We start from the raw sequence: 144,179 nt of genomic DNA, 5'->3' as shown, positions 1-144,179 counted from the left end.
GTCCTTGTAGTACTTTCTGATGATTCTTTTTATTTCTGTGGTTTCTGTTGGTATGTTTCCATTTTCATCTCTGATTTTATTGATTTGGGTCTTTTCTTTTTTTAGTTAGTTGGGCCAATGGGGTGTCAATTTTGTTTATTTTTTCAAAAAACCAGCTCTTCGCTTGGCTGATTTTGTGTAATGTTTTTTTGGATTCAATCCTGTTGATTTCTTCTCTGATTTTAATTATTTCTCTTTTCCTACTAGATTTGTACCTGGTTTGCTGCAGTTTTTCTAGGTCTGTGAGATGTGCTGAAAGCTCATTTATTTGGTGCCTTTCCAATTTCTTGATATAGGCACCTATTGCTATAATCTTGCCTCTCAATACTGCTTTTGCTGTATCCCATAAGTTTTGATATGTTGTGTTGTTATCCTCATTTACTTCCAGGAAGTTTTTGATTTCTCTTTTGATTTCTTGAATGACCCAGTGTTCATTCAGGAGCATGTTGTTCAGTCTCCATGTGTTTGCATACTTTCTGGGGTTTCCTGAGTTGCTAATTTCCAGCTTCATTCCGCTGTGGTCTGAGAAGCTGCATGGTATGATTCTAATTCTTTTAAATTTGCTGAGACTTGCTTCTTGACGTAGTATGTGATTAATCCTACAAAAGGTTCCATGCACTGCTGAGAAGAATGTAAAGTCTTGAGATGTAGGATTGAAAGTTCTGTAGATATCTGTTAGATCCATTTGGGCAATAGTGTCGATTAAACCTGCTGTTTCCTTGTTGATCTTCTGTCCGGATGATCTATTTCTGAGAGTGGAATATTGAAGTCCCCCAGTACTATTGTATTGGAATCTAAGTCTCCCTTTGAGTCCCTTAACATATCTTTTTTTTAACTTTTATTTAATGAATATAAATTTCCAAAGTACGATTTATGGGTTACAATGGCTTCCCCCCCATACCGTCCCTCCCACCCACAACCCTCCCCTTTCCCACTCCCTCTCCCCTTCCATTCACATCAAGATTCATTTTCAATTATCTGAACATACAGAAGATCAGCTTAGTATACATTAAGTAAGGATTTCAACAGTTTCCTCACACAGAAACATAAAGTGAGGAATAATAGATGATTTTTTTTAACTGATGATGAAATCAGATCAGACCTATTGTCATGTTTAATCCCAGTGAGAGTCAAGTTGGGAGTTGATAGTTTCTTTTCTTTTTTTTTACAGAGGATCAGTTTAGTATGCATTAAGTAAAGATTTCAACAGTTTGCACCCCCAAAGAAACACAAAGTGAAATATACTGTTTGAGTACTCATTATAGCATTAAATCTCAATGTACAGCACATTAAGGACAGAGATCCTACATGAGGAGTAAGTGCACAGTGACTCCTGTTGTTGACTTTACCAATTGACACTCCTGTCTATAGCATCAGTAATCTCCCTATGCTCCAGTCATGAGTTTCCAAGGCTATGGAAGCCCTCTGAGTTCTCCGACTCTTATCTTGTTTAGACAAGGTCATAGTCAAAGTGGAGGTTCTCTCGTCCCTTCAGAGAAAGGTACCTCCTTCTTTGAAGACCTGTTCTTTCCACTGGGATCTCACTCACAGAGATCTTTTGCCAGAGTGTCTTGGCTTTCCATGCCTGAAATACTCTCATGGGCTTTTCAGCCAGATCCGAATGCCTTTAGGGCTGATTCTGAGGCCACAGTGCTATTTAGGACATCTGCCATTCTATGAGTCTGCTGAGTATCTCACTTCCCATGTTGGATCACTCTCCCCTTTATTTATTCTATCGGTTAGTGTTAGCAGGTACTAGACTTGTTTATGTGCTCCCTTTGACTCTTAGTCCTTGCATTATGATCAATTGTGAACTGAAATTGATCACTTGGAATTGTGAGATGGCATTGGTACATGCCACCTTGATGGGATTGAATTGGAGTCCCCTGGTATGTTTCTAACTCTAATTTGGGGCAAGTCAGCTTGAGCATGTCCCAAATTATATATCTCTTCCCTCTCTTACTCCTACTCTTATGTTTAACAGGGATCACATTTCAGTTAAATTTCAACACTTAAGAATAACTGTGTATTAATTACAGAATTAAACCAGTCATATTAAGTAGAACAGACAAAACAACTACTAAGAGGGATAATGTATTAAGTTGTTCATTAACAGTCAGGGCTATGCTGATCAAGTCACCGTTTCCCATAGTGTCCATTCCACTTCAACAGGTTACCAGATTTCAGGACATACTACAGGCCAGTTGTAATCAAAACAGCATGGTACTGGTACAGAAACAGATGGATAGACCAATGGAACAGAATTGAAACACCAGAAATCAACCCAAACATCTACAACCAACTTATATTTGATCAAGGATCTAAAACTAATTCCTGGAGCAAGGACAGTCTATTCAATAAATGGTGCTGGGAAAACTGGATTTCCACGTGCAGAAGCATGAAGCACGACCCCAAATTTACACCTTACACAAAAATCCACTCAACATGGATTAAAGACCTAAATCTATGACCTGACACCATCAAATTATTAGAGAACATTGGAGAAACCCTTCAAGATATTGGCACAGGCAAAGAGTTTCTGGAATAGACCCAGAGGCACAGGCAGTCAAAGCCGAAATTAACTATTGGGATTGCATCAAATTGAGAAGTTCCTGTACTTCAAAAGAAACAGTCAGGAGAGTGAAGAGACAACCGACAGAATGGGAAAAATATTTGCAAACTATTCAACAGATAAAGGGTTAATAACCAGAATCTACAAAGAGATCAATAAACTCCACAAAAACAAAACCAACAACCCACTTAAGAGATGGGCCAAGGACCTCAATAGACATTTTTCAAAAGAGAAATTCCAAATGGCTAACAGGCACATGAAAAAATGTTCAAGGTCATTAGCAATCAGGGAAATGTAAATAAAAACCACAATGAGGTTCCACCTCACCCCGGTTAGAATGGCTCACATTCAGAAATCTACCAACAACAGATGCTGGCGAGGATGTGGGGAAAAAGGGACACTAACCCACTGTTGGTGGGAATGCAAACTGGTCAAGCCACTATGGAAGTCAGTCTGGAGATTCCTCAGAAACCTGAAGATAACCCTACCGTTCGACCCAGCCATCCCACTCCTTGGAATTTACCCAAAGGAATTTAAATTGGCAAACAAAAAAGCGGTCTGCACCCTAATGTTTATTGCAGCTCAATTCACAATAGCTAAGACCTGGAACCAACCTAAATGCCCATCAACGGTAGACTGGATAAAGTAATTATGGGATATGTACTCTATAGAATACTATACCGCAGTAAGAAACAACGAAATCCAGTCATTTGCAACAAAATGGAGGTATCTGCAACACATCATGCTGAGTGAAGTAAGCCAGTCCCAAAGGGACAAATACCATATGTTCTCCCTGATCAGTGACAACTGACTGAACACCAAAAAGGAAACCCTTAACATATCTTTTAAATAGACCGTTGCCCTGTAATTAGGTGCATATACATTTATAATAGTTACATCTTCCTGTTGAATTGAACCCTTAATCATTATATACTGCCCCTCTTTTTCTCTCTTAACAGTTTTTGTATTAAAGTTTATTTTGTCTGATATTAATATGGCTACACCTGCTTTTTTTTGGTTTTTGTTGGCATGGGATATCTTTTTCCAACCTTTCACTTTCAGTCTGCATGCCTCTTTGATGGAGAGATGTGTTTCTTGTAGGCAACAAATAGTTGGGTGTTGTTCCTTAACCCAGTCAGCCAACCAGGGTCTTTTAACTGAATAGTTAAGTCCATTCACATTTAATGTGACTTTGCCCTGCCATTTGCCAAAATAAGTTCTAATATATGCTTTGAACTTCCCATGCTCTTTTACTGGTAGGTGTTCTTCCTTTCCCTTCTTTCATATTGATGGCCGTGTTTCTGTGTTTCTGAGTGTAGCACATCTTTAAGTATCTTTTGCAGGGCCGGACGAGTGGCGGCAAAGTCTTTCAATTTCTGTTTGCTATGAAAGGTCTTTATTTCACCTTCATTCACAAATGAGAGCTTGGCAGGATATAATATTCTGGGCTGGAAATTTTTCTCTCTAGCACCTGTGCTATGTCTTGCCATTCCCTCCCAGGTGTAGTGTTTCTGATGAGAAGTCTGCTGTGAGTCTGATTGGAGATCCTCTGAGAGTAATCTGACATTTCTCTCTTGCACATTTAGGATCTTTTCTTTATGTTTCACTGTGGAGAGTTTAATTACAACGTGTCTTGGTGAGGATCTCTTTTGGTCATGTTTACTGGGGGTTCTATGAGCTTCCTGTACTAGGATGTCTCTGTCCTTCTCCAAACCCGGAAAGTTCTCTGCTAGTATCTCACTAAAAAGGCCTTCTAATCCTTTCTCTCTCTCCATGCCTTCAGGAACCCGAATGTTGGGTTATTTTTTTGTAGTACCCTGTAGATTCTCCACAATATTTTTTAGATTTCTAATTTCCTCTTCTTTCCTTTGCGTTGACTGTATCCTTTCCTGTTCTCTGTCTTCTAAGTCCGATATTCTCTCTTCTGCTTCACCCATTCTGTTTTTAAGGCTCTCTAATGTGTTTGTCATTTGATCTATTGAGCTCTTCATTTCATTTTGATTTCTCTTCACTATCACACTTTCCTGTTCTACTAGTTTCTGCGTTGCATTTTGATTCTTCTTTAAAATTTCATTTTCACAAGAGAGATTTTCAATCCTGTCCAATAAGGATTTCTGTAGTTCAAGGATTTGCTTTTGAAAACTTCTAAATGTTCTTATCATAAATTTTTTGAAATCCATATCTTGCATTTCTTCTATCTCATCATCTTCATAATCTTGGTTTGGGGTGTTTTGTTTATTTGGAGGCGTCATAGTGTCATCGTTGATCTTGTTCCCTCGATTCTGTGTTTGTTGCTTGGCATGGTTAATTCTTTTTCCCTCACTGTGAGGTTTTTTTTTTTTTCTTTTTTTTATACTATGTCTGTGTTAAGTGGACTGCCTGCTGTTGGAGGAGCCTTGGAGGCTTGAGATGGGTGTGGCCTGAGAGCTCTGCTTGGTTCTTCCTGGTTACAGGTGTGCAAAGGTTATGTGTGGTAAACCTCTATTTATTTATTTATTCATTTATTTATTTTATTTTATTTTTTATTCAGGAGGTAAGTAATACTGCAAGGCTGAGCAGAATGGATGGTATTTAGCTTCAGATCTCTGGCTTCTATCCAAAGAGTCTGTGCAGGCTCCGTTTCTCCTGCGGACTCCCACTGGGTTGCTTAGGCTAATGAATTGTAGCCTTAACTCTCCCCTTTTATTATGTATATCCTAGCTGTTTGTCTCTTGCTCGCCTTTGCAAGGTTGGCGGAGAGAGGAACTTGTCTGTACCCTTCTCTCCTGTAGTCTGTTGAACTTTCCCACTTCAAAGACTGCTTCCCTCTAAAATTCTGTCTGCCGTTTCCCCACCAATGTCTCCGGTTACTGAGCTCACCTCCGCTTCCAGCGCCGATGTGTGGACTCGGAGCCCTGGGCGTCCCTCCTCTCCCCGCTGGTGTCTGTGTCACCCAAATAAAAACTTAGAAAGGTATTTCAACCGTTAGATAACAACTTAGGAAAACATTTACCAGAAGGTCCAATGCCTTCTATAAATTCTAAGAATACATGTATTTGGAAACATCTCTTAAATTTCAAACATGGTGTAGCTTGTTTAAGCAGCAAACTCAAGCACAAGCACATAAAATGTTTTTAGTTTCTTTGTACTAGCAGATTTAAAACATCTGAAATAGAGATTCAGGTCACATGGATTAAAATGTATCTTTGATTATTTTTAGCAGTTTAAATCGATGAGCAATCTTTCTATCTATAAGGCAATTAAAACAAAGCTCTTAATAAATCTTCCCATATAGACATACAATATGTGCACACGTGTAACATACAAGGTAGAACAATAAAGCAGTTTCATTAATAGCTTCTTGAAATCTTTAGGTCTTTTTTATTACCATATACAAAACTGTAGATGTCAAAAGATTAAATTGCCACATTAAAAGTTATAACCTCATTAACCAACAAGAGGCACTTGCTTACTCCATTGTTTTTGAAAGCACCTGTAGTATTTTACAGAACATTTAACCCTTTAGGCCTCTGGGCCTTTCTCATTAAGATAACCATCACGTCTAGTAACACAAAATCATTAGACTTTTTAACTTTCAGACATTTATATCAGCAGCATTTTATATTATCAAAACTTAAAATTTAGCACCACTTCACATATTGACAGTACTTTTGATATAATCCAAGTAGCCAACAGACACATGAAAAAATGTTCAAGATCACTAGCCATCAGTGAAATGCAAATCTAAACCACAATGAGATTTTACCTCACCCCAGTTAGAATGGCTCTCATACAGAAATTAACAAACAACAAATGCTGGTGCGATTGTGGGGAAAAAGGAAACCTAATCCACTGTTGGTGGAATGTAGACTTGGAAAACCATTATAGAAGGCAATTTGGAGACACATCAGAAATCTGAATGTAGTCCTACCATATGACCTAGCCATCCCACTCCTGGGAATTTACCCAAGGGAAATGAAATCAGCATATGCAAGAGTTATCTGCATTCCCATGTTTATTGCAGCTCAATTTAAAATAGCTAAGACATGGAATCAACATGAATGTCCATCAACTAAGACTGGGTAAAGCAATTTTGGGATATGTACTCTATGGAATACTACACAGTGGTAAAAAAAAAGGTGAAATCTGATCATTTGCAACAAAAAGGATGAATCTGGAAAACATCATACTTAGAGAGAAATAAGCCAGTCTCAAAGGGTCAAAACCGTATGTTCTCCATGATCTGTGATAACTAACAGAGCACCTAAAATGAAAGCTATATAAATCAAACTGTCACTATGAGAAGCAATGACTTAAACAACCTTTGTCTTATCTGTTGAGGAACAGTTTTTAATTATTTTTATTTTTTCCTACTTATTAACATTGGTTGAACTCTTTCTTTAACATAGAATTAATCATATGTGTATAAAGTCAATTGAAAGTAGATCCCTATAAAAATAAAGGTGGGAATAAGAGAGAGAGGAACTGTATAGTTTTGCATACATCTCCATGGACTTACTTCTAAGGGTAAACCTAAAATCTCGCTCTGATACTCCAAATCCCATGAAACTGGGTGGTAATAATGCCATCTTACATGTTGAAGTGATCATATTATGTTTAATTGATCATATATATAGGATTAAGTGTCAGAGGGATTATATAAATATGATCAAGTGTTTGGTAATAACAATAGAGAGAATTAAAATGGAGAGAATGTTACAACATGGGAAGCAGTCCACACAAAAGACTTATAGAATGACAGGCGTCCTAAGCAGCAAACAGTGTGTATATTTTCAGGGATAGCCCTATCATATAAAATGGCATTGGTATTTATAACTTGCTGGTAAGCTCTGTTTCCGTTTTAAATATCACTCTTATTTTTATTAAACTATTTCTAGATGGCATTGTGTTTTTTGAGAGGTAGAGAGAAATGGAGAGAGAGATGGTTGAGAAACCAACCTTTCACTGCTTCACATCTCAGTGCCCACAGTAGCTGAGCCTGAACTGAGGCCAGAGCCAGGAGCCAGGAAAAATACTGACTGAAAGGGACCCAATATCTCTGAGTCATCACCACTCACTGAAAGGTTTTATTTCCTGGGAATCTGGGGTCAGGGGTCAGAACCAAATTACAAACCCAAATACTGTCATGTGGAACAAGGTTTTATGAGAATAATGTAGCACTTGGGGAGGAAGATGCAGCCCAGGAGCCCTGCACTGGAGGCCAAGATGGAGAAGATCTCCACAGCCACCATGACCACAGTAAAGCTGGCCAAGGCCAAGGAGCCCAGGTATCCCAAGACACAGTAGAAGGCAGTGACTGAGCCCTTGTTGCACACCAGGATGATGTGGTCAGGCTCAGAATGTGCATCTAACTCAATAAAGGGAGGAGAAATTCCCAACCAGATGACACAGAGAGCCACTTGGATCAAGGAGCAGATGGGAATGATGAAGTTAGAAGCTCCTGATACCAGCAATTGCCTGATAGTTCTTCCAGGTTTTGTAACTTTGAAGGCCAGTATCACAGTGATGGTCTTGGCCAGCACAGTGGAAACTGCCACTGTGAACACAAGACCAAATGTTATTTGCTGCAGGAGGCAGGTGGCTGTGTTTGGACGGCCAAGGAAGAGTAAGGAGCAGAGGAAGCACAGGAGGAGGGTGATGAGCAGGATGTAGCTGAGGGTCCTGTTATTGCCTTGACGATGGGAGTGTCTCGGTGCTTCACAAAGACCCAGAGGACGGCAGCTGTGAGGACAGAGATGGACAGAGTCACGCAGGCCAGAGCCATCCCCAGGGCATCCTCAAAGGCTAAGAAGGTCATCATCTTGGGGAGGCAGCGGTTTCTCTCCATGTTTGGGTACTCGTGATCTGCACACGGGATGCACTGCTCTGCGTCTGAGGAGAAAAGGAAGACTGTTTCCACTTCACAATTTGCTCCTTTTCCCTGTTAAGGAAAATACTCACCTTTGCAATGTCATGGTGAGTCCAGCCTGCTCTAATGTATACCAGGAAACACTAAAGGATATTTCTGCACTCCTGACCCTGAGAGAATGCTCATCTCTAGGTGTAGGAAGCTCACTGAAACAAGCTCCTTAGCACATGGGTCTCTGGGGACTCATTTTGTCACTCAGAGATATTTCTTTCAGTGCTTTATTTTCTCAAAGTGATGAATTTCCTATATTTCATATAGGCACAGATTCTTCCAAACCCTCTTCTCTCTTTTTTTTTAACTTTTATTTAATGAATATAAATTTCCAAAGTACGACTTATGGATTACAATGGCTTCCCCCCATACCATCCCTCCCACCCACAACCCTCCCCTTTCCCGCTCCCTCTCCCCTTCCATTCACATCAAAATTCATTTTCGATTCTCTTAATATACAGAAGATCAGCTTAGTATACATTAAGTAAAGATTTCAACAGCCAAAGCCTCTTCTCTACTGTCCCTAGTGTTTTTCTCTGGAGAAGCTTGTATTCACATGAGTTATAATATTTGTCTGGGGTCACCAGGTTTAAGGTTTTTTTAAATACTCAAATGTAGATGACCTATTTAAAATATCTATCACTCCTAGAACTTCCATACATCAGTCAATACTCTAATTTCCTGCATGGACTCATCACTCTTTCCATATAAATGTTGATATGATGTGATTGCATAGAAAAGAATTATTGCTACTAGTTTTTTAATGGTTATATGGGAGTAAGTGATATTTTCATCACAGTATTGAAAGAGAACTTTCCACTCCTTTTCACTGAAAGAATGGCTTGTTCATCATTTTAGTCATGTGAACACCACATGGACACCACATTGTCTCTGTTGAAGTAATACACTTCTGCAGCAGCAGCACGAAGGAAGTCATTAAGAACAGGCCAGCTGGTGAACATGTGACTCTCTCAATCATATGTCAATTTAATAAACAAAAGTAGATTCAGTGTTGTGGCATGATATGTAAAGCCACCAGCTGCAATGCCAGCATCCCTTATGGACATTGTTTTGTGTTCCAGTAATCCATTTCCAAGCCAGCTCCCTGTTAATGGCCTGGAAAAAGCTGCAGAAAATGGCCCAAGTACTTGGGTCCCCTGAACCCATGTGGGAGACCCAAATGAACCTGGCTGCTGGCTTCTGCCTTGCTAAACCTGGTCAATTATGTATGTCTGGGGCATGAATACGTAGGTGGAATCTCTCTCTCTCTATCTATCTCTATCTCTCTATCTCTCTCTCTCTCCTCTGTAACTCTTTGAAATTAAAAAAATATTTTTAAAAGAAAGGAAATGATATTAGTTGGCCCACACTTGTAGTAAAGTGCTACTCAGGAATTAAGTTGGTAATCATACAAGCTTCATGGACTGGAGGTGTTATGTAGTTGCATAGTTATTAGGATGTTTTGTCTGTATATTTCACTCTTATTTTCTCTTATTCTAGTATAGAAAACAAAAGGATAAAGGGAGGCATTCATTATGTGTACTACACAGCATGCACTATGTAAAAGACCTAGCACAGAAAGTAATACAGTATTCCCATCACAATTCCTGTGAAGTAGCTCCCTGTTTCTCAGTTGTGTATGAAAAAGTTTTGATTTCAAGATTTCTAGAAATCCTTAGGGAGCCTTAACAATCTCTCTTCTGATATTTTTTGTTCATACATTAGTAGGCCTCCTAGAAGATCTCAGATTAAGACAGTCTCATCTAGCACTGGATGGAAAAGAAGGATATCAGAGAGAATCAGTGTCAGTGTTGAGCTAGAGAGGATGAGCACCACCAGACTACTGAGATGGCGAGAGTGAGCATACAACAAGTGTATGGAAAGAGTGAGTGAAAGTGTGCATAGAGAACAATGGGGCACTCTTATCCCATTATAAAGATTCTTGGTTTCCTTTTTATCTAGAAATGGTTAAGATGGTGGAGTTTTCATAGTGAGTTATATGTTTTCTACCTGTATGATTGGAAATGTCTCTTTCTGGACAAATAACACAAATATAGCAGCAGACAGCTCTTCCTTCCTGTGGCATTTTCCTGAATCCTGGACCACACCTCTGGCTACATAAAGACTGAGGAGTCTGAGGGGGAAAGAGAAGCAATGGTCATTGTTTTGCACATCATTAGGCACTGTGATAAGATGTCTCTATTTGCCCCATCACTTTGAAGGTCATCACTGTCTTCCCCAGTCTGTGTCTTGTTGATTTTTTCATACATCTAATTTGTAGTTTCTATGATGCTCGTTCCAGGTTTGTCAATTGTCTACCAAACATTACGAGGGTACCTGATTGCTGTAATTTTGTTCATCACCAGATCTACTCTTCTAGGCCTTTGTTTCTTTCTACTACATTTCTTCCTCTGAAATCTTTAACATTCATATCATTATTCTGTAATGTGTATATTTGAGACTGAGTATTCAGAAAAAGACAAGGCCACAGAGAAATGATGAGCAAATGTTATAAAAATATGGATTGTGTATCTAATCCTCTTCTGGACTTCTAGATGCAGGGAGAGTATCAATTTCAAGAAACTAAGAATGCATTTTGGGCATAAAGCATCATAGTTATACAAATCACCCACAAAATTCCCTGGGGGATTTCAACAGTAGAATGATGATAAAACATTTGACCACAGCTGTGAGATGCTATGCAGAAAAGAAACTGCACTTATTGGCAACTACAATGACAATGAAAATGAGAATGCTTTCTACAAATAGGCGATGGATAGATCAACTTATAATTTACTTGTGTTCATGCTGCATTAAAATATATGACTCTCACCATATTTAAGATATCACTGTTCTTCTAAATCTATATATCTGTATATATATACATGAAATGAAATTTTTTCACCTTATATAAATAAAAAATTGAAAAAAATTAGAATTTCTGTACACATGTATTTTGTAATTTTATTTCTATATACTGATCTCTATCTCTATTCATTAACATTGCTCATTTTAGTCACTCAACATCTGAATACATAATTATTTCCAAAGTAAAAACAGCAATAACTAATACAAATGTAAACTTCTAATACACATTGACTCATATATGTGTAAGGGACACCATATCTTTTGAAGCCAAGATGATAATTGAGAATTGAATGCTTATTTAAAATCTTGCACTTAATCTCCTCTCAGACCCTCTGTATGTATCGAATATTTCCATGGATCCACACCTTCTTGAATGCTATAGGCCATTCTATCATCTCTTCATTGAGGACCAAGCCTTGGTCATGTGCACTCTCAGAGGAGAACTCCCCGATTTTAATCAGCAAACGAAATCCAGCAGGAAAATTCACAATGTTGTGGATATCGTAGTGTGCCACACGGTGTCTCATTTCATGGAAGGAAACATCCTCCCCAGCACTGTTGGTAAATTGGATTTTCTTCAGGAGTGGATGAAGCTGGAGGGGAGGCACAATTGGAAAGAGGGAGAACATTCAGATGAGAGGTGGGAGGTGCATATGACTGAGAAATCCTTCTTTTGCCTCCTGTGTATCCTCAGGGTTTCTATTCGGTGGAGGCTGACTTTTGTCTGAATGATCATCATATCATGTGTTCAAATGCAGGGAATTCTACCTCCCCCTCTGTTAAAATGATGGGGACTATTTGAATCCAGAGAAATCACAGATGTGACCCACAGGGTGGCTGACCATGAAAGATTGTTAGAGGTTTAGGAAAGTTCATCTTAGTTTTCCAAATGTGAACAACATGGCTTTATATATGCAATATCTTGATTATTGTGATGGTTCCATAGGTGAGTGCAAACATGTGCACTTTTCAAAATATACCCCTTCCCAAATAGAATGGAATCCTCTCTTTGACAAAAAATGGATGCAACTGGAGACCTTTATGTTTATGTTTACTGAAATAAACCAGTTCCAATCAGAAACTACAATTTGTTTTCTGTGATGTGTAGTATTTACTATAGATGCAAAGAAAAACCCCACCATGTATCAAAATGAAACTGATATCTTGGATTTCATTTTTGCTTATCATCTTGTGTAAGTTCCTGTGGAACATGGTCTTTCTACTTTTCATTTATGAATCATTATGATTACTGTGGCATTACACCTGTGATTATAAAGCAAATTGAAATGCTATTTTTGCAAAAATTAAAAAGAAAGGAAGGAGGGGAGAATGAGAGAGGGAGGGAAGGAAGAATGGATATCTTCTTAGAATTGTATCTATGAAATACATGAAATCTATTATGTTCATATCAATATTTTTTTACTTTAGCAAAATTTGGGCTGGCCTTGTGGTGCAGCAGGTGAAGCTGCTGTCCACAGTGCCTAGCATCCCTGTGAGTGCTGGTTAAATTACTGTTGTTCTACTGCTGGTTCAGGTCTCTGCCAATGTACATGGGAAAGCATTAGATGATGGTCCAACTGCTTGGGTCCCTACACTCACATGAGAGACCCAGTTGAAGCTCCTGCATCCTGGCTTAGAGTGTTCCCAGTCCTGGTCCTTGCAGCCATTGTGGAGTGAATCAGCAGATGCAAGATCTGTCTCCTTTTCTCTTTCTCTCTCTCACTCTCTTACAGTAACTTTGATTTTCAAATAATTTTTTTTTAGAGTTTAACAATATTGAATAAAATATCAGATGAATTCTGTTAAATAAATTAGAAATCCAAGCATAATTTTTCATAATAAAGTTTCTGGAACCTGACATCCCTGGCTGCTGCTGGCAAGTCCAAACTTATAAACATGTGTATACAGTTTATGTGTAATTCTATTTGTATAACATTTTCAATGAAATAATATAAGAAAACTTCCAACAGAGGCAAATTGATAGAAACAACCAAATTCAACAAATAATCAGGAGCCCCAATAAATTAGACCAGAAGAGAAATTCACTGCAACACATTGTGGCAACACTCAGCTCAGTGAAACACAAAGAAGAAATCCTAAATTGTGCCAGAGAGAAGCAATGAATCATATTCAAGGATAATTTAATCAGAATCACCCCAGACTTATCGCAAACACTACAGGCAAGGAGATAATGGCATGATATATTCCAAGTTTTAAAAGACAAACAATGACAACCTAGAATAATATACCTTGAAAAGCTATCATATATGAATGTAGGGAAAATAAAGATTTTCCACGACAAACAGAAACTGAAGGAATTTGTATCCTCACATCCAACCCTACAACACTGGCTCAAAGATGTGCTGCACACAGAAATACAGAAATAAGAACTTCACTACAAAAAAAGGTGAATGTAGAAAATGAGCCAACTAAACTACAAACAAATCTCAAAATACATAAACAGCTTGTTTAAGGAAACATGACTGGAAAAAGACAGTATTTAATAACAGTCACAGTGAATATAAATGGCCTCAACTTGACAACCAAGAGAGACAGACTAGCGGATTGAATTAAAAAAGAGAATCTATCTTTATGCTGCCTTCACGAAACACACCTTATCAGCAAAGATGCATGCAGACTGAAAGTGAAAGGGTGGAAAAAGATATTTCAAGCTAACAGAAATCAAAAAAGAGCTGGGGTGGCCATCCTAATATCAGACAAAATAGACTTTAACACAAAAACTATTAAAAGAGAGAAAGAAGGGCATTATATAATGATTAAAGGATCAATCCAACATGAAGGCATTACTATTATAAATGTATATGCACCTAATTACAGGGCACCTGACTACTTGAAAGAATTACTAAAGAACTTAAAGGGAGATATAGATTCAAATACAATGGTTACAGGGGCATTCAGCATGCCACTCTCACCAGTGCACAGATCAACCAGACAGAAATTCAACAAGGAAACAACAGAGTTAATTGATGCTATAGACCAAATAGACCTAATAGATATCTTCAGAACCTTTCACCCCACAGCCACAGAGTTCACGTATTTCTCCCCAGTACATGAAACATTCTCTAGGATTGACCATACGCTAGGCCATAAAGGGAGCCTCAACAAATTCAAAAAAATTGAAACTATACCATGCAGCTTCTCAGACCATAGCACAGTGAAACTCAAAATCAACAACCCAAGAATCTCTACACCATATGCAAATACATGGAGAATGAACAACATGATTCTGAATGAACAGTGGGTCATAGAAGAAATCAAGAGAAATCAAAGGATTTCTAGAAACAAACGAAAATGACAGCACAACCTATCAAAACTTGTGGGATACAGTAAAAGCAGTGCTAGGAGGAAAGCTTATAGCAATTGATGCCTACATCAAGAAACTGGAAAGGAACCAAACAAATGACCTCTCAATGCACCTCAAGGATATAGAGAAACAGCAGCAAATCCAACCCAAACCCAGCAGAAGAAAAGAACTACTATAGATTAGAGAAGAAATAAACAGAATTGAAACAAACAAACAAAAAACAATACAAAAGATCAACAAAACCAGGAGCTGGTTCTTTGAAAAAATAAACAAAATAGACACACCATTGGCCCAACGAACTGACAAAAGGAGAGAGAAGACCCAAATCCATAAAAGTAATGATGGTAATGGAAATGTAACAGCAAACACAACAGAAATAAAAAGAATCATCAGAAACCATTACAAAGAGATGTAAGCTAACAAATTGGGGAACCTGGAAGAAATGGATAGATTCCTGGACCCTTACAACCTTCCTAAACTGAGCCATGAAGATATACAAAACATAAACAGACCCATAACCGTGAAAGAAATTGAATCAACAATAAACGCACTGCGGAAAAAGAAGAGCCCAGGACCGGATGGCTTCACCGCTGAATTCTACCAGACTTTTGAAGAGCAACTAACCCCAGTTTTTCTCAAGTTATTCAAAACAATTGAAAGGGGGGAATCCTCCCAAATTCTTTCTATGAAGCCAATATCATCTTTTCTTTTTGACAGGGGAGTTAGACAGTGGGAGAGAGAGACAGAGAGAAAGGTCTTCCTTCCATTGGTTCACCCCCCAGATGGCCGCTGCAGCCGGCGTGCTGCACCGATCTGAAGCCAGGAGCCTGGTGCTTCCTCCTGGTCTCCTGTGTGGGTGCAGGGCCCAAGCACTTGGCCATCCTCCACTGCCTTTCCGATCCACAGCAGAGAGCTGGACTGGAAGAGTAGCAATCAGGCAGAACCGGCACCCCAACCGGGACTAGAACCTGGGGTTCCAGTGCTGCAGGCAGAAGATTAGCCTAGTGAGCCATGACGCTGGCCACCAATATTTCCTTAATACCTAAGCCCTGGAAAAACACAGCAGAGAAAGAAAACTACAGACCTATCTCCCTGATGAACATAGATGCAAAAATACTAAACAAAATCCTGGCAAACCGAATCTAACTACACATCAGAAAGATCATTCACACGAACCAAGTGGGATTTATCCCTGGTATGCAGGGATGGTTCAGTGTTCGAAAATCAATCACATTAACAAGTTGAGAAACTGAAATCATATGATTATCTCAATAGCAGCAGATAAAGCATTTGACAAAATACAATACCCTTTCATGATGAAACTTTAAGCAAATTGGGGTTAGAAGGAACATTCCTCAACACAACTAAGGCAATTTATGATAAACTCATGGCCAGCATCATACTGAATGGGGAACAGTTGGAGGCATTTCCATTGAAACTGACATCAGACAGGGATGCCCACTCTCACTATTGCTATTCAATATAGTCCTAGAAGCTTTAGCCAGAGATATTAGGCAAGAAAAGAAATGAAAGGAATACAAATGGGAAAAGAGGAAGTCAAACTATCCCTGTTAGCAGATGACATGATCCTATGTATAGGGGATCCCAAAAATTTTTGTAAGAGAATATTGAATCTCATAGAAGAGTTTGGTAATGTAGCAGGATACAAAGTTAATGCTCAGAAATCAACAGGCTTTGTATACACTGACACTGCTGTGGCCGAGGAAGAACTTCTAAGATCAATCCCAATCACAATAGCCACAAAATATTGAAGTACGTTGGGATAAATTTAACCAAGGATATCAAAGACCTCTATGAGGAAAATTACAAAACACTAAAGAAAGAAATAGAAGAAGAAACAAAAAATGGAAAAATCTGCCAAGTTCATGGATTGGAAGAATCAATATCATCAAAATGTCCATTCTCCCAAAAGCAATTTACAGGTTCAACGCAATACCAATCAAAATACCAAAGTCATTCTTCACAGACCCAGAAAAAATGATGCTGAAATTCATATGGAGAAACAGGAGACCGTGAATAGCTAAAGCAATCCTTTACAATAAAAACAAAGCTGGAGTATTCACAATTCCAGAATTCAAGACATACTACAGGGCAGTTATTATCAAAACAGCCTGGTACTGGTTCAAAAACAGATGGACAGACCAATGGAAACACTGGAAATCAATCCAAACATCTATAACCAACTCATATTCAACAAAGGAGCTAAAACCAACCCCCTGGAACAGGGACAGCCTCTTCAACAAATGGTGCAGTGAAAACTGGACATCAACATGTTGAAGTATGAAACAAGACCCCTATCATACACCATATACAAAAATCCACTCACCATGGATCAAAGATCTAGATATATGCCACGACACCATGTAATTAATTGAGAGCATAGGGGAAACCCTTCAAGACATTGGAACAGGCAAAGAATTCTTGAGAAAACACCAGAGGCACAGGTAGTCAAAGCTAAAATAGCCAAATGGGATTATCTCAAATTGAGAAGTTTCTTTACAGCAAAAGAAATAGTCAGGAAAGTGAAGAGGCAACCAACACAATGGGAGAAATTATTTGCAAACTACATGACTGGTAAAGAATTAACAACTAGACTCTATAAAATGATCAAGAAACTCCACAACAACCAACCCAATATAGAGATGGGCCAAGGACCTTAACAGACATTTTTCAAAAGAGGAAATCCAAATGGCCAACAGACTCATGAAAAAATGCTCAGGATCTCTAGCCATCAGGGAAATGCAAATCAAAACCACAATGAGGTTGCACCTCACCCCAGTTAGAATGGCTCACATACAGAAATCAACTAACAACAGATGCTGGCGAGGATGTGGGGAAAAAGGGACACTAATCCACTGTTGGTGAGAAGGCAAGCTGATAAAGCCACTATGGAAGACAGTTTGGAGAGTCCTCAGTAACCAGAATATAGCCTTACCACACGACCCAGCAATCGCACTCCTTGGAATTTACCCAAAGGAAATTAAACTGGAAAAAAAGAGCTGTGTGCACTTCAATGTTTATTGCAGCTCAATTCACAATAGCTAAGACATGGAATCAACCTAAATGCCCATCAACAGATGACTGGATAAAGAAATTATGGGTTATGTACTCTACAGAATACTGTACAGCTGTTTAATAAATGAAATCTGGACATTTGCAACAAAATGGAGGTATCTGGAAATCATCATGCTGAGTGAATTAAGCCAGTCCCAAAGGGACAAATATCGTGTGTTCTCACTTATCGATGACAACTAACTGAGCACCAAAGGGGAAACTTGTTGAAGTGAAATGGACACTATGAGAAACAATGACCAGATAAGCCCTTGTCTTGACTGTTGAGGAAGAACTTACCATTTTATTCCTTTTAGTATTTGTTTGTTCTGCTTAATATCATTGGTCGAACTCCTTAGTTAATACACAATTATTCTTAGGCATTTAAAATTAACAGAAAAGTGATCTCTGTTAAATATAAGAGTGGGAGTAAGAGATTGAGGAGATATACAGTTTGGCACATGCACATCCAACTTACCTCCAATGGTAGAGTTAGAAATATGCCAGGGGATTCCAATTCAATCCCATCAAGGTGGCATGTACCCATTCCATCTCACTTGTTAAAGTGATCATTTTAAGTACATAATTGTCAAAGAGATTTCACAAATAAGACCAGTGTCTGCAAATAATGAATGATAGAATTAAAAGGGAGACAATGATCCTACGGGGGAAGCAGGATGCACAGCAGCCTCATAGAATGGCAAATGCCCTGAACAGCACTCCAGACTCAGAATCAACCCTTGGGGCATTCGGATCTGGCTAAAAGGCCCATGAGAGTCTCACAGGCATGGAAAGCCAAGGCACTGTGGCAAAAATGACCTGAATGAAACATCTTGGTGAATGAGATCCCAGCAGAAAGAATGGGCCATCAAAGAAGGAGGTACCTTTCTCTGAAGGAAGGAATGGACCCCCACTGTGATATGGCCTTGACTGTGGGGAGCAATCCGGACTAGACTAAGTTACTCGAATTAAGACTTATTGTATGCATCTGCTCTCCCACAATATGGCGCTGGGAGAGAAGTAAACAGCTTCCGCACAGCTGCCTCCAGTTCAACTAATAAACTGTAGGACTTGCTCCTGATTGGAGAGCAGCGTACTCGGCGTGTGGGCAGCCGAGTTGGGATTGGCGGAGGAGGACTATAAAGGAGGAGAGAGACGGCATGCACCGGGGAACATCTATGGGGAACATCTAAGGGAACCCGTGCAGCCCCCGAGAGAACCGGCCGGCGGTGTGCCGCTCCCCTGCGGAAGTGGGGAATGTGGCCAGGGGGAACTGCCCTTCCACGGAGGTGGAAGGGATAGTAGCCAACCCGGGAAGAACCAGCAGCAAACCCGGGGAGGGCCGAGCAGACGAAGGAACAGCGCAGGGTCCTGTGTTGCTCCTCCACGAAGAGGGGGAGCGACATAATGGTGCCGTGACTCGGATAGGAAACTTAGGACGGATATGAAACTTAGGAGGGAAGAAATGACTCGGATAGGAAACCTAGCTCGGATAGGAAACCTAGGACGGATAGGAAACTTAGGGGGGAAGAAACGGGAAGAACTGGGAAAAATACCGGAGAGAGAGACTAGCAAATAGCCTAGGGAAAAGCCGGACGAAAAGGGTGCCGGAAGAAGCTATTGAAAGCCTAGGCATAGACTCGGATACGGACTACGGGGGGAAGCTGGGAGAAATCTCTAAGGTCGAAAGCGAAAGTGAAAGCTAGAACAAACAGACTCGGACGCGGACTGTGGGGAGAGGCCAGGAGAAATGAGGGAGGAATATTGTTGGAAGAAAACTTAGGGAAACATACCGGGTAGAGAAAAGTGTTAGGGAAATTGAAGCCGCGGGGGGCAGGCCGAGGCGGATACGAAAGCCACTTTGGGATTCTCAAGTTAGCCCGGGAATGGGGGGCGAAAAGTTGAAACCAGAAGCTGAGATGTAAGCCAGATTGGGATCCGTCTGATTAGCCCGGGGAGCAAAGGACGGGAAGCCAAACCGTGGGGCGGAGACGTACGCTGGGTTGAATTCGCCAGGCTAGCCCGGGGAACTTAGATTGAATGCTAGTGGCGGACACGTGAGCTACGCTGTGTTACTCGCGGAAGCCGCCGCGTGCAGAGAGCACGGGGCGTGAGTAGATAGGGAACGGGGCTGGCGAGGCTGTGGTTCAGACGCGAAAGGGTTAAGCGTGGAGACCGCGGAGCGCGCGAAGCCAAGCCGCGCAAAGCCGAGCCGCGCAGATGAGGCGCGGGCTGAAGCGGCGCAGAGCCGGGAACCCGCCAGCGGGGCGAGGCGCCGGAAAGCCGCAGGGATAAGAGAAACAGAAGTTTAGAAGTAAAAGAGAAATAGGAATGCTGGAAGATAGAAGTAAAATGGGAGAAATAGGAATGCCCGGAGATAGAGAAATAGAGAAAGAGAAAGGCCTCCCTACAGCACTGCAATGTGAGAGCTTGGATTCGGTCTGCCTGATTAAGTGAGGCGATGAGCACGATGAGCACCTGCGGCGGCTAGCAGCTTATGCGCCGCAGGTCACCGAAGACAGGCACGAATTAACATCAGTAAGGCTTCCCCACAATACCGCAATTAGAAGGCTTGGATTCGGTCTGCCTGATTAAGGCGGTAAGAGCCAGCAAGCAGCTCGACCAGAGTATGAGCTGCAGGTCACCGAAGATAGGCACGAACCAACACTAATAAGTCTCCCCCACAATAAGGCAATGAGAAGGCTTGGATTCGGTTTGCCTGATAGGTCTTGTAAGTCCCCTGCAGGCAGAGCAGAGCATGCGCTGCAGGGCACCGAACACAGGCACGCATCAGCGCCTAAAAACCTCCTCACAACATGGCGAAGAGAGGACCCGGATTCGGTTTTCCTGATTGATAGGACTTGTAAGAGCCTGTGGCAACTCTAGCAAGTAGAGCAGAGTGTGTGCCGCGGGACACCGAAGACAGGCGCGTATCAACGCCAAAAATAAAAAGAAAGGGGGATCTGTGGGGAGCAATCCGGACTAGACTAAGTTACTCGAATTAAGACTTATTGTATGCATCTGCTCTCCCACAATATGGCGCTGGGAGAGAAGTAAACAGCTTCCGCACAGCTGCCTCCAGTTCAACTAATAAACTGTAGGACTTGCTCCTGATTGGAGAGCAGCGTACTCGGCGTGTGGGCAGCCGAGTTGGGATTGGCGGAGGAGGACTATAAAGGAGGAGAGAGACGGCATGCACCGGGGAACATCTATGGGGAACATCTAAGGGAACCCGTGCAGCCCCCGAGAGAACCGGCCGGCGGTGTGCCGCTCCCCTGCGGAAGTGGGGAATGTGGCCAGGGGGAACTGCCCTTCCACGGAGGTGGAAGGGATAGTAGCCAACCCGGGAAGAACCAGCAGCAAACCCGGGGAGGGCCGAGCAGACGAAGGAACAGTGCAGGGTCCTGTGTTGCTCCTCCACGAAGAGGGGGAGCGACACTTGACTAAATAAAATCAGAGTTGGTGAACTCAGGAGGCTTCCAAAGCCTTGACAGCTCATGGCAAGAGCCTCGGGTGATTACTGACGTTATAGATAAGAGTGTCAATTGTTAACTCAACAATGGGAGTCACTGTGCACCTGCTCTCCATGTAGGATTTCTGTCCTTAAAGTGTTGTACTATAAGAATTAACAGTAAAACAACTAGTTAAACAGTACTCTATACCTTGTGCAGTTGGGTGGGTGCAGTCTTTTGAAATCTTTACTTAGTATATACTAAGTTGATCACCTGTATATAAAGATAATTGAAAATGAATCTTGATGAAGAGTGGGATGGGAGAGGGAGTGGGAGATAGGGCGGTTATGGGTGGGAGAGAGGTTATGGGGGAAAAAGCCACAACAATGCAAAAGTTGTACTTTGTAAATTTTTATTTCCTATATAAAAAAACAATACCCTGATGGCAGTTAGTATCTGAACAGTGTGTATTAACTCTTGACTTTCAGAGTCTCCTGACACCTGTTGTGGGACAGACAATTCTTTAAAGGACTATCATTATGTCTTCACTAATTTGAACCAAGAACTTCATAAATATTCTCTAATCTTATATTTGTGAGCTTTCTTGGCCAGTACATTTACTTTTAAAATGTGAGTCTATCAAATCACAAATAGGATGTTAATTAATATTGGATGTAATCCCAGAAATTACATAGTGAAGTAAACATGGTGAAGTCAATTTAATTTACATATATGTATAATATAGAATATATATTTATCTTCTGTGAGACATTCAATTTATTTGATTTACTCAAATAATTTGATCAGGATATTTTCCTGTTTCAGAGTCATTTTATGATAAAATGTGCACCCCACTGCTATTTGCCCCAGTAATGTCTCACAGAGGGCGTGGACTACAGCACACAGCTGTAGGGGATATTATTATAGGGTATATAGTTGTTGTGGGATATATCCAGAGTCCACATTTCCTAACCTTACATACATTCCAACAAAAAGAGTACTTTTGATCATTTTTTCTTCCCAGTCTTTGTAATGAGCTGTGTTAGGATATTCTAAACATTGCACTATACTCTGAGAAACATTATTCTATGATATGTCATTATAGAATCTGTATTGAAAATGTTACATGGAGCTAAACTCACTCCCTAGAATAAGTCTCATCAACAAATGCAGACATTTGGATTTCCACATGCAGAGATTTTAAATCAGACTGCTACCTCATACCCTATACAAATATCAACTCATAATTTATCAAGAATCTAAACCTAAAACCTGAAACCATCAAATTACAAGAGGCAAACATTGGGGAAACACTACAAGTCATTTCCCTGGCAAGAATTTCTTGGATAAAATCCAAGAAGTAAAGGCAATAAAGGCAAGAATATACATTAAGCTAAGTAACTTCTCATCAGCAAAAGACACTCATCTAAGTGAAGACACTACTTACAAAATGGGAGAAAATATTTGCAAAACATGGGTCCAATAAAGTATTAATCTCCAGATGTATAAGGAATTCAAGAAACTTAACAACAACATAACCAACAATCTAGTTAAGAAATGAACTAAGGATATGAACAGGGATTTTTTCACGGGATGAAATACAAATGGCCAAGAGAAACATGAAAAGATGTTCATGATCACTAACCATCAGGGAAACACCAATAAAAACTAACGTGGGATTTCACTTCACACCACTTTGAATGAATATTATCCAAAATTTGAAAAATAGCAAATTTTGCTGAGGATCAGGAAAAAAAGGTACCCCAATACAATGTTGATGGGAAGGATTATAAGCCAGTACAAACATAATGGAAGACAATAGAGGAACTCCTCAGAAAACCAATATTGGTTCTACAACATGGCCTAGTTGTCTCAGACCTGGGAATGTATCCAAATGAATTGAAATCAGCACAAGAAAGAGTCTCCTACACTCCCAATTTCATAGAAGCTCAATGCACAATACATAAGATGTAGAATCATCTAGATGTCTATCAACTGATGACTGGGAGAAGGAATTGGTGAGATACTTATATATATATATATATATAAATAATATCATATTATCTTATTACACAGCCATGATTAAGAATGAAATCTTGACATTTAAAACTGGAGGTCATCACAGTAAATTACATAAGCCAGAGCTACAAAAATATTATGTTTCCTCTCATTTGTGTTAGTTCATATATGAGTATAAAATTGTGTGGACTTTAGATAATTTCCTATGTAATTATAAGTAGTGTTTCGCTAAATCAAATCATAGGCCGGCGCCATGGTTCAATAGGCTAATCCTGCACCTAGCGGCACCGGCACACAGGGTTCTAGTCCCAGTTGGGGTGCCAGATTCTGTCCCGGTTGCCCCCCCTTCCAGGCCAGCTCTCTGCTGTGGCCCGGGAGTGCAGTGGAGGATGGCCCAAGTGCTTGGGCCCTGCCCCCCATTGGAGACCAGGATAAGTACCTGGCTCCTGCCTTCGGATCAGCGTTGTGCACCAACCGCGGCAGCCATTGGAGGGTGCACCAATGGCAAAGGAAGACCTTTCTCTCTCTCTCTCTAACTGTCCACTCTACCTGTAAAAAAAAATAAAAAAATAAATCAAATCATATTAATGACAATATGCTCCTCTTTCACACATTAAAAAAATTAAGTGGTTGCTACTGAGGACTCTTGCAGTACTAGTAATGCTATGTTCTTAATATGGGTGTTGGTTGTAGTATGATCAGATGACCAAAAACTCTTTTATCTGTAGACTTATGTGCATTTCTTAGCTTATAGACCATTTTAAAATTATTTTTAACATGTTGCATAGCAGAAAATATATTTAAAATGTTCCAGAGCAGATAACAAATTCTCCACACATAGATAACAATTACAGATGTATCTATGCCCAGTCTGTTGTGAAAGAACCCACTTTCGATTATACCTGATCATGGCAATCTCAACATGAAAACATGGTCATGTGGTACTGCAATAAAAATACCTGAGGATGCAAACAGATGCTCAATGCATGTCCTGTTCTGGGAGATGTTTACCTGCCATGGAAAAATCCTTGGTTGAGTTGCATCTCCTGGAGATCCCTTTTCTATTTGCTCTGAAAGCATCTTATGGAGGGCATGAGCCACTGCATACACAGCATTGTAGATGAAATAGCTGGAGTCAGATATAGTCAGCACGTCAATGCGTCCTGGGAAAAATTCAAAGGAAGCATTTGGTGGGCAGACTCCAATTGTTCCACAAAGTGACCCAGGAGGTAAGCAGTGAAAAGCATGAAGCCATAGTTGACTGAGGAAGAAATCTTCTGGGTAGTGGGAAGGGTCCACTGTCTTGACAAAGTGGTTGAGGCCAGGAATTACTCCCTTGTGGTGTGAAAATGAGAAGCCTCCATGAAAAGAGTGTAGCATGTGGTCTGTCTCCTTCACAACAATCTCCCACTTTGCAGCCATGATCCACACCTTCCCCAGGGTTAAATAGTATTTGCTTAGAAATTCCATGGTATAGAGACTCCTCACATCACCATATAGAATATGCACATTTGCTGATGCAATTCGAATCCCCTCTAGGAAAGAGATTTCACTTTCTTCATACCTTGACTTAGTGTCAGGGAGCTTTACTGAATAGGCCAAGCAGACACCTTTCTTTACCATCTCAGTTTGAATATCCCGAAGGAACTTCTCTCCTTTAATATCATTAGATACAAAGATCGTCACCCAAATCCAGCCAAAATTTAGTAGCAAGGAGAGCATTCCACTGGCCAGAGAGCTGTCACTAGTGGCCATCTGATAGAGCGATGGAAACTTGTCTCTCTCACTTAGCATGGGATCAAAAGGGCCATATGTGATCTGAATGGAAAGAAAACCGCTGTGATTTGACTTTTGTGGGTTTTGAGTTTTCTGTCTTGGGAAGTGTTTTAAAAAAAGTCCTATGAAGAAATATCATGTGTAGGCATAAGAAAATTCTATCACCTGGGATCAGAGTAACTGTGCTTCAATGCCTGTTGCTTTTAGGAGAAGAAATGTACATCTTCATGCATAGCATGAAAGATAATGTGTAAGATACCCACGTTCTTCATGTATACTTAGGAAGAAGAAGGCATGTATTTTGGATTCAGAATCACCAGGACATTGGTCTTTCCCACCTCTCACCTCATGAGACATGTGGAGAACAGCTCCCACTGCAACTGGTGTTGTGTGTTTCCTCGGGGACAAATATTTTGTGTGGGTTGATCTCCTGATACTTTGAATTTCATTTGTTTTCACAGCATATCCTAAATTGTCTTGAAAAATATATTCACCTATCATCTCTGAGTATACATAAAATTGCTTTTCAGACCACAATCCTCCTAAGCTATTGCAGTCTGAGCTTGATGGTAATGTGTGCAGATTGCTACCTATTTGTAGTGGGTCTCCATTCAGAATCCTGGAAATGTGAATACAGGCCCTGGGAAGCAGCTTGATTGGTTACATGATTGGTTTCCTAAAACCTACTTGTAAGATTTGGATTGATTACTTTCACCATGGCCAGTGAGCACCAGCATTATGGTGGCTATTTTGCGATTATACTGTGAATGGGTACACACTGTCTGCCTGTATTTGTTTCTTATTCTGTCAAACACTAAGATCTAAATCTCTTAGTTGCACATGGAAGTGAACTGGGAGTCCTGTGAAGGAATCTGCTGAATGTGAGGAAGTCAGGATTTGGCCTAGGGAGAGGGTAAAATCTCATCTAAGTGTAACTCAGCCCCAAACACTCCTTGATGATCTTTGGGACTGTCATGGACCTCAGTGGGTTCCAAATGGATAGTCTGGGCCCAGGTCTTGATATACCCATGTCTAACATTGAGTCACCCTAGGATATCTCTGCGCTGTGGGTATTTCCTGTCAATAGTCAGCAGTCAACTGTCTCAGCAGGTGGGGATGGATACATTGGGCCTAGACAGTGATCTCTCTCACAATCTAAGGAATTCCCCAGAATCTGTTTCAAATCGTGGTGCTATATGTGCAGTTGTGTTCCACATGACCCTTGCTTCAGATTGGACAGGTCTGGTGGGAGATGGCAGAATTTCTCACCAGAATTCACAACATATTTACCTGTGGGGTTTTGTACAGCTCCAACATTGTCCCAATTTCAGCTGAAAATGCTGACATGGTTCCAGCAATTATGACAACCATCTTGCCTTGTGTCTGGCAGGTGAAGTTAGGGATGAAATAAATGTTTCCAGTCAGCCAGTGCAGAGTGCTCCTCAGGGTGAACTGACCACTGGTAACAGAATTGTAGAGTTGGAAACCCAGGGTCAGGTTGGGGAGTAGCTGGGGGTCCTTATTGATCTCCTGGATAGCAAAGTGGAAGGCCAGCACATATTGGTAGTTCTTCCACAGCCACCTAAAGAGAGGGGCAGCATCAGGGAGAAGGGTGAGACTATGGAATTCAGAGCAACAACACAGCCACACCCTGAGGCAGCAATGGTCAGACTCAGGCTTCCACACAGTGGTGCCTCAGCTCTGGCACATAGAGGTGTGAGTGAGGTTCCAAGGGCTCTTAGAAGATTTTGGAATGACCCTCAGATTCCTCTGAAGCAAACTGTGTCCATGATCACACTCACCTTCCCTAGTCCTTCAGGAAAGCCTTGATGTGTCCCAACATGGGATTTCACTTTTACTTAGGGATGGAACCCAAGAGGCAAGCATCTCTGACTTGTCAGTGATTTTACCGTTTGGAAGCATCTCTAATCTATTCACCATAGGGATTTTCATGAGCCCTTTCTGTAATTTTCTGTTATAATATACAAATACCAACAGAAGTATTTTCATTCAGTTATGTTTGTCTTGAAAATGAGCATTTCATTCAGAATTTCAAATTGTCATAATACTTACAATGTTTATTTTAATTCACCTTTTCCTCATGCACGAAGTTCCATTTTATCTATTTCTCTATCTATATGCTACTGAAGTCTGTTTAGTTCTTAGATTTACTTATTTGAATGGCAAATTAATAGCATTAATTGAAATGTTTCTTGCTTTTAATCATTCTGCTTAAATGCAATTAATTGTTTCATGAAGGGCTTTATTTTTCAGTGCTTGGTTACTTGTAGCTCTTGCTGTCAGTTGAAAGCTGAGAAGTTTGCTTCTTTTTCCCCCAAATACATGCCTGCCCGGTATTAAGTTCTGGACCGTGTACAAAGTTGATAAAAATCCTATAGAGATCATAAGCATTAGCGCTAGATATGTGTATTCATGACTGACATCTCACTCAAAACCCAAATTTTTTCAGTGTTCTTAACTCATCTTTCAAGTGTATGCAATAAGCTGCAGTGATAATAAAATAGAGATCTCTCCAAACTATTACTGTGATTCCTATAACCTTGAAACAAATTTAAAATATAAGAAATGTTTTTAGTTAGATTCCACTTAGTGATCTCGATGCTATTATTTCACAAAACATGGAACTTAAAGCAGTTTAGAATGGTGATTTGACACAGGATCCATGTTTTGAAATATGGCCTTGTTTCATAAAAATGTGCAAAAGTACTTGTGTATGAAATATTTTTTAAACTTGGAAGATGTTTAAAAATTTGATGATAAAGCAAGATTGATTTTAGAATATGATGTCTAGAGGCAGAACAAGTCTATGATTGCTTCATTGATCAATTTTGCCAAATATTTAGTTTATAGGTAACACCAATGGTAAAGTTTATATTCAGAACATTGAAAAACATATATTCTTAGTAAATACACATGAAGTAATTACATTTCATCTACAAAGATGCTGGACACTTGCTGGTGGGGGAACAAGCATTTTATAAACCTTTAACTTTATCATAATAAGAATTTTGTTTTGTAGTAGTAATATCCTTAATTAGCAGATGAAGAACATAAGGCTTGATGTCATCAACAGAGAGAAGGCACAGTCAGAACTTTATCTCCTTTCTGTAAACAGTTCTCATACTCCTTCCAGTATCTACAGTGACCATGTAATTGACCTTCCAAACTGGTACACTTTTAACAATAATATAGGATGATATTAATGAATACACAAGGATTATTGGCATAAATAGGCTGTAGGAAGCAAACCAGGATGTGTGATCATTCTAGATAAAATAAGTCTGTCTCACATGTAGACATCCACTAATTTCATGATGCATACTGTAACCATGCATAGCGTGTTTAGTTTGTCACATGAGAGGTGCTTGGTAAATTATTTGATGAATAACCAATATTTTGTTCAGTATATCCTAACATTCATAAGGTTTAGGTTTTCCAAGTTGTGAGATATAAATCATATGAAATAAGTTATATAAAAAAGACTGAATAGAATTTTGATAATAAAGAAAAACATGTATTCTTAATAGTTACATCAATAATTTACATCAATATTTTACATCAATAATAAGTAAGCACAAGTATCTTGATACCAAATGTAGACCTAGCTGTTACGATATTATGAGAAGGGGGCCGGCAGTTTGGCATACCCCGTAAAGCTGCCACCTGCAATGTTGGCATCCCATATGATTGCCAGTTCAGGTCCTGGCTGCTCCACTTCCAATCCAGGTCTCTGTTATGGGCTGGGAAAGCAGTAGATAGCCCAAGTGCTTGGGCCTCTGCACAAATGTAGGAGACTCCAAGGAGGCTGCTGGCTCCTGGCACAGCTCTGGCCATTGTAGCCAACTGGGGAATGAACCAATAGATGGAAGACCTCTCTCTGCCTCTCCTCTCTCTGTGTAACTCTGACTTTCAAATAAATAAATAAATCTTTAAAAAATAGTATGAGAAAAGTATGCTACAGGTTGATAAAAGCCACAAAATGGATAAAACATGGAAACATTGTGCAGTGAAAGGTGCCAGTCAATGGATGATAACAAATCAATTTCTATGCAGTCTCCACAAACAGGCATCTATGCTTGTGGCATGGGCTCCTCCTGAGCAAAAGAGATTCTCAAAGTTCCCATACAGAATACCATAGATTAAAGAGTAAAGATTTATTTTCAGGGGCAGGTTCCCAAAAGACTTCCATTGAGTAGATTGCAAGTGTTGATGTATGGGAGGCAATGTGTATGTCAGGTGGTGGATCTCAGACAAAAACAGCTTCTCTACCAGGCACATTTGTTAGCAATGACACCTAGAGTGAGTGCCTTAGATATAACACTGTCCTCAGGTCATTCTCTGTTCCATGGGTTTTGGATGGGGCAGGCAGGGGTGGGGATGGGGATATGGGCTGGAGTTCCATTTGTCTCATTAATTTCAAGATTCTAGGAGTCTGTTCAGGATATCAGATGAATACAAAATATATCCAACTCTCTCTCTCCTCCCATGAAGGAGTAGAGAAAAAAGTAAAATGGAAAGGGAAGGAACACCAGCCTTCATTGATCTGCATTCCTGAAACTTCTGTGTACATTTTTTAGAATTCTTAAGCAGATTAACCAATACAAGCACACACTCACTTGCAGTCTGAACCATAGTTAACACATAACTCAATGTTGGACTTACCAGTTTACTGTCATTTTATCCTTTGGCCTGGATAAAAAAGATAACCGGACCATGTCTGATTCTGGTTCCAGGAAGTAAAGGGGGAAAAACCCACCCAGTACCAGGTCTCCATCTCTGTAGACACTTGACCTCATGGAATTATCACAGTTCCAGGGAGGTATGTCCTGTGAACTGTATAAAGGATTCAGGAGTAGGTTGAGAAAAATCACAGTAAAGAACATGTCAACTCAACCCAACATAAAGTTAAAGTCTCTGTTGATATTAGGAAAAAATTCTTTTGGATTATATCTTCTGTCTCAGCCCCCTGCAGGGAGAATAGATCTCTATGTAGGCACAGCTGGTCCCAGTATTGCTGTATGCCCTCAACCTATAAACAGTGTGTGCTAGTCTACTGAGTCACACAGGGACACCGCTAGAATCACAAGGAAGACATTTCAAAGGGAGTCACAGGGCTGAGGCCTTGCCTTAATGTTCCTAAGATCAGATGAGCTCTGACTTCTATATATTTTCATTGCTAAACTTCTGCCCCATCCCAGAACTCATGGCATCACCTGAGGCTATGCACCTGCCACTCTCCATTGTGGGAAAAACAGCTTTGGAAAAACATGCTTTGGACTCTATTTTGTCCCTGGAGCATTGTGGGATATAGCTCTGTAAACCTGTGTGCATAGGGGCCAAGCATTGTTAGGTCAGTCACCTGTTTTTGGGATTTGGTAATTGTAGAAAAATTAGTGTTGGAATTTAAAAAAAAAAAACACACAATCAGTTTCACTATTTCACATGATTCTTCATAGAGAAGACCAAAGGTCACATTCACCACTGATGACCCTATGTGTATCATAGAAAGTCTCTTCATGGCTGTGCCTAATGTCTCTCCCAGGCCTGCAGTATTCAAATGGAGAAATGGGCTTCATGATTTGCCAATGAGTATGCATATCCAGAGAAGGGCAGAAGTTCATCCCCAAACTGACCCCTCCACAAAGTTAATCCACTTACACATCTTCTTGTGTAATCTGCTTGAGTCCATAGTGCATCAAAATACAGTAATGATTCTCACCATATACGATTAAGCATTTCAGAATGTGTACAGGAAAATATGTAGCATCTATGTGTTTGTGTGTGTGCCTCTGTCGCTTAATTTGCTTTTTTCTTCATGTTCCTATCATTCTCTCCACTGCTGATACCAACTTCCACGTCTAATAGACACTGGCTGAGGACATGTGTGAGAAACTTCATATTTTATGCATACATGTGAAGTGAGAATTAAATGCATATTTCAAAGTTTCACACTTCAACTCCTCTCACCTCCCTCTGTTTCTAATTCATCTCATGAAGCCACACTTTCTTGAATGCAGTAGGCCGTTCTATCATCTCTTCATTGGTGACCAAGGCTTGGTCATGTGCACTCTTTCAGGGAAACTCTCCAATTTTAGCCAACAACCCAAGACCCAGAAGAAAATCCACACACTGTGGATATCATCGTGTTCCAAATGGTGCCTTGGTCATGGAATGATATGTCATCCCAAGCACTGTTTGCAAATTGGATTTCCATTGGAAGTCACTGAAGCTGTAGGACAGGCATAATTGGAAAGAGAGAGCAGTGCAATGAGTGGTGAGAGGTGCATGTGTACTCAAAAGTCCTTATTTTTCCTCAACCTCCCTATTCTCAAGGTTTCTTTTTGGTTGAAGTGTAGTTTTTTTTTTTTTTGTTTTTTGTTTTTTTGGTTTTTTTTGTATATTTGAGGCCACCATTTCATGAGTTTAAATTGTGAGAAATTGATTGTTCATGCACCCTTGCAACAAACTGGGAATTGTTTTAACTCAATCAAGAAAAGTGTATGGGCCAGCGCTGCGACTCAATAGGCTAATCCTCTGCCTGAGGTGCCAGCACCCCGGGTTCTAGTCCCAGTCAGGGTGTGGGATTCTGTGCTGGTTGCTCCTCTTCCAGTCCAGCTCTCTGTTGTGGCCTGGGAGGGAAGTGGAGGATGGCCCAGGTCCTTGGGCCCTGCACCTGCATGGGAGACCAGGGAAAGCACCTGGCTCCTGGCTTCGGATCAGTGCAGTGCGCAGGCCTCAGCAGCCATTGGGGGGGTGAACCAATGGAAAAGGAAGACCTTTCTCTCTGTCTCTCTTTCTCTCTCACTGTCTACTCTTCCTGTCCAAAGAAAAAAGTGTATGAAGTAATTGCAAGGGTGGTTAGGGTATGAGCTGTTGTAGAGTCCATTCCACAAAGCTTTGGTTGCAACTTTAAGGAAGCTAATTTAGTACTTCAATAACATAAGCAAAACATGGATGGAGATATTAATATTAATTTGTGTAGCTCACACAAGTGTGAACATACAGGATTAGGTTTTTTAAAATAATTTCATTTTAGTTCAGAATTGAAATTCAAGATGTTTTTTGTTCAACAATTACAAATAAATCCAGGGATTTTTTTCAGATTTCACAATTTCTGTTTATAGACACCTTGTATTACCTGGTAGGCTCAAACTTACAAAAATGTAAAAATGCAATTTTATGTATACATGTCATATTATATAGATTATTTTCTGTCTCTATCATTGGACTATTTATTGAGTGTGATTTTCTTTGATATTATGGGAATCTGGGTATGACCAAAAAGAAAACTTCCAAATCTTCTGACTATATTGAAATTATCTATACTGTGAATTAACCCTTTTCTTCTGGATCACATGATGCCTGATGTAGGATATATTAGGAATATATCATTGGAATCCTTTGACAAATTCACTTCTTTTCTAAGGACTAAATAAGAACACAGAGTATTTGAAATAATATTATTATAAGTGCAAATAGACATTAGATGGTGAAATAAACTTTCTGAAGTTAAATTTTACATCTGGGTATTTGCGTTTTCCCTAGACTTTAATTCATTTAATTAATTATATAATAATTATATAATAATATGTATATTATATATTATATTATAATGTATATATTATATAGTATACATAATATATATTATATTAATTATATAATATATATAATATATATTATATTAATTCAATAGAAGCATATATAATCTATAGAAGCATTGATCTTCTATAGAACTTTCTTTAGGATATTATTATATAAATATATTTATTATTTATACAATATATAAATATATAAATATTATATAATTATTATATATTATATTAATATCAATGTATTAGTTAATGCATTATATAATTAATGTAATATTAATATAATATATAATAATTATATAATATATATTATCATATAATTATATAAATATGTAAATAATTATATAAATATATACATATAATAATAAATTAATTATATATAAATAAAATTAAATATATTTCTTAAATATATTCTACACATAAGTGATGGATTCAAATAATAAAGGTATAAATTTCATAAAAATTCATCTATAACTCCTGGAAAAAAAGGCATCCAGATATTGTAGTGATATTGCTTTCAAGATGAGCATGAGCATGTCTTCTACAAATATGCACATACTACATAGTGATGTGAATAATCTTGTCATTGTACACATTGTGGAAAAGTGCTTTTGCACATTGGGAAGATGTAGATCGTGGCAGCACCGTGGGGCATTGTTGTGGGTGAGGCAGTCCCCATGCTGTTCTACATCATTGTGAGCACAGATAAGATCACATTTCACATGCCCAGTGCTTTAGGAAGAGTGACTCCCCACTCATAGCATGAAAGAAAAAATGCACCATCACCGAGGCTGTGTATGCTTTACAATTCCGACTGAGGAAGACATGAACATTGCATGTAGCATCATCAGGACAGTGGTCTTTCCCTTATTTTCTCCTCTTGATTTTGGGGAGCACAACCCCCTCTCTCAGCAACTACTGTTATATGTTCACTCCGTGACTAATGTAAATCTTTACAGCATTAATGTCTTACAACTTTGGGGTTCATGTGTCACCACAGCATAACCTGAGTTACCTTTTGAAAAACAATCAATTTCTAGCCCAGAACCCTCCAAAGCTACTGTATTCTGTGTTTGGCAGTTATATGTCCTGACTGTGGCATGTTTGAAATGGTTCTTCCATTAAGAATCTCTGAGATGCTAATGCAGACCATTGGAGTCAGCAGAAATGGCCCATGTAGTTGGATTCCTAACACCTATATTGGAGACTTCTATTGAGTGCCTGGCTCTTGGTTTCTTACCAGAGCCAGATGGGCTTCTGCCATTGATGTGTGCTTTTAGTGAGAAAACAGCAGATAGGAGCTCTCTGTCTTTCTCTCCCTGTTTCTCTGCCTCTCAAACAAAACAGTAAGAGGTTGTAATGGGAATGTTCACTGGGTGTGCTTTGATGAAATCTGCTTTTGTGGAAGAGATTGTGGCAGGCTTGGGCTTGGGCAGATGAGTGTGTGAATTCCAGTATAACTGTAACTGAGCCTTAAATGCTCTTTGGGGAATCTTCAGGACTAGCACGGCCCTCAGCTTCATCTGAAGTGGAAACCAGATGTCCAGGTCTTTACCTCTACACATCGAACAACCCTTGGTCCCTGGATGCCTTCTAAGAGAGTCTTGTCTTAGGACAAGACATTTTTGTGTGCTGTAAATATTGCTTATGAACCACAGTTCTGTGATTAGTCAATAGCCAATATTCACAGAAGGTGCAAATAGGTATATTATCCCCAGACAGGAATAAGAATGGGGTCTCTCAGGTTGCACTGCTTCCTACCTGTATTACTTCTTCCACTTGTCAATATTCTCAGAATCCAGCCAACTCTCTGGGATATGTTTTATGCCATGGTAGGATACCCATCCTTGGCTTCTACATTTCCCTTTCATCAGATGCAAGAGAATGGTGTGGGTGGAGATTCACATATGGCTCTTTAGAATTAGGAATCCATTTGCCGTTGGGGTTTTTAGAGTTCCAACGTGTTCTGGTCTAGGCAGAAACTGCTGACAGGGTTCCAGCAACGACAGCAAGTGCTTTGTATTGTGTATGGCAGTTATAGTTAGGGGGAGTAAATGCTCTTTGTAAAGAAAATGCAAAATATTCCTAAGGATGAATTGGTCCATGACAAAGGTATTGAGATTTGGAATCACATGGATAGATTGGGGCGGTATTGGCGGTCCTTATTGATCTCCTGGATGGCAAAATAAAAGGCCAACATGTTTGGGCAGTTCTTCCCTAACCACCTAAATGAAGTAGCAGATTTAGAGAGAAGGGTGATAGCCTGTCTTTCAGTGCAGATTCACAGCCAAACCCTGAGGTAGCCAAGTCTGGATTCAGGGTGTTAGTGATGCTTCAGGGACCCTGGAGGATCGTGGAATGTCCCTCTGACTTCTCGGAGGCAAACTGTGTCCGTGCACCACTTCATCTTCATGAACCCTTTGGGAAAGCTTTGGTAGACTCCCATGTGATAGGTCATTTTTGCGTAAGAACAGAAACCAAGGTTCATCTCTGTTTCCTGTAAGTTCTGGAATAGTTTGAATAGAACCTTGTTTGCCACTTGTTCATATATGTGAGAGTATTATCATCTCTGACCATATTCACCAGTGTGATTTTCCCAGCCTTTTTGATAATTTTCTACTCTTGTATATCAACTCTTGTCAAATAGGTTTATTAAGTTAGATTTTCAGTGAAACAAATGCATCCAATTCAGGACTTCTGGTATCAGAGAATTTACAGTGTTTACTTTGCTTCTATTGATTGATTTCCTGGATACTGAATTTACCTTTGTCTTTTCACATTTGGCAATTGAACGTTCTCTGTATTTTCCCATATTCCCTGCCTGAAAATATGAGTTCTTGGAATTTTAGATGGGTTTATGTTATTGTGAATAAGAAAACAGTTGTTCTGTTTTCTCACTATGAGTTGTTTTGCTCAGCTTTCCTTGGAATTCTGGACTTTACCTTATTTCCTACATTTTATCCACAATTTGAATGTCAGGAAAATTGTTACTTGTTAATTATATGGGAAGAAATATATTTATCCAATCATTTCTTCAGTTGGAATACATTATTTTTTAGTTTTCAATATTGAATTAACTAATAAAGTGCCATTTCAGTTTTGTTCCTTCATATGAAGTATTTTCAGTTTCAAGTTTGCAGTGTTTCATCTTTAGTATAAAGGTACTTTTCTATTTTGTCACACTGTGTTGTATGTATTATCTTTAGACATGAATTTAAAATTTTCTCCTGTGGTCTAAAAGGTGTTGCTTTCCCATACACCCCTGACTAAAATTGGATTTCTGATCACAGAGAGTACTCACCTGTGGGACACTAATAGATCTGGTACAAAAATTACTTTGCGGATGTCTTCTATTGAGTCATTTTATGTATTTTTAGACAAGTTTTATTTAATAAATATAAATTTCCAAAGTACAACTTTTGGATTATAGTGGTTTTTCCACCATAACCACCCTCCCACTCACAAACCATCCCATCTCCTACTCCCTCTCCCATCACATTCTTCATTAAGATTCATTTTATTTTATTTTATTGACAGGGAGAGTTAATGAGAGAGAGAGAGAGAGAGAGGTCTTCGTTTTCCATTGGTTCACCCCCAAAATGGTTGGCATGCTGTGCCAATCTGAAGCCAGGAGCCAGGTGCTTCCTGCTGGTCTCCCATGTGGGTGCAAGGCCCAAGCACTTGGGCCATCCTCCACTGCCTTCGTGGGCCACAGCAGAGAGCTGGACTGGGAAAGAAGGAATCGGGACAGAACCGCCGCCCCAACCAGGACTAGACCCCGGGGTGCCAGCGCCACAGGTGGAGGATTAGCCTAGTGAGTCACAGCACTGGCCCAGATTCATTTTAAATTATTTTTTATATACAGAAGATCAGCTTAGTATATACTACATAAAGATTTCAACAGTTTGCACCCACACAGGCACACAAAATACAAAGTACAATTTTAGTACTAGTTTTACCATTAATTCTCGTAGTACAACACATTAAGGACAGAAATTCTACATGGGGAGCAAGTGCACAGTGACTCCTGTTGTTGATTTAGCAATTGGCACTCTTATTTATGACGTGAGTGATCACCCAAGGCTCTTGTCGTGAGCTGCCAAGGCAATGGAAGCCTCTTGAGTTCAAAAACCCTGACCTTATTTAGACAAGGCCATAATCAAAGTGGAAGTTCTCTCCTCCATTCAGAGAAAGGTACCTTCTTCTTTGATGGCTCGTTCTTTTCACTGGAATCTCACTCACAGAAATCTTTCATTTGGGTCATTTTTTGCCAAGGTGTCTTGGCTTTCCATGCCTGAGAAACTCTCCTGGGCTTTTTAAACAGATCTGAATGAGTTAAGGGCTGATTCTGAGGCCAGAGTGCTGTTTAGAGCATTTGCCATTATATGAGTTTGCTGTGTATCCTGTTTCCCATGTTGGATCATATCTATTAAGTTCTGTACTATGACAAAGTTAGCAGAAAACTTGAAGACTGATTAATATATACTTGTAAAATTCCCATCTTATTATAAGCAACTGGAAATATACTAATGCAAAAAGTCTGAGTAAATGTTATGAGAAAAGTGTATTTCACACTGATACAGGGTATAACCTGTGTAAAACATGAAAATATTGGGCAGGGAATGAAGCTCATCACAAAGGGTGACAAAGTGAAATAGAGATTCTTGTCTTCCCATAAGAACTGAATGTCAGACATAAGATGGAACTGTGATAAGCAAGGCAGCAACATTGAATGAGGTAGTGCACGCATCAGAATAGATAGGCAGCTCTCTAGACAGATCTGGACACTGGAAGTCATGGTCCTGTGTTCCAACAGTCTCTTCCAGGCCAAGGCCCCCAGAACTGTATCAGGGGATGTGCTTATGGGGTAGGCACAAAAATCTTGGTGCTTGTCCTCTGCCTTTGAAAGGCCTGGGAGCAAATGGAAAAGTCTATGGAAAGCAAAACAAGGGTGAGGACTTCAGATTTCATGATCTTCTTTCCTCCTATACATTTCAGAATTGGCAATAGGGACAGAACATGCGCAGGAACAAACATACACTGACATGCAGTCACAGTCATACCTAACACATACACACAACCTTGAGCTTACAAGATTTCTGGCTTGAACATAAGAGTCTGGTTGTGTCTCTTTCTGTAGACTTTCTCTGTGGACATTTAGTTTGGCAGCTACTGACATATTTTCCAGTGAAGTGTGCAAGGGAAGCAGAAGTAGGCAGAGAAAAATCAGAGATGATGGCATGTCACAATCTCCCCAACATAGAGTCAGAGACCAGAGTCTCAGCTGAAATGGGGATAACATGGGGTAGATGCTACCTGCAGTCCACCCTCTACAGGGAGAACTGATCTCTGTGTAGGGCACAGCCAAATCCCAGGATTTCTGTGTACTCAGCCTATAGAATATGCATGACAGTCTAGTGAACCAGCCAAAAACACAGCTAAAAGACAAAGAGAGACATTACTAAGTCACAGTACTGAGACCTTGCCTTTTTGTCACTGTGGTCAGAACAGGTCTGACCTCTTGGTCATTTTATTGCTTTCTCCCTCTCTGTCCCAGGAACTCATGGAAGCACCCTGCCATGATGCTCTGCACCTATCACCTACATTTTGTTGAAAAAACTGTTTAGAAAAATATATATTTTGACTGGCTCTCCTCCCTGCCCTCTATAATTTCATCATGATTCAATAAGTGTTTAGGGACCACAGAACCATCAGAAAGAAGCAAGCAGCTCTGCAAACTGTGTGCACAGAGCTCTTAGGGCTGTTGCTTCAGTAGAATGTTCATGGTATTTGCACAGTTTGAAAGAACTGATAATGTAATCAACAAATACCCAATTATAGCATTCCATATGAAGCCTTATCAAGAAGATGAAGTGAGAACATCAAGGTGCACCCCAGGAACTCTATCCACTATTGTCTCCTATCACTTCCAGGTTTACAAAACCCTGCTGGATTTATAAATGGCAGAACACATTCCAGATAAAGGTGCACTTTCATCTTTCTCACCTACCCCTGCACAGAATTAATCCACTCACTCATTATCCTGATTCTTTATTGATGGTCAGTATTCTTCACTGCAAAATTTAGCAGGTTATCTTAAATTTTAAGCAAACTAGAAATTTCTAATGTTTTAACTGGGAAAAAGTGCATCTCCTTAATGTTTTGAATGCTCACTTGAGTGTCATTTTTAAGAATAGCTGTAGTTTTTCTGATTATTGTAGTAGCTGTGTAAATGTGAAGAGTTTGGGATGAGTGTACTCATCGGCAAAGCACTTAAACTGCTTGAGTATTTTTTCACCATTTACTACTATTAAACAACATCATAACCAAGTTTCAGAAAACATGTATTTTTAAAAATTGATATAAATAATTAAATGAATATGAAATAGATGTTTAAGAAAATAGTCATTAAAAAGCAACATAAGGAAAAAGTCATATGTTAAACATACTTTACTGGCTATAGCTTTGTAAGTTATATGTGCCCAGAAATTTAACTCCACATATTTATATTTAAGTATTTTGTTATTTGTATAGTAGGGTCTTGCTTCTTCAGTATCTCCACTATTTTCAAAAACTTTTCCTTTGATTGTCACTTATTTTGGGGAGTGTCTTTTTTTCCCTAAGTTTCAGAAAGTTGACTAAACATGAGTAAATAAAGGCTAAAAATTTTTACTAAAATAAACATATATATTCACTACAGTTTCCTAAGAACCACTCTGCACTCAGAAGAGCTGAAGGTACCTACCCAAACATATATTTTTACAAGAATGCTCAGAACATTCTGTTCATAACACTGAAAGTGTGGAGACAAGAGAAATAGACATTTGTGAATGAATAAATTGAGTGTGGGAAATCCGTAAGAATGAATGTTATACAGCTATAAAAATAATGAAGGATACCTGCTATAAATTGGATGAATTGAAAATGCAATGCCATCTAAAAGAATTTAGATCTAAGAGGTCATATGTTATCTCATTCCATTGCTAGGAACTGTCCAGAATAGGTAAACCCATAGCAACTAAAAGAGATGAATGGTTGCAAGAACCACATTCATGGAAGCTTGCAAGCGGCTGCTTGGTGGAGAAATGCTTTGAAAATAGGTGATGCACCGTTTGGCTGACTGGCTCACAGAACACAACCCAACTATGTGTTGCCTACAAGAAACACATCTCTCTAGCAAAGAGGCATGCAGACTGAAAGTGAAAGGTTGGAAAAAGATATTCCATGCCAACAGAAGCCAAAAAAAAGCAGGTGTAGCCATATTAATATCAGACAAAATAAACTTTAATACAAAAACTGTTAAGAGAGACAAAGAGGGACACTATATAATGATTAAGGGTTCAATTCAACAGGAAGATGTAACTATTATAAATGTATATGCACCTAATTACAGGGCACCGGTCTATTTAAAAGATATGTTAAGAGACTTACAGGGAGATTTAGATTCCAATACAATAGTACTGGGGGACTTCAATACTCCACTCTCAGAAATAGACAGATCATCCGGACAGAAGATCAACAAGGAAACAGCAGATTTAATTGACACTATTGCCCAAATGGACCTAACAGATATCTACAGAACTTTCAACCCTACATCTACAGACTTCACATTCTTCTCAGCAGTGCATGGAACCTTCTCTAGGATTGATCACATACTAGGCCATAGAGCAAGTCTCAGCAAATTTAGAAGAATTAGAATCATACCATGCAGCTTCTCAGACCACAGCGGAATGAAGCTGGAAATTAGCAACTCAGGAAACCCCAGAAAGTATGCAAACACATGGAGACTGAACAACATGCTCCTGAATGAACACTGGGTCATTCAAGAAATCAAAAGAGAAATCAAAAACTTTCTGGAAGTAAATGAAGACAACAACACAACATATCAAAACTTATGGGATACAGCAAAAGCAGTATTGAGAGGCAAATTTATAGCAATAGGTGCCTATATCAAGAAATTGGAAAGGCACCAAATAAATGAGCTTTCAGCGCATCTCCAGGACCCAGAAAAACTGCAGCAAACCAAACCCAAATCTAGTAGGAGAATAGAAATAATTAAAACCAGAGAAGAAATTAAAAGGATTGAATCCAAAAAAAAAACATTACAAAAAGTCAGCCAAACGAGGAGCTGGTTTTTTGAAAAAATAAACAAAATTGACACCCCATTGGCCCAACTAACTAAAAAAAGAAGAGAAAAGACCCAAATCAATAAAATCGGAGATGAAAAAGGAAACGTAACAACAGACACCACAGAAATAAAAAGAATCATCAGAAATTACTACAAGGACCTGTATGCCAGCAAACAGGAAAACCTATCAGAAATGGATAGATTCCTGGACACACGCAATCTACCAAAATTGAACCAGGAAGACATCGAAAACCTAAATAGACCCATAACTGAAACAGAAATTGAAACCGTAATAAAGGCCCTCCCAACAAAGAAAAGCCCAGGACCAGATGGATTCACTGCTGAATTCTACCAGACATTTAAAGAAAAAGTGATCCCATTTCTTCTCAAACTATTCAGAACAATTGAAAAAGAGGGAATCCTCCCAAATTCTTTCTATGAAGCCAGCATCACCTTAATCCCTAAGGAAGAGAAAGATGCAGCACTGAAAGAAAATTGAAGACCAATATCCCTGATGAACATAGACGCAAAAATCCTCAATAAAATTCTGGCCAATAGAATACAACAACACATCAGGAAAATCATCCACCCAGACCAAGTGGGATTCATCCCTGGTATGCAGGGATGGTTCAACATTCACAAATCAATCAATGTGATTCACCACATTAACAGACTGCAAAGAAAAACCGTATGATTATCTCAATTGATGCAGAGAAAGCATTTGATAAAATTCAACACCCTTTCATGATGAAAACTCTAAGCAAATTGGGTATAGAAGGAACATTCCTCAATATAATCAAAGCAATTTATAAAAAACGCACGGCCAGCATCCTATTGAATGGGGAAAAGTTGGAAGCATTTCCACTGAAATCTGGCACCAGGCAGGGATGCCCACTCTCACCACTGCTATTTAACATAGTTCTGGAAGTTTTAGCCAGAGCCATCAGAGAAGAAAAAGAAATCAAAGGAATACAAATCAAGAAGGAAGAAGTCAAACTATCCCTCTTTGCAGACGATATGATTCTTTATTTAGGGGATCCAAAGAACTCTACTAAGAGACTGTTGGAACTCATAGAGGAGTTTGGCAAAGTGGCAGGATATAAAATCAATGCACAAAAATCAACAGCCTTTGTATACACAAGCAATGCCATGACTGAGAAAGAACTTGTAAGATCAATCCCATTCACAATAGCTACAAAAACAATCAAATACCTTGGAATAAACTTAACCAAGGACGTTAAAGATCTCTACGATGAAAATTACAAAATCTTAAAGAAAGAAATACAAGAGGATACCAAGAAATGGAAAAATCTGCCATGCTCATGGATTGGAAGAATCAACATCATCAAAATGTCCATTCTCCCAAAAGCAATTTATAGATTCAATGCAATCCCAATCAAGATACCAAAGACATTCTTCTCAGATCTAGAAAAAATGATGCTGAAATTCATATGGAGGCACAAGAGACCTCGAATAGCTAAAGCAATATTGTACAACAAAAACAAAGCTGGAGGCATCACAATACCAGATTTCAGGACATACTACAGGGCAGTTGTCATCAAAACAGCATGGTACTGGTACAGAAACAGATGGATAGACCAATGGAACAGAATTGAAACACCAGAAATCAACCCAAACATCTACAGCCAACTTATATTTGATCAAGGATCTAAAACTAATTCCTGGAGCAAGGACAGTCTATTCAATAAATGGTGCTGGGAAAACTGGATTTCCATGTGCAGAAGCATGAAGCAAGACCCCTACATTACACCTTACACAAAAATCCACTCAACATGGATTAAAGACCTAAATCTACGACCTGACACCATCAAGTTATTAGAGAACATTGGAGAAATCCTTCAAGATATTGGCACAGGCAAAGAGTTTCTGGAAAAGACCTGGGAGGCACGGGCAGTCAAAGCCAAAATCAACTATTGGGATTGCATCAAATTGAGAAGTTTCTGTACTGCAAAAGAAACAGTCAGGAGAGTGAAGAGACAACCGACAGAATGGGAAAAAATATTTGCAAACTGTGCAACAGATAAAGGGAAAATAACCAGAATCTACAAAGAAATCAAGAAACTCCACAAAAACAAAACCAACAACCCACTTAAGAGATGGGCCAAGGACTTCAATAGACATTTTTCAAAAGAGCAAATCCAAATGGCCAAAAGGCACATGAAAAAATGTTCAAGGTCACTAGCAATCAGGGAAATGCAAATCAAAACCACATTGAGGTTTCACCACACCCCGGTTAGAATGGCTCACATACAGAAATCTACCAACAACAGATGCTGGCGAGGATGTGGGGAAAAAGGGACACTAACCCACTGTTGGTGGGAATGCAAACTGGTCAAGCCACTATGGAAATCAGTCTGGAGATTCCTCAGAAAACTGAACATAACCCTACCGTTCGATCCAGCCACCTCACTCCTTGGAATTTACCCAAAGGAGTTTAAATTGACAAACAAAAAAGCAGTCTGCACCCTAATGTTTATTGCAGCACAATTCACAATAGCCAAGACCTGGAACCAACCTAAATGCCCATCAAAGGTAGACTGGATAAAGAAATTATGGGATATGTATTCTTTAGAATACTATACTGCAGTAAGAAACAACGAAATCCAGTCATTTGCAACAAAATGGAGGAATCTGGAACACATCATGCTGAGTGAAGTAAGCCAGTCCCAAAGGGACAAATACCATATGTTCTCCCTCATCGGTGACAACTGACTGAACACCAAAAAGGAAACCTCCTGAAGTGAAATGGACACTATGAGAAATGGTGACTCGATCAGCATAGCCCTGACTGTTAATGGACAACTTAATACATTATCCCTCTTAGTATTTTTTTTGTCTGTTCTACTTAATATGACTGGTTTAATTCTGCAATTATCACACAGTTATTCTTAAGTGTTGAAAATTAACTGAAATGTGATCCCTGTTAAACATAAGAGTGGGAATAAGTGAGGGAAGAGATGTATAATTTGGGGCATGCTCGGGCTGACTTGCCCCAAATGGTAGAGTTAGAAACATACCAGGAGACTCCAATTTAATCCCATCAAGGTGGCATGTGCCAATGCCATCTCACTAGTCCAAGTGATCAATTTCAGTTCACAATTGATCATAATGAAAGGACTAAGAGTCAAACGGAGCACATAAACAAGTCTAGTACCTGCTAACACTAACCGATAGAATAAATAAAGGGGAGAGTGATCCAACATGGGAAGTGAGATACTCAGCAGACTCATAGAATGGCGGATGTCCTAAATAGCACTCTGGCCTCAGAATCAGCCCTAAAGGCACTCGGATCTGGCTGAAAAGCCCATGAGAGTATTTCAGGCATGGAAAGCCAAGACACTCTGGCAAAAAGATCTCTGAGTGAGATCCCAGTGGAAAGAACAGGTCTTCAAAAAGGGAGGTACCTTTCTCTGAAGGGAGGAGAGAACCTCCACTTTGACTATGACCGTGTCTAAACAAGATAAGAGTTGCAGAACTCAAGGGGCTCCATAGCCTTGGAAACTCATGACTGGAGCATAGGGAGATTACTGATGCCATAAACAGGAGTGTCAATTTGTAAAGTTAACAACAGGAGTCACTGTGCACTTACTCCTCATGTAGGATCTCTGTCCTTAATGTGCTGTACACTGAGGCTTAATGCTATAACGAGTACTCAAACAGTATATTTCACTTTGTATTTCTATGGGGGTGCAAACTGTTGAAATCTTTACTTAATGCATACTAAACTGATCTTCTGTAAAAAAAAAAAAAAAAGAAATTATCAATTCCCAACTTGACTCTCACTGGGATTAAACATGACAATAGGTCTGATCTGATTTCATCATCATTAAAAAAAATCATCTATTATTTTTCACTTTATGTTTCTGTGTGGGAGCAAACTGTTGAAATCCTTACTTAAGGTATACTAAGCTGATCTTCTGTATATTAAGATAATCGAAAATTAATCTTGATGTAAATGGAAGGGGAGAGGGAGTGGGAAAGGGGAGGGTTGTGGGTGGGAGGGACGGTATGGGGGGGGAATCCATTGTAACACATGAGTCGTACTTTGGAAATTTATATTCATTAAATAAAAGATTAAAAAAAATAAATAAATAAATAAATAAATAAAATGGCTTCCCCCCATAACGTCCCTCCCACCCACAACCCTCCCCTTTCCCACTCCCTCTCCCCTTACATTCACATCAAGATTCATTTTGATTCTCTTTATATACAGAAGATCAGTCACTCTGGCCTCAGAATCAGCCCTTAAGGCATGCGGATCCGGCTGAAAAGCCCATGAGAGTATTACAGGCATGGAAAGCCAAGACACTGGGAAAAAAAACTAAATGAAAGATCTCTATAAGTGAGATCCCAGTGGAAAGAACAGGTCTTCAAAGAGGGAGGTACCTTTCTATGAAGGGAAGAGAGAACTTCCACTTTGACCATGGCCTTGTCTAAATGTGATCAGAGTCGGTGAACTCAGGGGGCTTCCATAGCCTTGGCAGCTCATGACAAGAGCCTAGGGTGATCACTGATGCCATAAACAAGAGTGTCAATTTGTTAAGTCAACAACAAGTGTCACTGTGCACTTACTCCTCATGTAGGATCTCTGTCCTTAGTGTGCTGTACTGTATCTTTGTAATATGCTTTGAAATCAAGTATTGGGAAGCCTCCAACTTGATTTTTTTTTCCTCAAGATCATTTTGGCTATTCTGGATCTTTTGTGATTCCATATGAATTTTAAGATTGCCCTTTCTACCTGAAGAATACCCTTAGTACTTTGGCAGGTTTTGTACAGAATGTGTAGATTTATTTAGTTACTATAGATATTTTAAAGATACTGATTTCATGAACAAGGAATATCTTTCTATATTTTTGTGTCCTTGATGATTTCTTTCATCAGTGTTTCATAACTTTCATTGTAGAGATCTTGCATTTCTTTGGTTAAATTTATTCCAAAGTATTGGATTGTTTTGTGGATATTATGAATGAGATTTCTTTCTTGATTTCTTTATCGATGAGTTCATCATTAGGGTGTTAAAGAGCCCATGGGCTTTTTGGTGTTTATTTGTAACCTGAAACTTTACTGAACTGGTTTATCAGTTCTACAGCTTTCTGGTGGAGTATTTAGGATTTTCCATGTACAATGTCATGTCATTTGCAAACAGATGGTTTGACCTCCTCCTTTCCAATTTTTTTAAAGATTCATTCATTCATTCATTCATTCATTTTAAAGAGGTATTTAATTTATTTGAAAGTTAGAGTTACACAGAAAGAGGAGAGGTGGGGTGAGGGGGTCTTCCACTCGATGGTTCACGCCCCAGTTGGCCACAATGGCCAGAGTTGTGCCTATATGAAGCCAGGAGCAACGATCTTCTTCTGGGTCTCCCATGTGGGTGCAGGGGCCCAAGGACTTCTGCTTTTCCATTCCATAGCAGAGAGCTTTATAGGAAGTAGAATAGCTGGGACTCAAACAGGTGCCCATATGGGATGCTAGCACTTCAGGCCAGGGTGTTAACCTAGTGAACCACAGCACCGGCCCCAAGATTTATTTATTTATTTTAAAGTCAGAGTCACACAAAGAAAGAAGGAGAGTCAGAAAGAGAAAGATCTTCCACCCGCTGGTTCACTCCCCAAATGGCATCAATGACCAGAGCTACACCAATCTGAAGCCAGGAGCCAGGAGATTCTTCCAAGTCTCCCACATGGGTGCAAGGGCCCAACAACTTAGGCCATCTTCCACTGCTTTCCCAGGCCATAGCAGAGAGCTGGATAGGAAGAAGAGCAGCCAGATCTCAAACCAGTGCCATATGGGAATGCCAGTACTGCAGGGGGTGGCTTTACCTGCTATGCCACAGTGCTGGCCCCTTCCTTTCCAATTTTGATGCCCTTTATTTCTTCCTCCTCCCTAATTGCTCCTGCCAACATTTCAAGTTGTGTACTGAATAAGAATGTTGAAAGTAGACATGCCTATTGTGTTCAAGATCTGAGGGGAAATGCTTTCAGCTTCCCTCCATTCAGTATGATACTGGCTGCCAGAACATTAGTGACTACTGAGGCATAGACACCTCTCATTCTATACCTCATGCTTCTACACCCCAAATGCCTATATGTAGGCTGTGGCTAGACCCAAAACAGGGAGTAAAACCAGGATTCTCATATGGGTGGACAGAACCAAGTTCCATAATCCATCACCACTTCCTTCCAGGGTCCCCAAGAGTCAAAAGTACAGGCCAGGTGTCAGAGCCAGAAACTGATCCCATGTAATCTGCTAGGCTAAGTGTCTTACCTAGAAGTCATTTTCAAAGGAAAAGTTAATTTTAGTTATTTTATATATATGGAATGTTATATCAGTTTGGTTTTGGCACCAAACTCTGAAAATGTGACAACAAAACAAGCAGAAAAATATTAGAATCCCTTAGAACTTGCTCTTTTCTTTAAGCCTTTCAGAGAATTCTTTTCAGGCCTTATAAGAATAATGTAGCACTTGGGGACAAAAATGCACCCCAGGAGTCCCGCACTGGAGGCCAAGATGGAGAAGACCTCCACGGCCACCATGACCTTCCCCTTGGTGCTATGGTAGACAGGCAGGAAGGTCACCCAGACACTGCAGAACACCAGCATGCTGAACGTCAGGAACTTGGCTTCATTGAATGTGTCAGGCAGATTCCTGGCTAGGAAAGCTACAGTGAAGCTCGCTAGGGCCAAGGAACCCAGGTAGCCCAGGACACAGTAGAAGGCAGTGACTGAGCCCTTGTTGCACACCAGGATGATGTGGTCAGGCTCAGCATATGCATCTAACTCAATAAAGGGAGGAGAGATTCCCAACCAGATGCCACATAGAGCTAGTTGGATCAAGGAACAGATGGGAATGATGAAGTTAGAAGCTCCAGATACAAGCAATCGCCTGATAGTTCTTCCAGGTTTCATAACCTTGAAAGCCAGAATCACAGTGATGGTCTTGGCCAGCACAGCAGAAATAGCCACTGTGAACACAAGACCAAATGTTATTTGTCGGAGGAGGCAGGTGGCTGTGTTGGGACGGCCAATGAAGAGTAAGGAGCACAGGAAGCACAGGAGGAGGGCGATGAGCAGGATGTAGCTGAGAGACCGGTTATTGGCCTTGACGATGGGAGTGTCTCGGTGCTTCACAAAGACTCCCAAAACTGCAGCTGTGGTTACAGAGAAGCACAGAGCCATGCAAACCAGAGCCATCCCCAGGGCATCCTCAAAGGCTAAGAAGGTCATCATCTTGGGGAGGCAGTGACTTCTCTCCATGTTCGGATACTCATGCTCTGCACACTGGATACACTGTTCTGCATCTGTGGAAGAAGAAAGGCTGAGTTTCCATTACTGAAATTCTGAAATTTTTCCTGTTGGGAGAAATGGTCACTTTGCAATACCATTTTGAGTATAAAATACTCTGATGTAATATGAGGCCACACCCAGATAACCATGCCATCTTACCAGTTAAAGTGATCAGTTTAACTTCAAAATTGATCATAAAGATAGGATTAAACATCAAAGGGAACACATAAATAAGACCATTGTCTGCGAATAATAATTGATAGCATTAAACAGGAGAGAATGATCCAACATTAGAAGTGGGATACACAGCAGACTCATAGAATGGCAAATGCCATAAAAACCACTCTGGCCTCAGATTCATTCCTTAAGGCATTCCAATCTGAATAAAAAGCCCATGAGAGTTTCTCAGGCATGGAAAGCCAAGACACTGTGGTAAAAAATGACCTAAATGAAATATCTCTGTGAGTGAGATCCCAGCAGAAAGAACAGGCCATCAAAGGAGGTATCTTTCTCTGAAGGGAGGCATTTCCATTATGACTACGGCCTTGTCTAAATAAGGTCGGAGTTTGTGAACTCAAGAGGCTTCCATAGCCTTGGCTGCTCATGACAAGAGCCTCGGTTGATCACTGACATTATAAATAAGAGTGTCAATTATTAAATCAACAACAGGAGTCACTGTGCACTTACTCCCCATGTAGGATCTCTGTCCTAATGAGTTGTACTATGATAATTAATGGTAAAATTAGTCTTCAAACAGTACTTTAAATTTGTGTGTCTGCGTGGGTGCAATCTGTTGAAATCTTTAGTTAGTTTATACTAAATTGATCTTCTGCATATAAAGATAATTAAAAATGAATCAATGAAGAATGGGATGGAAGAGTAGGAGATGGGATTGTTTGTGCATGGGGTAGCAGTTATGGGCTGGGAAAAACTGCTATAATCCAAAAGTTGTACTTTCAAAATTTGTATTTATTAAATAAAAGTTTTCTTAAAAATATGAGGCCACACCAGAGCAAGTTTCTACATTCCTGTCCCAGGGAGAATTCTCATCTACAAATGGGAACAAACTATTTCAAATGGCATCTTTAGCAAATGAGTGGTTAGGGTGGCTCATCCTGTGGCACAGTGATGTCCATTTGCATTCTTCTGAATTCCTCCCCCTGCTGTCTCCAGTCTTTCTCGTGCTCAATCCTGCATCATCATGGCTTAGAACATTTGCCTAGGATAATCAGCTTTAGAGCTTTACTTCTCTTGCAGAGAAATAAAAATGCAAAATGCCTATGAAATCCTTACAACAATCAATATCTAGCATTTCTTCATTGATACTATTTGATGTCTGGTAAAAAAAAGTCTTTCCTTGTTTTATATTTTCATAACTCTAGGACAATTTTTGTCAGTTATTCAATGCAAAGGTTGAAATATATTTTATCAAATCAAAAACATTTGGATTTTATGGAGGAGTTTGACTTTATTATAAGTCATTTGGGTATAACTGATATTTTCAACAAAATTTTCAAGGAGAAATTAGGTTTTTGAAACTTTCCAATTTCACCTGAAATAAGGGCTTATTACCCTTCTGCCTCATGGAAGGAATGGAATACTTTGAGCTCTGCACACCACATTGTCCCTCATGAAAAAACTCTTGTGCCATTACACAAGAAAGAAGTCCTAAATAGAGGTCAATGAATGGGTATTTCTCTGCTTCAATGACATTTCAGTTAAATACAGAAAATGGTATTGATTTGGCTACCTTTATCATAAAGGTATTATACAATTTTTGCAGGTGGTACTCATTCAATCATAAAATATTCAGAAACATTTTAAAATAATTCTCCCTGGCAATTTTTATCTGGAGATACTCATTCTTCATATATTCAACAGGTGTGATCTCAGAGACATTCTGAGGGCACACAAGCAAATGCTGCTGCACAATGGGCTTCAAGTGTATGTTCATTCATTTTTCATACTTTTTTATACATTAGTGGGTATTCCCAAACCCATTATGGATAAGTTAAGTCATTGTTTCTTTACCTTTCTATTGACTAACAATATAAATTTCCTCTTGGGAAAGATTGAAACCAAATGGTTGCTACTGATAACATCATTGAATCAAATGACTCCAAGGTCTATCTCTTAATATTGTGAACAATGGAAATAGTTCTTATTGAGACCTAGTATATTTTTATACTTCTCAGTACATTCATTTTGATTCATAATTTTGAAAGGTAATTTCTTGTCTTGTTCAAAAGTTTTTATAGGGATACTAAATTGTGTGCTTAATTAGGTTGTGGTATTCATATATCACTTGGAACATTTCTCTTAATAAATTCCATAGACCTGAGAGAAAGTGTTGTGGTTTTAATTAGTCATCCTTAGTCTCACATATAATATTAAAGATACAGTATTAAAAGGAATGCACACAAATAAGACTGGAAGATGGCGGAATAGTGAGGGCGCACACCGATAGTCCGGGAAAAGATAGTTTAATAAAAGTGAAGCTACGGTAGCCTCAGGAAAAGGATCAGGGAAAAACTGCAGAGGGAACTCTTCCAGATGTAGTGGCTGTGACTCTGAGGACCTACAGGGAGAGCAAGGTCACCCACCGCGTGGAAGCCAAGCTACAGGAGCTGCTGGAGCCACCAGACCCCCCAGACCCGCTGGACCCGCCTAACCTGCCGGAGCTGCAGTCTTCGTGCCAGCACAGGAAGGGGAGGTGAGAAAAAAAAACCTCTCAGTAACCTGAGACATTGGTGGGGAAAGCCAGAAATACCCTGCAGAGAACGAGGCCTGAAACCCCATTGGGGAAAGTTCACCAGGATGGCTGGAGGAGAGAAAAAATCAAATAAATAAGGGGAACTGGCATGGACATTTAGCCTCTCTCTCCACTCACCTTACAAAGCCGAGCAAGACAAAGGGCAGGCGCCATTTTACGTCAGTAAAGTGGTGCGTACCATTTTGCATATGCAAAGTGGGTGCGCCTCATTAGCCAAGCAGAAAAACCTGACTCTGGTAAGCAAACGAATAGCCACAGGGGCCACATTTCATACATCAACTACTCTCAATTCCACTCAGCTGTGTGGAATTACTTCCCAACTGAGTCAAAAAAGAGAGAGAGAGAGAGAGAGAGAGAGAGGGCAAGAAAACAATCAGGGTGAATCACCTATGGCACACCCTTAACCCTGTAGATCCAGAGCTCTCTGGCCACACCCATCACAGCCTCTAAGGATCCATCAAAAGCAGACAGTCCTCTTAATCTAGAGTCACAGTATAATGAGAAAAAAACAAAGAATATCTCCAATATGACAAACAAATGCAAAAGCCGAGGTAACAAAAACAAGGAAGACACTATGACACCCCCAAATGAAATAGACACCCCAATTCAAGATTATGAAGATAATGGGATAGAAGAAATGCAAGAAGCAGATCTCAAAAAATTGATAAGAACATTAAGAAGTTCTCAAAAACAAATTCTCGAACTACAGAAATCCTTAATGGACAAGATAGAAAATCTCTCTCATGAAAATGAAATATTAAGGAGGAATCAAAATGAAATGAAAAAACTAGTAGAGCCTCAAAAACAGAATGGGTGAAACAGAAGAGAGAATATCAGACTTAGAAGACAGAGCACAGGAAAATATACAATCAAACCAAAGAAAAGGAGATGAAAGTAGAAATCTAAAAAATATTGTCAGGAATTTTCAGGATACTATTAAAAAAACCAACATTCAGGTTCTAGGAGTTCCTGAAGGCATGGAGAGGGAGAAAGGATTAGAAGGCCTTCTTAGTGAGATATTAGCAGAAAATTTCCCAGGTTTGGAGAAGGACAGAGACATCCTAGTACAGGAAGCTCACAGAACCCCTAATAAACGTGACCAAAAGGATCGTCACCACGACACGTTGTAATCAAACTCACCACAGTGAAACAGAAAGAAAAGATCCTAAAATGTGCAAGAGAGAAATGTCAGATTACTCTCAGAGGATCTCCAATCAGACTCACAGCTGACTTCTCATCAGAAACCCTTCAAGCTAGGAGGGAATGGCGAGATATAGCCCAGGTACTAAGAGAGAAAAAGTGCCAGCCCAGAATATTATATCCTGGTAAGCTCTCATTTGTGAATGAAGGTGAAATAAAGACCTTACACAATAAACAGAAATTGAAAGAATTTGTAGCCACTCGTCCAGCCCTGCAAAAGATGCTTAAAGACATGTTACACACAGAAACACAGAAACACGGTCTTCAGTATGAAAGAAGGTAAATGAAGGAAATCTACACACCAAATGATCACAGGAAGTTCAAAACATATATCAGAAAATATCTTTGGCAAATTGCAGGGCAAAGCTACTACTTATCAATAGTCACATTGAACGTGAATGGCCTGAACTGTCCAGTTAAAAGACACCGAGTGGCTGATTGGGTTAAGGAACAAAACCCATCTATTTGCTGCTTACAAGAAACACATCTTTCCAAAAAAGATCCATACAGACTGAAAGTGAAAGGCTGGAAAAAGATATACCATGCCAACAGAAATGAAAAAAGAGTGGGCATAGCCATCTTAATATCGGACAACATAAACTTTACCACAAAAACTGTTAGGAGAGACAAAGAGGGGCACTATATAATGATTAAGGGATCAATTCAACAGGAAGATATAATGATTATCAATGTATATGCACCTAATTACAGGGCACTGGTTTATTTCAAAGATTTGTTAAGGGACTTAAGGGGAGACTTAGACCCCAATACAATAGTACTGGGGGACTTCAATACCCCACTCTCAGAAATAGACACATCAACAGGACAGAAGATCAACAAGGAGACAATAGATTTAAATGACACTATAGCCCAAATGGATCTAACAGATATATACAGAACTTTTCATCCTACACAGAAAGCATTTACATTCTTCTCAGCAGTACATGGAACCTTCTCTAGGATTGACCACATACTAGGCCATAAAGCAAGTCTCAGCAAATTCAAAAGAATTAGAATCATCCCATGAGGCTTCTCAGGACATAAAGGAATGAAGTTGGAAATTAGCAACTCAGGAATCCCTAGAGCATATGCAAACTCATGGAGATTAAACAACATGCTCCTGAATGATACACCACATTGACAGACGGCAGAAGAAAAACCATATGATTATCTCGATAGATGCAGAGAAAGCATTTGATAAAATACAACACCTGTTCATGATGAAAACTCTAAGCAAACTGGGTATGGAAGGAACATTCCTCAATACAATCAAAGCAATCTATGAAAAACCCACAGCCAACATCATATAGAATGGGGAAAAGTTAGAAGCATTTCCACTGAGCTCTGGGAACAGACAGGGATGCCCACTCTCACCAATGCTATTTAATATAGTTCTGGAAGTTTTAGCCAGAGCTATTAGGCAAGAAAAAGAAATTGAAGGGATACAAATTGGGAAGCAAGAACTCAAACAATCCCTCTTTGCAGATGATATGATTCTTTACTTACGGAATCCAAAGAACTCTACTAAGAGACTATTGGAACTCATAGAAGAGTTTGGCAAAGTGGCAGGATATAAAATCAATGCACAAAAATCAACAGCCTTTGTATATACAGGCAATACCACGGCAGAGAAAGAACTTGTAAGATCAATCCCATTCACAATAGCTACAAAAACAATCAAATACCTTGGAATAAACTTAACCAAGGATGTTAACGATCTCTATGATGAAAATTACAAAATCTTACAGAAAGAAACAAAAAAGGATACCAAAAAATGGAAAAATCTTCCATGCTCATGGATTGGAAGAATCAATATCATCAAAATGTCCATTCTCCCAACACCAATTTACAGATTCAATGCGATACCAATCATGATACTGGAGACCTTCTTCTCAGATCTGGAAAAATGATGCTGAAATTCATATGGAGGCACAGGAGACCTCGAATAGCTAAAGCAATCTTGTAAAACAAAACAAAGCTGGAGGCATCATAATACCAGATTTCAGGACATAATACAGGCAGGTGTTATCAAACCAGCATGGTACTGGTACAGAAACAGATGGATAGACCAAGGGAACAGAATTGAAACACCAGAAATCAACCCAAACATCTACAGCCAACTTATATTTGATCAAGGATCCAAAACCAATCCCTGGAGTAAGGACAGTCTATTCAATAAATGGTGCTAGGAAAACTGGATTTCCACATGCAGAATCATGAAGCAAGACCCCTACTTTTCACCTTACACAAAAATTCCCTCAACATGGAATAAAGACTTAAATCTATGACCCAACACCATCAAATTACTAGAGAGCACTGGAAAACCCTGCAAGATTTAGGTACCGGCAAAGACTTCTTGGAAAACACCCCAGAAGCACAGGCAGTCAAAACCAAAATTCACATTTGGGATTGCATCAAATTGAGAAGTTTCTGTACTGCAAAAGAAACAGGAAAGTGAAGAGGCAACTGACAGAATGGGAAAATATATTTGCAAACTATGCAACTGATAAAGGGTTGATAACCAGAATCTACAAAGAAATCAAGAAACTCCACCACATCAAAACAAAAAACCCACCCATCTCTTAGATGGGCCAAGGACCTCAATAGACATTTTTCAAAAGAGGAAGTCCAGGCCGGCGCCGCCGCTCACTAGGCTAATCCTCCGCCTAGCGGCGCCGGCACACCGGGTTCTAGTCCCGGTTGGGGCGCCGGATTCTGTCCCGGTTGCCCCTCTTCCAGGCCAGCCCTCTGCTGTGGCCAGGGAGTGCAGTGGAGGATGGCCCAGGTGCTTGGGCCCTGCACCCCATGGGAGACCAGGAAAAGCACCTGGCTCCTGGCTCCTGCCATCGGATCAGCGCGGTGCACCGGCCGCAGCGCGCTGGCCCCGGCAGCCATTGGAGGGTGAACCAACGGCAAAGGAAGACCTTTCTCTCTGTCTCTCTCTCTCACTGTCCACTCTGCCTGTCAAAAAAAAAAAAAGAGGAAGTCCAAATGGCCAACAGGCACATGAAAAAAATGTTCAAGATCACTAGCAATCAGGGAAATGCAAATCAAAACCACATTGAGGTTTCACCTCACCCCGGTTAGAATGGCTCACATGCAGAAATCTACCAAAAATACATGCTGGAGAGCATGTGGGGAAAAAGGGACACTAACCCACTGTTGGTGGGAATGCAAACTGGTCAAGTCACTATGGAAGTCAGTCTGGAGATTCCTCAGAAAGCTGAATATAACGCTACCATTCAACCCAGCCATCCCACTCCTTAGAATTTACCCAAAGGAAATTCAATTGGCAACAAACAAGCTGTCTGCACATTAATGTTTATTGCAGCTCAATTCACAATAGCAAAGACCTGGAACCAACCCAAATGCCAATCAACACTAGACTGGATAAAGAAATTATGGGACATGTACTCTATAGAATACTATACCGCAGTAAGAAACAACGAAATCCAGTCATTTGCAACAAAATGGAGGAATCTGGAACACATCATGCTGAATGAAATAAGCCAGTCCCAAAGGAACAAATACCATATGTTCTCCCTGATCGGCGACAACTAACTGAGCAGCAAAGGGGAAACTTGTTGAAGTGAAATGGACACTATGAGAAACAGTGACCTGATCAGCTCTTGTCCTGATGGTTGATATACAATGTAATACTTTATCCATTTTAGTATTTTTTTGTTCTAGTACTATTGGTTGAACTCTGTAATTAACACACAATTATTCTTGGGTGTTTAAATTTTAATTGAAAAGTGATCCCTGTTTGGAATTTGGAAGGCATTATGCTGAGTGAAATAAGCCAGTCCCAAAGAGATAAATACCATATGTTCTCCCTGATTGGTGACAACTGAGCACCAAAAAGGAAAACTCCTGAAGTGAAATGGACACAATGAGAAACGGTGACCTGATCAGCCCTTGCCCTGACTGTTGATGAACAACTTAATACGTTATCCCTCTTAGTATTTTCTTTTGTTCTACTTAATACTTTTGCTTGAATACGGTAATCAATACACAGTTATTTTCAAGTGTTGAAACTTAACTGAAATGTGATCGATGTTAAATATAAGAGCGGGAATAAGAGAGGGAAGAGATGTGCAATTCGGGACATGCTCAAGCTGACTTACCTCAAACGGAAGAGTTAGAAACATACCAGGCGATTCCAATTCAACCCCATCAAAGTGGCATATACCAAGGCCATGTCACTAGTCCCGGTGATCAATTTCTGTGCACAACTGATCATAATGATAGGACTAAGAGCCAAAGGGAGCACATAAACAAGTCTAGTGTCTGCAAATACTAGCTGATAGAATAAAAAAGGGAGAGAATGATCCAACATGGGAAGTGAGATACACAGCAGACCCATAGAATGGCAGATATCCAAAACAGCACTCTGGCCTCAGAATCAGCCTTTAAGGCACTCGGATCTGGCTGTAAAGCCCATGAGGGTATTGCATGCATGGAAAGCCAAAACACTCTGGCAAAAAAAAAAAAAAACTAAATGAAAGATCTCCACAAGTGAGATCCCAGTGAAAAGAACAGGTCATCAAAGAAGGAGGTACCTTTCTCTGAAGGGAGGAGAGAACTTCCACTTTGACTATGACCTTGTCTAAATAAGATAAGAGTCGGTGAACTCAAAAGGCTTCCATAGCCTTGGAAACTCATGACAAGAGCCTAGGGTGATTACTGATGCCATAAACAAGAGTGTCAATTTGTTAAGTCAACAACAGGAGTCACTGTGCACTTACTCCTCATGTAGGATCTCTGTCCTTAATGTGCTGTACATTGTGATTTACTGCTATAACTAGTACTGAAACAGTATTTTACACTTTGTGTTTCTGTGTGGGTGCAAACTGTTGAAATATTTACTTAATATATGCTAAGCTGCTCTTCTGTATATAAAGAGAATGGAAAATGAATCTTGATGTGAATGGAAGGGGGGAGGGAGAAGGAAAGGGGGTTGCAGATGGGAGGGAAGTTATGGGGGGGAGCCATTGTAATCCATAAGCTGTACTTTGGAAATTTATATTCATTAAATAAAAGTTTAAAAAAGGAATGCAATAATTATATAATGAAATATGTGCAATAGCTTTGTGCTTATCATGTGTGTATAAAAATGTATTCGTTTCAAGACTTCTAGGCACCAACAGGAAGCCTAGGTGTTTACACATCTTATATGTCTTAGAATATAATGTGTTCGGCTGGTGCCATGGCTCACTAGGCTAATCATCTGCCTTGCAGCACCAGCACACCAGGTTCTAGTCCCAGTCGGGTGCCGGATTCTGCCCGGTTGCCCCTCTTCCAGGCCAGCTCTCTGCTGTGGCCAAGGAGTGCAGTGGAGGATGGCCCAAGTACTTGGGCCCTGCACCCTATGGGAGACCAGGATAAGTATCTGACTCCTAACATCGGATCAGCGTGGTGCGCTGGCCGCAGCGCGCCAGCCGTGGCAGCCATTGGAGGGTGAACCAGTGGCAAAGGAAGACCTTTCTCTCTGTCTCTCTCTCTCACTGTCCACTCTGCATGTCAAAAAATTAAAAAAAAGAATATAATGTGTTCTACCTGCAAATCAGAGTAGAATACTGTCTTATCTAGCACTTTCAGATATATTTTAGAAGGAATATCACTAGACAACAGCTTACACATAAAGAAGTAGCAGTAATAATCATGCATGGATATACTGAATGAATGAGAATAAGCTGGCATTGAGAACCGTGGTGCAGTATGAAGTCACTGCAAATCTCTTTGGTTTCTTTTTTATTGAGAAATAATTACGACAGTAAAGCTGTCAATCTGAAATTCTGTATTTTCTACCTGTCTGATTGGAAACATCTCTCTCTGGACAAAAAACACAAGTATAGCAACAGACAGGTCTTCCTTCCTGTGACATTTTCCGAAATCCTGGACCACACCTCTGGCTACACACAGATTGAGGAGTCTGAAGGAAAAAGAAAAGCATTGATCATGGTTTTCCACATTATCAGCCATTATAATGGGTGTCAATACTATCCCCCTTACAGCATAACCCTGACCTTCAACTGAAGGCCATGACTATGACATTTAATGCAGGTTTCTATGATCATCATTCCCACCTCATCATTTCTTTATCAAGTATTACAAAAATACCTTATCAGTTTTATTTCATATAGTATCAGTTAGATCCCTTGGGCATTTGTCATGCATATCAAGTGCTTTATCTAAAATCTTTAAAATGCATTATTCTATGTGGTAAAGGAATATGGGAATAGTATCTGCAAGAAGATGAATAAGTCAACCCATTATGTATTTCTACTTATCATGCATGAAAATATAACAAGGGCAGGGCCGGCGCTGCAGCTCAATAGGCTAATCCTCCGCCTAGCGGTGCCAGCACACTGGGTTCTAGTCCCGGTCAGGGCACCGGATTCTGTCCCGGTTGCCCCTCTTCCAGGCCAGCTCTCTGCTGTGGCCAGGGAGTGCAGTGGAGGATGGCCCAAGTGCTTGGGCCCTGCACCCCATGGGAGACCAGGAAAAGCACCTGGCTCCTGCCTTCAGATCAGCATGGTGCACTGGCCACGGTGGCCATTGGAGGGTGAACCAACGGCAAAGGAAGACTTTCTCTATCTCTCTCTCTCACTGTCCACTCTGCCTGTTAAATATATATATATATATATATATACATATATATATATATATATACATATAAAACAAGGGGGACAGTGTTGTGGTGTAGCAGATTAAATCACCTCCTGCTGCACCAGCATCCCATATGGGCACCATTTCTAATCCCAGCTGCTCCACTTCCAATCCAGCTCCCTGCTAACATGCCTTGGAAAGCAGCAGAGAATGGACCAAGTTTTTGGACCCCTGACCCACATGAGTGACCCAGAAGAAGTCCCTGGCTCTTGACTTTGGACCTGCCCAGCCCTGCCTGTTGTCCATTGATGGAATAAACCAGCAGACAGAAGATATCTCCCCCCACTTCATCCTTTCTCTAACTCTGCCATTGAAATAAAAAATTTAAAAAAAAATAAGAAAGATTGTGACTTATGAGATTAAAAAGTTAAGATTATATACAGAGATATATTAAAGATCTGTATATCTATACCTGGGTCTCTGCCTCTATTCATTAACTTTGTCTAGTTTTAACTCAACTGCTACACCAATAATTATGACAAAAATGAAAAGGTAAGGCTATGCACTCATGCTCTTCTGATAGGTGTTAGCTCAGGATATGTGTAAGGAACACCATCAGTTAAGTGCCAAGATGGGAAATGGGAATCACATGGTCACTTCACACTTAATCTCCCAAGGCTCTACTCAGATCTCTCTGTAGTTATCCAACATAAAATGAAAACTGCACCTTTTTGAATCCAACAGGCCATTCTATAATGTCTTCATTGATCAGCAAATCTTGGTCATGTGGACTCTTAGAGGAAAATTCTCCAATTTTAACCAGCAACCGAAATCCAGCAGGAAAATTTACAATGTTCTGAATATCATAATGTACCACATGGTGTCTTGTTTCATGGAAAGACACATCATCTCCAGCACGGTTTGTAAACTGGATTTTCCTCAGGATTGGATGAAGCTGGAGAACAGGAATCAGTGGAAACAGGGAGACCTTTCAAATTAGAGGGAGATGTATATGCACTGAACAAGCCTTTTCTACCCTCCTCTCTATGTTCCAGGTTTAATTCTTTGGATGGTCAACAACTTCTAGTGAAGAGAACATTTGTTCCCCGCCCCCCAAATATAAAAGTAGAATGGTTGTATCCAGTCAGAAAAATTGTAGTTTTTGGGGTTCAGAGGGGAACTATTGCAAGGCTCTGCTGCAGCCAGAAGGTTTAGGTGGGGCTTTATGGAAGCTAACCCTAATATAACCAATTGAGTACAACATGGTTGGTCTTTTAAATACCTTGACAGTTGTGATATGTCACAGTTATGTGCATACACAGGGGCTTCATGAGGTTCAAAAACAGAATGAAATATCAGTTATTTTGATTGAAAAATTAGATATCTATGTATGCTAATTTCATCATATACATTTTCCATGAACTGACTCAAGACCCCTCTTAGCACTGAGATCCATATTTATAAAAATGTGTGCATGTCTTCTATATATGCAATGATACATAGATATATGCATTTATATCTTAGAGCTTGAAATAATACATGAGTGTTTTTTCTCTAAATATTTTGGGTCACTTTTTATGGTAAGTGTGGTTATCTTTGACATTGCAGGTAGGACTGTATGGCCAAAAACAAATATACTGGTGCTCCTGAGGTTACTGATAGTATATGTTAACCCTTGACATTCTGGGTACAACACACCTGCTGCAGGATAAAACTAAGTTTTTATATTTAAATAGCTATCAATTAATTCTTAAATAATTTTCAGAAGATTTCCAAATAATCCATAGTTATTTCTGTGGAAGAATTCTGTTTACTTTTCTAAAGTGTGAATCTAATCACAAATAAAAAAATCACTCGGCCGGCACCGTGGTTCAATAGGCTAATCCTCCACCTTGTGGCGCCAGCACACCAGGTTCTATCCCGGTCGGGGCACTGGATTCTGTCCCGGTTGCCCCTCTTCCAGTCCATCTCTCAGCTGTGGCCCGGGAGTACAGTGGAGGATGGTACAAGTGATTGGGCCCTGCACCCACATGGGAGACCAGGAGAAGCACCCTGCTCCTGCCTTCAGATTAGCGTGGTGCACTGACCGCAGGACGCTGGCCACAGCGGCCATTGGAGGTGGACCAACAGTGAAGGAAGAGCTTTCTCTCTGTCTCTCACTCTCTCACTGTCCACTCTGCCTGTTCAAAAAATAAAAAATAAAATAAAAAATAAAACACTCCTATAAGTAATATAGAAGATAGATTATGAAGTGAACTTTCTGAAGTTATTTTTTACATATACATATTTGTCTTCTACATAACACACCTATTTGTTCAACAAATTTATTCATCTATTTGTACTTTTCACATGCAAACAGAACTTCCTAAATATATTCTATATATGGGGAAAGAGTAGATTCAAATAAGCTGTGAGGAAAATCTAGGCAAAACCATCTGTAACCCAGAGGACATATCCTGTGCTAATTAATGTGCATCCTCAATAGTCTCATATATAAGAAATATGACCACAATTTCTGCTCCTTGATTCTTGCAGATTTTGTAACACACTGTATTTCCCAGAGTCATCTTAGGATATTATGTAGAACTCATTTCTACTTTCAAAAAATGTATCTCCTAAGCACATGGGCCACAGTGTATACAGAAATACAAATGTAATAACTACTATCCAATATGTCCATATATTCTGGTTTTTGCATAATTTCAAAAAATTTGACCCATTTGTTTATCTTTGTTTTCTCATGAGTTGCATTCGAATTCTTGAAGCACTTTGTCCTGTGTAACATATCAGATGAAGTTCAACAGAAATCCCTGAAAAAGTAAGTCAACAAACAGAAGAGAATAAATGTAATGGGCTCTTAACTCCAGAAATCGATCCATGCATCCACAACCAACTTATATTTGACAAAAGAACTAAAATAAATCCCTGAAGAAGGCACAATCTCCTCAACAAATTGTGCTGGGGAAACTGGATCTCCACTTACAGAAGTGTAAAATTAGACCCATACCTTACAACGTACACAAAAACACACTCAAAATGGATCAAAGGCCTAAATCTATGACCCAATACCATCAAATTACGAGAGAACATTGGGGAAATTCTGCAAGACTTTGGCATAGGCAAAGACTCTTGAAAAGGCCCCAGAAGCACAGGCAATCAAAGCCAAGATTAACAAATGAGATTACATCAAGCCGAAAAGCTACTGCACCACAAAAGAAACACGCAGCAAAATGGAGAGACTATCAACAGATGGAAGAAAGTATTTGCAAACTATGCAACTGATAAAGGGTTAACATGCAGTATCTATAAAGAGCTTAAGAAATTCAACAACAAAAAATACAACCCCATTAAGAAAGAAATGGGCAAAGGACTTGAATAGGCATTTTTCAAAAGAGGAAATTCAAATTGCTAACAGACACTTAAAAATATGCTCAGGATCACTAGCCATCAGGGAAATGCAAATCAAAACCACAATGAGGTTTCACTTCACTCCTGTTAGAATGGCTCTCTTAAGAAATCCACCAGCAACAAAATCTGTAATTAAAATTAGAGAAGAAATCAACAAATTTGAATCTAAAAAACATTACCAAATATCAGCAATATGAAGAGGTACCTTAAAAAAATAAACAAAATTGACACCCCATTGGCCCAACTAACCAAAAAAAGGAGAGAGAAGACCAAAATCAATAAAAATAGAGATGAAAAAGGGAATGTAACAACAGAAACCACAGAAATTAAAAGAGGTAGCAGAAATTACTACAAAGAGTTGTATGCCAACAAACTGGGAAATCTAGCAGAAATGGATAGATTCCTGGACACCTAAGACCTACCTTGAACCATGAAGATATAGAAAACCTAAACAGACACATAATCAAGACAGAAATTGAATCAGTAATAAAGGCCCTCACAACAAAGAAAAGCCCAGGACCAGATGCATTCACTGCTGAATTCTACCAGAAATGTAAAGAACCAACTCCAATCCTTCTCAAGCTATTCAAAACAATTGAAACAGAGGAATCCTCCCAAATTCTTTCTATGAAGCCAGCATCACCTTAATTCCTAAACTTAAACATGATGCAACATTGAAAGAGAATTACAGAACAATTCCCTTATGAACATGGACACAAAATCCTCAATAAGATTCTAGCCAATAGAATGCAACACCACATCAGAAATATTATCCACCCAGATCACCTGGGATTTATCTTTGGTATGCAGGGATGGTTCAACATTCACAAATCAAACAATGTGATATACCACATTAACAACCTGCAGAAGAAAACCATATGATTATCTCAATACATGCAGAGAAAGCATTTGAAAAAATACGACACCCTATCATGGTGAAAAACTCTAAGTAAACTGTGTATAGAAGGAACACTCCTCAACACAATAAAGGAAATTTATGACAAACACACGGCCAGCATTCTACTCAGTGGAGAAAAGTTGCAAGCATTCCCACTGAGATCCAGTACCAGACAGAGATGCCCATTCTCATCATTGCTATTTCATACAGTACTAGAAGTTTTAGCCAGAGCCATTAGGCAAAAGAAAAGAAAAGAAATCAAGGGAATCAAATTGGAAAGGAAGAAGTCAAACTATCCCTCTTTGCAGATGATAGGATTCTTTATTTAGAGGATCCAAAGAACTCTACTAAGAGATTATTGGAACTCATAGAAGAGTTCGGCTATGTACCAGGTTATAAAATCAATGTAGAAAAATCAACAGCCTTTGTATACACAGGAAATGCCACAGCTAAAAAAGAACTTCTAAGATCAATATCACTCACAATAGCTAAAAAAAATCAAATATCTTGGAGTAAACTTAACCAAGGATGTCAAAGAACTCTATGATGAGAATTACAAAACTTTACAGAAATAGAAGAAGATACCAAAAAATGAAGAAATTTTACATGGTTGTGGATTGGAATCATCAATATCATCAAAATGGCCATTCTTCCAAAATCACTTTATAGATTTAATGTGATACCAATGAAAATATCAAAGATGTTCTTCTCAGATTTGGAAAAAAGAAATGCTGAAATTCATATGGAGGCACAGGAGACCTCGAATAGCCAAAGCAATCTTATACAACAAAAACAGAGCTAGAGGCATCCCAATAAAAGATTCAAGACATACTACAGGGCAGTTATAATCAAAATTGCCTAGTACTGGTACAAAAACAGATGGATAGACCAATGGAACAGAACAGAAACACCTGAAATCAATCCAAACATCTATAACCAACTTCTATTTTATAAGATTTATTTAATTTATATGAAATGCAGAGTTACAGAGAGAGTCAGAGACAATAGAGAGAGGTCTTCCATCTGCTGGTTCACGCCCCAGATGGCCGCAAATCCTAGAGCAGCGCCGATCCGCAGCCAGGAGCAGGAGCTTCTTCCAGATCTCCAACATAGAGGCAGAAGCCCAAAGACTTGAGCCATCTTCTACTGCTTTCCCAGGACATAGCAGAGAGCTGGATCAGAAGAGGAGAAGCTGAGACTAGAAACAGTGCCCATATAAGATGCCAGTGCTTCGGGCTAGGGCTTTAACCCACTGTGCCACAGCACCGGCCCCCCAACTTATTTTTGATCAAGGAGTTAAAACCAATTCCTGGAGCAAGAACAGTCTATTCAACAAATGGTGCTGCGGAAACTGAATTTCCACACTTTACACCTTACACAAAAATCCCTCTAACATGGATTAAAGATCTAAATTTATGACCTGACACCATCAAATTATTAGAGAACTTTGGAGAAAACCTGCAAGACGTAGGCACAGGCCAAGACTTCTTGGAAAAGACCCCAGAAGCACAGGAAGTCAAAGCCAAAATTAACAACTGGGATTACATCAAATTGAGAAGTTTATGTAATGCAAAAACAAAAAAGTCAGGAAACTGAAGAGGCAACCAACAGAATGGGAAAAAAATGTTTGCAAACTATGCAACTGATAAAGAATCAATAGCCAGAATCTACAAAGAGATAAACTAACTCCACCACAATAAAACAACCCACTTAAGACATGGGCCAAGGGCCTAAACAGACGTTCTTCAAAAGAGGAAATCAAAATGGTCAACAGACACATGAAAAAATGTTCAGGATCACTAGCCATCAGGGAAACGCAAATCAAAACCACAATGTGGTTTCGCCTCATCCAGTTTAGAATGGATTTCATAGAGAAATCAATGAACAACAGATGCTGGTGAGGATATGAGGAAAAAGGCACACTAATGCACTTTTGGTGAGAATGCAAACTGGAAAAGTCTCTATGGGGGTTGGGGCTGTGGCACGGCAGGTTAACGCCCTGGCCTAAAGCACCAGCAACCCATATGGGTGCCAGTTGGAGACTAGCTCCTCCACTTCTGATCCAGCTCTCTGCTATGGCCTGGGAAAGCAGTAGAAGATGGTCTAAGTCCTTGGACCTCTGCACCCATGTGGCAGACCTGGAAGAAGCTCCTGGCTCCTGGCTTCAAAACAGTGCGGCTCTACCCTTGTGGCCAACTGGAGAGCATACCATTGGATGTAAGACCCTCTCTCTCTCTCTCTCTCTCTAAATATAGCCCTACCCTATGACCCAGCCATCCTACTCCTCGAAATTTACCCTAGGGAATTTAAATTGGCAAAAAGAAAGAGCTCAATGTTTATCTCAGCTCAATTAACAATAGCTAAGACTTAGAATCAACCTAGTTGCCCATCAATGGAAGAATGCTTAAAGAAATTATTGGATATTTACTCTATAGAATACTAACAGCAGATAAAAAAAAAGAATAAAAGTGAAATCCGGTCATTTGAAACAAAATGGAGGAATCTGGAAAACCTCATGCTGAGTGAAATAAGCCATTCCCAAATGGATAAATATCATAGGTTCTCCCTGATCCGTGACAACTAACAGCTCCAAAGGGGAAACCTGTTGAAGTGAAATGGACACTATGAGAAATAGTGACTTGATCAGCTCCTGTCCTGACTGTTGAGGTACAATGTCATACTTTATCCATTTTAGTATTTTTTGTTCTAGTACTATTGGTTGAACTCTGTAATTAACACACAATTATTCTTAGGTGTTTAAATTTTAACTGAAAAGTGATCATGTTAAATATAAGAGTGGGAATAAGAGAGAGAGGAGATGTACAAGTAGGGACATGCTCAATCAGACGTGCCCCAAATGGTGGAGTTAGAAACATACCAGGTATTCCAATTCAATCCCATCAAGGTGGCATGTACCAATGCCATCTCACTAGTCCAAGTGATCAATTTCAGTTCAAAATTGATCACACTGATAGGTCTAAGAGTCAAAGGGATCACACAAACAAGACTAGTGTCTGCTAATACTAACTGATAGAATAAAAAAGGGAGAGAACGATCCTTCATGGGAAGTGGGATACACAGCAGACTCAGAATGGCAGATGTCCTAAGTAGCACTCTGGCCTCAGAATCAGCCCTTAAGGATTTGGATATGGCTGAAGAGCCCATGAGAGTATTTCAGGCATGGAAAACCAAGACACTCTGGAAAAAAAAAAAAAACCTAATTCAAAGATCTCTGCGAGTGATATCCCAGTAAAAAGAACAGGCCATCAAAGAAGGAGGTACCTTTCTCTGAAGGGAGGGGAGAACTTCCACTTTGACTATGACCTTGTCTAAAAAAGATCGAAGCCTGTGAACTCAAAAGGCTTCCATAGCCTTGGAAATTCATGACTGGAGCATGGGGAGATTACTGACGCCATAAACAAGAGTGTCAAATTGTTAAGTCAACAACAGGAGTCACTGTGTACTTACTTCTCATGTGGGATCTGTCCTTAATATGTTGTCCAATGTGAAGTAATGCTATAACTAGTACTGAAACAGTATTTTACACTTTGTGTTTCTGTGTGGGTGCAAACTGATGAAATATTCACTTAATATATACTAAATCGATCTTCTGTATATAAAGATAATTGAAAAATGAATCTTGATGTGAATGGAATGGGAGAGGGAACGGGAGATGGGAGGGGTGCAAGTGGGAGGGAAATTATTGGGGGGAAAGCCATTGTAATCCATAAACTGTACTTTGGAAATTTATATTTACTAAATAAAAAAAAATTTGCACCTAGAAAAATAAATAAATTATTGGATATATACTCTATAGAATACTAACAGCGGCAAAAAAATAAATAAATAAAAGTGAAATCTGGTCATTTGCAACAAAATGGAGGAATCTGGAAAACATCATGCTGAGTGAAATAAGCCAGTCCCAAATGGATAAATATCATAGGTTCTCCCTGACCTGTGACAACCAACTGAGCACCTAAAAGGAAACCTGTAGGAGTGAAACTGACACTATAAGAAGAAATGACTTGATCAGCGCTTGTCATGACTGTCAAGGAACAGCTTTCTATTTTATTCTTTTTAGTATTTTCTTTTTCTTCTTAATACCATTGGTTTAACACTTTACTTAACACACATTAATTCTTAGGTGGTTAAATCCAATTGAAAATTTATCCCTCTTTAAAATAGGAGTGGGAATATAGAGGGGGGAGATGGACAGTTCAGCACACGTTCCTTGGAGTTATCCCTAAGGGTAAAGCTAAAAACTTCCCATGGGACTCCAAATCTCATTAAGTTGGCAGGTACCAATGCCACCTTATTAGTTAAAGTGATCAGTTTAAGTTCATAAATGATCATAAAGATAGGATTAAGTGCCAAAGAAAAATGTCTGCTAATAACAATTCATAGAATTAACAGGGAGAGAACGATTCAACATGGAAAGCAGGCCACATAGCAGACTCATAGAATGGCAAATGCCCTAAACAGCACTCTGGCCTCAGAATCAGCCCTTTAGGCATTCAGATCTGTCTAGAAAGCTCAGGAGAGCATTTCAGGCATGGAAATCCAAGTCACTGTGGCAAAAATATACCTTTCATGAAAGATCTTTGTGACTGAGATCCCGGTGGAAAGGAGGCCATCAAAAGAGCAGGTAACTTTCTCTGAAGGGAGAAGAGAATTTCCACTTTGAATATGGCCTTGTCTAAACTCAAGAAGCATCCATAGCCTTGGTAGCTCATGACAAGAGCCTCGGTTGATCACTGACATCATAAATAAGACTGTCAATTGTTAAATCAACAACAGGAATCACTCTACACTTGTTCCCCATGTAGGGTCTCTGTCCTTAATGTATTGTGCTATGAGAATTAACAGTAAAACTAGTCTTCAAACAGTACTTTATCCTCTGTGTGTTTGTGTGGGTGCAAACTGTTGAAATCTTTACTTTTAGTACAGAGTTGATCTTCTGTATATAAAGATAATTAAAAATAAATCAATGAAGAGGGGATGGGAGCACTAGTAAGTGGTGGGATTGTTTGGGATTGTTTGGGATTGTAGGAGGGTGGGTATGGGGGGAAGAACCACAGAAGTTGTACTTTGAAAATTTATATTTATTAAATAAAAGCTTTCTATTAAAAAAAAAACCTGAATACAGACCTACCATATGATCCAGCCATCCCACTCCTGGGAATTTACCCAAACCAAAAGAAATCAGCACCTGAAGGAGTTATCTGTACCCTCATGTTCATTACAGCACAATTTTCAATAGCTAAGATATGGATTCACCCCAGACATCCATCAACTGTTGACTGGATAAAGGAATTATGGCATATATACACTATGGCTTACTACTCAGCTGAAAAAAATGAAATCCTGCCTTGTGCAATGATGCAACTGGAAACCATTATACTTAGTGAAATAAGCCAGTCCCAAAAAGATAGATACCATATATTTTTTCTGAACCAAGGTAACTATTACAGTACCTGAAATATAATGTATTGGAGTGAAACAAACATTTTGAGATTTAATAATGGTTTACAACCCTTGTCTCTTCTGCTGAAGAAGAGAGAGGTTTTTTCTTCACACTATTTGTTGAACTCTTTTACTTAGTGTAGGGTTAACCATACGATCATTAAGTAAACTGGAAATAGATCTTTGCAAAAATTAAGAGTTGGAATTGGAGAGGGAGGAGGGGGATGAGTTGGAGTGTGAGCAGGAGAGAGGCTAGGAGGGGAATTATCACTATGTTCCTAAATTGTATACATGAAATACATGAAACCTATATAACATAAATAAAATTTCTTTTAAAATAATGGGTTCTGATAAAGATGAGAATTATTCACTAAAATATTTTCAGAGACTAAACTTAATAGTACAGATCTAATTATATGTTCATTTTACTTATTGTTTGTATGCATTTTTAAATATAAACATAAATGAGTGACATAGGTATCCTGAGATTTGATTCTTATCTATAGCCCACGTAGACTATACTCCTGAGAAAGTGATCCACTTACTACTGGTTAAATTCCTTCTTTAGTAGAGGTTTAAGCATATGATTATAAAGTAGGCTGAAAGTATGTTATCACAAAAATTAAAAGAAATATAAAAGAAGGAGGATGAAGGGTGGGAGTGAGGGAGAAAGGGTGGGAAGTGTTGTTATTTTTCTTACATTGACATATAAATACATGAAATCTGTGCCCTTAAAATAAATAAATAAAATATGAAAGTCTTAGTTATGCAAAGTAAAAAAACACTATTTTCTGAAACAATTTCTAATAGTATACATTCAAAATCTGCAATGACTGAAAACTCCAGCCAAAGTCAACAATCACAGATATAGCTGTAACCAATGGAAAGATCCCAGCTTCCAGGTCCAAGTGCTTGGGCCCCTGAACCCATTTCGGTGACCCAGAAGAAGATCCAGGTACCTGGCTTCGATCAGCCCAACTCCAGCCATTGCAGTTATTTGGGAAGGGAACCAGCAGATGGAAGGCCTTTCTCTCTGTCTCTCCCTCTTATTGTAACTCTACCTCTCAAATAAAGAAATAATTTAAAAAAAAAAACATCATCTATTGCAATCCTGTTGACCTTGAAATGAGAGCAGGGTCCTGATGCTGTACCTCAATAAAACATCTCTAGATTCCATCAAGTGGGCAGTGTCTGTTCTGTTCCAGGGGAGTTTTACCTGCCAGGGAAGAATCATGGGCTGGGATGCTTCTGCTAAGGATCTCATTTCTACTTTCTCCAAAATCATTTTATGGAGGACGTGGGCCACTGTGTAGACAGCATTGTAGACTAAATAGCTGGAGTCAGATATGGTCAGCAAGTCAATGTGTCCTGGAAGAAACTCTAAGGAAGTATTTGGTGAGCAGGTTCCAATATGTCCACAAAATGATCCTGCAAGTGAGCAGTCCAGATGAAAAAGCCATAATTTACTGAAGTAAAAGTCTTCTGGGTAGTGAGAAGGCTTTGCCATCTTGACAAAAAGTTTGAGGCCAGGGATTTCTTCCTTGTGGGGTGAAAAAGAGAAGCCTCCATGCAAAGAGTGCAGCATGTGGTTTGTCTCAGAAATGACAAGATCCCACTTTGATGTCATGATCCACACCTTCCCCATGGTTAAATATGACTGCACTGAAATGTCCACACTGATGAGACCTCTTACATCACCATAGAGAATATGCACATTTGCAGATGAAACTCTGATGCTACTCATGAAAGTGAGATCACTACCCGCATACAACTTCTTTGTGACAGGGAGCTTAACTGTAAAGGCCACACAGATTCCTTTCTTGAGCATCGCTGCTTCAAAGTACTGAAGGAACTGCTCTCCCTTCATGTCATCAGACACAAAGAGCGCCACCCAAGTCCAGCCAAAATGCAGCAACAAGGAGATCATTCCATGGCCCAAAGAGCTGTCACTGCTGGCCATCTGATAGAGTGAGGGAAACTGGTCCTTATCATTTAGCATGGGATCAAAAGGGCCATAGGTGAGCTAAAAGCAAAGAAAAACACAATCAAACTTTTGTGGGATTTGGGTTGTTTCTCGGAACAAGGGATTCCTTCTGCAGTATGCTACTGAGTAAAGACAAAGTGCATGGCAGGAATGGACAAATCCTGCTATCTTGGCCACAGAGAAGACCATGCTTCACATGCTATTGCTTTAGGTTAATAAATGTACATTTAAAGAAAATCTGTCAGTTTCTGTATGCTCTTCCTGTGCTGCAGTGGGGACTGAGGAAGAAGGAACTTTGGATGCTACTTCACCCAGCCAGTGGTCTTTCCCCATCCTTGCCCAGGGTGACTGGTGGAGCAGAGCCACCTCCTCCAGCAGCCACCATTGTAGATAACTCTGAGACAGAAATCTCTACTGTGTTGATTTCTTTGTATCTGGAGTGCACTGATTACCACAGGAATCCTGCATTATCTCCAAGGATACAATCACCAACCCTCTTTGATTTGGGGCAAAATAATTTTTCCAAACCAGAATCCTCTAATCACCAGGTGGCCTATGTTTGGCATATACATGTCCTGATTTTTGTTTGTGTAGCAGGTCCCTGGTGAAGTATCTCTAAGTTGCTAGTGCAGACTCTGGGAGACAATAATTATAGCTCAAGTAATTTGATTTATTACATTCATATGGGGTTTCATTCCTGGCTCTATGCTTCTGCTGTGGCAGATTAAGTCCAACATCATGGGAGGTATTGGTGAGTGAACCAGCGGATGGGAATTCTGTGTCTGTGTGTGTGTCTATGTGTGTATTTCCCTGGCCCTCAAATAAAAACAGCAAGACATGAGGACTAGTAAGCACAATTATCACTAGGAATGCTGCAAAGAAATCAATTTGTGTGCCTGGGAAAAAGGGATGATTGGGCACAGGGATTAGGTGAATTCTATTCTAACTTGAATTGAGCCTCAACATTCTGGGTGTAGCCAGTTTGGGTCAGATGAGTTAAGTTCCAACTTGTAACACCAGCATCCCATTTCAGAACTCCATCCAGTTCAAGGCTTGGCTACACCACTTCTTATCCACCTTCCTGCAAACATGCCTGAAAAGGCAGCAGAACATGACACAAGTGCTTGACCACAGCCACTTAAGTGGGAGATCTGCATTCAGTTCCTAGCTCCTGGCTTCTACCTGACTCATATATGGCTATTCTGGGCATTTATGGAGTAAACCTGTGAATAGAAGCTCTCTCTCCCATTCTCTCTCTCCCTTCTGCTCTCTCTCTCCCTCTCCATGTTGGGGGGTGGTGGTTGTAACTTTCCCAATCCCTCTGTGCTTTCAAATAAATCAATCATCTTAAAAACCTGCCTTGGAAATCTTTGGAACTCACATAGCCATCAGATTTGCCCAAACAGAAACCATATGAGCAGGACTTCATATCTTAACATCTAATATTGCTTGGTCTCTGGATCCCTCCCAAGACAGTGCTGTGCTAGGACAGGATACCTCTGTGTGCTGTGGACATTTCTGATGCAGTATGGAGCTGTATTTGCCAATGTCTCCAGCTGGTGGGGGATGGATACACAGGCCCTAGACAGTCATCTGGGGGGAGGCTCTCAGCATTCCCTGCTACTTCCTTTTCTTTCTTCTCCCTCCACTATTAATCACCCCAGGAATTCCCATGGGGTCAGTCTTATACCACAGGGAGATGCCCCATTTCCCTTTCTTCAGAGGTGAGAGAATAGTGTTGGAGGAGATTCAACTATTGTCCTCCAGATTCACAACTCATTACCTGTGGGGTTTTGTAGAGCTCCAAAAGCGTTCCAAATTCAACAGACAATGCTGATGTGGTTCCAGCAATGATGGCAACATGTCTGCCTTGTGTATGGCAAGTGTAGTTAGGTAAAGGCACAGTGGCCCCAAACAACCAATACACTATGCTCAATAAGGTGTACTGTTCACTGGCAAAGGCATTGTAGAATTTGAAACCGAGGGTCAGGTTGGGGAGTAGCTGGGGGTTTTTATTGATCTCCTGGATGGCAAAGCGGAAGGCCAGCACATATTGGTAGTTCTTCCACAGCCACCTAAAGAGAGGAGCAGCATCAGGGAAAAGGGTGAGACTATGGAATTTGGAGCAACAACACAGCCCCGCCCTGAAGCAGCAATGATCAGACTCAGGTTTCCACTCAGTGGTGCCTCAGCTCTGGCAAAAGGAGGAGGTGTGAGTGAAATTCCAAGTGCTCTAGAAGATTGTGGAATGGCCCTTGAACTCCTCTGAAATCAACCATGTCTGTTCTCACACTCACCTTCAGGAACCCTTTCCTCGATGTGTCCCAACCTAAGGACAACACCCAGGAGCAAGCATTTCTGTTTTCAGTAATTTCTGGAGTAGGCTGAATACCACCTGACTCATCAGTTGTCCCAAATTTTAGAACATTCTCCTCTTCAGCTAGGTCCATCTGAGCCATTTGACCCCTGTCCTTGCTATAATTTCATAATACAATATTTCACTCTGTTCAAGTCAGCTTTAACTTTTTGTTTTCTTTCAAACATAAGAATTTATTCATAAACTCTGTTGGATAATTGGAGATGTTCACTTGGTTTTCATTTTTCTCTGTATTGAATTATCATTTCATATTTTATATTTGCATGTTCTCTCCATTTTTCTATGTAACTTAAGTGAAAATTTGATTTCTTAGAATTTAAGAAGAGCTTTCCTGTTTTATGTACCTAAAAGGGTATATGTTCTGTTATCTCACTATGCATTCCTTTGGAATTCTGGATTTTTCTAATTTCTTACATTTCTTCCATAATTTGAATGCTAAGAAAATTCCTTTCTGGTAATAAGTTACATGGGACTCAATATATTTATCCAGTCATTCCTTTAGTCCTTTGCACTTGGATATGTTTCTATTTGGGGCATAACTAAGAATTTGTCCTTTTCCTCAATATTACAATATATATTCATACAGTTTGTAATTGGCAGTGCTTTGCTTATAGTTGAAAGGTATTTCTCTATTATGTCACACAGTGTTGTACATGTTACTCTTATTTGTGGAGTTTGAAATTTAATTGTATCTGATAGGTAAAAATCACCCTTCTATATACATATAATCCCAGGAGGTTTTCAGATCATACAGAGGACTTACTTACTTGTTAACAATGAAGTTGACCCGGGAAATAAATTGTGTTCCTGGCATGTGTCCATAGCTTAGCTCTATTTATTTGAATGATAAATTAAAACCATTGAATAAACTTTTTTCTTTTATACATTTGGCCTTCGTAGTATAATATTTCTTTTCGAAGGGCATAACGCATTCACCCCAGGATATTTATAGCACTTGCTATCAGCTTAAAGTTGGCTAGCTTAATTCTTTGTCCCTGAAGACAATGTTGTCAGTTTTTTTTAGCAGAGATATAATTTTGAGTAAACAGGAGTGGCTGACACAAAGGCAGACTTAGATATTAATATATTTTGAGAAAAGTATACTAAATATTGCTGCAAGCCACAGCATGGATAAAACAGGAAAACATGGTGCACTGCAAGATGTCATCACAAAAGACCACAAAGGATATGAATCAATTCACATGAAGTGTCCATAACAGGCTGATCCTTACAGACACAAGACAAATGAGTGGTATGCAGGAGAGAAAGAATGAAGGATGTGGAGACACTGAAAAGGAGTATGGGGATTTGTAAGCGGGTGATGAACATCTGCAGTTTTATCAGCAATGATTTGGTAACTATTTTAAAGAATCTTGATAAAAAAACTTTATCTCATTATTCAATGATGCATCCTATCATCTCAGAAAAATATACAGTTTATTAAATAATAATTATCATCAGAGTGTTACAGTCACACAAAATGAATGCCCAGTCAAAGGCCAAATACTGGGTAAACAAGTGTGGGATATGCACATAAAATAATTCCTGTCAGTCAGGCAAATAACAACATATCTTCCATCAGCTGTAGGGAAGTTATTTCCCTGTATTGAAGCTGGAGCTTGAAGTCAAACTCCAGAAAGAATCAATCATCTGAGCCCATCAAGGGGATTGAAGCATATGCAATTTTAGACTGTGACAAGCACAAGAGGGCTGCCAGGTCTGCACAAAAAAGAGTGGCCAGACACTTTTCTACCTGGGGAAGAGAAGGCAGAGAGAAAAGCCTGGCCTCCTCTTCATGGCATGATCTAAAGCTTTCATCCTAAGATTACCACAAGGCAGGTCCTCCCTGTCTCCCACACAGCATCCCTGAGATGAGAGATTAACTCACCTTCAGATAATCACATCCAATCTCCCTATATCAGACAGAGTACAATCCGTAGCTGCCGCACAACCAGAAGATTCACATGCTTAAAATGTTTACCATAAATGTCCCATTAGGCATCTTGGCTAAGAATATACAAATTAAGAACAGACAAAATCAATGAAACATTGAGAAGGGACAGAACACTGTGAAAACACAGACTAGGAGAGAGCACACAGTAACACTGTGCCTCAAAGGTCACCAGCCACATTATCAGTTGCCCCCAGTGCTTGGCAACCTGCTGAACTGATAAGCATTAAATTCCAAAAGGCACTGACAAGCACCAACACACACCATTTAAACCAACATCTCTCCACCTCACCCTCTTCTGAACACATGAGCATATGGTTCTCTGCAGTGAGTCAGAAGCACACCCCACTGTCACCACCACCAAGGGTGTAGAGACAGGATGTCTTGTTTCTAATCCTCACCACACATTAATGTTAACAGTTACTAAAACACATGCTGCTCAGGTGCGTCAAGCCCAGAATTAATGCAGTTTCTGTGTGGTTCCTGGAGAAGAACCTTCAGGATCCAAGTGACAGAATTGGAGAAGATAAACCCCTTTCTCCTTATGACTTTCAGGGACTTGATGCCTGCAGTCTGTTGGGGCTCAGTTACTGACATGTGGTTAGACACCGTCTGTTATGGTGGCACATCTCAGACACACATGGACTCACTCTCGGGTGCATTTTGACTATGCTCTTGTCAGTACTGACACTCAGAGTGACCCCTTAATCCTAACGCTGACCCCAGACCAGGGTCTCAGTGTCTCAGGACACCTGTGCTCACTCCATGCAAGCAGGTAGGATGGGATCTGGAGTCCCCACATTATGACTCATTCCAAGATGCCCAGGGCTGCTTCTGAGATATCCAAGACAATGGATTGGGCACAGAGATATTAATGTCACTGCTCTGTCCTTAAAGAACTAAGAAGCAAATAGAAAAATGAACAGGAAGACATGGAAGGAACAAGAAAGGAGGGATCCTGTGCCCTTCTTTATTGGCATTTCTGCCACTTTCTGCATACCTTCTAGAATTCTCAGAAAGGATTAAAGACAGACATAGTGACATACACTCACATTCAATCATAACCACACTTAATATATGCATACAATCTCGAACTTACCAAGACACAACAGTTCTACGCTGGGGACCATGTATAAAAGACATCTGGAGCTTTTCAGTTTCTGGTTCTGGGTAGTAGAGAGGGAAAAATCCACCCAGGATCAGGTCTCCATCTTGGTTGATACTTGGCTTAAAGTAATGATGGCATTGGCTGTAACTCATGCCCTGTGAAGTGTGTATAGTGTGCAGGAGTAGGCACAGAAGGCTCATAGACAACATCTTGCCAGGGTTTTCACAATGCAGAGATGAAGCCCAAAATGTCAGTTGAGAGAAGGGAACAAGGAGCTGGCAGGTGGTGGCTGGCTCAAAAACCTGTAGAGAATTGCTCTCTGTGCAGGGCGCAGCTGATTCCCAGTATTGCTGTGTGCCAATCTAGTGAGTCAGAAAGGGGCACATCTAGCAACTACAGGGAGTCATTTCTAAGGAAGTGAGACATGCAGTGAGACATTGCCCTTAGTGTCCCTGTGATCAGCACAGCACTTGGAGCTCGGCCTTTTCATTGCTTCACTGTGTCCCATACAGAAACTCAAGGGATCACCCTGCCCTGGGGCCCTGCACCTGTCACCCTCCATTCTGGGGGAAAACACATTTGAAAAACATGTTTTGGACTCTCATTCCTCTCCTCCTTGTGTGATTTCATCATGGCCCAACAAGGCACTGGGGACCACTGAATGATTGGACAGCGCACAAATGGCTGTTAGTCCAGTGCCCTTCTTGGTGTGTTTGGCTTGTTCTGAAAGAGTTGGTGCTGGGATCAACAAAACATCCAGTTGCATCATTCCACGTATCTGCAGGATAGAAGTCAAGGGCTGATATTCATCACTGATGACTCTGTGCTCCCCACCCAGTCTCTTCAGTGCTGTATCTAACTAATATCACTCTCAAGTCTACAGAACTCTGCTGGGAAAAAATGGGCTTTGTGATTGTAAATGTGTAGGCATATCCAGAAAAGGGTACAAGTTCACTCCCACATGTACCTCTGCACACTATTAATCCAGTTTCCCACTTCACTGATGCTCTCCCCATTCAAAATTCTGGAAGCCCCGTCAGCATTACATGGTTTCCATGTGACAAATGAAAGGAACTATGCTCTGCTCCAAACACTGACTTCCTCATCACACTTATTTTCCCTCACTTTTCAGAGAAAACATCCTCAACAGTATTTCCTTGCATGTTTTCAATGGATTACTTTAAATTTCATTGATTTTGCTTCCAAGGAAATGATTCAATTTGATATCTATATACATTGCAGTTAGCTCCATTCAAGTATTTGCTGTGTATTTTACTTCACATGCTTCTCATCTGTATATGTTGACTGCACTTAAAGTCTACTGACTAAGCACTTTGCAAGTGGACAAAATGGTGTCCCTGTTTTCCTATGATGACGTGCAAGACAGCACTTGAACTCACTGGTCTTGTCTAACTGAAATTCTGATTCCTTTGACCAATATCTCCCTGGGTCTCTAAACTCCCAGCCTGGCAACCTTGGTTCTTTTCTACTTCTGTGAAAAATGACATAAGAATTTTGTCAGGATTGCACTACATCACTTTATGGCTTTCAGTATTATGTACATTTTAACACGGTTAGTCCTTCCAGGCCATGAACATGGGATTTCTTTCTATTTATTTCTGTGTTCTAAAATTTATCTCAAGATTTTACAGTTTTCAGTTTACAGATATTTCACTTCCTTCCTCAGTTACTATCTAGCTTCTTTCTTTAAGATTTATTTCTTTATTTGGAAGTTAGAGTTACACAGAGAGAAAAGCAGAGGCAGAGAGAGAAGTCTTCCATCCGCTGGTTCACTCCCCAACTGGCCACAATAGTTGAAGCTGTGCCAATCCAAAGCCTGGAGCCAGGAGCTTCTACCAGATCTCCAATGTGAGTTCAGGGGCCCAAGCTCTTGGGCCATCTTCTACTGCAGAGAGCTGGATTGGAAGTGGAGCAGCCAGGACTCAAACCAGCACCCATATGGGATGCCACTGGCAGATTTACGCACTGCACTGCAGTGCTGGCCCCTATCTATAGCTTCTTCATCATGCTTGTGCCCTTGATGATTGTTATTCTTCACTGTCAGAAATGCAGTGGCAGCCCCATGGCCTTCATCAATAGACCAGATCTCCATTCCACAAGACTCACTCACCTGCTCATGATGTGGAACAAAAAGTGCTTACTCAATAAACACCTGAAAGATAAGTAACTGATGGAATAATGGTGCAATGCAACACAAGTCAGAGGGGACAAGTGTTCATTAGGTCAGGAAGGTATAGGACTAATTAGGTGTGAAAAGATGTCACATTTTCTAGATTCCCTTCAAGAACTTTTAACAGGATTTAAAATAGTGGCGTTACTGAAATCTTGGTCTTTTAACAGAGGATTTGAAGTAGTAGCATTACTGAAAACTAGGTCCTTGTTCCTGGTGGTATATCAAAATGATGAGGACAAGGTTTGTGGGTAAAAGAAAGGCACAGTTTAACCTATCAACAGATTAGGAGGTAGTAGACTTCTGAGTCTCAAGAACGACCATCCTGCACAGTAAGGAGGTTCTGAGGTCTTCAAGGAGGCTGCAAAGGAGTTGGGCTGCTAAGAAAGGTGTGGAAGCTGGCTGGCTGTCTGATCACAGGGTATCTCAGATGTCAGCACAGCTCTGGGAAACTTACTTGATGGCTTGACTTTATCATGAGGAGGACATAGCAGGATATCCTATACAACTATCACAAAACACTACTTGATCTCTGGTAAGCCAGACATCAAGCTCATCACAAGATTGCCACTCAGTCCTTGAAATATGCATTCAGTCCTTGTGAAGGCTTGCAAGTGGAAAGATTAACCCTATCCTGATTAGACTGATTATATTAAAACACTGATTGGTGTGGGTGGGGGGCAGTGCTATAGCATAGCAGTTAAAGCCACCACCTGCAGTGCCAGAATCCCTTATGGGCACCAGTTCCAAGTCCCAGCTGTTCCACTTCTGATCCAGCTCTCTGTTCTGACCCAGGAAAGCAGTAGAAGATGGCCCAAGTGCTTGGGCCGCTGCACCTGTGTGGGAAACCTGGAGGAAGCTCTGGATCCTGGCTTCAGTTCATCTCAGCTCTGACCATTGCAGCCAGTTTTAGAGTGAACCAGTGGATGGAAAACCTCCCTCTCCCTCTCCCTCTCCCTCTCCCTCTCCCTCTCCCTCTCCCTCTCCCTCTCCCTCTCCCTCTCCCTCTCCCTCTCCCTCTCCCTCTCCCTCTCCCTCTCCCTCTCCCTCTTCCTCTCTCACTCTGCCTCTCCCTCTCCCTCTTTCCCTCTCCCTCTCCCTCTCTCCCTCTCCCTCTCTGTGTAACTCCAATTTTCAAATAAATCCTTAAAAAATAATTCAGGTATATCTGTACCCACATCTGAGAGCCAATAGCCACTGAATGACTCCTCAGGTAGACATTTCCTGCTACAGGATAGTCCCTCTATTATGGACACTACTTTCATACAGAGATGTGAACAGTCAGCAGCCAACATTCTCAGTGTTTAGGGGAAGTACACACTGGCTCTAGACAGGAATATTGTGGGAGGTTCTGCACATCCAGTGCTGATTACATCTTCCTTCTCATGACCACTATCAAAAATCTCACAACCCAGGAAAATTCCTTCGGATATGTTTCAAACCACGGATATTGTGTAGTCTACATCCACACTTCCCTCTCATCAGATATGAGGGAATGGTTTGGGGTAGAATCAAAGATTTCTCCAGAATTCACAACACATTTACCTGTGGGCTTTTGAAGAGATCCAAATGGGTTTCTATTTCAGCAGAAAATGCTACTATGGTTCCACCTATTATGGTAACAGATTTGTCTTGTGCCTGGCAGCTGTAGTTGATGATAACTCAATGCTTTCCAGACCACCAATACAGAGTATTCCACAAGGGGAACTGACCACTGGACAAGGCACTATAGATTTGGAAACCCAAGGACAGACTGGGGGATAGGTGGAGGAACCTCACTGATCCTGTGGATGGCAAAATGAAACACCAGAAATTATCAGAAGTTCTTCTGCAACTACCTAAAGACAGGAGCAGCATTTGAGAGAGGAGTCAGATCATGTAATTTAGGGAGCTAGCTCCTTAACAATATCCTGAAGTACGGTCAGACCCAGGCTGTCATTCAGTGGTTCTCCTGCACTTGCTCATGAAGCTGGGGTGACTGAGGTTACCAGGGTAGTAGAAGATCTTGGAACAGCTCTTCTTTCACTGTTATGTAACAGTGTCCAAATCACTGAGAGAGGTTTGCAGGGTGAGTGGGGTGAGGTGACATTATGCTGAGTGATACAGCTGTTAACCAGATTGATTTGTCTTTTCTAAGGTCCTATAAATGCATGACACATCAATGAATTGATGAGATAGCAAGATATCCTCCAGGGGCACGAATTAGGAGTATACGCATTAACCTCCATGAATACTTAGAAAATCTTGATGCTTCCACCATGGACTCTCATTTTTATCCTAAGCAGAAACAAATGTTCACTTAAATATTCATAGTCTAGTTGAATGATCAAAGTTAAGGTTGATTCAGCTAGTCAAACAAAAGTTAAGCCTCTTCAGCTACCTGAGGAATTTAGTGTGGAAAGTTGGCACAATTTCTTCTCTAATATATCAAATCTGAGGAAAGTAGTTGTGTTCAATCATGTTTTCCTGGAAAAATAAGCATTTGATTCATGACATCTAATTTATTGTCATAGATATGAGCTGTTCATTCAGTATTCTTACATGTTTATCTCAGTAATAAACAATTCTTTATCATTTCAGCTTTAATACTTAAACATCCTCAACTTTTTCTAAATACCTTAACCAAAAATATGAGTTCATGGATTTAAAAATAATTATCACATGTTATTTCTCAAAGATTTAATGTTCTATTTTCTCATTACAAATTCATTTTTTTCTTCCCTTAGAATTAGGCCCTATTTTTGTTAGCTGTTTCAATCCATTCATACTTTCAACATTTGTTGAACCATTCCTTATTGGACCTGGAATTGTGGTACAGCCACTTAAGCCACCATCTGACATAACAGCATCCCATATCGGAGCAATGGTTTGTGTCACAGCTGCTCTTATATCATTCACCTTCTTACTAATTTACCTGGGAAGGCGGTAGAAGATGACCCAAGTACTTGGGCCCATGCCACCATGTGGGAGGACCAGAGTTCCAGATATCAGCCTTTAGCCTAACCCATCCTCAGCCACTGCTGCCATTTGGGGAGTGATCCAGCAGATAAAAGATCTCTGATTCTCCCTGTCTATCCATCACTCTGTATCACTCTGCCTTTCAAGGAGAAGGAGGCTGGGAGGGAGGGTAGAGTGGGAAGCATCATTAAGCTCTTTTTTTAAAGAATTATTTTTATCGATTTGAAAGAATTACAGAAAGAGGTACAGTCAGAGAAACAGAGAGTTCTTCCATTCTGCTGGTTCATTCCCCAAGTAATCCAATGGCCACAGCACCGGGCCCCCATTATCTCTTAAAACCACATATGTGGGGGTCAGCATTGTGGCATAGTGGGTATAGCCATTGCCTGCAGTGCTGGCATCCCAAATGGGTGCCAGTTTGAGTCTCAACTGCTCCATTTCAAATCCAGCACTCTTGTCCCACATGGAAGACTTGGAAGAAGCTCCTGGCTCTTCCCTTCATATCAGCTCACCTCCAGCGATTGCGACCATCTGGGGAGTTAACCAGCAGATGGATCTCTCTCTCTCTCTGCCTCTGCCTCTCTGAAACTCCTCTTTTCAAATAAATAATCTTTTTTAAAATGTGTATATATAACATTTGTTCTCTTTATAAAAACATTTTTCAAAAGAGGAAATCCAAATGGCCAAAGGCACATGAAAAAATGTTCAAGATCACTAGCAATCAGGGAAATGCAAATCAAAAGCACAATGAGGTTTCACCTCACCCCAGTTAGAATGGCTCACATACAGAAATCTACCAACAACAGATGCTGGCGAGGATCTGGGGGAAAAGGGACATTAACCCACTGTTGGTGGGAATGCAAACTGGTCAAGCCACTATGGAAGTCAGTCTGGAGATTCCTCAGAAACCTGAAGATAACCCTACCGTTCGACCCAGTCATCTCACTCCTTGGAATTTACCCAAAGGAGTTAAAATTGGCAAACAAAAAAGCGGTCTGCACCCTAATGTTTATTGCAGCACAATTCACAATAGCCAAGACCTGGAACCAACCTGCATGCCCATCAACGGTAGACTGGATAAAGAAATTATGGGATATGTACTCTTTAGAATACTATACCGCAGTAAGAAACAACGAAATCCAGTCATTTGCAACAAAATGGAGGAATCTGGAACACATCATGCTGAGTGAAGTAAGCCAGTCCCAAAGGGACAAATACCATATGTTCTCCCTCATCGGTGACAACTGACTGAACACCAAAAAGGAAACCTCCTGAAGTGAAATGGACACTATGAGAAATGGTGACTTGATCAGCATAGCCCTGACTGTTAATGAACAACTTAATACATTATCCCTCTTAGTATTTTTTTGTCTGTTCTACTTAATATGACTGGTTTAATTCTGTAATTATCACACAGTTATTCTTAAGTGTTGAAAATTAACTGAAATGTGATGCCTGTTAAACATAAGAGTGGGAATAAGAGAGGGAAGAGATGTATAATTTGGGACATGCTCAAGCTGACTTGCCCCAAATGGTAGAGTTAGAAACATACCAGGGGATTCCAATTCAATCGCATCAAGGTGGCATGTACCAATGCCATCTCACTATTCCAAGTGATCAATTTCAGTTCACAATTGATCATAATGAAAGGACTAAGAGTCAAAGGGAGCACATAAACAAGTCTAGTACCTGCTAACACTAGCCGATAGAATAAATAAAGGGGAGAGTGATCCAACATGGGAAGTGAGATACTCAGCAGACTCATAGAAGGGCAGATGTCCTAAATAGCACTCTGGCCTCAGAATTAGCCCTAAAGGCATTCGGATCTGGCTGAAAAGCCCATGAGAGTATTTCAGGCATGGAAAGCCAAGACACTCTGGCAAAAGATCTCTGTGAGTGAGATCCCAGTGGAAAGAACAGGTCTTCAAAGAAGGAGGTACCTTTCTCTGAAGGGAGGAGAGAACCTCCACTTTGACTATGACCTTGTCTAAACAAGATAAGAATCGGAGAACTCAGAGGGCTTCCATAGCCTTGGAAACTCATGACTGGTGCATAGGGAGAATACTGATGCCATAGACAGGAGTGTCAATTGGTAAAGTCAACAACAGGAGTCACTGTGCACTTACTCCTCATGTAGGATCTCTGTCCCTAATGTGCTGTGTATTGAGATTTAATGCTATAACGAGTACTCAAACAATATATTTCACTTTGTGTTTCTATGGGGGTGCAAACTGTTGAAAGATTTACTTAATGTATACTAAACTGATCCTCTGTAAAAAAAAAAAAAAAGAAATTATCAACTCCCAACTTGACTCTCACTGGGATTAAACATGACAATAGGTCTGATCTGATTTCATCATCATTTAAAAAAAATCATCTATTATTTTTCACTTTATGTTTCTGTGTGGGAGCAAACTGTTGAAATCCTTACTTAATGTATACTAAGCTGATCTTCTGTATATTAAGATAATCAAAAATGAATCTTGATGTGAATGGAAGGGGAGAGGGAGTGGGAAAGGGGAGGGTTGTGGGTGGGAGGGACAGTATGTGGGGGAAGCCATTGTAATCCATAAATCGTACTTTGGAAATTTATATTCATTAAATAAAAGTTAAAAAAAAGTTCTCTGTGAGTGAGATCCCAGTGGAAAGAACAGGTCTTCAAAGAAGGAGGTACCTTTCTCTGAAGGGACGAGAGAACCTCCACTTTGACTATGACCTTGTCTAAACAAGATAAGAGTCGGAGAACTCAAGGGGCTTCCATAGCCTTGGATACTCATGACTGGTGCATAGGGAAATTACTGATGCCATAAACAGGAGTGTCAATTTGTAAAGTCAACAACAGGAGTCACGGTGCACTTACTCCTCATGTAGGATCTCTGTCCTTAATGTGCTGTGCATTGAGGCTTAATGCTATAACGAGTATTCAAACAGTATATTTCACTTTGTGTTTCTATGGGGGTGCAAACTGTTGAAATCTTTACTTAATGCATACTAAACTGATCTTCTGTAAAAAAAAAAAAAAAAAGAAAAGAAAAGAAATTATCAATTCCCAACTTGACCCTCACTGTGATTAAATATGACAATAGGTCTGATCTGATTTCATCATCATTTAAAAAAAATCATCTATTATTTTTCACTTTATGTTTCTGTGTGGGAGCAAACTGTTGAAATCCTTACTTAATGTATACTAAGCTGATCTTCTGTATATTAAGATAATCGAAAATGAATCTTGATGTGAATGGAAGGGGAGAGGGAGTGGGAAAGGGGAGGGTTGTGGGTGGGAGGGACGGTTTGGGGGGGAAGTCATTGTAATGCATAAGTCGTACTTTGGAAATTTATATTCATTAAATAAAAGTTAAAAAAAATACTCTACTGCAGCGCCAGTACTCTGGTTCTAGTCACAGTTGGGGCACCAGCTTATCCTCGTTGCTCCTCTTCCAGCCCCGCTCTCTGCTGTAGCCAGGGAAGGCAGTGGAGGATGGTGGAGGATGGTCCAAGTGCTTGGGCCCTGCACCCGCATGGGAGACCAGCAGGAAGCACCTGGCTGCTGGCTTCAGATCAGTGCAGCACGCTGGCCATAGCAGCCATTTGGAGGGTGAACATATGAAAGGAAGACATTTCTCTCTGTCTCTCTCTCACTATCTAACTCTGCCTGTCAAAAAATAAAGGCACAAAGAAGACATTATGACACCCCCAAATGAACATGACATTCCAATACAAGATTATGAAGATGATGAAATAGAAGAAATGAAAGATACAGATGTCAAAAAATTTATGATAACATTTAGAAGTTATCAAAAACAAATGCATGGGTGGATGTCACACAGACACAAGCAGGGAGAGCACAGACACCCAGGGCTCCGAGTCCACACATCAGCGCAGGAAGGGGAAGTGAGCTCAGTAACCAGAGACATTGGCGGGGAAATGGTGGACAGAATCTAGAGCGAAGCGGGCTTTGAGGCGGGAAAGTTCATCAGACTGACTACAGGAGAGAAGGAAAAAAAAGGGGGGGGTACTGGTACAAACAAGTTTTTCTCTCTCTGCCAACCTTACAAAGGTGAGCAAGAGACAAAGAGCAGGCCCCACGCAGGATATAAATAGCAAAAGGGGAGAGCTAAGGCTACAATTCAGTAGCCTAGGCAACCCAGTGGGAGTCTGCAGCAGAAACTGAACTGGCACAGACTCTTTGGGTAGAAGCCAGAAATCAGAAGCTAAATACCATCAATTCTGCTCAGCCGTGCGGTATTACTTACCTCCTAAATAAAAAAATAAAATAAAATAAATAAATATATATAGAGAGATTTACCACACATAACCTAAGGGTGTCACCTTTGCACACCTGTAACACTGAAGAACCAAGCAGAGCTCTCAGGCCACACCCATCTCAAGCCTCCAAGGCGCCTCCAACAGCAGGCAGTCCATTTAACACAGACATAGTATAAATAAAAACAAAAACTCACAGTGAGGGAAGAAGAATTAACAATGCCAACCAACAACCACAAAAATCGAGGGAACAAGATCAAGGATGACACTATGATGCCTGCAAATAAAAAAAAAAAACACACACACACCAAGCCAAGATTATGAAGATAATGAGATAGAAGAAATGCAAGATACGGATTTCAAAAAATTCATGATAAGAACATTTAGCACTTTTACAAAAGCAAATCCTTGAACTACAGAAATCCTTATTGGACAGGATTGAAAATCTCTCTTGTGAAAATGAAATCTTAAGGAAGAATCAAAATGAAATGCAGAAACTAGTAGAACAGGAAAGTGTGATAGTGAAGAGAAAACAAAATGAAATGAAGAGCTCAATAGATCAAATGACAAACACATTAGAAAGTCTAAAAAACAGTGTCAGTGAAACAAAAGAGAGAATATAGGACTTAGAAAACAGAGCACAGGCAGAGTTAGAGAGAGAGACAGAGAGAAAGGTCTTCCTTCTGTTGGTTCACCCCCAAAATGGCCACTATGGCCTGCGTGCTGTGCCAATCTGAAGCCAGGAGCCAAGTGCTTCCTCCTGCTCTCCCATGAGGGTGCAGGGTCCACACACTTGGGCCATGCTCCACTGCCTTTCTGGGCCACAGCAGAGAGCTGGACTGGAAGAGGAGAAACCGGGACAGAATCTGGAAGCCCAACCGGGACTAGAACCTGGGGTGCCGGCACCGCAGGTGGAAGATTAGCCTAGTAAGCCACAACGCTGGCCACTATCTTCACTTTTCTTAATCTGTCTTCTCCCGGATTCAGTAAGCTCCCTCCCTATTCTGTCATCTTAGCTCCTCCTGGAGGGCGTATTCTTTAAACAACTATCATCATTTCTTCATTAATTTGAACCAAGAAAATCATAAATATTCTATAATCTTATCTTCCAAAGCCTTTTTTGACAACATACTTATTTTTCTAATATTGAGGCTACCAACTCAAAAATAGTATGGCAACTATTATTGTAATAAACATGGAAATTACACAGTGAAGTAAACTGTGTAAATTTAAACATATATAATGTACAATATATATATATACATTTTCCTTCTGTGACACATTAAATTTGATTTCCTCAAATAATTTGATTAGTGGAATTTCATGTATACGTATGGCGAAGTTCCTGATACTGTTCTACATATGGGTAATAGATCCAAGCAAGCCAGGTTTAAAATCCAGGCAAATCCATCTATAACCAGCAGATGTACCCTGTGCTTACATGCAAGCTCTGTGATCTTGTATTTAATAATAGGCTCACAGACTGTCCTCACTAGTTGTGGCAGGCTTTCTTTGTGACATTGCTTCATTTTTCAGAGTCATTTTATGATATAAAGTGGACCCAATTTTATTTTCCCCAACAATGTCTCACAAAGCACATGAGCTATAGCACACATATATACAACGTTATAGCAGACATAGCTGCTATGAGATATATCAATAATCCACATTTCTTAGCTTTGCATACATTCCCAAAAAAAAGAATATGTTTGGGCAATTTTTTTCCTTCCTATTCTTTGTAATGAGCTATATTAGGATATTTTATATCATTTCATCCTACAGTGAGAAATATTATTATTCTATGACCTCTCATTATTAAATTATAATTCAAAATGCTACACAGAGCCAAACTCACTCTCTTCAGAAAGAACAGTCTCTTCAACAAGTAGTATTGGGAAACTGATTTCCACATGCAGACTCTTGAAATCATTCTGCTACCTTAAAGCCTATATAAATATCAATTCATAATTGATCAAAGATCTAAACCTAAGCCCTGAAAACATCAAATTACTAGAGGAAAACACTGGGGAAACACTGCAAGACATTGACTTAGGCAAAGACTTCTTGGATAAGACCCCAGAACTACAGGCAATAAAGGAAAAGATAAGCACATGAGATTACATCAAACTAACTAACTTCTACTTAGCAAAGGACATACTCATCAAGGTAAACACGGCTTACAGAATGAGGGAAAATATCTACAAAATATACATCCAATATCCAATAAAGTATTAATATCCAGAATAGGAAAGGAAGAGGGAGGAGAAGGAAGGATTGGAGGGCAGAAATGTTGGGCAGAATCCCTACATTCCTAAAGTTGTACTTGTGAAATGCATGGAGTTTGTATTCCTTAAATATAAGGTTTCTTTGGGGGGAAAAGGACCTCAAGAAACTTAACAACAACAAAACAAACAATCCAGTAAAGAAATGGAGTAAGGAATATGAACAGGCATTTTTCAAAGGATGAAATACAAATGGCCAACAAACACATGAAAAGATGCTCTGGATCACAAGACATTAGGGAAATGGAAATAAAACCCAGAGTGTGGTTTCACCACACCCCAGCTAGAATGGCTATCATCCAAACTTCGAGCAATAACAAGTTCTGGAGACTGTGTGGCGGGAAAAGTACTACAATAAACTCTTGGTGGGAATGAATGAAAAATGCTACAATCATTATGGAAGATGGTATGGGGATTCCTCAGAAAAACAATACTAGTTCTAAGATACATTCCAGCTATCCCACACGTAGGCAAACAAAGATATAGAAAGGAAATTAAATCAGCACATGAAAGTCACTTGCACTCTCATATTAGTAGCAGCTCAATGCACAATAGCTAAGCTGTGAAATCAATCTACATGTCCATCAACTGATGAATGGATGAAGGAAACACAAAATGTATATGTATATATATATATATATATATATACACAAATATATGGTGAAATATTAATTATCAGCCATGAGAAAGAATGAAATGTGCACACTTGGAACTGGAAGTCATTAAGCTAAACGAAATAACCATACTCCCCAATCCAAAATGTCATAATTTCTTTTACATGTGTTAGTAAATATATACAGAGAGGATAAAAATTGTGTGGATCTCAGATCATTTGCTATATAGTTAAAAATATTGCTTCACTGAATCATCAAGTTAATAAAAAACATACCGCACTTTCACATGTTACAAAAGAAATTGAGGGGCGGTGCTGTGGTGCAGCAGGTTAAAGCCCTGGCCTGAAGCACCAGCATCCCCTATGGATGCCAGTTTTACTCCTGGCTGCTCCTCTTCCAATCCAGCTCTCACTATGGCTACGGCCGGCATGCTCCGCCAATCTGAAGCCAGAAGCCAGGTGCTTCTTCCTGGTCTCCCATGTGGGTGCAGGGCCCAAGCACTTGGGCCATCCTCCACTGCCCTCCCGGGCCACAGCAGAGAGCTGGACTGGAAGAGGAGCAGCCGGGACTAGAACCCAGTGCCCATATGAGATGCCGGCACCGCAGGCGGAGGATTAACCAAGTGAGTCATGGTGCCGGCCCATGTCCACTGTCTTGATAATATATTCGAGGCCAGGAGTTTCTCCCTTGTGGTGTGAAAATGAGAAGCCTCCATGGACAAAATGCAGCACGTGTTGTGTCTCAAGCACAACAATATCCCACTTTGCATCTATGATCCACACCTTCTCCAGTGTTAAATAGAATTCACTTAGGAATTCAATGGTATAGAGACTCCTTACATCACCATATAGAATATGCACATTTGCTGATGAAATGTTTATCACCTCTAGGCAAGAGATTTCAGTTTCTGCATACCTTGACTTAGTGTCAGGGAGCTTTTCTGAATAGGCCAAACAGACACCTTTTCTTTACCATCTCAGCTTCAATATTCTGAAGGAACTGCTCTCCTTTCATATCATTAGATACAAAGAGTACCACCCAAATCCAGCCAAACTGTGGTAGTAACGAGTGCATTCCACAGACCAGAGAGTTATCACTGTTGGCCATCTGAGAGTGATGGAAACTTGTCTCGCTCATTTAGCATGGGATCAACAGGATGATATGTGATTTGAAAGGAAAGAAAACCATCATGATCTGATGAAGATGGATTACGAGTTGTCAATCTTGGGAAGTGAGAAAAAAAAAAACACTGCTCTCCAACAGGCACATCTGAACACAATGATATTGGGAAGACAATGTCCAGCATAGACACAGCCAAGTTCTATTACCTGGGATCAGAGAAAACAATGCTTCAATGCCTATTGCTTTTAGAAGAAATGTAGATCTTCATTCATAGCATGAAAGTGAGTAAGATACCCATGTATCTTCATGGCAAGCCATGGAGAGAAGGAGATATGATTTCTGGTTGCAGAATCACCAGGACATTGGTGTTTCCCACTTCTCACTGCATGTCACAAGAGGTTAACAGCCCCACTACAACTGGGATTACATGTTACCTCTGAGACAAACAACTCTTTTTTTTTTTCTATTTTTTTTTTAACTTTTATTTAATGCATATAATTTTCCAAAGTACGACTTATGGACCACAATGTCTTCCCCCCCATACCGTCCCTCCCACCCACAACCCTCCCCTCTCCCACTCCCTCTCCCCCTCCATTCACATCAAGATCCATCCTCGATTATCTTAATATACAGAAGATCAGCTTAGTATACATTAAGTATGGATTTCAACAGTTTGCTCACACACAGAAACACAAAGTGAAAAATAATAGATGATTTTTTTTAAATGATGATGAAATCAGATCAGACCTATTGTCATGTTTAATCCCAGTGAGAGTCAAGTTGGGAATTGATAATTTCTTTCTTTCTTTTTTTTTTTTACAGAGGATCAGTTTAGTATGCATTAAGTAAGGATTTCAACAGTTTGTACCCCCATAGAAACACAAAGTGAAATATATTGTTTGAGTACTCGTTATAGCATTAAATCTCAATGTACAGCACATTAAGGATAGAGATCCTACATGAGGAGTAAGTGCACAGTGACTCCTGTTGTTGACTTTACCAATTGACACTCCTGTCTATGGCATCAGTAATCTCCCTATGCTCCAGTCATGAGTTTCCAAGGCTATGGAAGCCCTCTGAGTTCTCCGACTCTTATCTTGTTTAGACAAGGTCATAGTCAAAGTGGAGGTTCTCTCCTCCCTTCAGAGAAAGGTACCTCCTTCTTTGATGACCTGTTCTTTCCACTGGGATCTCACTCGCAGAGATCTTTTGCCAGAGTGTCTTGGCTTTCCATGCCTGAAATACTCTCATGAGCTTTTCAGCCAGCTCCGAATGCCTTTAGGGCTGATTCTGAGGCCAGAGTGCTATTTAGGACATCTGCCATTCTATGAGTCTGCTGAGTATCTCACTTCCCATGTTGGATCACTCTCCCCTTTATTTACTCCATCAGTTAGCGTTAGCAGGTACTAGACTTGTCTATGTGCTCCCTTTGACTCCCAGTCCCTTCACCATGACCAACTGTGAACTGAAACTGATCACCTGGAACAGTGAGATGGCATTGGTACATGCCACCTTGATGGGATTGAATTGGAATCCCCTGGTATGCTTCCAACTCCACCACTTGGGGCAAGTCAGCCTGAGCATGTCCCAAATTATACATCTCTTCCCTCTCCCATTCCCACCACCATGTTCAACAGGGATCACATTTCAGTTAATTTTCAACACTTAAGAATAACTGTGCATCAATTACAGATCTAAACCAGTCAAATTAAGTAGAACAGACTAAAAAACTACTAAGAGGGATAATGTATTAAGTTGTTCATTAACAGTCAGGGCTATGCTGATCAAGCCACCATTTCCCATAGTGTCCACCTCACTCCAACAGGTTTCCCTCTTGGTGTTCAGTCAGTCGTCACTGATCAGGGAGAACATATGGTATTTGTCCCTTTGGGACTGGCTTATTTCACTCAGCATGATGTGTTCCAGATTCCTCCATTTTGTTGCAAATGACTGGATTTCGTTGTTTCTTACTGCGGTATAGTATTCTAAAGAGTACATATCCCATAATTTCTTTATCCAGTCTATCGTTGATGGGCATTTAGGTTGGTTCCAGGTCTTAGCTATTGTGAATTGAGCTGCAATAAACATTAGGGTGCAGACCTCTTTTTTATTTGCCAATTTAAATTCCTTTGGGTAAATTCCAAGGAGTGGGATGGCTGGGTCGAACGGTAGGGTTATCTTCAGGTTTCTGAGGAATCTCCAGACTGACTTCCATAGTGGCTTGACCAGCTTGCATTCCCACCAACAGTGGGTTAGTGTCCCTTTTTCCCCACATCCTCGCCAGCATCTGTTGTTGGTAGATTTCTGCATGTGAGCCATTCTAACCGGGGTGAGGTGAAACCTCATTGTGGTTTTGATTTGCATTTCCCTGATTGCTAATGACCTTGAACACTTTTTCATGTGCCTGTTGGCCATTTGGATTTCCTCTTTTGAAAAATGTCTATTGAGGTCCTTGGCCCATCTCTTAAGTGGGTTGTTGGTTTTGTTTTTGTGGAGTTTCTTGATCTCTTTGTAGATTCTGGTTATTAACCCTTTATCTGTTGCATAGTTTGCAAATATTTTTTCCCATTCTGTCGGTCAAACAACTCTTTACTGTGCTGATCTCCTGAGGGTTTCAATCCTCCTATGCTATTCCAGTCTGAGCCTGATGGTAATGGGTGCACAATGCTACCTGTTTCCCGTGGGTCTCCTTTAAGAGTCTCTGAAATGTGAATGCAGATCCAGGGAGGCAGCTCAATTGGATCATGTAATTGGGTTCCTGACACCTACTTGGGAGATTTGTATTGAATGCTAGGCTCCTGGCTGCACCACAGCCAATCTGCACCAGCACCATGGTGGGTATTTGGTGACTAAACCAGTGAATAGGTGTATACTGTCTGCCTGAATTGTTTCTCAGTCCCTCAAACACACAAAAAGATTTAAATCTCTGAGTTGCACATGGAAAGTAAACTGGGAACCCTGTGAATGAATCTGCTACATGTGACAAAGTCAGGACTGGGCATAGGGAGAGAGTGAAATCTCATCTAACTGTAACCAAACCCCAAATATTCATTAATGATCTTTGGGATTGTCATCGTCTTCAGTGGGGTCCTAAATGGAAAATACAAGCCCAGGTCTTTATATCCCCACAACTAACATAGAGTCATCTTAGGACATCTCTGTGCTGCGGGTATTTCCTATGAAGAGTCAACAATCAACATTCCTAACAGGTGGGGATGGATACATTGGCCCTAGACAGAGATCTGGGCTGAGGCTCTCAGCATCCACTGCTCCTTCCCTTTCTCACAGCCTAACGAATTCCCCAGAATTTGTTTCAACTAAGAGTAGTATATGTGTAACTGGCTTCCACATGACCCTTGCATCAGATGTGACAGATCTGGTGGGAGATGGAAACATTTCTCACCAGAAGTCACAACCCATTTACCTGTGGGGTTTTGTACAGCTCCAGTACCATTCAAGTTTCAGCTGAAAATGCTGATGTGGTTCCAGCAATGATGGCAACCGTCTTGCCTTGTGTCTGGCAGATGTAGATAGGGATGAGATGATGCTTTCCAGTCAACCAGTACACAGTACTCCTCAGCGTGTCACTGGTAACAGAATTGTAGAGTTGGAAACTGAAGGTCAGGCAGGGGAGTAGCTGGGGGTCCTTATTGATCTCCCAGATAGCAAAGCGGAAGGCCAGCCCATGTTGATAGTTCTTCCACAGCCACCTAAAGAGAGGGGCAGCATCAGGGAGAAGGGAGAGACTATGGAATTTAGAGCAACAACACAGCCATGCCCTGATGCAACAATGGTCAGACTCAGACTTCCACTCAGTGGTTCCTCAGCTCTGGCACATGGAGGAGGTGTGAGTGAGGTTCCAAGGGCTCTAGAAGATCGCAGAAGGAACCTGAGACTCCTCTGAAGCAAACTGTCCCCATGATCACACTCACCTTCCCAAGCCCTTCAGGAAAGCCTTGATGTGTTCCAACATGCGATTTCACTTCTACTTAGGGATGGAACCCAAGAGGCAAGCATCTCTCTTTTCAGTACCTTCTGAAATGGTTGAATACCATCTGACTTGTCAGTTACCCAAGCATTCAGGAGCATCTCTAATCTATTCACCAAAGCCATTTTCTTGAGACCTCTCTGTAATTTTCCAGTAATGTATCAACTCTTATAGAAGCAATTTCATTCAATTATATTTGCCTTGAAAATAAGCATTTGGTTTAGAACATCTAATTGTCAGAATATTCACAATGTTCACTCAATTTTTATTCACTCTTTTCCTATTGCTCAGGATTCTATTTTATCATTTCACATTTTATTGTTGAACATTCTCTGCATTTTTCTATCTTAAGCAAAAATAAGAGTTCTTGGGATTTGATAATGGCTCTCAAATGTTACATGCCCAAGAGAGTGGATGTTTTGTTTTCTCACAATGGATAACATTGCTCCTCTTTCTAGGAATTTTTTCTTATTTCTATATTTCATCCATAATTTGAGTGTTAAATTCATACCTGTTAAAATTATGTGGGATTAAATAAATTTATGCAATCATCTGTTGGTTGCTTTTCATTGATTCATGTGTTTGAAGGCTAAGATTAACAGACTGTCATTTCAAGTTGTGTCAAATTCATGAAATATTTTACACAATTTCTACTTGCAGTGTTTTATTTTTAGGATAAGTGCATTTTTTCTCAGTTCATATAATTGATTGCATTTGGCACACAGTTTAAAAATTCACCAACACACCAACAGTATGAAACTAAACAGCATTATAAGTTATTCCTCCCTCAGAAAAATAAAACATAAAAATAGCTACAAAAAATAGAAACCTTGGAATAAATTTAACCAAGGAGGCCAAAGATCTCTATGATAAAAATTATAAAACATTTAAAAAAAGAGTAGAAAACCTTAAAAATGGAAAATTCTCCCAGGTTCATGGATTAGAAGAATCAATATCTTCAGAATTTCCACACTACTGAAAGCAATTTACAGGTTCAATGTAATCCCAATCAAAATAACAATGACATTCTTCTCAGATCTAGAAAAGAAATGCTGCTAAAAGTTATAAGGAAATACAAGATACCCCAAATAGCTAAAGCAAACCTATACAACAAAAACAAAGCACAAGACATTGCAATACCAGATTTCAAGAATTAACACAGGGGATTTATAATCAAAACAGCCTGGTATTGGGCTGGAGCTGTGCCACAGCGGGTTAAAGCCCTAGCCTGTAGCGCTGCCATCCTACATGGGTGCTGGTTCTAGTCCTGGCTGCTCCTCTTCCAATCTAGCTCTCTGCTATGGCCTGGGAAAGCAGTAGAAGATGGCCCAACTTGTTGGGCCCCTGCACCCATGTGGGAGACCTGGAAGAAGCTCCTGGCTTCTGGCTTCAGATCAGCACAACTGCAGCTACTGTGGCCATCTAGGGAGTGAACCAGCAGATGGAAACCTCTCGCTCAGTCTCTACATCTCTCATAACTTTGTCTTTCCAATAAATCTTTAAAACAGCCTGGTACTGGCACAAAAACAGACATGTAGACCAATGGAACAAAACAGAAACCCTAGAAATCAATCCACGCATCTACAACCTATGTATCTTTGACAAAGGAGCTAAAATCAATCCCTGGAGCAAGCTCAGACTCTTCAACAAATGGTTCTGGGGAAACTGGATCTCCACTTGCAGAAGTATAAAACTAGACCCATACCATACAAGTTACAAAAAAATCCACTCAAAATGGATCAAAGACCTAAATCTATGACCCAATACCATCAAATTACTAGATAATATTAGGGAAACTCTACAAGACTTTGGCATAGGCAGAGACTTTTTTGAATAGACTTCAGAAACACAGGCAATCAAAGCCAAGATGGACAAATGGGGTTACATCAAGCTGAAAAGCTACTGCACCACAAAAGAAACACGCAGCACAATGGAGCGGCAATCGACAGATGAAAAAGTATTTGAAACCTATGCCACTGATAAAGGGCTAACATGCAGAATCTAAAAAGAGCTTTACATCCAACAACAACAAAAAATACAATCCTATTAAGAAAGAAATGGGGAAAGGACTTGAATAGGCATTTTTCAAAAGAGGAAATCCAAATGGCCAGCAGACACATGAAAAAATGTTCAGGATCACTAGCCATCAGGGAAATGCAAATCAAAACCACAATGAGGTTTCACCTCACTCCAGTTAGAATGGCTCTCTTACAGAAATCAACAAACAACAAATGCTGGCATGGATGTGGTGGAAAGGGTTCCCTAATCCACTGTCAGTGGGCATGTAAATTGGTGCAGCCATTGTGGAAAACAATAGAGATACCTAAGACATCTGAATATAGACCTAGATATGATCCAGCCATCCCACTCCTGGGAATTTACCCAAACCAAAAGAAATCAGCACCTGAAGGAGTTATCTATACCCTCATGTTCATTGCATCACTATTCTTAATAGCTAAGATACGGAAACAAGCTATGTGTCCATCAACTGTTGACTGGATAAAGAAATTATAGAATATATACACTATGGAGTACTACTCAGCTGTTAAAAAAAGGAAATCCTGTCTTTTGCAACAAGATGGATGCAACTGGAAAACATTATACTTAGTGAAATAAGCCAGTCCCAAAAAGACAGATATCATATTTTCTCTGACCCAAGGTAATTAACACCGTACCTGAAATATAATGTATTGGGGTAAAATGGACATTTTGAGGTTCAATGATCGTTTACAGTCTTTGTCTCTTCTGTTGCAGAAGAGTGGTTATTGTTTCACACAATTTGCTGAACGCTTTTACTTAGTGTAGGGTTAACTATATGATCACCAAGTACATTGAAAATAGATATTTGTAAAAATTAAAAGTAGGAATGGGAGAGGTACGAAGAAGCAGTGTTGGAGTGTGGGCATGAAGGAGGGTACGAGGAGAAGTATCACTATGTTCCTAAATCTGTATACATGAAACACATGAAACTTGTAAGTAAAATTAAAAAATATTTCCCATTCTGTTGAATGTCTCTTCACTCTATTGATTGTATCCTTTGCTGTACTGAAGCTTCTGAGTTTATAGCAAACCCATTTCTCTAGTTCTTCTTTTGTTGCCTATGATTTAGGGGCTTTTATCCAAAAAGTCATCACCTAACCCAATGTCTCAAGATGCTTACCCCAATTTTCTTCCAGCTACTGTATACTCTCAGGTCTTCAACTTGGGTCTTTGATCCATCTTGAGTTGATTTTTGCATATGGTGAGAGGTAAGGACCTGGTTCATTCTTCTGCATATATACATCCAATTTTGCCAGCACCATTTCTTGAATAGATTATCCTTTCAACAATGTGTGGTTTGAATACTTATGTCAAAAATACGTTTGTAATATATTCATTGATTAATTTCTAGGCCCTCTAATTTGCTCTAGTTATCTATGTGTCAGTTTTCATGCTAGTACCACGATGTTTTCATTACTATATCTTTGGTTTTTGTTAACTTTTATTTAATGAATATAAATTTCCAAAGTACAGCTTATGGATTAAAATGGCTTCCCCCCATAACGTCCATCACACCGCAACCCTCCCCGTTCCCACTCCAATTCCACTTCCATTCACATCAAGATTCATTTCGATTCTCTTTATATACAGAAGATCAGTCACTCTGGCCTCCGAATCAGTCCTTAAGGCATGCGGATCTGGCTGAAAAGCCCATGAGAGTATTACAGGCATGGAAAGCCAAGACACTGGGAAAAAAAAAAAAAACTAAATGAAAGATCTCTACAAGTGAGATCCCAGTGGAAAGAATGGGTCATCAAAGAAGGAGGTACCTTTCTATGAAGGGAAGAGAGAACTTCCACTTTGACCATGGCCTTGTCTAAATATGATCAGAGTCGGTGAACTCAGGGGGCTTCCATAGCCTTGGCAGCTCATGACAAGAGCCTAGGGTGATTACTGATGCCATAAACAAGAGTGTCAATTTGTTGAGTCAACAACAAGAGTCACTGTGCACTTAATCCTCATGTAGGATCTCTGTCCTTAGTGTGCTGTACTGTATCTTTGTAATATGCTTTGAAATCAAGTATTGTGAAGCCTCCAACTTGATTTTTTTTCCTCAAGATCATTTTGGCTATTCTGGATCTTTTGTGATTCCATATGAATTTTAAGATTGCCCTTTCTACCTGAAGAATACCCTTAGTACTTTGGCAGGTTTTGTACAGAATGTGTAGATTTATTTAGTTACTATAGATATTTTAAAGATACTGATTTCATGAACAAGGAATATCTTTCTATATTTTTGTGTCCTTGATGATTTCTTTCATCAATGTTTCATAACTTTCATTGTAGAGATCTTGCATTTCTTTGGTTAAATTTATTCCAAAGTATTGGATTGTTTTGTGGATATTATGAATGAGATTTCTTTCTTGATTTCTTTATCGATGAGTTCATCATTAGGGTGTTAAAGAGCCCATGGGCTTTTTGGTGTTTATTTGTAACCTGCAACTTTACTGAATTGGTTTATCAGTTCTACAGCTTTCTGGCGGAGCATTTAGGATTTTTCATGTAAAATGTCATGTCATTTGAAAACACATGGTTTGACCTCCTTTCCAATTTTTTTAAAGATTCATTCATTCATTCATTTTAAAGATGTATTTAATTTACTTAAAACTTAGAGTTACAGAGAGAGGAGAGGTGGGGGTGAGGGGGTCTTCCACTCGATGATTCACTCCCCAGTTGGCCACAATGGCCAGAGTTGTGCCTATATGAAGCCAGGAGCCAGGATCTTCTTCTGGGTCTCCCATGTGGGTGCAGGGGCCCAAGGACTTCTGCTTTTCCAGTCCATAGCAGAGAGCTGGATAGGAAGTAGAATAGCTGGGACTCAAACAGGTGCCCATATGGGATGCTAGCACTTCAGACCAGGGTGCTAACCTAGTGAACCACAGCAAATGGCCCCAAGATTTATTTATTTATTTTAAAGTCAGAGTCACACAAAGAAAGAAGGAGAGTCAGAAAGAGAAAGATCTTCCACCCGCTGGTTCACTCCCCAAATGGCATCAATGACCAGAGCTACACCAATCTGAAGCCAGGAGCCAGGAGATTCTTCCAGGTCTCCCACATGGGTGCAGGGGCCCAACAACTTAGGCCATCTTCCACTGCTTTCCCAGGCCATAGCAGAGAGCTGGATAGGAAGAGGAGCAGCCAGATCTCAAACCAGTGCCATATGGCAATGCCAGTACTGCAGGGGGTGGCTTTACCTGCTATGCCACAGTGCTGGCCCCCTCCTTTCCAATTTTGATGCCCTTTACTTCTTCCTCCTCCCTAATTGCTCCTGCCAACACTTCAAGTTGTGTACTGAATAAGAATGTTGAAAGTAGACATGCCTATTGTGTTCAAGATCTGAGGGGAAATGCTTTCAGCTTCTCTCCATTCAATATGATATTGGCTGCCAGAGCATTAGTGACTACTGAGGCATAGACACCTCTCATTCTATACCTCATGCTTCTACACCCCAAATGCCTATACGTAGGCTGTGGCTAGACCCAAATCAGGGAGTCAAACCAGGATTCTCATATGGGTGGACAGAACCAAGTTCCATAATCCATCACCACTTCCTTCCAGGGTCCCCAAGAGTCAAAAGTACAGGCCAGGAGTCAGAGCCAGAAACTGATCCTATGTAATCTGCTAGGCTAAGTGTCTTACCTAGAAGTCATTTTCAAAGGAAAAGTTAATTTTAGTTATTTTATATATATGGAATGTTATATCAGTTTGGTTTTGGCACCAAACTCTGAAAATGTGACAACAAAACAAGCAGAAAAATATTAGAATCCCTTAGAACTTGCTCTTTTCTTTAAGCCTTTCAGAGAATTCTTTTCAGGCCTTATAAGAATAATGTAGCACTTGGGGGCAAAAATGCACCCTAGGAGTCCTGCACTGGAGGCCAAGATGGAGAAGACCTCCACGGCCACCATGACCTTCCCCTTGGTGCTGTGGTAGACAGGCAGGAAGGTCACCCAGACACTGCAGAACACCAGCATGCTGAACGTCAGGAACTTGGCTTCATTGAAAGTGTCAGGCAGATTCCTGGCTAGGAAAGCTACAGTGAAGCTCGCTAGGGCCAAGGAACCCAGGTAGCCCAGGACACAGTAGAAGGCAGTGACTGAGCCCTTGTTGCACACCAGGATGATGTGGTCAGGCTCAGCATATGCATCTAACTCAATAAAGGGAGGAGAGATGCCCAACCAGATGCCACATAGAGCTAGTTGGATCAAGGAACAGATGGGAATGATGAAGTTAGAAGCTCCGGATACAAGCAATCGCCTCATTGTTCTTCCAGGTTTCATAACCTTGAAAGCCAGAATCACAGTGATGGTCTTGGCCAGCACAGCAGAAATAGCCACTGTGAACACAAGACCAAATGTTATTTGTCGGAGGAGGCAGGTGGCTGTGTTGGGACGGCCAATGAAGAGTAAGGAGCACAGGAAGCACAGGAGGAGGGCGATGAGCAGGATGTAGCTGAGAGACCGGTTATTGGCCTTGACGATGGGAGTGTCTCGGTGCTTCACAAAGACTCCCAAAACTGCAGCTGTGGTTACAGAGAAGCACAGAGCCATGCAAACCAGAGCCATCCCCAGGGCATCCTCAAAGGCTAAGAAGGTCATCATCTTGGGGAGGCAGTGACTTCTCTCCATGTTCGGATACTCATGCTCTGCACACTGGATACACTGTTCTGCATCTGTGGAAGAAGAAAGGCTGAGTTTCCATTGATGAAATTCTGAAATTTTCCCTGTTGGGAAAAATGGTTACTTTGCAATGCCACTTTGAGTATAAAATACTCTGATGTAATATGAGGCCACACCCAGATAACCATGCCATCTTACCAGTTAAAGTGATCAGTTAATTCATAATTGATTATAAAAATAGGATTAAATATCAAAGGAGACACATAAATAAGACCATTGTCTGCTAATAATAATTGATAGCATTAAACAGGAGAGAATGATCCAACATTAGAAGTGGGATACACAGCAGACTCATAGAATGGCAAATGCCATAAAAAGCACTCTTGCCTCAGATTCATTCCATAAGGCATTCCAATCTGAATAAAAAGCCCATGAGAGTTTCTCAGGCATCGAAAGCCAAGACACTGTGGTAAAAAATGACCTAAATGAAATATCTCTGTGAGTGAGATCCCAGCAGAAAGAACAGGCCATCAAAGGAGGTATCTTTCTCTGAAGGGAGGCATTTCCGTTATGACTATGACCTTGTCTAAATAAGGTCAGAGTTTGTGAACTCAAGAGGCTTCCATAGCCTTGGCTGCTCATGACAAGAGCCTCGGTTGATCACTGACATTATAAATAAGAGTGTCAATTATTAAATCAACAACAGGAGTCACTGTGCACTTACTCCCCACGTAGGATCTCTGCCCTAATGTGTCATACTATGATAATTAATGGTAAAATTAGTCTTCAAGCAGTACTTTATAATTTGTGTGTCTGCGTGGGTGCAATCTGTTGAAATCTTTAGTTAGTTTATACTAAACTGATCTTCTGCATATAAAGATAATTAAAAATGAATCAATGAAAAATGGGATGGAAGAGTAGGAGATGGGATTGTTTGTGCATGGGGTGGTAGTTATGGGGGGGGGGGGAACCGCTATAATCCAAAAATTGTACTTTCAAAATTTGTATTTATTAAATAAAAGTTTTCTTAAAAATATGAGGCCACACCAGAGCAAGTTTCTACATTCCTGTCCCAGGGAGAATTCTCATCTACAAATGGGAACAAACTATTTCAAATGGCATCTTTAGCAAATGAGTGGTTAGGGTGGCTCATCCTGTGGCACAGTGATGTCCATATGCATTCTTCCAAATTCCTCCCCCTGCTGTCTCCAGTCTTTCTCGTGCTCAATCCTGCATCATCATGGCTTAGAACATTTGCCTAGGATAATCAGCTTTGGAGCTTTCCTTCTCTTGCAGAGAAATAAAAATGCAAAATGCCTATGAAATCCTTACAACAATCAATATCTAGCATTTCTTCATTGTATACTATTTGATATCTGGTAAAAAAAAGTCTTTCCTTGTTTTATATTTTCATATCTCTGGGACAATTTTTGTCAGTTATTCAATGCAAAGGTTGAAATATATTTTATCAAATCTAAAACATTTGGATTTTATGGAGGTGTTTGACTTTATTATAAGTCATTTGGGTATAACTGATATTTTCAACAAAATTTTCAAGGAGAAATTAGGTTTTTGAAACTTTCCAATTTCACCTGAAATAAGGGCGTGTTACCCTTCTGCCTCATGGAAGGAATGGAATACTTTGAGCTCTGCACACCACATTGTCCCTCATGAAAAAACTCTTGTGCCATTACACAAGAAAGAAGTCCTAAATAGAGGTCAATGAATGGGTATTTCTCTGCTTCAATGGCATTTCAGTTAAATACAGAAAATGGCATTGATTTGGCTACCTTTATCATAAAGGTATTATACAATTTTTGCAGGTGGTACTTATTCAATCACAAAATATTCAGAAACATTTTAAAATAATTCTCCCTGGCAATTTTTATCTGGAGATGCTCATTCTTCATATATTCAACAGGTGTGATCTCAGAGACATTCTGAGGGCACACAAGCAAATGCTGCTGCACAATGGGCTTCAAGTGTATGTTCATTCATTTTTCATACTTTTTTATACATTAGTGGGTATTCCCAAACCCATTATGCATAAGTTAAGTCATTGTTTCTTTACCTTTCTAATGACTAACAATATAAATTTCCTCTTGGGAAAGATTGAAACCAAATGGTTGCTACTGATAACATAATTGAATTAAGAAGTATCTGGCAACACCCATCAGAGCCTCTAAGGATCCATCAAAAGCAGACAGTCCTCTTAATCTACTGTCACAGTATAATGAGAAAAAAAAAACAAAGAATATCCCCAATATGCCAAACAAATGCAAAAGCCGAAGTAACAAGAACAAGGAAGACAGTACGATGCCCCCAAATGAAATAGACACCCCAATTCAGATTATGTAGATGATGAGATAGAAGAAGTGCAAGAAGCAGATCTCAAAAATTGATAAGAACATTAAGAAGTTCTCAAAAACAAATTCTCAAACTACAGAAATACTTAATGGACAAGATAGAAAATCTCTCTTGTGAAATGAAATATTAAGGAGGAATCAAAATGAAGTGAAACAGCTAGTAGAACATGAAACTCTGATAGTGACGAGAAATCATAATGAAATGAAGAATTCAATAGATCAAATGACCAATACATTAGAGAGCCTTAAAAACAGAATGGGTGAAGCAGAAGAGAGAATATCAGACTTAGAAAAAGAGCACAGGAAAATACACATCAAACTAAAGAAAAGAAGAGGAAATTAGAAATCTAAAAAATATTGTCAGGAATCTTCAGGATACTATTAAAAAACCCAACATTCAGATTCTAGGAGTTCCTGAAGGCATGGAGAGGGAGAAAGGATTAGAAGGCCTTTTTAGTGAGATATTAGCAGAAAATTTCCCAGGTTTGGAGAAGGACAGAGACATCCTAGTACAGGAAGCTCACAGAACCCCTAGTAAACATGACCAACAGAGATCCTCACCATGGCACGTTGTAATTAAACTCACCACAGTGAAACAGAAAGAAAAGATCCTAAAATGTGCAAGAGAGAAACGGCAGATTACTCTCAGAGGATCTCCAATCAGACTCACAGCTGACTTCTCATCAGAAACCCTACAAGCTATGAGGGAATGGCAAGATATAGCCCAGGTACTAAGAGAGAACAACTGCCAGCCCAGAATATTATATCCTGCCAAGCTCTCATTTGTGAATGAAGGTGAAATAAAGACCTTTCACAACAAACAGAAATTGAAAGAATTTGTCGCCACTCTTCCAGCCCTGCAAAAGATGCTTAAAGATGTGTTACACACAGAAACACAGAAACACAGAAACATGGACATCGATTTGAAAGAAGGTAAATGAAGGAAATATCACAGCAAAAGATCACAGGAAGTTCAAAACATATATCAGAAAATATCTTTGGCAAATGGCAGGGCAAAGCTACTACTTATCAATAGTCACATTGAACGTTAATGGCCTGAACTGTCCAAGTAAAAGACACCGATTGGCTGATTGGGTAAAGGAACAAAACCCATCTATTTGCTGCTTACAAGAAAGACATCTTTCCAATAAAGATCCATACAGACTGAAAGTGAAAGGCTGGAAAAAGATATACCATGCCAACTGAAATGAAAAAAGAGCGGGCACAGCCATCTTAATATTGGACAACATAAACTTTAACACAAAAAATCTCAAGAGAGACAAAGAGGGGCACTATATAATGATTAAGGGATCAATTCAACAGGAAGATATAACGATTATCAATGTATATCCACCTAATTACAGGGCACCGGTTTATTTAAAAGATTTGTTGAGGGACTTAAAGGGAGACTTACACCCCAATAAAAAGTACTGGGGGACTTCAATACTCCACTCTCAGAAATAGACAGATCAACAGGACAGAAGATCAGCAAGAGGACAGTAGTTTTAAATGACATTATAGCCCAAATGGATCTAACAGATATCTACAGAACTTTTCATCCTACACAGAAAGCATTTACATTCTTCTCGGCAGTACATGGAACCTTCTCTAGGATTGACCACATACTAGGCCATAAAGCAAGTCTCAGCAAATTCAAAAGAATTAGAGTCATGCCATGCAGCTTCTCAGACCATAAAGGAATGAAGTTGGAAATTAGCAACTCAGGAATCCCCAGAGCATACGCAAACACATGGAGATTGAACAACATGCTCCTGAATGAACACTGGGTCCTAGAAGAAATTAAAAGAGAAATCAAAACTTTTCTGGAAGTAAATGAGGATAACAGCACAACATACCAAAACTTGTGGGACGCAGCAAAAGCAGTGTTAAGAAGAAATTTATAGCAATAGCTGCCTACATCAAGAAATTGGAAAGGTACCAAATAAATGAGATTTCACTGCATCTCAAGGATCTAGAAAATCTGCAGCAAACCAGACCCAAATCTAGTAGGACAAGAGAAATAATTAAAACCAGAGAAGAAATCAACAGGATTGAATCCAAAAAAAATTACAAAAAATCAGACAAAAGAGGATCAGTTTTTTGAAAAAATAAACAAAATTGACACCCCATTGGCCCAAATAACTAAAAACAGAAGAGAAAACCCAAATCAATAAAATCAGAGATGAAAAAGGAAATGTAACAACAGACACCACAGAAATAAAAAGAATCATCAGAAATTACTAGAAGGACATGTATGCCAGCAAACAGGGAAACCTATCAGAAATAGATAGATTCCTAGACACATGCAACCTACCTAAATTGAACCAGGAAGACATCGAAAACCTAAACACACCTATAACTGAGACAGAAATTGATACAGTAATAAAGGCCCCCCCAAAATAAACAAAAGCCCAGGACCAGACGGATTCACTGCTGAATTCTACCAGACATTTAAAGAAGAACTAACTCCAATTCTTCTCAAACTATTCAGAATAATTGAAAAAGAGGGAATCCTCCCAAATTCTTTCTATGAAGCCAGCATCACCTTAATTCCTAAGCCAGAAAAAGATGCAGCATTGAAAGAGAATTGCAGAACAATATCCCTGATGAACATAGATGCAAAAATCCTCAATAAAATTCTGGCCAATAGAATGCAACAACACATCAGAAAGATCATCCACCCAGACCAAGTGGGACTTATCCCTGGTATGCAGGGATGATTCAACAGTCGCAAATCAATCAATGTGATACACCACATTGACAGACTGCAGAAGAAAAACCATATGATTATCTCGATAGATGCAGAGAAAGCATTTGATAAAATACAACACCTGTTCATGATGAAAACTCTAAGCAAACTGGGTATGGAAGGAACATTCCTCAATACAATCAAAGCAATTTATGAAAAACCCACAGCCAACGTCCTATTGAATGGGGAAAAGTTGGAAGCATTTCCACTGAGATCTGGCACCAGACAGGGATGCCCACTCTCACCACTGCTATTTAACATAGTTCTGGAAGTTCTAGCCAGAGCTATTACGCAAGAAAAAGAAATTAAAGGAATAGAAATTGGGAAGGAAGAACTCAAACTATCCCTCTTTGCAGATAATATGATTCTTTATTTAGGGGACCCAAAGAACTCTACTAAGAGACTATTGGAACTCATAGAAGAGTTTGGCAAAGTGGCAGGATAGAAAACCAATGCACAAAAATCAACAGCCTTTGTATACACAGGCAATACCACGGATGAAAAAGAACTTCTAAGATCAATCCCATTCACAATAGCTACAAAAAAATCAAATACATTGCTATAAACTTAACCAAGGACGTTAAAGACCTCTACGATGAAAATTAGAAAACCTTAAAGAAAGAATTAGAAGAGGATACCAAAAAATGAAAAACTCGAGGGCTTTCCGGCAAGATGGCGGAATAGGAAGGGAGCACACTGATAGTCTGGGGAGAGATAGTTTAATAAAAGTGGAGATACTGCAGGTTCAAGGAAGAGTAGGGGAGGAAACAGCAGAAGAAACTCTTCCGGAATGCGTGACTCACAGCGGACCTGCGTGGAGAGCGTGGGAGCCCACAGTTCGGGACATCAGCGGCAGACTCAACACACCAGCGCTGGAACGCGAGGTGAGCCGAACCTCAGTAGCCCGAGACACCGGCAGGCAAGCGGAGAGAGGAGACTAGAGGGAACGACCCCCGGGGGGGGAAGTTCACAAGGCTAACTGGAAGAGAGAGAGAGAGAGAGAGAGAGAGGAAAAAAAAAAGGTGACTAGTACGGACACGGGTTTCTCTCTCTCCGCTCACCTCTCAAGGGCGAGCAAGACAAAGAGCAGGCGCCATCTTGGACATACGTCATAAGCAGAGCGACCTCAGGTCTGCACTGGCCCTGAGCCTAGCAGAAAAACCTGACTCTGGGTGGGGCGAATTAACAGCAGATTAGGACCTAGTAAATTTGTGGTGCTACTGAACTGAGACTGTGAAAAAAGAGATGGTGGGGGAGAGAACTCACAGAATTCACGTGAGCACTCTCCAGAGACGCTACAATTCCGTAACTTTGGCAACCCAGTGGGAGGCTGAAGGAGAATTTGAGCCAACTCTGAGGGCCGAACAGATTCCCTGTGGGGATCTTGGGAAAGAGCTTCCGATCTCTGGCTCCTGTGGGTATATCATTTGCTTGCTAACTACCTCCAACTTCGTTCAGCTGTGCGGAATTACTTCCCTTTTGAATCAAAAAAAAAAAGAGAGAGAGAGAGATTTACCACACCTAACCTGGGAGTGTCACCTTTTGCACACCAAACAGAGCTCTCAGGCCACACCCATCTCAAGCCCTAAGGCTCCATCAAAAACAGATAGTCCACTTAATCTAGAGTCATAGTATAACAAGAAAAAGCACCACAGTGAAGAAACCAAATATCTCCAATATGACAAATAACAAACGCAAAAACCAAGGTAATAAAAACAAGGAAGTCACCATGAAGCCCTCAAATGAAAAAGACACCCCAATTCAAGATTATGAAGATGATGACATAGAAGAAATGCAAGAAGCAGATCTCAAAAAAGTTGATAAGAACATTAAGAAGTTCTCAAAAACAAATTCTCAAACTACAGAAATCCTTAATGGACAAGATAGAAAATCTCTCTCGTGAAAATGAAATATTAAGGAGGAATCAAAATGAAGTGAAACAACTAGTACAACAGGAAACTGGGATAGTGACTGAAGTGAAGAATTCAATAGATCAAATGAAAAACACAATAGAGAGCCTTACAAACAGAATGGGTGAAGCAGAAGAGAGAATATCGGACTTAGAAGACAGAGAACAGGAAAGGATACAGTCAGACCAAAGAAAAGACGAGGAAATTAGAAATCTAAAACATATTGTCGGGAATCTTCAGGATACTATTAAAAAACCCAACATTCAGATTCTAGGAGTTCCTGAAGGCATGGAGAGGGAGAAAGGATTAGAAGGCCTTTTTAGTGAGATATTAGCAGAAAATTTCCCAGGTTTGGAGAAGGACAGAGAAATCCTAGTACAGGAAGCTCACAGAACCCCTAATAAACATGAACAAAAGAGATCCTCACCACGACATGTTGTAATTAAACTCTCCACAGTGAAACAGAAAGAAAAGATCCTAAAATGTGCAAGAGAGAAACGTCAGATTACTCTCAGAGGATCTCCAATCAGACTCACAGCTGACTTCGCATCAGAAACTCTACAAGCTAGGAGGGAATGGCGAGATATAGCCCAGGTACTAAGAGAGAACAACTGCCAGCCCAGAATATTATATCCTGCAAAGCTATCATTTGTGAATGAAGGTGAAATAAAGACTTTTCATTGCAAACAGAAATTGAAAGAATTTGTAGCCACTCGTCCAGCCCTGCAAAAGATGCTTAAAGATGTGTTACACACAGAAACACAGAAACACGGTCATCAATATGAAAGAAGGTAAAGGAAGGAAATCAAGGAAGGAAACCTCACAGCAAAAGATCACAGGGAATTCAAAGCATATATTAGAACTTATCTTTGGCAAATGGCAGGGCAAAGTTACCACTTATCATTAGTCACTTTGAACGTGAATGGCCTGAACTGTCCAGTTAAAGACACCGATTGGCTGATTGGGTTAAGGAACAAAACCCATCTATTTGCTGCTTACAAGAAACACATCTTTCCAACAAAGATCCATACAGACTGAAAGTGAAAGGCTGGAAAAAGATATACCATGCCAACAGAAATGAACAAAGAGCAGGCGTAGCCATCTTAATATCGGACAACATAAACTTTACCACAAAAACTGTTAAGAGAGACAAAGAGGGACACTATATCATGATTAAGGGATCAATTCAACAGGAAGATATAACAATTATCAATGTATGTGCACCTAACTACAGGGCACCAGTTTATCTAAAAGATTTATTAACGGACATAAAGGGAGACTTAGACCCCAATACAATAGTACTGGGGGACTTCAATACTCCACTCTCAGAAATAGACAGATCATCCGGTCAGAAGATCAACAAGGATACAGTAGATTTAAACGACACTATAGCCCAAATGGATCTAACAGATATATACAGAACTTTCAATCCTACAGCTAAAGATTTTACATTCTTCTCAGCAGTACATGGAAGCTTCTCTAGGATTGACCACATACTAGGCCATAAAGCAAGTCTCAGCAAATTTAAAAGAATTAGAATCATACCATGCAGCTTCTCAGACCATAAAGGAATGAAGTTGGAAATTAGCAACTCAGGAATCCCTAGAGCATACGCAAACACATGGAGATTGAACAACATGCTCCTGAATGAACAATGGGTCATAGAAGAAATCAAAAGAGAAATCAAAAACTTTCTGGAAGTAAATGAGGATAACAGCACAACATACCAAAACTTATGGGACGCAGCAAAAGCAGTGTTAAGAGGAAAGTTTATATCAATAGGGGCCTACATCAAGAAATTGGAAAGACACCAAATAGATGAGCTTTCAATTCACCTCAAGGATCTAGAAAACCTACAGCAAACCAGACCCAAATCTAGTAGGAGAAGAGAAATAATTAAAATCAGAGAAGAAATCAACAGGATTGAATCCAAAAAACATTACAAAAAATCAGCCAAACGAGGAGCTGGTTTTTTGAAAAAATAAACAAAATTGACACCCCATTGCCCAACTAACTAAAAAAAGAAGAGAAAAGACCCAAATCAATAAAATCAGAGATGAAAAAGGAAACGTAACAACAGACACCACAGAAATAAAAAGAATCATCAGAAATTACTACAAGGACTTGTATTCCAGCAAACAGGGAAACCTATCAGAAATGGATACATTCCTGGACACATGCAACCTGCCTAAATTGAACCAGGAAGACATCGAAAACCTAAACAGACCCATAAATGAGACAGAAATTGAAACAGTAATAAAGGCCCTCCCAACAAAGAAAAGCCCAGGACCAGATGGATTCACTGCTGAATTCTACCAGACGTTTAAAGAAGAACTAACTCCAATTCTTCTCAAACTATTCAGAACAATCGAAGAAGAGGGAATCCTCCCAAATTCTTTCTATGAAGCCAGCATCACCTTAATTCCTAAGCCAGAAAAAGATGCAGCACTGAAAGAGAATTACAGACCAATATCCCTGATGAACATAGATGCAAAAATCCTCAATAAAATTCTCACCAATAGAATGCAACAACACATCAGAAAGATCATCCACCCAGACCAAGTGGGATTTATCCCTGGTATGCAGGGATGGTTTAATGTGCGCAAGACAATCAACGTGATACACCACATTAACAGACTGCAGAAGAAAAACCATATGATTATCTCAATAGATGCCAAGAAAGCATTTGATAAAATACAACACCCGTTCATGATGAAAACTCTAAGCAAACTGGGTATGGAAGGAACATTCCTCAATAGAATCAAAGCAAGACCCCTACCTTACACCTTACACAAAAATCCACTCAACATGGATTAAAGACCTAAATCTATGTCCTGACAGGGAACATTGGAGAAACCCTTCAAGATATTGTCACAGGCAAAGAGTTTCTGGAAAAGACCCGGGAGGCACAGGCAGTCAAAGCCAAAATCAACTATTGGGATTGCATCAAATTGAGAAGTTTCTGTACTGCAAAAGAAACAGTCAGGAGAGTGAAGAGACAACCGACAGAATGGGAAAAAATATTTGCAAACTATGCAACAGATAAAGGGTTAATAACCACAATCTACAAAGAGATCAAGAAACTCCACAAAAACAAAACCAACAACCCACTTAAGAGATGGGCCAAGGACCTCAATAGACATTTTTCAAAAGAGGAAATCCAAATGGCCAACAGGCACATGAAAAAATGTTCAAGGTCACTAGCAATCAGGGAAATGCAAATCAAAACCACAATGAGGTTTCACCTCACCCCGGTTAGAATGGCTCACATGCAGAAATCTACCAACAACAGATGCTGGCGAGGATGTGGGGAAAAAGGGACACTAACCCACTGTTGGTGGGAATGCAAGCTGGTCAAGCCACTATGGAAGTCAGTCTGGAGATTCCTCAGAAACCTGAAGATAACCCTACCGTTCGACCCAGCCATCCCACTCCTTGGAATTTACCCAAAGGAAATGAAATTGGCAAACAAAAAAGAGGTCTGCACCCTAATGTTTATTGCAGCTCAATTCACAATAGCTAAGACCTGGAACCAACCTAAATGCCCATCAACGATAGACTGGATAAAGAAATTATGGGATATGTATTCTTTAGAATACTATACCGCAGTAAGAAACAAGCCAGTCCCAAAGGCACAAATACCATATGTTCTCCCTGATCGGTGACGACTGACTGAACACCAAGAGGGAAACCTGTTGGAGTGAGGTGGACACTACGGGAAACGGTGGCTTGATCAGCATAGCCCTGACTGATAATGAACAACTTAATACATTATCCCTCTTAGTAGTTTTTTTATCTGTTCTACTTAATTTGACTGCTTTAGATCTGTAATTGATGCACAGTTATTCTTAAGTGTTGAAAATTAACTGAAATGTGATCCCTGTTAAACATAAGAGTGGGAATAAGAGAGGGAAGAGATGTATAATTTGGGACATGCTCAGGCTGACTTGCCCCAAGTGGTAGAGTTGGAAACATACCAGGGGATTCCAATTCAATCCCATCGAGGTGGCATGTACCAATGCCATCTCACTGTTCCAGGTGATCAGTTTCAATTCACAGTTGGTCATGGTGAAGGGACTGGGAGTCAAAGGGAGCACATAGACAAGTCTAGTACATGCTAACGCTAACCGATGGAGTAAATAAAGGGGAGAGTGATCCAACATGGGAAGTGAGATACTCAGCAGACTCATAGAATGGCAGATGTCCTAAATAGCACTCTGGCCTCAGAATCAGCCCTAAAGGCATTCGGAGCTGGCTGAAAAGCTCATGAGAGTATTTCAGGCATGGAAAGCCAAGACACTCTGGCAAAAGATCTCTGCGAGTGAGATCCCAGTGGAAAGAACAGGTCATCAAAGAAGGAGGTACCTTTCTCTGAAGGGAGGAGAGAACCTCCACTTTGACTATGACCTTGTCTAAACAAGATAAGAGTCGGAGAACTCAGAGGGCTTCCATAGCCTTGGAAACTCATAACTGGAGCATAGGGAGATTACTGATGCCATAGACAGGAGTGTCAATTGGTAAAGTCAACAACAGGAGTCACTGTGCACTTACTCCTCATGTAGGATCTCTGTCCTTAATGTGCTGTACATTGAGATTTAATGCTATAACGAGTACTCAAACAATATATTTCACTTTGTGTTTCTATGGGGGTACAAACTGTTGAAATCTTTACTTAATGCATACTGAACTGATCTTCTGTAAAAAAAAAAAAGAAGAAGAAGAAGAAATTATCAATTCCCAACTTGACTCTCACTGGGATTAAACATGGCAATAGGTCTGATCTGATTTCATCATCATTTAAAAAAAATCATCTATTATTTTTCACTTAATGTTTCTGTGTGAGAGCAAACTGTTGAAATCCTTACTTAATGTATACCAAGCTGATCTTCTGTATATTAAGATAATCAAAAATGAATCTTGATGTGAATGGAAGGGGAGAGGGAGTGGGAAAGGGGAGGGTTGTGGATGGGAGGGACGGTATGGGGGGGGAAGCCATTGTAATCCATAAGTCGTACTTTGGAAATTTATATGCATTAAATAAAAGTTAAAAAAAAAAGAGAAAAAAAATTTAGAACTAAAAAAAAAAAAAGAAAAACTCTTCAATGCTCATGGATTGGAAGAATCAGTATCATCAACATGTCCATTCTCCCAACACCAATTTACAGATTCAATGCAATCCCAATCAAGATACAGAAGACCTTCTTCTCAGATCTGGAAAAAATGATGCTGAAATTCATATGGAGGCACAAGAGAACTCGAATAGCTAAAGCAATCTTGTACAACAAAAACAAAGCTGGAGGCATCACAATACCAGATTTCAGGACATACTACAGGGCAGTTGTTATCAAAACAGCATGGTACTGGTACAGAAACAGATGGATAGACCAATGGAACAGAATAGAAACACCAACTCATATTTGATCAAGGATCATCCCACTCCTTGGAATTTACCCAAAGGAAATGAAATTGGCAAACAAAAAAGCTGTCTGCACCCTAATGTTTATTGCAGCTCAATTCACAATAGCTAAGACCTGGAACCAACCTAAATGCCCATCAACGGTAGACTGGATAAAGAAATTATGGGATATGTATTCTTTAGAATACTATACCGCAGTAAGAAACAATGAAATCCAGTCAGTTGCAACAAAATGTAGGAATCTGGAACACATCATGCTGAGTGACAAAGCCAGTCCCAAAGGGACAAATACCATATGTTCTCCCTGATTGGTGACAACTGACTGAACACCAAAAAGGAAACCTGTTGTAGTGAAATGGACACTATGAAAAACGGTGACTTGATCAGCATAGCCCAGAATGTTAATGAACAACTTAATATGGTATCCCTCTTAGTATTTTTTGTCTGTTCTTCTTAATATTACTGGTTTAATTCTGTAATTAATACACAGTTTTTCTTAAGTGTTGAAATTTAACTGAAATGTGATCCCTGTTAAACATAAGAGTGGGAATAAGAGAGGGAAGAGATGTATAATTTGGGACATGCTCAAGCTGAATTACCTCAAACGGTAGAGTTAGAAACATACGAGGGGACTCCAAATCAATCCCATCAAGGTGGCATGTACCAATGCCATCTCACTAGTCCAAGTGATCAATTTCAGTTCACAATTGATCATAATGAAAGGACTAAGAGTCAAAGGGAGCACATAAACAAGTCCAGTACCTGCTAATACTAACCGATAGCATAAATAAAGGGGAGAGTGATCCAACAAGGGAAGCAAGATAACTCAGCAGACTCATAGAATGGCGGATGTACTAAACAGCACTCTGGCCTCAGAATCAGCCCTAAAGGCATTCCCATCTGACTGAAAAGCCCATGAGAGTATTTCAGGCATGGAAAGCCAAGACACTCTGGCAAAAAAAAAAAAAAAAAAAAAAAAAAAACACCTAAATGAAAGATCTCTGGGAGTGAGATCCCAGTGGAAAGAACAGGTCTTCAAAGAAGGAGGTACCTTTCTCTGAAGGGAAGAGAGAACCTCCACTTTGACTATGACCTTGTCTAAACAAGATAAGAGTCGGAGAACTCAGAGGGCTTCCATAGCCTTGGAAACTCATGACTGGAGCATGGGGAGATTACTGATGCCATAGACAGGAGTGTCAATTTGTAAAGTCAACAACAGGAGTCACTGTGCACTTACTCCTCATGTAGGATCTCTGTCCTTAGCGTGTTGTACATTGAGACTTAATGCTATAACAAGTACTCAAACAGTATATTTCACTTTGTGTTTCTATGGGGGTGCAAACTGTTGAAAGCTTTACTTAATGTATACTAAACTGATCTTCTGTAAAAAAAAAAGAAGAAGAAGAAGAAATTATCAATTCCCAACTTGACTCTCACTGGGATTAAACATGGCAATAGGTCTGATCTGATTTCATCATCATTTAAAAAATCATCTATTATTTTTCACTTTATGATTCTGTGTGGGAGCAAACTGTTGAAATCTTTACTTAATGTATGCTAAACTGCTCTTCTGTAGATAAAGAGAATCGAAAATGAATCTTGATGTGAATGGAAGGGGAGAGGGAGTGGGAGATGGGAGGGTTGCGGGTGGGAGGGACGTTATGGGGGGGGAAGCCATTGTAATCCATAAGCTGTACTTTGGAAATTTATATTCATTAAATAAAAGTTTAAAAAAGTTATGGGACATGTACTCTATAGAATACTAGACAGCAGTCAAAAACAACGAAACCCGGTCATTTGCAGCAAGATGGAGGAATTTGGAAAACATCATGCCTAGTGAATTAAGCCAGTCCCAAAGAGAGAAATACTATATGTTCTCCCTGATCGGCGAAAAACTAACTGAGCACCAAAGGGGAAACTTGTTGAAGTGAAATGAACACTATGAGAAATGGTGACTTGGTCAGCCCTTGCCCTGACTGTTGATGAACAACTTAATACGTTATCCCTCTTAGTTTTTTTCTATTTGTTCTACTTAATACTTTTGGTTGAATACGGTAGTCAATACACAGTTATTTTCAAGTGTTGAAACTTAACTGAAAAGTGATCACTGTTAAATATAAGAGTGGGAATAAGAGAGGGAAGAGATGTGCAATTCGGGACATGCTCCAGCTGACTTACCGCAAACGGTAGAGTTAGAAACATACCAGGGGATTCCAATTCAATCCCATCAAGGTGGCAGGTATCAATGCCATCTCGCTAGTCCAGGTGATCAATTTCTGTTCTGTTCACAATTGATCATAATGATAGGACTAAGTACAAAGGGAGCACATAAACAAGACTAGTGTCTGCTAATACTAGCTGATAGAATAAAAAAGGGAGAGAACTATCCAATATGGGAAGTGAGATACACAGCAGACCCATAGAATGGCAGATGTCCAAAACAGCACTCTGGCCTGAGAATCAGCCATTAAGGCATGTGATCTGGCTGAAAAGCCCATGAGAGTATTACAGCCATGAAAGCCAAAACACTCTGGCAAAAAAAAAAAAAAAAAAAAAAAAAAAAAAAAAAAAAAAAAAAAAAAAAAAAAACTAAATCAAATATCTCTGTGAGATCCAAGTGGAAAGAACAGGTCATCAAAGAAGGAGGTACCTTTCTCTGAAGGGAGGAGAGAACTTTCACTTTCACTATGACCTTGTCTAAATATGATCAGAGTTGGTGAACTCAAAAGGCTTCCATAGCCTTGGCAACTCATGACAAGAGCCTAGGGTGATTACTGATGCCATAAGCAAGGGTGTCACTGTGCACATACTCCTCATGTAGGATCTCTGTCCTTAATGTGCTGTACATTGTGATTTAATGCTATAACTAGTACTCAAACATTATTTTTCACTTTGTGTTTCTATGTGGGTGCAAACTGTTGAAATCTTTACTTAATATATGCTAAACTGATCTTCTGTATATAAAGAGAATTGAAAATGAATCTTGATGTGAACAGAAGGGGCTAGGGAGAGGGAAAGTGGGTTGCACTTCAGAGGGAAGTTATGGGGGGGAAGCCATTGTAATCCATAAGCTGTACTTTGGAAATTTATATTCATTAAATAAAAGTTAAAAAAGGATTATGCGTGGTAAATCTCTCTCTTTTTATTTATTTATTTATTTTATTTATTCAGGGGGTAAGTAACACCGCAGGGCACTGCTGTGCAGAATTGATGGTATTTAGCTTCCAGTCTTTGGCTCCTCTGGACTCCCACTGGGTTGCCTAGGCTACTGAATTGTAATGACTCAGTTCCTTAGCTCTCCCCCATTGATATGTAAATCCAGAGAGCAGGCCTGCTCTTTGTCTCTTGGGAATTCTTCTAGCCTTGCAGCCTTGTAACCTTTGCAAGGTTAGGGGGAAGAGAAACCCCGAAGCTTTTTTTTTTTCCTTCTTTCCGGTAGTGAGTTTGCTGCACTTTCCGGCCCCCCTCTAGATTCTGACCCCCGTTTCCCCACCAATGTCTCGGGTTATTGAGCTCACCTCCCCTTCCAGTGCCGATGTGTGGACTCGGAGCCCTGAGCTTCCCAAGTCACCCTGCTGTTGTCTGTGTGGCATGCACTCCCCTTGGAGCACTGGGGCTTCTGCGGCTCGGTCCCGCGACTTGGCTTCCGCGCGGTGGGCGACCTTGTTCTCCCAGTAGGTCCTCCGATTCACGATTCCCGTGCAATTTTTTCCTGGTTCTTTTTTCTGCAGCTACCGAAACTCCCCTTTTATTAAACTAAATTTTCCGGGATTATCGGTGCGCGCCCTCACTATTCCGCCATCTTGGCTCCGCCCCACGCATAACCTGAGGGTGTCACCTTTGCACACCCTTAACCTGGAAGAACCAGGCAGAGCTCTCAGGCCACACCCATCTCAAGCCTCCAAGCCTCCTCCAACAGCAGGCAGTCCACTTAACACGGACACAGTATAAAAAAAAAAAAAGAAAGAAAAAAAACGCACAGTGACGCAAGAAGAATTAACTATGCCCAGTAACAAACACAGAAATAGAGGGAGCAAGATCAACGATGACACTATGATGCCTCCAAATAAGCAAAACACCCCAAGCCAAGAGTGTGAAGATGAGGAGATAGAAGAAATGCAAGATACAGATTTCAAAAAATTTATGATAAGAACATTTAGAAGTTTTCAAAAGCAAATCCTTGAACTACAGAAATCCTTAATGGACAAGATTGAAAATCTCTCTCGTGAAAACGAAATTTTAAGGAAGAGTCAAAATGAAACTCAGAAACTAGTAGAACAGGAAAGTGTTATAGTGAAGAGAAATCAAAATGAAATGAAGAGCTCAATAGATCAAATGACAAACACATTAGAAAGCCTTAAAAACAGAATGGGTGAAGCAGAAGAGAGAATATCGGACTTAGAAGATAGAGCACAGGAAAACATACAGTCAAACCAAAGAAAAGAAGAGGAAATTAGAAACCTAAAAAATATTGTTGGGAATCTACAGGATACTATTAAAAAAACCAACATTCGAGTTCTAGGAGTTCCTGAAGGCATGGAGAGAGAGAAAGGATTGGAAGGCCTTTTTAGTGAGATACTAGCAGAGAACTTTCCAGGTTTGGAGAAGGACAGAGATATCCTAGTACAGGAAGCTCATAGAACCCCCAATAAACATGACCAAAAGAGATCCTCACCACGACACGTTGTAATTAAACTCACCACAGTGAAACATAAAGAAAAGATCCTAAAATGTGCAAGAGAGAAACGTCAGATTACTCTCAGAGGATCTCCAATCAGACTCACAGCTGACTTCTCATCAGAAACCCTACAAGCTAGGAGGGAATGGCGAGACATAGCACAGGTGCTAAGAGAGAAAAATTGCCAGCCCAGAATATTATATCCTGCCAAGCTCTCATTTGTGAATGAAGGTGAAATAAAGACCTTTCATAGCAAACAGAAATTGAAAGACTTTGTGGCCACTCGTCCGGCCCTGCAAAAGATACTTAAAGATGTGCTACACTCAGAAACACAGAAACACGGCCATCAATATGAAAGAAGGGAAAGGAAGAACACCTACCAGTAAAAGAGCATGGGAAGCTCAAAGCATATACTAGAAAATATTTCCGGGAAAATGGCAGGGCAAAGTCACTACGTATCAATAGTCACATTGAACATTAATGGTCTGAATTCTTCAGTTAAAAGACACCGTTTAGCTGACTGGCTCACAGAACACAACCCAACTATTTGTTGCCTACAAGAAACACATCTCTCTAACAAAGAGGCATGCAGACTGAAAGTGAAAGGTTGGAAAAAGATATTCCATGCCAACAGAAACCAAAAAAAAGCAGGTGTAGCCATATTAATATCAGACAAAATAAACTTTAATACAAAAACTGTTAAGAGAGACAAAGAGGGACACTATATAATGATTAAGGGTTCAATTCAACAGGAAGATGTAACTATTATAAATATATATGCACCTAATTACAGGGCACCGGTCTATTTAAAAGATATGCTAAGGGACTTAAAGGGAGATTTAGATTCCAATACAATAGTACTGGGGGACTTCAATACTCCACTCTCAGAAATAGACATATCATCCAGACAGAAGATCAACAAGGAAACAGCAGATTTAATTGACACTATTGCCCAAATGGATCTAACAGATATCTACAGAACTTTCAACCCTACATCTACAGACTTCACATTCTTCTCAGCAGCGCATGGAACCTTCTCTAGGATTGACCACATACTAGGCCATAAAGCAAGTCTCAGCAAATTTAAAAGAATTAGAATCATACCATGCAGCTTCTCAGACCACAGCGGGATGAAGCTGGAAATTAGCAACTCAGGAAACCCCAGAAAGTATGCAAACACATGGAGACTGAACAACATGCTCCTGAATGAACACTGGGTCATTCAAGAAATCAAAAGAGAAATCAAAAACTTTCTGGAAGTAAATGAAGACAACAACACAACATATCAAAACTTATGGGATACAGCAAAAGCAGTATTGAGAGGCAAATTTATAGCAATAGGTGCCTATACCAAGAAATTGCAAAGGTACCAAATAAATGAGCTTTCAGCGCACCTCAAGGACCTAGAAAAACTGCAGCAAACCAAACCCAAATCTAGTAGGAGAAGAGAAATAATTAAAACCAGAGAAGAAATTAACAGGATTGAATCCAAAAAAACATTACAAAAAATCAGCCAAGCGAGAAGCTGGTTTTTTGAAAAAATAAACAAAATTGACACCCCATTGGCCCAACTAACTAAAAAAAACAAGAGAAAAGACCCAAATCAATAAAATCAGAGATGAAAAAGGAAACGTAACAACAGACACCACAGAAATAAAAAGAATCATCAGAAATTACTACAAGGACCTGTATGCCAGCAAACAGGAAAACCTATCAGAAATGGATAGATTCCTGGACACATGCAATCTACCAAAATTGAACCATGAAGACATCGAAAACCTAAACAGACCCATAACTGAAACAGAAATTGAAACAGTAATAAAGGCCCTCCCAACAAAGAAAAGCCCAGGACCAGATGGCTTCACTGCTGAATTCTACCAGACATTTAAAGAAGAACTAATCCCATTTCTTTTCAAACTATTCAGAACAATCCAAAAAGAGGGAATCCTCCCAAATTCTTTCTAGGAAGCCAGCATCAACTTAATCCCTAAGCCAGAGAAAGATGCAGCACTGAAAGAAAATTACAGACCAATATCCCTGATCAACATAGACGCAAAAATCCTCAATAAAATTCTGGCCAATAGAATACAACAACACATCAGGAAAATCATCCACCCAGACCAAGTGGGATTCATCCCTGGTATGCAGGGATGGTTCAACATTCGCAAATCAATCAATGTGATTCACCACATTAACAGACTGCAGAAGAAAAACCATATGATTATCTCAATTGATGCAGAGAAAGCATTTGATAAAATTCAACACCCTTTCATGATGAAAACTCTAAGCAAATTGGGTATAGAAGGAACATTCCTCAATATAATCAAAGCAATTTATGAAAAGCCCACGGCCAGCATCCTATTGAATGGGGAAAAGTTGGAAGCATTTCCACTGAGATCGGGCACCAGACAGGGATGTCCACTCTCACCACTGCTATTTAACATAGTTCTGGAAGTTTTAGCCAGAGCCATCAGACAAGAAAAAGAAATAAATGTAATACAAATTGAGAAGGAAGGAGTCAAACTATCCCTCTTTGCAGATGATATGATTCTTTACTGAGAGGATCCAAAGAACTCTACTAAGAGATTATTGGAACTCATAGAGGAGTTTGGCAAAGTAGCAGGATATAAAATCAATGCACAAAAATCAACAGCCTTTGTATACACAAGCAATGCCACGGCAGAGAAAGAACTGCTAAGATCAATCCCATTCACAATAGCTACAAAAACAATCAAATAACTTGGAATAAACTTAACCAAGGACGTTAAAGATCTCTATGATGAGAAGTACAAAATCTGAAAGAAAGAAATAGAAAAGGATACCAAAAAATGGAAAAATCTTCCATGCTCATGGATTGGAAGAATCAACATCATCAAAATGTCCATTCTCCCAAAAGCAATTTATAGGTTCAATGCAATCCCAATCAGGATACCAAAGACATTCTTCTCAGATCTAGAAAAAATGATGCTGAAATTCATATGGAGGCACAAGAGACCTCGAATAACTACAGCAATCTCGTACAACAAAAACAAAGCTGGAGGCATCACAATACCAGATTTCAGGACATACTACAGGGCAATTGTTATCAAAACAGCATGGTACTGGTACAGAAATAGATGGATAGACCAATGGAACAGAATTCAAACACCAGAAATCAACCCAAACATCTACAGCCAACTTATATTTGATCAAAGAAATAAAACCAAATCCTGGAGCAAGGACAGTCTATTCAATAAATGCTGCTAGGAAAACTGGATTTCCACATGCAGAAGCATGAAGCAAGACTCCTACCTTACACCTTACACAAAAATCCACTCAACATGGATTAAAGACCTAAATCTATGACCTGACACCATCAAGTTATTAGAGAACATTGGAGAAACCCTTCAAGATATTGGCACAGGCAAAGAATTTCTGGAAAAGACCCGGGAGGCACAGGCAGTCAAAGCCAAAATCAACTATGGGGATTGCATCAAATTGAGAAGTTTCTGTACTTCAAACGGAACAGTCAGGAGAGTGAAGAGACAACTGACAGAATGGGAAAAAATATTCGCAAACTATGCAACAGATAAAGGATTAATAACCAGAATCTACAAAGAAATCAAGAAACTCTACAAAAACAAAACCAACAACCCACTTAAGAGATGGGCCAAGGACCTCAATAGACATCGTTTAACTGAAATGTGATCCCTGTTAAACATAAGAGTGGGAATAAGAGAGGGAAGAGATGTACAATTTGGGACATGCTCAAACGGAATTACCTCAAACGGTAGAGTTAGAAACATACCAGGGGACTCCAATTCAATCCCATCAAGGTGGCATGTACCAATGCCATCTCAGTATTCCAAGTGATCAATTTCAGTTCACAATTGATCATAATGAAAGGACTAAGAGTCAAAGGGAGCACATAAACAAGTCTAGTACCTGCTCATATTAACCGATAAAATATAAAAGGGGAGAGTGATCCAACATGGGAAGCGAGATACTCAGCAGACTCATAGAATGGCAGATGTCCTAAATAGCACTCTGTAGCACTCTGCCCTCAGAATCAGCCCTAAAGGCATTCGGATCTGGCTGAAAAGCCCATGAGAGTATTTCAGGCATGGAAAGCCAAGACACTCTGGCAAAAAAAAAGACCTAAATGAAAGATCTCTGTGAGTGAGATCCCAGTGGAAAGAACAGGTCTTCAAAGAAGGAGGTACCTTTCTCTGAAGGGACGAGAGAACCTCCACTTTGACTATGACCTTGTTTAAACAAGATAAGAGTCAGAGAACTCAAAAGGCTTCCATAGCCTTGGAATCTCATGACTGGAGCATAGGGAGATTACTGATGCCATAAACAGGAGTGTCAATTTGTTAAGTCAACAACAGGAGTCACTGTGCACTTACTCCTCATGTGGGATCTCTGTCCTTAATGTGCTGTACATTGAGATTTAATGCTATAACGAGTACTCAAACAGTATATTTCACTTTGTGTTTCTATGGGGGTGCAAACTGTTGAAAGCTTTACTTAATGTATACAAAACTGATCTTCTGTAAAAAAAAAAAAGAAATTATCAATTCCCAACTTGACTCTCACTGGGATTAAACATGACAATAGGTCTGATCTGAATTTATCATCATTTAAAAAATCATCTATTATTTTTCACTTTATGTTTCTGTGTGGGAGCAAACTGTTGAAATCTTTACTTAATGTATACTAAGCTGATCTTCTGTATATTAAGAGAATCAAAAATGAATCTTGATGTGAATGGAAGGGGAGAGGGAGTGGGAACAGATAAAGGGTTAATAACCAGAATCTACAAAGAGATCAAGAAACTCCACAAAAACAAAACCAACACCCACTTAAGAGATGGGCCAAGGACTTCAATAGACATTTTTCAAAAGAGGAAATCCAAATGGCCAACAGGCACATGAAAAAATGTTCAAGGTCACTAGCAATCAGGGAAATGCAAATCAAAAGCACAATGAGGTTTCACCTCACCCCAGTGAGAATGGCTCACATACAGAAATCTACCAACAACAGATGCTGGCGAGGATGTGGGGAAAAAGGGACACTAACCCACTGTTGGTGGGAATGCAAACTGGTCAAGCCAATATGGAAATCAGTCTGGAGATTCCTCAGAAACCTGAATATAACCCTACCATTCGACCCAGCCATCCCACTCCTTGGAATTTACCCAAAGGAGTTTAAATTGATAAACAAAAAAGCGGTCTGCACCCTAATGTTTATTGCAGCACAATTCACAATAGCCAAGACCTGGAACCAACCTAAATGCCCATCAATGGTAGACTGGATAAAGAAATTATGGGATATGTATTCTTTAGAATACTATACCGCAGTAAGAAACAACGAAATCCAGTCATTTGCAACAAAATGGAGGAATCTGGAACACATCATGCTGAGTGAAGTAAGCCAGTCCCAAAGGGACAAATACCAAATGTTCTCCCTGATCAGTGACAACTGACTGAACACCAAAAAGGAAACCTGTTGAAGTGAAATGGACACTATGGGAAATGGTGACTTGATCAGCATAGCCCTGACTGCTAATGGACAACTTAATACATTATCCCTCATAGTATTTTTTTTGTCTGTTCTACTTAATATGACTGGTTTAATTCTGTAATTATCACACAGTTATTCTTAAGTGTTGAAAACTAACTGAAATGTGATCCCTGTTAAATATAAAAGTGGGAATAAGTGAGGGAAGAGATGTATAATTTGGGGCATGCTCGGGCTGACTTGCCCCAATTGGTAGAGTTGGAAACATACCAGGGGATTCCAATTCAATCCCATCAAGGTGGCATGTGCCAATGCCATCTCACTATTCCAAGTGATCAATTTCAGTTCACAATTGATCATAATGAAAGGACTAAGAGTCAAAGGGAGCACATAAACAAGTCTAGTACCTGCTAACACTAACCGATAGAATAAAGGGGAGAGTGATCCAACATGGGAAGTGAGATACTCAGCCGACTCATAGAATGGCGGATGTCCTAAATAGCACTCTGGCCTCAGAATTAGCCCTAAAGGCACTCGGATCTGGCTGAAAAGCCCATGAGAGTATTTCAGGCATGGAAAGCCAAGACACTCTGGCAAAAAGATCTCTGTGAGTGAGATCCCAGTGGAAAGAACAGGTCTTCAAAGAGGGAGGTGCCTTTCTCTGAAGGGAGGAGAGAACCTCCACTTTGACTATGACCTTGTCTAAACAAGATAAGAGTCGGAGAACTCAGAGGGCTTCCATAGCCTTGGAAACTCATAACTGGTGCATAGGGAGATTACTGATGCCATAAACAGGAGTGTCAATTGGTAAAGTCAACAACAGGAGTCACTGTGCACTTACTCCTCATGTAGGATCTCTGTCCTTAACGTGCTGTACACTGAGGCTTAATGCTATAACGAGTACTCAAACAGTATATTTCACTTTGTGTTTCTATGGGGGTGCAAACGACTGAAATCTTTACTTAATGTACACTAAACTGATCTTCTGTAAAAAAAAAAAAAAAAAGAAAGAAAGAAATTATCAATTCCCAACTTGACTCTCACTGGGATTAAACATGACAATAGGTCTGATCTGATTTCATCATCATTTAAAAAAAATCATCTATTATTTTTCACTTTATGTTTCTGTGTGGGAGCAAACTGTTGAAATCCTTACTTAAGGTATACTAAGCTGATCTTCTGTATATTAAGATAATCGAAAATGAATCTTGATGTGAATGGAAGGGGAGAGGGAGTGGGAAAGGGGAGGGTTGTGGGTGGGAGGGACGGTATGGGGGGGGAAGCCATTGTAACCCATGAGTCGTACTTTGGAAATTTATATTCATTAAATAAAAGATAAAAAAAAAGTTAAAAAAGGAATGCAATAATTATATAATGAAATATTTGCAATAGCTTTGTGCTTATCATGTGTGTATAAACATGTATTCGTTCAAGACTTCTAGACACCAACAGGAAGCCTAGGTGATTACACATCTTATATGTCTTAGAACATAATGTGTTCGGCCGGCGCCATGGCTCACTAGGCTAATCCTCTGCCTTGCGGCACTGGCACACCAGGTTCTAGTCCCGGTCGGGGTGCCGGATTCTGTCCTGGTTGCCCCTCTTCCAGGCCAGCTCTCTGCTGTGGCCAGGGAGTGCAGTGGAGGATGGCCCAAGTGCTTGGGCCCTGCACCTGCATGGGAGACCAGGAGAAGCACCTGGCTCCTGCCTTCGGATCAGCACGGTGCGGCCATTGGAGGGTGAACCAGCGGCAAAGGAAGACCTTTCTCTCTGTCTCTCTCTCTCTCACTGTCCACTCTGCATGTCAAAAAATTAAAAAAGAAGAATATAATGTGTTCTACCTGCAAATCAGAGAAGAATACTGTCTTATCTAGCACTTTCAGATATATTTTAGAAGGAATATCACTAGACAACAGCTTACACATAAAGAAGTAGCAGTAATAATCATGCATGGATATACTTAATGAATTTGAATAAGCTGGAATTGAGAACAACGGTGCAGTATGAAATCACTGCAAATCTCTTTGGTTTCTTTTTTATTGAGAAATAATTAGGACAGTAAAGCTGTCAATCTGAAATTCTGTATTTTCTACCTGTCTGATTGGAAACATCTCTCTCTGGACAAAAAACACAAGTATAGCAACAGACAGGTCTTCCTTCCTGTGACATTTTCCGAAATCCTGGACCACAGCTCTGGCTACACACAGATTGGGGAGTCTGAAGGAAAAAGAAAAGCATTGATCATGGTTTTCCATATTATCAGCCATTATAATGGGTGTCAATACTTCCCTCCTTACAGCATAACACTGACCTTCAACTGAAGGCCATGACTATGACATTTAATGCAGGTTTCTATGATCATCACTCCCACCTCATCGTTTCTTTATCAAGTATTACAAAAATACCTTATCAGTTTTATTTCATATAATATCAGTTAGATCCCTTGGGCATTGTCATACGTATCAACTCACTTTATCTAAAATCTTTAAAATGCATTATTCTATGTGGTAAAGGAATATGGGAATAGTAACTGCAAGAAGATGAATAAGTCAACCCATTATGTACTTCTACTTATCATGCATGAAAATATAACAAGGGCAGGGCTGGCGCTGTGGCTGAATAGGCTAATCCTCCACATAACGGAGCTGGCACACTGGGTTCTAGTCCTGGTTGGGGTGCCGGATTCTGTCCCAGTTGCCCCTCTTCCAGGCCAGCTCTCTGCTGTGGCCAGGGAGTGCAGTGGAGGATGGCCCAAGTGCTTGGGCCCTGCACCCCATGGGAGACCAGGAGAAGCACCTGGCTCCTGCCTTCAGATCAGCCCAGTGCACTGGCCACAGTGGCCATTGGAGGGTGAACCAACGGCAAAGGAAGACCTTTCTCTGTCTCTCTCTCACTGTCCACTCTGCCTGTTTATATATATATATATATATATATATATATATATATATAAAACAAGGGGGGTCAGTCTTGTGATGTAGCAGATTAAATCACCTCCTGCTGCACTAGCATCCCATATGGGCACCATTTCTAATCCCAGCTGCTCCACTTCCAATCCACCTCCCTGCTAACATGCCTTGGAAAGCAGCAGAGAATGGACCAAGTGTTTGGACCCCTGACCCACATGAGTGACCCAGAAGAGGTCCCTGGCTCTTGAATTTGGACCTGCCCAGCCCTGCCTGTTGTCCATTTGGGGAATAAACCAGCAGACAGAAGAGATCTCCCCTCACTTCTCTCCTCTCTAACTCTGCCATTCAAATAAAAAATTTTTAAAAATTAAAAAAAGAAAGACTGTGACTTATGAGATTAAAAAGTTGAGATTATATACAGAGATATATTAAAGATCTATATATCTATACCTGGGTCTCTGCCTCTATTCATTAACTTTGTCTAGTTTTAACTCAACTGCTACACCAATAATTATGACAAAACTGAAAAGGTAAGGCTATGCACTCATGCTCTTCTGATAGGTGTTAGCTCAGGATATGTGTAAGGAACACCATCAGTTAAGTGCCAAGATGGGAAATGGGAATCACATGGTCACTTCACACTTAATCTCCCAAGGCTCTACTCAGATTTCTACTCAGATCTCTCTGTAGTAGTTATCCAATATAAAAAGAAAACTGCACCTTTTTGAATCCAACAGGCCATTCTATAATGTCTTCATTGATCAGCAAATCTTGGTCATGTGGACTCTTAGAGGAAAATTCTCCAATTTTAACCAGCAACCGAAATCCAGCAGGAAAATTTACAATGTTCTGAATATCATAATGTACCACATGGTGTCTTGTTTCATGGAAAGACACATCATCTCCAGCACGGTTTGTAAACTGGATTTTCCTCAGGATTGGATGAAGCTGGAGAACAGGAATAAGTGGAAACAGGGAGACCTTTCAAATTAGAGGGAGATGTATATGCACTGAACAAGCATTTTCTACCCTCCTCTCTATGTTCCAGGTTTAATTCTTTGGATGGTCAACAACTTCTAGTGAAGAGAACATTTGTTCCCCGCCCCCCAAATATAAAAGTAGAATGGTTGTATCCAGTCAGAAAAATTGTAGTTTGTGGGGTTCAGAGGGGAACTATTGCAAGGCTCTGCTGCAGCCAGAAGGTTTAGGTGGGGCTTTATGGAAGCTAACCCTAATATAACCAATTGAGTACAACATGGTTGGTCTTTTAAATACCTTGACAGTTGTGATATGTCACAGTTATGTGCATACACAGGGCCTTCATAAGGTTCAAAAATAGAATGAAATATCAGTTATTTTGATTGAAAAATTAGATATCTATGCATGCTAATTTCATCATATACATTTTCCATGAACTGACTCAAGACCCCTCTTAGCACTGAGATCCATATTTATAAAAATGTGTGCATGTCCTCTATATATGCAACGATACATAGATATATGTATTTATATCTTAACAGAGTTTGAAATAATACATGAGTGTCTTTTCTCTAAATATTTTGGGTCACTTTTTATGGTAAGTGTGGTTATCTTTGACATTGCAGGTAGGACTGTATGGCCAAAAACAAAATTTAAAATATACTGATGGTCCTGAGGTTACTGATAGTATATGTTAACCCTTGACATTCTGGGTACAACACACCTGCTGCAGGATAAAACTAAGTTTTTATATTTAAATAGCTATCAATTAATTCTTAAATAATTTTCAGAAGATTTCCAAATAATCCATAGTTATTTCTGTGGAAGAATTCTTCATAATTCTGTTTACTTTTCTAAAGTGTGAATCTAATCACAAATAAAAATAAAACACTCAGCCGGCGCCATGGCTCAATAGGCTAATCCTCCACCTTGTAGCACCAGCACACCTTTCTCTCTCTCTCTCTCTCTCTCTCTCTCTCTCTCTCTCACTTTCCACTCTGCCTGTCAAAAAAATAAAAAGTAAAATAAAAAATAAAACACTCCTATAAGTAAAATAGAAGATAGATTATGAAGTGAACTTTCTGATGTTAATTTTTACAGATACATATTTGTCTTCTACATAACACACCTATTTGTTCAACAAATTTATTCATCTATTTGTACTTTTCACATGCAAACAGAACTTCCTAAATATATTCTATATATGGGGAAAGAGTAGATTCAAACAAGCTGTGATGAAAATCCAGGCAAAACCATCTGTAACCCAGAAGGCATATCCTGTGCTAACATGCATCCTCAGTAGTCTCGTATATAAGAAATATGACCACAATTTCTGCTCCTTCATTCTTGCAGATTTTGTAACACACTGTATTTCTCAGAGTCATCTTAAAGGGAGTCTTAGACCCCAATACAATAGTACTTGGGGAATTCAATACTCCACTCTCAGAAATAGACACAGCAACAGGACAGAAGATCCACCAGGATACAGTAGATTTAAATGACACTATAGCCCAAATGGATCTAACAGATATATACAGAACTTTCAAGCCTACAGCTGAAGATTTTACATTCTTCTCAGCAGTGCATGGAACCTACTCTAGGATATTATGTAGAACTCATTTCTACTTTCAAAAAATGTATCTCCTAAGCACATAGGCCACAGTGTATACAGAAATACAAATGTAATAACTACTATCCAATATGTACATATATTCTGGTTTTTGCATAATTTCAAAAAATTTGACCCATTTGTTTATCTTTGTTTTCTCATGAGTTGCATTCGAATTCTTGAAGCACTTTGTCCTGCGTAACATATCAGATGAAGTTCAATAGAAATCCCTGAAAAAGTAAGTCAACAAACAGAAGAGAATAAATGTAATGGGCTCTTAACTCCAGAAATCAATCCATGCATCCACAACCAACTTATATTTGACAAAGGAACTAAAATAAATCCCTGAAGAAGGCACAATCTCCTCAACAAATTGTGCTGGGGAAACTGGATCTCCACTTACAGAAGTGTAAAATTAGACCCATACCTTACAACTTACACAAAAACACACTCAAAATGGATCAAAGGCCTAAATCTATGACCCAATACCATCAAATTACGAGAGAACATTGGGGAAATTCTGCAAGACTTTGGCATAGGCAAAGACTCTTGAAAAGACCCCAGAAGCACAGGCAATCAAAGCCAAGATTAACAAATGAGATTACATCAAGCCGAAAAGCTACTGCACCACAAAGGAAACACTCAGCAAAATGGAGAGGCTATCAACAGATGGGAGAAAGTATTTGCAAACTATGCAACTGATAAGGGGTTAACATGCAGTATCTATAAAGAGCTTAAGAAATTCAACAACAAAAAATACAACCCCATTAAGAAAGAAATGGGCAAAGGACTTGAATAGGCATTTTTCAAAAGAGGAAATTCAAATTGCTAACAGACACTTAAAAATATGCTCAGGATCACTAGCCATCAGGGAAATGCAAATCAAAACCACAATGAGGTTTCACTTCACTCCTGTTAGAATGGCTCTCTTAAGAAATCCACCAGCAACAAAATCTGTAATTAAAATTAGAGAAGAAATCAACAAATTTGAATCTAAAAAACATTACCAAATATCGGCAATATGAAGAAGTACTTTTAAAAAAATAAACAAAATTGACAAACCATTGACCCAACTAACCAAAAAAAGGAGAGAGAAGACCGAAATCAATAAAAATAGAGATGAAAAAGGGAAATTTAACAACAGACACCACAGAAATTAAAAGAGGTAGCGGAAATTACTACAAAGAGTTGTATGCCAACAAACTGGGAAATCTAGCAGAAATGGATAGATTCCTGGACACCTAAGACCTACCTTGAACCATGAAGATATAGAAAACCTAAACAGACACATAATCAAGACAGAAATTGAATCAGTAATAAAGGCCCTCACAACAAAGAAAAGCCCAGGACCAGATGCATTCACTGCTGAATTCTACCTGAAATGTAAAGAACCAACTCCAATCCTTCTCAAGCTATTCAAAACAATTGAAACAGAGGGATCCTCCCAAATTCTTTCTATGAAGCCAGCATCACCTTAATTCCTAAACTTAAACATGATGCAACATTGAAAGAGAATTACAGAACAATTACCCTGATGGACATGGACACAAAAATCCTCAATAAGATTCTAGCCAATAGAATGCAACACCACATCAGAAATATCATCCACCCAGACCACCTGGGATTTATCTTTGGTATGTAGGGATGGTTCAGCATTCACAAATCAAACAATGTGATACACCACATTAACAACCTGCAGAAGAAAACCATATGATTATCTCAATAGATGCAGAGAAAGCATTTGAAAAAATACGAAACCCTATCATGATGAAAAACTCTAAGTAAACCGTGTATAGAAGGAACACTCCTCAACACAACAAAGGAAATTTATGACAAACACTCAGTCAGCATTCTACTCAGTGGAGAAAAGTTGCAAGCATTCCCACTGAAATCCAGTACCAGACAGGGATGCCCATTCTCATCATTGTTATTTCATACAGTACTAGAAGTTTTAACCAGAGCCATTAGGCAAAAGAAAGAAAAGAAATCAAGGGGATACAAATTGGGAAGGAAGAAGTCAAACTATCCCTCTTTGCAGATGATATGATTCTTTATTTAGAGGATCCACAGAACTCTACTAAGAGATTATTGGAACTCATAGAAGAGTTTGGCTATGTACCAGGATATAAAAACTATGTACAAAAATCAACAGCCTTTGTATACACAGGCAATGCCACAGCTAAAAAAGAACTTCTAAGATCAATATCACTCACAATAGCTAAAAAAAATCAAATATCTTGGAGTAAACTTAACCAAGGATGTCAAAGAACTCTATGATGAGAATTACAAAACTTTACAGAAATAGAAGAAGATACCAAAAAATGAAGAAATTTTACATGGTTGTGGATTGGAATCATCAATATCATCAAAATGTCCATTCTTCCAAAATCACTTTATAGATTTAATGTGATACCAATCAAAATATCAAAGATGTTCTTCTCAGATTTGGAAAAAAATGCTGAAATTCATATGGAGGCACAGGAGACCTCGAATAGCCAAAGCAATCTTATACAACAAAAACAGAGCTAGAGGCATCCCAATAACAGATTCAAGACATACTACAGGGCAGTTATAATCAAAATTGCCTAGTACTGGTACAAAAACAGATGGATAGACCAATGGAACAGAACAGAAACACCTGAAATCAATCCAAACATCTATAACCAACTTCTATTTTATAAGATTTATTTAATTTATATGAAATGCAGAGTTACAGAGAGAGTCAGAGACAATAGAGAGAGGTCTTCCATCTGCTGGTTCACGCCCCAGATGGCCGCAACTCCTAGAGCAGCACCGATCCGCAGCCAGGAGAAGGAGCTTCTTCCAGATCTCCAACATAGAGGCAGAAGCCCAAAGACTTGGGCCATCTTCTACTGCTATCCCAGGACATAGCAGAGAGCTGGATCAGAAGAGGAGAAGCTGAGACTAGAAACAGTGCCCATATGAGATGCCAGTGCTTCGGGCTAGGGCTTTCACCCACTGTGCCACAGCACTGGCCCCCCAACTTATTTTTGATCAAGGAGTTAAAACCAATTCCTGGAGCAAGAACAGTCTATACAACAAATGGTGCTGTGGAAACTGAATTTCCACACTTTACACCTTACACAAAAATCCCTCCAACATGGATTAAAGATCTAAATTTATGACCTGACACCATCAAATTATTAGAGAACTTTGGAGAAAACCTGCAAGACGTAGGCACAGGCCAAGACTTCTTGGAAAAGACCCCAGAAGCACAGGAAGTCAAAGCCAAAATTAACAACTGGGATTACATCAAATTGAGAAGTTTATGTAATGCAAAAAAAGTCAGGAAACTGAAGAGGCAACCAAGAGAATGGGAAAAAAATGTTTGCAAACTATGCAACTGATAAAGAATCAATAGCCAGAATCTACAAAGAGATAAACTAACTCCACCACAATAAAACAACCCACTTAAGACATGGGCCAAGGGCCTAAACAGACGTTTTTCAAAAGAGGAAATCAAAATGGTCAACAGACACATGAAAAAATGTTCAGCACCACTAGCCATCAGGGAAACGCAAATCAAATCCACAATGTGGTTTCGCCTCACCCAGTTTAGAATGGATTTCATAGAGAAATCAATGAACAACAGATGCTGGTGAGGATATGAGGAAAAAGGCACACTAATGCACTTTTGGTGAGAATGCAAACTGGAAAAGTCACTATGGGGGTTGGGGCTGTGGCACGGCAGGTTAACGCCCTGGCCTAAAGCACCAGCAACCCATATGGGTGCCAGTTGGAGACTAGCTCCTCCACTTCTGATCCAGCTCTCTGCTATGGCCTGGGAAAGCAGTAGAAGATGGTCTAAGTCCTTGGACCTCTGCACCCATGTGGGAGACCTGGAAGAAGCTCCTGGCTCCTGGCTTCAAAACAGTGTGGCTCTACCCTTGTGGCCAACTGGAGAGCATACCATTGGATGTAAGACCCTCTCTCTCTCTCTCTCTGTTTCTCTCTCTCTCTCTCTAAATATAGCCCTACCCTATGACCCAGCCATCCTACTCCTCGAAATTTACCCTAGGGAATTTAAATTGGCAAAAAGAAAGAGCTCAATGTTTATCTCAGCTCAATTAACAATAGCTAAGACTTAGAATCAACCTAGTTGCCCATCAATGGAAGAATGCTTAAAGAAATTATTGGATATTTACTCTATAGAATACTAACAGCAGATAAAAAAAAGAATAAAAGTGAAATCCGGTCATTTGAAACAAAATGGAGGAATCTGGAAAACCTCATGCTGAGTGAAATAAGCCATTCCCAAATGGATAAATATCATAGGTTCTCCCTGATCCGTGACAACTAACAGCACCAAAGGGGAAACCTGTTGAAGTGAAATGGACACTATGAGAAATAGTGACTTGATCAGCTCCTGTCCTGACTGTTGAGGTACAATGTCATACTTTATCCATTTTAGTATTTTTTGTTCTAGTACTATTGGTTGAACTCTGTAATTAACACACAATTATTCTTAGGTGTTTAAATTTTAACTGAAAAGTGATCATGTTAAATATAAGAGTGGGAATAAGAGAGAGAGGAGATGTACAAGTAGGGACATGCTCAATCGGACTTGCCCCAAATGGTGGAGTTAGAAACATACCAGGTATTCCAATTCAATCCCATCAAGGTGGCATGTACCAATGCCATCTCACTAGTCCAAGTGATCAATTTCAGTTCAAAATTGATCACACTGATAGGTCTAAGAGTCAAAGGGATCACACAAACAAGACTAGTGTCTGCTAATACTAACTGATAGAATAAAAAAGGGAGAGAACGATCCTTCATGGGAAGTGGGATACACAGCAGACTCAGAATGGCAGATGTCCTAAGTAGCACTCTGGCCTCAGAATCAGCCCTTAAGGCATTTGGATATGGCTAAAGAGCCCATGAGAGTATTTCAGGCATGGAAAACCAAGACACTCTGGAAAAAAAAAAAAAACCTAAATCAAAGATCTCTGCGAGTGATATCCCAGTAAAAAGAACAGACCATCAAAGAAGGAGGTAACTTTCTCTGAAGGGAGGAGAGAACTTCCACTTTGACTATGACCTTTTCTAAAAAAGATCGAAGCCTGTGAACTCAAAAGGCTTCCATAGCCTTGGAAATTCATGACTGGAGCATGGGGAGATTACTGACGCCATAAACAAGAGTGTCAAATTGTTAAGTCAACAACAGGAGTCACTGTGTACTTACTTCTTATGTGGGATCTGTCCTTAATATGCTGTCCAATGTGAAGTAATGCTATAACTAGTACTGAAACAGTATTTTACACTTTGTGTTTCTGTGTGGGTGCAAACTGATGAAATATTTACTTAATATATACTAAATCGATCTTCTGTATATAAAGATAATTGAAAAATGAATCTTGATGTGAATGGAATGGGAGAGGGAACGGGAGATGGGAGGGGTGCAAGTGGGAGGGAAATTATTGGGGGGAAAGCCATTGTAATCCATAAACTGTACTTTGGAAATTTATATTTACTAAATAAAAAAAAAATTTGCACCTAGAAAAATAAATAAATTATTGGATATATACTCTATAGAATACTAACAGCGGCAAAAAAATAAATAAATAAAAGTGAAATCTGGTCATTTGCAACAAAATGGAGGAATCTGGAAAACATCATGCTGAGTGAAATAAGCCAGTCCCAAATGGATAAATATCATAGGTTCTCCCTGACCTGTGACAACCAACTGAGCACCTAAAAGGAAACCTGTAGGAGTGAAACTGACACTATAAGAAGAAATGACTTGATCAGCGCTTGTCATGACTGTCAAGGAACAGCTTTCTATTTTATTCTTTTTAGTATTTTCTTTTTCTTCTTAATACCATTGGTTGAACACTTTACTTAACACACATTAATTCTTAGGTGGTTAAATCCAATTGAAAATTTATCCCTCTTTAAAATAGGAGTGGGAATATAGAGGGGGGAGATGGACAGTTCAGCACACGTTCCTTGGAGTTATCCCTAAGGGTAAAGCTAAAAACTTCCCATGGGACTCCAAATCTCATTAAGTTGGCAGGTACCAATGCCACCTTATTAGTTAAAGTGATCAGTTTAAGTTCATAAATGATCATAAAGATAGGATTAAGTGCCAAAGAAAAATGTCTGCTAATAACAATTCATGGAATTAACAGGGAGAGAACGATTCAACATGGAAAGCAGGCCACATAGCAGACTCATAGAATGGCAAATGCCCTAAACAGCACTCTGGCCTCAGAATCAGCCCTTTAGGCATTCAGATCTGTCTAGAAAGCTCAGGAGAGCATTTCAGGCATGGAAATCCAAGTCACTGTGGCAAAAATATACCTTTCATGAAAGATCTTTGTGACTGAGATCCCGGTGGAAAGGAGGCCATCAAAAGAGCAGGTAACTTTCTCTGAAGGGAGAAGAGAATTTCCACTTTGAATATGGCCTTGTCTAAACTCAAGAAGCATCCATAGCCTTGGTAGCTCATGACAAGAGCCTCGGTTGATCACTGACATCATAAATAAGACTGTCAATTGTTAAATCAACAACAGGAATCACTCTACACTTGTTCCCCATGTAGGGTCTCTGTCCTTAATGTATTGTGCTATGAGAATTAACAGTAAAACTAGTCTTCAAACAGTACTTTATCCTCTGTGTGTTTGTGTGGGTGCAAACTGTTGAAATCTTTACTTTTAGTACAGAGTTGATCTTCTGTATATAAAGATAATTAAAAATAAATCAATGAAGAGGGGATGGGAGCACTAGTAAGTGGTGGGATTGTTTGGGATTGTAGGAGGGTGGGTATGGGGGGAAGAACCACAGAAGTTGTACTTTGAAAATTTATATTTATTAAATAAAAGCTTTCTATTAAAAAAAAAACCTGAATACAGACCTACCATATGATCCAGCCATCCCACTCCTGGGAATTTACCCAAACCAAAAGAAATCAGCACCTGAAGGAGTTATCTGTACCCTCATGTTCATTACAGCACAATTTTCAATAGCTAAGATATGGATTCACCCCAGACATCCATCAACTGTTGACTGGATAAAGGAATTATGGCATATATACACTATGGCTTACTACTCAGCTGAAAAAAATGAAATCCTGCCTTGTGCAATGATGCAACTGGAAACCATTATACTTAGTGAAATAAGCCAGTCCCAAAAAGATAGATACCATATATTTTTTCTGAACCAAGGTAACTATTACAGTACCTGAAATATAATGTATTGGAGTGAAACAAACATTTTGAGATTTAATAATGGTTTACAACCCTTGTCTCTTCTGCTGAAGAAGAGAGAGGTTTTTTCTTCACACTATTTGTTGAACTCTTTTACTTAGTGTAGGGTTAACCATACGATCATTAAGTAAACTGGAAATAGATCTTTGCAAAAATTAAGAGTTGGAATTGGAGAGGGAGGAGGGGGATGAGTTGGAGTGTGAGCAGGAGAGAGGCTAGGAGGGGAATTATCACTATGTTCCTAAATTGTATACATGAAATACATGAAACCTATATAACATAAATAAAATTTCTTTTAAAATAATGGGTTCTGATAAAGATGAGAATTATTCACTAAAATATTTTCAGAGACTAAACTTAATAGTACAGATCTAATTATATGTTCATTTTACTTATTGTTTGTATGCATTTTTAAATATAAACATAAATGAGTGACATAGATATCCTGAGATTTGATTCTTATCTATAGCCCACGTATACTATACTCCTGAGAAAGTGATCCACTTACTACTGGTTAAATTCCTTCTTTAGTAGAGGTTTAAGCATATGATTATAAAGTAGGCTGAAAGTATGTTATCACAAAAATTAAAAGAAATATAAAAGAAGGAGGATGAAGGGTGGGAGTGAGGGAGAAAGGGTGGGAAGTGTTGTTATTTTTCTCACATTGACATATAAATACATGAAATCTGTGCCCTTTAAATAAATAAATAAAATGTGAAAGTCTTAGTTATGCAAAGTAAAAAAACACTATTTTCTGATACAATTTCTAATAGTATACATTCAAAATCGGCAATGACTGAAAACTCCAGCCAAAGTCAACAATCACAGATATAGCTGTAACCAATGGAAAGATCCCAGCTTCCAGGTCCAAGTGCAGGGGCCCCTGAACCCATGTGGGTGACCCAGAAGAACATCCAGGCACCTGGCTTCGATCAGCCCAGCTCCAGCCATTGCAGTTTTTTGGGAAGGGAACCAGCAGATGGAAGGCCTTTCTCTCTGTCTCTCCCTCTTATTGTAACTCTACCTCTCAAATAAAGAAATAATTTTAAAAAATCATCCATTGCAATCCTGTTGACCTTGAAATGAGAGCAGGGTCATGATGCTATACCTTAATAAAACATCTCTAGATTCCATCAAGTGGGCAGTGTCTGTTCTGTTCCAGGGGAGGTTTACCTGCCAGGGAAGAATCTTGGGCTGGGATGCTTCTGCTAAGGATCTCATTTCTACTTTCTCCAAAATCATTTTATGGAGGACGTGGGCCACTGTGTAGACAGCATTGTAGACTAAATAGCTGGAGTCAGATATGGTCAGCAAGTCAATATGTCCTGGAAGAAACTCTAAGGAAGTATTTGGTGAGCAGGTTCCAATATGTCCACAAAATGATCCTTCAAGTGAGCAGGCCAGATGAAAAAGCCATAATTTACTGAAGTAAAAGTCTTCTGGGTAGTGAGAAGGCTTTGCCATCTTGACAAAAAGTTTGAGGCCAGGGATTTCTTCCTTGTGGGGTGAAAAAGAGAAGCCTCCATGCAAAGAGTGCAGCATGTGGTTTGTCTCAGAAATGACAAGATCCCACTTTGATGTCATGATCCACACCTTCCCCATGGTTAAATATGACTGCACTGAAATGTCCACACTGATGAGACCTCTTACATCACCATAGAGTATATGCACATTTGCAGATGAAACTCTGATGCTACTCATGAAAGTGAGATCACTATCCGCATACAACTTCTTTGTGACAGGGAGCTTAACTGTAAAGGCCACACAGATTCCTTTCTTGAGCATCGCTGCTTCAAAGTACTGAAGGAACTGCTCTCCCTTCATGTCATCAGACACAAAGAGCGCCACCCAAGTCCAACCAAAATGCAGCAACAAGGAGATCATTCCATGGCCCAAAGAGCTGTCACTGCTGGCCATCTGATAGAGTGAGGGAAACTGGTCCTTATCATTTAGCATGGGATCAAAAGGGCCATAGGTGAGCTAAAAGCAAAGAAAAACACGATCAAACTTTTGTGGGATTTGGGTTGTTTCTCGGAAGTGAGTGAAAAAAATTCTAAACAAGGGATTCCTTCTGCAGTATGCTACTGAGTAAAGACAAAGTGCATGGCAGGAATGGACAAATCCTGCTATCTTGGCCACAGAGAAGACCATGCTTCACATGCCCATTGCTTTAGGTTAATAAATGTACATTTAAAGAAAATCTGTCAGTTTCTGTATGCTCTTCCTGTGCTGCAGTGGGGACTGAGGAAGAAGGAACTTTGGATGTTACTTCACCCAGCCAGTGGTCTTTCCCCATCCTTGCCCAGGGTGACTGGTGGAGCAGAGCCACCTCCTCCAGCAGCCACCATTGTAGATAACTCTGAGACAGAAATCTCTACTGTGTTGATCTCTTTGTATCTGGAGTGCACTGATTACCACAGGAATCCTGCATTGTCTCCAAGGATACAATCACCAACCCTCTTTGATTTGGGGCAAAATAATTTTTCCAAACCAGAATCCTCTGATCACCAGGTGGCCCATGTTTGGCAGATACACGTCCTGATTTTTGCTTGTGTAGCAGGTCCCTGGTGAAGTATCTCTAAGTTGCTAGTGCAGACTCTGGGAGACAATAATTATAGCTCAAGTAATTTGATTTATTACATTCATATGGGGTTTCATTCCTGGCTCTATGCTTCTGCTGTGGCAGATTAAGTCCAACATCATGGGAGGTATTGGTGAGTGAACCAGCGGATGGGAATTCTGTCCGTCTGTTTTGTGTGTGTGTGTGTGTGTGTGTGTCTATGTGTGTATTTCTCTGGCCCTCAAATAAAAACAGCAAGACATGAGGACTAGTAAGCACAATTATGACTGGGAATGCTGCAAAGAAATCGATTTGTGTGCCTGTGAAAAAAGGATGATTGGGCACAGGGATTAGGTGAATTCCAGTCTAACTTGAATTGAGCCTCAACATTCTGGGTGTAGCCAGTTTGGGTCAGATGAGTTAAGTTCCAACTTGTAACACCAGCATCCCATTTCAGAACTCCATCCAGTTCAAGGCTTGGCTACACCACTTCTTATCCACCTTCCTGCAAACATGCCTGAAAAGGCAGCAGAACATGACACAAGTGCTGGACCACAGCCACTTAACTGGGAGATCTGCATTCAGTTCCTAGCTCCTGGCTTCTACCTGACTCATATATGGCTATTGTGGGCATTAATGGAGTAAACCTGTGAATAGAAGCTCTCTCTCCCATTCTCTCTCTCCCTTCTGCTCTCTCTCTCCCTCTCCATGTTGGGGGGTGGGGGTGTAACTTTCCCAATCCCTAATGCTTTCAAATAAATCGATCATCTTAAAAACTGCCTTGGAAATCTTTGAACTCACATAGCCATCAGACTTGCCCAAACAGAAACCATATGTGCAAGTCTTTATATCTTGACATCTAATATTGCTTGGTCTCTGGATCCCTCCCAAGACAGTGCTGCACTAGGACAGGATACCTCTGTGTGCTGTGGACATGTCTGATGCAGTATGGAGCTGTATTTGCCAATGTCTCCAGCTGGTGGGGGATGGATACACAGGCCCTAGACAGTCATCTGGGGGGAGGCTCTCAGCATTCCCTGCTACTTCCTTTTGTTTCTTCTCCCTCCACTATTAATCACCCCAGGAATTCCCATGGGGTCAGTCTCATACCACAGGGAGATGCCGCATTTCCCTTTCTTCAGAGGTGAGAGAATAGTGTTGGAGGAGATTCAACTATTGTTCTCCAGATTCACAACTCATTACCTGTGGGGTTTTGTAGAGCTCCAAAAGCGTTCCAAATTCAACAGACAATGCTGATGTGGTTCCAGCAATGATGGCAACATGTCTGCCTTGTGTATGGCAGGTGTAGTTAGGTAAAGCTATAGTGGCCCCAAACAACCAATACACTATGCTCAATAAGGTGTACTGTTCACTGGCAAAGGCATTGTAGAATTTGAAACCGAGGGTCAGGTTGGGGAGTAGCTGGGGGTTTTTATTGATCTCCTGGATGGCAAAGCGGAAGGCCAGCACATATTGGTAGTTCTTCCACAGCCACCTAAAGAGAGGAGCAGCATCAGGGAGAAGGGTGAGACTATGGAATTTGGAGCAACAACACAGCCCCGCCCTGAGGCAGCAATGATCAGACTCAGGCTTCCACTCAGTGGTGCCTCAGCTCTAGCAAAAGGAGGAGGTGTGAGTAAAGTTCCAAGCACTCTAGAAGATTGTGGAATGGCCCTTGAACTCCTCTGAAATAAACCATGTCTGTTCTCACACTCACCTTCAGGAACCCTTTAGGAAAGCCTTGATGTGTCCCAACTTAAGGACAACACCCAGGAGCAAGCATTTCTGTTTTCAGTATTTTCTGGAGTAGGCTGAATACCACCTGACTCATCAGTTGTCCCAAATTTTAGAACTTTCTCCTCCTCAGCTAGGTCCATCTGAGCCATTTGACCCCTGTCCTTGCTATAATTTCCTAATACAATATTTCACTCTGTTCAAGTCAGCTTTAACTTTTTGTTTTCTTTCAAACATAAGAATTTATCCATAAACTCTGTTGGATAATTGGAGATGTTCACTTGCTTTTCATTTTTCTCTGTATTGAATTATCATTTCATATTTTATATTTGCATATTCTCTCCATTTTTCTAAATAACTTAAGTGAAAATTTGATTTCTTAGAATTTAAGAAGAGCTTTCCTGTTTTATGTACCTAAAAGGGTATATGTTCTGTTATCTCACTATGCATTCCTTTGGAATTCTGGATTTTTCTAATTTCTTACATTTCTTCCATAATTTGAATGCTAAGAAAATTCCTTTCTGGTAATAAGTTACATGGGACTCAATATATTTATCCAGTCATTCCTTTAGTCCTTTGTACTTGGATATGTTTCTATTTGGGGCATAACTAAGAATTTGTCCTTTTCCTCAATATTACAATATATATTCATACAGTTTGTAATTGGCAGTGCTTTGCTTATAGTTGAAAGGTATTTCTCTATTATGTCACACAGTGTTGTACATGTTATTCTTATATGTGGAGTTTGAAATTTAATTGTATCTGATAGGTAAAAATCACCATTCTATACACATATAATCCCAGGAGGTTTTCAGATCGTACAGAGGACTTTCTTGTTAACAATGAAGTTGACCTGAGAAATAAATTGTGTTCCTGGCATGTGTCCATAGCTTAGCTCTATTTATTTGAATGATAAATTAAAACCATTGAATAAACTTTTTTCTTTTATACATTGGCCTTCCTAGTATAATATTTCATTTCAAAGGGCATAACGCATTCACCCCAGGATATCTATAGCACTTGCTATCAGCTTAAAGTTGGCTAGCTTAATTCTTTTGTCCCTGAAGACAATGTTGAGAAAAGTATACTAAATATTGCTGCAAGCCACAGCATGGATAAAACAGGAAAACATGGTGCACTGCAAGATGTCATCACAAAAGACCACAAAGGATATGAATCAATTCACATGAAGTGTCCATAACAGGCTGATCCTTACAGACACAAGACAAATGAGTGGTATGCAGGAGAGAAAGAATGAAGGATGTGGAGACACTGAAAAGGAGTGTGGGGATTTGTAAGCGGGTGATGAACATCTGCAGTTTTATCAGCAATGATTTGGTAACTATTTTAAAGAACCTTGATAAAAAAAACTTTATCTCATTATTCAATGATGCATCCTATCATCTCAGAAAAATATACAGTTTATTAAATAAAAATTATCATTAGAATATTAGAGTCACACAAAATGAATGCCAAGTCAAAGGCCAAATACTGGGCAAACAAGTATGGGATATGCACATAAAATAATTCCCATCAGTCAGGCAAGTAACAACGTATCTTCCATCAGCTGTAGGGAAGTTATTTCCCTGTATTGAAGCTGGAGCTTGAAGTCAAACTCCAGAAAGCATCAATCATCTGAGCCCATCAAGGGGATTGAAGCATATGCAATTTTAGACTGTGACAAGCACAAGAGGGCTGGCAGGTCTGCACAAAATAGAGTGGCCAGACACTTTTCTACCTGGGGAAGAGAAGGCAGAGAGAAAAGCCTGGCCTCATCTCCATGGCATGATCTAAAGCTTTCACCCTAAGATTACCAAAAGGCAGGTCCTCCCTGTCTCCCACACAGCATCCCTGAGATGAGAGATTAACTCACCTTCAGATAATCACATCCTATCTCCCTATATCAGACAGAGTACAATCCGTAGCTGCCGCACAACCAGAAGATTCACATGCTTAAAATGTTTACCATAAATGTCCCATTAGGCATCTTGGCTAAGAATATACAAATTAAGAACAGACAAAATCAATGAAACATTGAGAAGGGACAGAACACTGTGAAAACACAGACTAGGAGAGAGCACACGGTAACACTGTGCCTCAAAGGTCACCAGCCACATTATCAGTTGCCCCCAGTGCTTGGCAACCTGCTGAACTGATAAGCATTAAATTCCAAAAGGCACTGACAAGCACCAACACACACCATTTAAACCAACATCTCTCCGCCTCACCCTCTTCTGAACACATGAGCATATGGTTCTCTGCAGTGAGTCAGAAGCACACTCCACTGCCACCACCACCAAGGGTGCAGAGACAGGATGTCTGTTTCTAATCCTCACCACACATTAATGTTAACAGTTACTAAAACACATGCTGCTCAGGTGCGTCAAGCCCAGAATTAATGCAGTTTCTGTGTGGTTCCTGGAGAAGAACCTTCAGGATCCAAGTGACAGAATTGGAGAAGATAAACCCCTTTCTCCTTATGACTTTCAGGGACTTGATGCCTGCAGTCTGTTGGGGCTCAGTTATTGACATGTGGTTAGACACCGTCTGTTATGGTGGCACATCTCAGACACACATGGACTCACTCTCGGTTGCATTTTGACAATGCTCTTGTCAGCACTGACACTCAGAGTGACCCCTTAATCCTAACACTGACCCCAGACCAGGGTCTCAGTGTCTCAGGACACCTGTGCTCACTCCATGCAAGCAGGTAGGATGGGATCTGGAGTCCCCACATTATGACCAGGCCTGCTCCTGAGATATCCAAGAAAATGGATTGGGCACAGAGATATTAATGTCACTGCTCTGTCCTTGAAGAAATAAGAAGCAAATAGAAAAATGAACAGGAAGACATGGAAGGAACAAGAAAGGAAGGAATCTGTGCCCTTCTTTATTGGCATTTCTGCCACTTTTTGCATACCTTCCAGAATTCTCAGAAAGGATTAAACACAGTAATATACACTCACATTCTATCATAACCACACTTAATACATGCATACAATCTTGAACTTACCAAGACACAACAGTTCTATGCTTGGGAGGATATATAAAAGACATCTGGAGCTTTTCAGTTTCTGGTTCTGGGTAGTAGAGAGGGAAAAATCCACCCAGGATCAGGTCTCCATCTTGGTTGATACTTGGCTTAAGGTAATGATGGCATTGGCTGTAAGTCATGCCCTGTGAAGTGTGTATAGTGTGCAGGAGTAGGCACAGAAGGCTCATAGACAACATCTTGCCAGGGTTATCACAATGCAGAGATGAAGCCCAAAATGTCAGTTGAGAGAAGGGAACAAGGAGCTGGCAGGTGGTGGCTGGCTCAAAAACCTGTAGAGAATTGCTCCCTGTGCAGGGCGCAGCTGATTCCCAGTATTGCTGTGTGCCAATCTAGTGAGTCAGAAAGGGGCACATCTAGCAACTACAGGCAGTCATTTCTAAGGAAGTGAGACATGCAGTGAGACATTGCCCTTAGTGTCCCTGTGATCAGCACAGCACTTGGAACTCGGCCTTTTCATTGCTTCACTGTGTCTCATACAGAAACTCAAGGGATCACCCTGCCCTGGGGCCCTGCACCTGTCACCCTCCATTCTGGGGGAAAACACATTTGAAAAACATGTTTTGGACTCTCATTCCTTTCCTCCTTGTGTGATTTCATCATGGCCCAACAAGGCACTGGGGACCACTGAATGATTGGACAGCGCACAAATGGCTGTTAGTCCAGTGCCCTTCTTGGTGTGTTTGGCTAGTTCTGAAAGAGTTGGTGCTGGGATCAACAAAACATCCAGTTGCATCATTCCACATATCTGCAGGATAGAAGTCAAGGGCTGATATTCATCACTGATGACTCTGTGCTCCCCACCCAGTCTCTTCAGTGCTGTGTCTAACTAATATCACTCTCAAGTCTACAGAACTCTGCTGGGAAAAAATGGGCTTTGTGATTGTAAATGTGTAGGCATATCCAGAAAAGGGTACAAGTTCACTCCCATATGTACCTCTGCACACTATTAATCCAGTTTCCCACTTCACTGATGCTCTCCCCATTCAGAATTCTGGAAGCCCCGTCAGCATTACATGGTTTCCATGTGACAAATGAAAGGAACTATGCTCTGCTCCAAACACTGACTTCCTCATCACACTTATTTTCCCTCACTTTTCAGAGAAAACATTCTCAACAGAATTTCCTTGCATGTTTTCAATGGATTACTTTAAATTGTATAGATTTTGCTTCCAAGGAAATGACTCAATTTGATATCTATATACATTGCAGTTAGCTCCATTCAAGTATTTACTGTGTATTTTACTTCACATGCTTCTCATCTGTATATGTTGACTGCACTTAAAGTCTACTGACTAAGTACTTTGCAAGTGGACAAAATGGTGTCCCTGTTTCCCTATGACGACGTGCAAGACAGCACTTGAACTCACTGGTCTTGCCTAACTGAAATTCTGATTCCTTTGACCAATATCTCCCTGGGTCTCTAAACTCCCAGCCTGGCAACCTTGGTTCTTTTCTACTTCTGTGAAAAATGACATAAGAATTTTGTCAGGATTGCACTACATCACTTTATGGCTTTCAGTATTATGTACATTTTAACATGATTAGTCCTTCCAGGCCATGAACATGGG

The 144,179-nt window shown here is 40.0% G+C and overlaps 2 protein-coding genes across 2 annotated transcripts; both read right to left on the bottom strand.

Annotated features, from left to right (window-relative positions):
• Positions 1-47,104: 47,104 nt before the first annotated feature.
• LOC127490050 (vomeronasal type-2 receptor 116-like) lies at positions 47,105-93,245 on the bottom strand. Its single transcript, XM_070067605.1, has 6 exons — positions 93,205-93,245; positions 72,190-72,481; positions 69,639-70,445; positions 59,381-59,641; positions 57,853-57,976; positions 47,105-48,082 (listed from the first exon to the last, which is right to left on the bottom strand). The coding sequence occupies exons 1-6, from the start codon at positions 93,243-93,245 to the stop codon at positions 47,169-47,171; spliced, it is 2,439 nt and encodes an 812-aa protein (XP_069923706.1). The 3' UTR covers positions 47,105-47,168.
• Positions 93,246-99,005: 5,760 nt separating this feature from the next.
• On the bottom strand, positions 99,006-142,730 carry LOC138847798 (vomeronasal type-2 receptor 116-like). The gene is made up of 6 exons (XM_070067604.1): positions 142,570-142,730; positions 139,026-139,317; positions 136,436-137,242; positions 126,167-126,427; positions 124,634-124,757; positions 99,006-99,972 (listed from the first exon to the last, which is right to left on the bottom strand). Exons 1-6 carry the CDS (start codon positions 142,728-142,730, stop codon positions 99,059-99,061), a joined length of 2,559 nt encoding a protein of 852 aa, XP_069923705.1. The 3' UTR covers positions 99,006-99,058.
• Positions 142,731-144,179: the final 1,449 nt, after the last annotated feature.

Source organism: Oryctolagus cuniculus (assembly GCF_964237555.1).
Source record: "Oryctolagus cuniculus chromosome 16 unlocalized genomic scaffold, mOryCun1.1 SUPER_16_unloc_1, whole genome shotgun sequence".
Classification (NCBI taxonomy): Eukaryota; Metazoa; Chordata; class Mammalia; order Lagomorpha; family Leporidae; genus Oryctolagus; species Oryctolagus cuniculus.
Note: the sequence above shows the minus strand (reverse complement) of the source record. Positions and strands in the feature narration are given on the sequence as shown.

Bases quoted from the DNA above. Each gene is read 5' to 3' on its own strand.
- LOC127490050 (XM_070067605.1), bottom strand. From the start codon at position 93,245: ATGTTGGAACACATCAAGGCTTTCCTGAAGGGCTTGGGAAG. The intron at 59,642-69,638 runs GTAAAACTCCCC...CTAATTTGAAAG, and splicing joins CCATGATTCTTCCCTGGCAG to GTCTCCCTGTTTCCACTGAT. The intron at 48,083-57,852 runs GTAGAAAATACA...CTTCTTCCACAG, and splicing joins AGATGTTTCCAATCAGACAG to ATGCAGAACAGTGTATCCAG.
- LOC138847798 (XM_070067604.1), bottom strand. From the start codon at position 142,730: ATGACTTACAGCCAATGCCATCATTACCTTAAGCCAAGTATCAACCAA. The intron at 137,243-139,025 runs GTAATGAGTTGT...CTTTGCTTTTAG, and splicing joins AGCTCTACAAAACCCCACAG to CTCACCTATGGCCCTTTTGA. The intron at 99,973-124,633 runs GTAGAAAATACA...CTTCTTCCACAG, and splicing joins AGATGTTTCCAATCAGACAG to ATGCAGAACAGTGTATCCAG.